The sequence below is a fragment of the Falco punctatus genome, assembly GCF_963210335.1.
Source record: "Falco punctatus genome assembly, chromosome: 7".
NCBI classification, from domain to species: Eukaryota; Metazoa; Chordata; class Aves; order Falconiformes; family Falconidae; genus Falco; species Falco punctatus.
This window is the reverse complement of record NC_137587.1, coordinates 50,132,825-50,247,724: the sequence shown is the minus strand read 5'-3', so window position 1 is coordinate 50,247,724 and position 114,900 is coordinate 50,132,825. Positions and strand designations below refer to the sequence as shown.

Sequence of the window (114,900 nt, the reverse complement as noted above, 5' to 3'; positions counted from 1 at the left end):
TTATCTATAGATTATAGCCTGAAGAATCTAGCATTGCTGGGCTTGGCCACCACTGCCAGCTTGACCTCACTACTGCCACCGTTGCACTTAAGATCAAGTTAAAAATAAAATTCCATCATCCAGCTAAGATCCATATTTAAAAGGATGACGAAAAACACAAAAAGAGAAATCCTCCCAAAAGAATTTAGCATCGGCGACCAAGACCTGAGCCTGGTTAAGCGCAGTGCTGTGACAGAAGGCCGACAAGAAGCCCTTCCACTGTTCCCAGTGTGGGCTGCGGTCACATAAAGGCTCTGCATCAGGGATCGGCGCACGGGGTGTTCATGCAATGCCCCGGGAAGGGTGGCTAGGGCTCCGTTAGCCACCGATGCCACAGCGCTGGCCCGGAGTGCAGCCCCTCAGGGCGGCTCCGCCCCCGCCACCTTCGTCACCAGCCTTCGCAAGTATCGCGAGAATCGGCTACTGCCCTCTGCCGGCCGCTTCCGCCCTCTCCCCAAAGCCTCGCGAGAGCTCATGCCCTTTCCCCCGCTGTGCCGCGGCGGGAGGCCCGGGCGGGGCGGCTCCTACTCTCGCGAGACTGCGCACGGCGCCCTGCGGCGCCAGGCGCAGTCTCGCGAGAGTTGGGGTCGCCCCGCCCGGGCAAGCTCCCCCCGGCCCCCCGCTCCCCTCCCCGCAGAGCTAATATGGTCGCCAGCGATGGACCCTGTCAGGCCAGGTCAGTGGGAGCGGGCCCGCCGCCGCGCGCGGGGCTGCCTCCGCCCTCAGGACGTGCCGCTGCCCGCCTCGGCGGGACCACCGCGGCCCCGGGCTGGCGCTTCGTCCCCTCCGCCGCGGCACGGCGGCGGAGCGGGCCCGGCGCTGAGGCGGCGCGCGGCGGCCCCCCAATCCCGCCGCGGCCCTTTGTGTGGGGGCGCTGCCCCGGGGCCGCGACTGGCGGCGGGCGCCCTCCCCCCCCCCGCCCCCCCGCCCTCGGCCGCCCTTGGGGCACCCGCCGCCCCCTGGCCGGACCCGTTACCGCCCCCGGCGGCGGCCGCCCCCGTCGCGGGAGGCGCTTTGTTCTCGGCGGCGGGGCCAGCCCGTCTCGCCGGGCCTCCCGTTATTCCTGACGACCATTTTTGTCCCTCGTCGGGCTCCCTCCGCCGCAAACGCTGCGGCGGGGGAGGGGTGCCCTGCGCGCCCGGGGGGCTGCGGGCGGTGCTCGCCGTGCTGGGGGGCTGTGTAACCGCTCGGGTGTGCGAGGGGCGCAGGTTCGCTGGGTTGGCGGTGGTGCCGCCGGTGCTGTGCCAGGAAAGTGTAGCTGTAGTATGTTAAGATCAAAGCAAACGGTAGACAAAGGGTAAGCGTTGTGCTGCAGAGCCAGCGTTTGGTGTTTGCACTCGGCGATGGCGGAGCCGACACCGGTCTCCCCGCTGCCTGTCATCTATATCCCTTAAACTTCTAACGATCTGCAGCTCTTTAGGTCTGAGGGGGTATATCACTGGCACTGCCCCTTCAGTTTGCTGGCAACTGAATTAAAACGTTTTCTTTGTAAAATGCAGCTTCTCTTCTGAAGAAGCTTGTTGTTTTCTCTGCCTAATAGCTGTTATGAGGTTTGGTTTTGTCTCTTGCTTGTCATTAGCCTGGCACTTAATGCTTTGTGTTTTCTACTATATTAAAATCTGTATCTCTTATCTGAGTTGGTGAGGTGCATTTATCCTGTTTTGTAGATGGTAAACTGAGACAATAAAGGTCAAACGTATTCAGGCATGCGACTGTGCTGATTACTTGCATGACCTGTATATACCTAGCGTTACAGATACTTTCAAAATTCATCTTAGTCACACATCTACATCGTGAGGTGTCTCAATCCATTTAGAAACCTTTCCACATTGCAGTTCACTTATGGTCCTAGAGGAACATTATTTTGTGGTAAAATCAGAAGTAGGAAGCTGTTCTTACAGGTCCTCTATCAGTGCTCAAATCTTCCATTCTTTTATGGCTGTAACTTTTTTTTTTTCCCTCCCCCTTCCCCAGGAAGCCCTTACCAGCCCCTAATTGAAGCATTAGGAAACTATCCGCAAAAGAAGTTCTACAATGTCTCGAAGCTTGGAGGCACCAAGTATGGTAATGATACTTTTTAGTGGTTTTGTTGCTGCTGGATGGTACCAGCAGTAAATGTGAATATTACAAGTATTTACATAGTACAATAAGTATTTACAGTATTACAATATTTATAAGGAAGTAAAATATTATGAGATGCAATTGTGAATATGTTCATTCTTAATATATGTTTGGAAGCATATAACTTTCCAATCTGTTATTGCTTTCTGAAGTGAATAGTGAGTGATACTTGTAGCTTTTTTTTCAGTAAGGGAGAAAGTATAGGTGTTGCTGGGGTTTTCAGCAATACTCCAAATCAGAATAATTTTTCTTTTGGAAAAAATGAAGTGGCAGAGAGCTCCTTCAAAAATATATAGAGTTTTTACTATAATTTTGAACTGCTTATTGATGTTCTAGTTTCACCTTACCCGGCAACTTCAGATAGCAGGTAAATGTTTTACTAGAACATAGCTTCTGCTGCAGTTGCTGCAGAAAGATGAGGTTTTATGGTGTTCATACAATTGCTAAATTTCAGCATGCCATTAGTGTGGAATATAACGCCAAGTGGTATGGGCCAAAAATATGTTTATGGGGTACCTGTGTCTGGTTGCCTTGTAGAAAATAAAAAGTATGTGCATATGTGATGGGGGAGCGGGATACATGCAGATAGAGTTATAGATCAGTGTCAGCTGGAATACACTTTACTCTTGCAGATAATCAAAACATACTTTCATTGTTCTCTCCCTTTGCTTTCAGGTTAAACTCCTAAAATACTTATCCGTGGTACACATTAAGGGTACTCAGGATTTTTTTTTTTCTTCAGTTTTCCAAGGTCTGAATTACTGCCCTATATTCACAGAATTAATGAATTCACTAGAAAATAACCAGTAGGTGTTTCACTTTAAACCTATATTTGATAGCAGTAATTACTTCCCTGTTGTTTGAAGGGAAGAGAGAGGGGAGCTAGCGCACAGTGGTTGCTGAGACTTTTGTGCGACAGCTGTGTGCTCTTACAAATTTCTGCTACTTGTAATAATGAAGTTAACCTTTCAGGTAAGCGCGCAAGAAGGAGGTAGAATGTTTCTGGTTGTGCCTTTGTCCAGGAAGAAGCAGTAGTCTGGTAGTAACAAAACCAGTCAGTACTACAGCAGTTTTTTGAAAAGCCTCATGACAGGAGTGGAAATTAACAGAAGGTACTTCCTGCTAAGATGTGCCACACAGCTTGGAGCAGCAGCAGATATTCCTGAAGACGTTTGGAGGAGTCTAAATAGACTAGACTAAGAGCATATCTGTCTTGTAATAGAAAATTCTGTGCAGGAGTTGGAAGGCTTATATTAACTACATATTAGCAAGATTCTAAATAAAATTTAGGCACAGTGTGACAGCACTGATAGCAAATCCGGCATCTGGAATTGCTCATTGCATTTGTTGCTAGAACAATTTTGGGTTTTACCTGTTTGCCCTCTGCCTTGGGGCTTCTGACTGTAATCTGACAATAAGTGTCTGTTTAAATTAATCAGATTACTAATGTAAATGTTAATTGATTTATTTGCCAGTTTTCTAGGGAGAATCTGATTTTCTAGTGTTTAAAATAGTATTAAGTTATGGCGGAAACGGTAGCCAGAAAAGAGCTCAGAATGATTTAGGGCAGAGGGGGCATCTGGAGATCTAGTCCAGCCCCTTGCTGGGGCTGGAGCTACCTTGGGAGAGCCTTTCATGACTGAGCTCTGCAAATCTGCAAGGGTGGAGACTCACTCCATTGCCTCTCCTGGTCTTGTGTTTAACCACCCTCCCTGTGAACCTCTTTTTCCTTGCATCCAGTCACAGTGTCCCTTCGTGAATATGTTCATTCTTAATATATGTTTGGAAGCATATAACTTTCCAATCTGTTATTGCTTTCTGAAGTGAATAGTGAGTGATACTTGTAGCTTTTTTTGCACCTTGTGACATTTTTTGTCCTTTCACTGTGCCCTTCTGAGGAGTCAGGCATCGCCTTCTCTGTTCATATAGGAACATAATAGTTCCTATTAGGTTGTGGATGACTACAGTTAGCTCACATAGCTTTCTCTTCTCAGGGTGAGTAAACCCAGGTCTCTTAGCTGCTCCTGTGTGTCAGGTACAGCAGCCCCATAACAGTCTTAGAAGGCCCTTCACCAAATGTGATCTCATTTCTTGAGATTTCCTGTATCCTGGGAGGCCCAAAACCACACACAGTATTGCAGATGTGAGCCTGCCTGGTGCCTAATAGAAGTAATCACTTCTCCAGAGCTGCTGGCTGCCAAGCAACCCGTTGGACGTTAGATTTATCACTGCAAGGATGCACTGTGTATTATTTGAAATCCAAGCAAAACCATCTTCTGGTAACTTGGCTTTTAAGTTATGTGAGTGGTGGCATTGCAGCTGATTAGACTTGGTTTTGATTATTATTTTGAGTGACTTGTCTAACTAGACAATGGATAATATCTGAGAAAGGCACATGATGAGAACAGAGTTAGAAAATCCTATACTAATAGCTTGCAGACAAACCTCTGGATTAGTTTGAGAGCACCAAATATAATTTTTTTGTTAAAGCCTGAACTTAATTGTTTCACCTTTTTCTAGCTAACTTTTTTATATTCCTTTCTGTTCTCAAAGTCGTTTGCCTGCTTGCGTGGTGATGAAAATAAAGGGATCTGGGGAGAAATGCAAATTAATCTTGATTGATTGTTTGTTTGCAGTGAATAGTGACATCTGCTTTTTTTCTTCCTCCCACTCAATTACCATTTCCAGTTCCCTACATTTTTTTGTGGCAGAAAGCTACTCCTAGTCAATACCTTAACCAAGATCAGTAACAAACTAACTAAAGCTGTATTTAGTGAAATGTCATTCTTTATATTTTATGAAATGTGTTTAATTTTAGGGCACGCAGCAGAATAATTTCTGGTCTTCATACTACTGTTTATTAAAAAAATAATATCTTTTTGCTTTTGGCTTGATATCTCAAGTAATGAAATGTTAAAATGTAGTTAGCAACAACAATTAGAATAGTCAAAAATATTTCTTTCATCCACTCTGATTAGTAATCCTAGCTCTAGATTCCTTGCATCTCTCCTGCCAGCACAGCATACCTTCTTAAATGTCACTGTTTTAACACAGTGCGGTCAAGCCATTGGTATCTTCCATTCAAATCCCATATGATAACTCATCTTCTGCAAAGTATATGTTATGCAACATACTGCTCCATATTGTGTAATAAAAATAAAACCCAAAGGCAGCTGGAAAAGCAGGCTCCTGTAGCTCTCATCCTTCCGATCCCTAGCAAAGTGGAATTCTTCAGGAATGTGAGATTGTAGTTTTAAACAAACTATGTAAGCTGCAGGTGTCACTAATTAAATCGATTACTTTGCTTTACCCTAGATACTCTGCCTTATTCCATACGAGTGTTGTTTGAATCCAGTATCCGTAACTGTGATGGCTTCTTAGTGAAAGAAACAGATGCTATGAACATCTTAGAGTGGAAAACAAAGCAGAATAATGTTGAAGTGCCCTTCTGTCCTGCCAGAGTTGTTCTTCAAGACTTTACGTAAGTGTGTATGTGCCAAAACCACTGACACAAACTCTGTAAACTCACTGAGTTGTATGTACAAATCTTTGGCTTGAAAATAAATAGCACCTAGCCTTTTGATGCTGGAGTGTTTCTCTCTCAGTAGAAACCTGTGCACTGCTTCTGCGGTCAAGTAGATTCCTCATGGTAATTTTGTGTGACACAAGGATAGGAGTTGTTCCGTAGGGTACCCTGGGTTTAGCGCAGGTTGGCGAGGCTGAAGCTGTTGGCCTACAAGGAACACTTTACAGGATAAGAGCCAAAACACAAATGGAAGTGGTGACATTTTGGTGTAGCCAGATGGCTGACAGTTCGTTGAAATATGTAGAATTCTTGCTTGAGATGACTGAAGATTAAATATTGCTTACTCCACAAGTGTAATCCAGTTGGATCCATGAATAATACATTATCTTTAAAAATAAGTCTCTTCAGATACTAACTTTCTTTGCGATTTGAGTGTGGCATAGCTAAAAGGGCAGTCCTTCAGTAATTTGCAAATATTAAATTTAAGCTGCTTTGCTGATTTGTGAACTATATATTTACTGAGTGAGATAATTAAAAAAAGGATTTGTGATACTACTAAGGAAAATTAGGTAACTCCTGCTTAGCAAGCAAAGTCAGAAGATTTATATAGTACTGTGTTACATAAACGTTGCCCTCAGTTTTGTACTTCAGGTACTCTTACCTATATAAGAGCAGCAAGAACACTTTTGCAAAATGCTGTGAGCTTCAGAAATGACGGGCTCTAAGAAGAGTAATAATATGTGCTGAAATGTTAACATATATAGCAGGAGCATTGTTTGCATAGCAAGATTCTGTCTTAAAGGTAATGGGTATCTAAAAATTAGTTTTGTAATAAAGTACACCATCACAATTCAGAAGCATTGCAAGATGAAAGAGAAATATTCTCTTCTCTGAGATGTTCCCATATTCTTGTTTGGTATGGTATCTTCAGACAAACTGTTGCTTGTTTGTTGTGAATGACTAGAGACTCCATTAGCTTTTAAAAATGTTTCAAGTTCTTTAAAACTTAGGGAATAGAATGGTGTAGGTTTATTATCTGACACAGAACTTAGGTAGATTTAGGCAAAGTTAAAAAGAAGCCTGTATGTTTTATTAAGTTGATGTCTTTATACTAGTTGATGTTATTATACTATTTTGTTTTTCCATTTGTTAGTGGAATTCCAGCAATGGTGGATTTTGCTGCCATGAGGGAAGCTGTGAGAAGCGCTGGAGGAGATCCTGTGAAAGTCAATCCTGCCTGCCCAACTGATCTCACTGTTGACCATTCTCTGCAGATTGATTTCAGCAAATGGTAACGCACCTCAGGGTTTGGAGTTTTTTTGAATGAGCCATACATTTTTGTCTGATACTGAGGTATGGATTCATTCTGGTCTTGGTACTGTCCAATGAAGTAATTTGTCATGTGTGGATCCCCAAAAGTAGACCTGATGGTATCTGAAAGGAGGCTGGATAAAAATGGGTAAAATAACACTCCTGAAGGAGAGAAGGAATGGTTGTGAGGGGTTATGGATGAAGCTGACGGCCAACCCAAATTCTGGGCAGGAGATTGCCGAAATAGCTGGATCTGTCATGGTTTCCAGAAAATAATATGTCTGAAGAGAATAAGGCAGAGGGAGTTTGTAATTTTGCTTTGCCCTGGTTTTACTGTTAAACAAATCTTTTTTTTTTAATGTGACTGCCTTGTCACAGCTCCAGAGAAATTGTTTGCAATACAAATACTGGACATATGAAAGACTGTCATTTCAGCCCATAGTTTATGACTGGGTTTTGGTTGGTTGGTTTTTTTTTTGTTAATGGGCCTGGATTTTACAACAGATTAAAAAAGGCTGCATATATTTGCAGAGAGAGAAGTGTACTTGTAGGAGACTGGAAAAGTATTGGAACTGGAAAACTAACAGCGTGGTTTTCCTTTTCTGACAGGCAGTAATGTGATGAAAACAGCCTGGGGCTGCTTTTTGTTAGAAACATAATACTGCAGAACAGGAAAAAAATTCTGTTTTGTTCAGCACTTGCTGAAGTAAATGCTAAGTAAATAATATAGCTTCTCTCCACTGTGGAGCCTTTCAGACTCACACATAATTGTGTCAATTGCTCAAGCTTTTTGGGAATTTTAAAAGTTCATGGGGGAAAAGCCTGTGGTCAAATATATATAGGTGTATGAGTCATTTCTGTAGACCTTCCAAATCCATGCAGGATTTCAGTTTGGTTAGTATTAGGAGACTGAAGAGCAAGAAGCTAAAGATCATTTGTTGTGCTGCATATGTGTGGTTTCACTCTGCTCCATGCATTTTTATGTCTGGAGGGACAGCTGATTGGATTGCAATTAGGCTAGCCTAAAATTATCAGAAAGACCAAGTGTTGGCCAGAGGTCTCAACATGCTGCTTTGTAATGATAAATCCAGCTTCTGTAGTTTCAGTTTTGGAAAGCTTACAGGATCTCAGCAGCTGCTGGCATGTGATAAGAAACCTTTCGCTACGGGATGGTTTGTGCTGCTTTTATATAGCTTCCATCTCCTGCTGATCAGAGGCTCCTGGGTGAAGTTGGGCTTTAGATAAGGTATTCTCTGAGGCCATGCAGTATCCTGCAATTGGATAACCAAGTATCTTTCTGTGTTACTAAAGCAGAAGAAAGCAGTGGCTTTAATTACAAATCCATGATTTGGTAAATATGGAGAGGTAAAATTAAATAATTTTTCACAACAAGCTTTCTTTGCTTTCATGTGAAGACTGAATATTGTACAGAGGGCAGCATGCTATATGGACTTTATTTTTTACAAAATGTATCCCCCAACCTTTCTGTCTTTTGACTGACTTTAATAGTGTATAAAATGTGTCAGTGCCTTTCAGAATTTGTTAGAAGCCTAAACAAATAGGAATGTTATGCTCCTTTCCTTGAGAAAGCTGTAATCATTTGTGGATTTAACAGAACATGTACAGCACTGTCTTAAAACAAACAAACAAAAAAAAACACCAACAAAAAAAACCATGTTCAGCAAGTCTACCACCTGGATGAGGTCTACCCGTGCCTTTGAAGTTTAAACCCCTTAAAGTTTAGGCTTTGCAACGTTTCTAGTCTGTTGTGATCAAACTGAAGGAGTCATTGGTCTGGTGTTAATCTTTCAGACAATCCAGTTCTGTTCACTTGTTACCACACTACATTAGTTAACTAAGCTTATCCAGTGGTAGTTTGCCTTGCAACAGGGTTGTAGTAAAACAACTTTTTATTTTATATATATCTATCTAAAATAATATTTATATTTTATAATAGATTTAAAGGATTGCAAAAAATAAGGGCAAAAAAAGAGCAAAATTCCTAATGTCAAAATTATTCTTCTGTTTAATGTTGCAGTGCAATACAGAATGCTCCAAATCCTGGAGGTGGTGATTCACAGAAGCCGATGGCAAAGCTTTCTCCACTTAAGGCACAGCCTCGGAAACTACCGTGCAGGGGTCAGACTGGCTGCAAGGGGCCATGTAGCGCTGGAGATTCAAGTCGCAACTCAGGACAGTTCTCTGCGCAGATTGAGAACACACCTATCCTCTGTCCTTTCCACCTTCAGCCGGTGCCTGAGTATGAAAGCTTCCTTTTTTCAATTATTTGTACCCTTCTGTGTTGTTAAGCGCTGCCTATGATGATTCAGACATATGAATTTTTTTTCAAACATCCTTCTGTACTCGGCTTCACACGTGCCATAGACAGGTCTCAGCATCTAGAAGGTCTGATACAGCAGATTTGAATTAGTCTACAAGGGATTTATTTTGATTGCAGGAAGGGCTTTACTAAACAATGGCCAACTGTGTGACTCATGGCAGTGATTTTTAAATGAAACTTTGAGGCTTCCCTTATTTATTTACAAGGACAACAAAGCATAGGAGCAATCCTCTGTATGTTACAAAGTAGACCTCCATGAATAAATCAACGAGGCATTGATTTATTTCTAAAAGTAAGTTTTATTTTTTCTGTGAGAACTTTTCAAGTCTCTGGTTCTTAGAGAAGAACTAAGAATTAATCTATACATCATCCCCCAGCTTCTGCGGAATCTCACAGTCCATCTGTCATAGAGTTGAAATTCAATGAATTTCCTGCCTGTATGTAATGGCCGAGGGGAACCTCATCTATCTGCCTTTTCCAGATTTTCAGTATTATTAACAGATCATTGCATACCATTCCATCTATGACAATTATATGTACTCATCCTCCTCTTTCAGCTGCCACCTCTTTTGTCTGGTAGACTGTTCAGATCCTTATCTTCCTGTGTCAGACAGGTGTAGAATTTAAAAGCTGATCAAATCTATATCCTGCAGTGATATGATGCTGATTGTCTTGGTAGTTTTATAGATATGCAAATATTCCTGCTTGGTACAGGTGTAGAAATGCAGAATTAAGTGATGCTTTCAGCAATATTGATGTTACTGGTTGCAAAACAGCAGCGTTGTTTATTAAGCTGTGGCGTGAGTGATGACTGTCCCTTGGAGCTCTGCAGAGTGGTGTAACTGCTACCCTTGTGACACAGCAGAGAAGAAAGGGAAGGGTCATGATGTAAATACACCTCTAGGAAATTGAGGACTTCCTTCCTTCCTGGTACAAAGCAAGTGTGTTCCCTTCCTTGTCCACCTTCTCAAAGCAGAGGTTATCCCTCTTAAATTGGGGGTTATTCCTTTACAATGAGTATTGATATCCTAATAAATAACACTTATTAAGAAGAAGATGGTTCATTTTATGAGGCTGTACTGATGAGTGTGAGCAAAAGATTGTGGCTTGGAGGCAGAAAATCCAGAAATGAAGGATAGTTACAATTGCCCTGGTGTTCTACTGAGTTGCTAAAGGGTTAGTACTGAACATGGGGAGTTTTTTTATGTGAACTAGTGAACATCTTGGCTCTTTATTGAATGTTGAGGTGTGTGGCCTGTAAGACTACTGATCAGGGAAAAAAATGCTTCTGTATATTGTAGTACATGCTTGGAATAGATCTCTTAAAATGAGTATTTTTAAGATTAAATGCTTTTGGCAAACTATACCTAGAATAAACATGTTCTCAAGCACAGCACTGATGAAATCTGTTTACAAAAAGCTTGCTGCAAGGAAGAAATTATATTTATTCTAATAAACCAGTTCAAATTGTGTTGCAGGCTTAAATGAGTCTGTTAACAAACAAGCAAAACAACTTTTCTTCTGTAATTTGAAATGAATTCTGACAGTGCTTGTAAACTTGATATCTTCCTAGGCCTGAGACAGTACTGAAAAATCAAGAAATGGAATTTGGCAGAAATAGAGAGAGGCTTCAGTTTTTTAAGGTATGTCTGTGGGCTTTGCCTTGTGCTGTGTTTTGGTTGTTTTAAGAGCTTCCTCCATTTGTCTACCAGTGTTCAAGTTTAGATGTAATCATTTGGAAATGTCAGGCTTTTAAATCTGAGTTTAATATGGGAACAGAAAATCGGCAAATAACATGGTTTGTGACTTTGAATCTAAAAATGGTTAGACAGCAGAACTAAATCTAAATTTAGGTGTTACTTAAAGAGGATATTTTTTTTTTGTAATTCTAACTTGAAAAAGTTTACGCTGTTTGGTTCTTGTCAGTGTGAAGGTAGTGGACAAAGCACGCATTTATGAAGCATTAGTCTTTCTAATGCTTTTAATGAGCTCAGGGCCTTAGGTCACCATGAGTTTGTGGATAAAAGGTTCATTTATCTATACGTCTGTTAAGAATCTTACTGGAGTTACAAGTGTTGAACAGAGGCCAGTGTTGAGACATTGCTGCTCTCAAAGTAGGCAGCAGCACTAGTGAACTTGGGTTTGGTGGAAGTCTTGTGTGGTGAATGCCAGCTTCTTTGTTGCTAGCCAGGGACCTGAAACACTGATATTTGATCCTCATCCACTAATTTCACATGGTTTAGGAATCCAACACAAGGATCTAAAAATCTTTTCGCATAGGTGGACTAGGAGGTTTCTTTCTGAAAGCTGCAAATAAGCTTTTACATTATTAAAGAGGGAAACTGCCAAGCTGAATCTTGTTACAAGTTTCCGTGTCAGCTTTTCTCAAATCCTGCATCCTGAGTTTGCGTGTAGCAAGACACTTTTCTAAACTGCATCTTCAGTCTCATCCAGGAGTGTAAAACCTAATCTAAATTTGGCTGTAAATACAAGTGCTTAGGTTCTGTTGTCTAAATAGTGGTCTTAGCTCTGCTTGAAATCAGTGGTGTGAACTGGAGGGTAAGAGGTTTACGCAGCCCAGCTTTTGAAAGGTAGGTATGAATTATTGACTCTGCCTTCAGCAGGAACTGAACAAATGGGTTTGTGGACGATTAAGAATGTATAGGCTCCTAGGGGATCACATACCTCGGTTTGACAAATGAGCAAAAGCCACTTGCATGAGTGGCAAGTACTGTTTCCCTGCATGTTAGTTTTATCTTTTTAGTTACGTTCTAAGCATGGAATACACCTCTGAAACAATGCACCTGGTTTGTTTTGTTTTCTCGTTTTGGAAAAATTGCAGTGGAGTTCAAAGGTTTTCAAGAATATTTCCATAATTCCACCTGAGACTGGAATGGCGCACCAAGTTAACTTGGAATATTTGTCAAGAGTTGTTTTTGAAGTTAAAGATTTCCTATATCCAGATAGCGTGGTTGGCACAGATTCTCATACAACCATGGTAAATGGCTTGGGTATCTTGGGCTGGGGTAAGTATGCTAAGAGTAACTTCATAGCACTTCAAAAGGCATACTAAAGCATTACTGAGAAATACTTTCTTCCCACTGGGTATTTCTAGCTCAAGCATAACAAACTCCATCTTGAATTATTCTTCAGAATGTTTTTTTGGTCTAAAAGTAATCCCGACTAACATTTCTTTCCATCGAGAAACTACTTTCTGTAATTTAAAGGGAAAATAGCCAAAAAAGCAATTGATATTCAAGTAGGTGCCCTTTGTACATGCAGTATAACATTTGTATGAAGGTTTCTTTTCTCTTGGAAAGTTAATTTTAGATATAAAATATTTTCTGGTTGACTGAGAAGTCTTAACTTCAGCAGGAGTCTTGCTTGATTTTATTTTTCACATATGAGTGTTTTAACAGAGAAGGCCTACATTTCTTGCTGTACCCTTGTTGCAGATAGTGATGTGCTTCACTCAGCAGCAGCATGTATATGATCACGAGCCTTTAGGCTCAATAGGAAGGGTTTTGTCAGATTTTAGGACCTCAGCATATTTAGTGTCTTAAATTACTTCAGCTGATGAAAAGCAACCTAATATCCTCCTTCCAGGTGTCGGGGGGATTGAAACAGAAGCAGTGATGCTGGGGATGCCGGTTACTCTCACTTTGCCTGAGGTCGTTGGGTGTGAGCTGACAGGCACAGCCAGCCCGCTTGCCACATCCATAGATATTGTTCTCAGCATTACGAAGGTAAGAGTTCAGTGCCTTTCCGAACAAAGGAAAAGCTTGTGGCGTGTTCTGCCAGTGGTGTTTGAGAACAGAAATAAATGCTGGGAGAATTTTTAGTATACCTTTAATTGTGGCACTGCAGATACAAATAATCTCTAACCATTTTTATTTAATAGTCCTCCAGAGTAGTGTGTTTTTCTTTGCCCTCTGTAGTGGTTTGTTTACAGGCCTTCTTTCACTAAAAAATAGTTTTTTAAAAAAAGTATTGTGTGCAGGTTTGGGGGCAGGGCAGAGAAGCCCCATTTTGCATTATTTTCTCCTGCTGACAGCATTGTAGGTGGCTTCTCTAGTTCAGACCCTTTTCCTGGATGCCCTTCTTGTTCTGAAGCACTCCTGCCAGGCACGGCCTACCTAGGGTTGTAGCTGGTATAATGCAGGAATGTGTTTTCTGAAGACAGGATTTTGCCAGGGTGGCACAGACCGTCACTGTTGTAATAGGTGAAGAGCACCAAAGAGCTGCGATTGCTTAGAAAATACATCCTTCTTTCTGGCACGATGCCTTAAGAAGTGTGTATCTGTTCTTGCCCAGGAAATCTGGAGAGCTCAGTTGCAGCTGGAGGTGTGGTTGGTTATGTCAACTTCCAGTGTAGATTTTTAGAACCCAGTGGGGCTTGGGTGGTTTTTTGTTTTGAGATGGTTTGGGGTTTTTTGCAGACATGACCCTTTAGGGTTCAACTTTTTGTTTTAAATGTTTGTGATTTGCTAATCACAAACCATTGCAACAAACATTGCTTGCATTGTACCTCTTCCCATAATGAACATTGTTGTGTGTTCTTTTAAACAGCATCTTAGGCAAGCTGATGTCGCTGGAAAATTTGTTGAGTTCTTTGGGAGTGGCGTTTCACAGCTGTCTGTAGCAGACCGAACCACAATAGCAAATATGTGTCCCGAATACGGTGCTGTTCTGAGCTTTTTCCCTGTTGATAATGTGACACTGAAGCACTTAAAGCATACAGGTAAAGAGGAAATTACAGTAGATTTGTTGCAGTAGTGTTTTAGATACATGGCAGTATGTTTTTTGCTTAAAACTCTATAGTTCTTAAACAGTGACTTTGTGCAGAGCTCTGATGTGGATGTATAAAAGTCTGCTGTACGGTGACAGGCTGTGTCATGGGATGTACGTGGCTCTTACCCTGCACAATCTCACACATCTGTGTAACAGCTACCACAGAAATTGTACCATATGTATTTACTGTTTGCTGGTTTTGTGGGATGCTTGGTACGTGGTGTTGGGGTCCGAGTGATTTACCTGCTTTGTTGGCACAGTGTTAGCATGTGACCGGTTTCATCTCCGTGTGTCCCGTGTGTTTGAGTGAGGCTGTAGGTTTTGTGTGCACGGCACAGGTGTGGGGATGGATACCTGACTCTCATGTGAGGTTTCTGTCCAGTCTGGTTCATTTGTCTAATACCCCATTTGCTAACATGGATTTTTCACCTTCCAAAGTCCTTGTTTTTGAAAGCATATGTAAACTTTTAAAAGAAAAGTGTTAAGAAAATGCCCATATATATTTTGAAAAGCATATGCAAGGTAAGTCATCTCAAGAAGAAATTAATTCATTAACCACCTGTAGATTCCCTACAAAATCTAAAATGATGACTAGAAATAAGTGAAACCACAAAACAAATCACAATGTTTCTGATTTTTTTCACAATGATTTTTTTTCTCTTGGAGAGCGTTGTTGCACTGTCACTTCAGGCTAAGCTAGGAGGATGTAAATTCCTTATCAAACTACTGCAGACAGAGGAAGCTGCAGGGTGACATATCATAAAAAACCCGTTCACATTAGTAAGCCTTTCTAAAACTGAAACCTGTCACTTTTATTTCAAAGTTAAACATTTTTAGTTGAATAGCAAACATGTTTTGTCTGGTCAGTGCAGAGCAAACGAAACATTTTCTAACAGTAGCCAGTAATGCTGCCTGTTGTCAGCTAAGCACATGATCTGTATTAAACAAGTAATCTTAACACAGAAAAAGTTTATGAACTTTAGGAACAAACCTGTAAATTTAATTAGTTACAGCTGCTAGAGTTGGAGCAGCTTACTTTGTTCCTTGGTATAAAAAGGAAAGTTAAACTAACTTTAAAACTATTTTAATTTGTGTATCATTTGTGTCTGGCTCCTGGAGTGTGGGGGATGGAAGTGGTGTGCCTTGAAAATAGTACTTTGGATGACATGCTTATAACTGTCTTTAATTTCTGACAGTTAGATGCTTTGTTTTATTTATTTTTTTGAGGTGTGATTTTTCTCATGTTTGAAATAATCTCCCTAAGGTTTTGACAAGGCCAAGCTTGAGGTCATGGAAGCATATCTTAAAGCTGTGAAGTTATATAGAAATGATGAGAGTTCTTCCAGAGAACCTGAGTATTCCCAGGTATGCTTGAAATTATTTGTTTCTGTACGCTTGATTCTTGTAACAAATAACTGCTGCTGATTTAACAATTTTGGCTCCCACTGTAATCTTCATTGCTTTAATAAAAGTTGCATTTATTAACTCAGAATTTTGAGAAGCAGAGTATGCTTGCAAAATACAGAGGGGGTGGGGGAAAGAAGGGAAGTACAATCATGTTCGTGTCCACTAACAGATACCAAATTCCTGTCCATCCCGAGGGATCTGGTAAGTCTTGCAGATGGTAGAACATTTATTCCTTTTATTTTTTTTTTTTTTATGTTTTAACATTATCCCTAAGATGACTGCCTTTTACAGTGGGCACTCTTGAGAATGGAAGCCTAGAGGTCTGATGTCTCAGAACATTCACATTTTCAACAAAAGAAGTCCTGGATGTCTCAAGGGCATATTCAGTGGAATGCTGGGCTAGGATTGACAATGCACACTTTTTCTCTGTTTCTTCTCTTTTTAGGTAGTGCAAATTAGTTTAAGTTCTATAATTCCATATGTCAGTGGCCCCAAGAGGTCCCAAGATAGAGTGGCTGTTAATAACATGAAGAGTGACTTCCAAGCCTGCTTAAATGAAAAGGTTTGTACAACTGATGTGCTTTTTCAAAAGGTACTTCCTGTAATCTACATTAATACATTTTATGTTACTTCATCCTTGCGTACCTGCTGACCTGCTGAGCCCTCCTTACTATACAAAGAGTTTACCCAGCAGTACTCTTCTTGCTTGGCAAATGTCTGAAGGGTAGTAGCTGGTAAATCATAGGTGTGTTTGTCAGGAACACGAACTTGCAAAAATTCTTAATTACCTGGTTTAGATTGCTAGGGAGGAAAACAAAGTATTAAAGAGTTTGGGGAAACATTGTCTCATTTTCAGAGTTTTTTTAAGCAGCTGTGTTTTACTTAATTTCCTAAACAGAGTTACACATAAGACAGTAAAACTCATCATATCTTAAAGGACATGCAGAAAGACTTCCAACACTTACAACTAATCAGTGTTTTGGGTCCTTCACTTAGCAAATGATTTTTGCATGCGGTTTAACTGGACTTCACAGAGGAAATGTTTTTACTCTGAAGGTGATGTTTTCTGTTAGGAATATGTGTAGGTATCTAAAAATGCAGCTAAAGAGGAATGCATCTTCATTTCTAGTGTTTATCATTGAAGTTGAAGACTGGCAGCAGTATTACAACATACACACTAAAAAATTCTTTCTGTTTGTTTTAGCATTTCTGGCTTGTAACGAGCCATATAATACTGAGCAAGCAGTTGTGTGGGAAGAGAAATCATAGCTGGTTGTGGATCACAGGGTGATTGAGGCTGAAGGGGACCTGTGGAGGATGACTGAGTGCTGAAGAGCTGGGGGGGGTGAAATGTTAATTGACCTAGTCTGCTGTTAGTTATCATCCTTTTCCAATGGAAATCTTGGGTGTGCTTCTAATTCAGAAACAAAAGTATTGTAGTATTGTATAGAATGAGACATGTAAGGGATTGTTCTTCCATATATAGCAGGAAATGAGTGTGGGATCAACCATCCTTTGGCTGGCAGTGTTCACAATTATTGTATAGTTAAAGCAGTTGTGAAGAAAGAAGGATGAGACCACTGTATATATGGAGGGAGGCATCATCTGAGGCTGCTTTAAAAACCTGTTTAAGGGTTCCTAATGGGACAGCTGAGTATTATTTTAAGATGAGGGTTCACTTGATCTTGCTGTAATATTGTACTTTCTGTACTGTAATAACTGCTAATGTGTATTTTTTGTCATCTAGTCTGGTGTTAAAGGGTTTCAGATTGCGGCTGAGAAACAGAATGACATTGTACCTGTCCAGTATGAAGGAAATGAATACAAGCTATCTCACGGCTGCATTGTCATTGCTGCGGTGATCAGCTGTACGAATAACTGTAACCCATCTGTCATGCTTGCTGCAGGTATGTTGTGGCTAGTGGCAACTAACTTGATCCTGATGGTGTTCCCGTGCTCACACAGCCTTTACCTTCACTCCCATATGTTCTCTGTAGTGACTTGACCTAGAGGTTTGAAACTGTAAACTTTTAGCCTTAAACGTATTGTCTGTTCTGGAGGCTATAGAATGAAAGTTACTGTTCAATAATACAATCTCAGAATCTGTGTCATAAAGCAGCGTTAGTGATGGTAATTACAAAATATAACCGTTTGGTAGTGTTCCAACAGGTAACCAGTTCTAGGGCTCTTTTCAGATGGGCCCGTGTAGCAGCACAGTTGAGGCAGGAGGTGGCCTTTAGCTTTGACTCCATCCTGGATGGCGGTTGCTTGACCTATAGTTAGCTGCAGGTCCTGGAAAGAAAACTCGTGTTGCTGAAGAGTGGTTCTGTGCTTCAGACAGGAGCCACGGAGTATGTGCAGTGCCCCCGCAGCTCCAGCGGCTCTCCCAGAGCAGCTAATCCTGTCAGAGCTCGCTTTCTTTTGAGGCCCGCCATGGCCGAGGCGAGCCTCCTTTTGAGGCTGCATGGCCTGTATCAGGAGAAGAAATGGATTTGCACTGTCAGCTAGAACATGGGGAAGATTTTTCTTCCAGAAAAGAAAGGGGGCCATCTGTGTTATAGGAAGGGGGAGAAAAACCTGAATGTGTTTGGTATGAATTAAGAAACTTTGTTCGGGCAAGTAGTTGCTCTACTAATTTAATAAACTGAAGGTCTACTAATCCTCTGAGGGGGGGTTTATGCTTAATTTAACTAAGGTACCATCATGTAGATGTTACTTTAGGGGGTACACAAAACATAAGCTGTTTCTTTTATTTTGTTTTTGGTAGGACTCCTGGCCAAAAAAGCTGTTGAAGCTGGCCTCGTGGTTAAGCCCTACATAAGAACAAGTCTATCGCCTGGCAGCGGCATGGTAACACATTACCTCAGCTCAAGTGGAGTATTGCCATACCTCAGTAAGCTCGGGTAAGTTGCGACTCCTGTTTCATTAATGACTTTAAGAAAGTAGTGCACAGGGGCTTTATACAGCCTGATAAATACGGTTGCTGTTCATCTTGGCTAATTCTTAACTGACTAGATAGTCATTTTAACTGCTTGCTTGGTTGTTTTATACTTCACTTTATTCCCACTTTACGATTTATTGTATGTGTAGATCTCTGCCCCAGATTTTGTCAGTTTTGTCAGTAGCGATCCACTTGATTGTGTCTTACAGGGCAGGATGCACTTGTTCATATATTTTAAAAGTGGAAGCTGGGTGTGAATTTACCAGGACGCTCTGTATTAGTCTTTTCTTAACTGTTGTGAGTTGTTTAGCATATTCTTGGCTGCTCTGTAGCAGGAACAATTAATTATGTTCATAATTCTGTACCAGTGCCCAGCTGTGCTCTGTGAGGAATGTTACCACCTTTACTTTGCCATTACTTGCAGAACTAACAACATCTTGAGATATTTTGACTTAACGTTTTTGTAAATCGATCAAGGTACCTTGTATCTCCTGGCTTGCATCACTGAGATGCAGTGTCTGCTTTTCACTTTCTAAAATGTCTAATTGTCAGAGGAGAAAAAAAATCTTAAGTGATTTCTAATAAAAGAAAAAAATTTTGCTAACAAATTGCTTGCAATCATTTAATGTTACTTGATTGTTTTTTTCCAATGTAGGTTTGAGGTTGTCGGTTATGGGTGTTCAACCTGTGTTGGAAACACTGCCCCCCTGCCAGACGCCATCAGGAATGCGATAAAACAGGTGAAGCTCTAAGGCTTGTTGAATACAGAAATACAGTTCTCACCCAGTGAAGTGATCAAAAAAATACAGTAACCTGTGCAAAATATATTTTATTGTTGGGTTGGACTTCACATTATGTTTTTGTAATCTGCCTGTCAGAGGGAGACCATGGGAATTCATTGCTATGTAAAATAAACATAATAGTATGTGTAGCAAATGGATAAGAATTACAGGATAAACACATAGGATTGAATCTTATGGAGGATGCAACATGCAGATTTTGTATTGTAAATGAGGAAGAGAGTTCTGAAGAGCTGTGGGTTTGAGTGATATTTTTTTAACCAGCAGTGTCCAAACAGCTGTAGCTGTTTCTCCTGTAAAGCAGAAGAAAAATACAAGAAATAAAAGGCAGGAGACAAGTTCACTGAAGTGACTGGAGAACACATCAGAGGATCAGGAGTGAAAAGGAGGAAGGGTAGTGAGAGAGAGCAGAATGCTTTTAAGTTGAATAGTTAGAGTAAATACTTGAAGTGGAATGCTGTCTTAGTCAATAAAAAATAGCACAAGCTGTTGAAGTACCACAGAGTCATAGAAAAATATCTATGGGTCTGTCTGCCTTTCAGGGGGATATAATTGCCTGTGGAGTGTTGTCTGGAACAAAGAACTTTGAAGGACGCCTCTGCGACTGTGTCCGTGCCAACTACCTTGCTTCTCCACCACTAGTAGTTGCTTATGCTATTGCAGGCACTGTTAGAATAGACTTTGAAACTGAGCCTTTGGGTAAGTATTTCCTTACGTCTTCTCTTTCTGCGTTGGATGCATATGTACAAGAGGTTTCTTCATATGCATTTCAGCATACAAAAGCAGTATATTTGAAGAGAAAGCACAGTCATAGTTGGTGTTGCCTGTAGCTAAAGCAGAGATTCCACCTAACTGATGAAATTCTTTACATCTGGCACCATCTCTGAAGACCTGGATACATACAGATTTGTATTCTAATGTAAATAGAAAGGCCAGTATTTTATTCTTCACGGTTACTATTCTGTTCAAAATCTTACTCAGGCACTGGTTTTAATGGCAAAAGTATTTACTTAAGAGATATTTGGCCCACCCGAAGAGAGCTTCACACAGTGGAGGAAGAGTGTGTGATATCATCCATGTTTAAAGAATTGAAAGAAAAAATGGAGGTAAGAATGGTCTTCTGTTCTATATAACTTAAAGATTGCATTTCACTGTAGCTTTATAGTGCCTTCCAGCTGAATATGATGGGTTTGTCAGTTGTTTCTGTTACTGTAAAGGATGACTTAACTGAGAAGGATACTTGTATTAAATAGTGATTCTTAAGTAATATCTAATGAGGTAACTTGTAGCATATAATAGAAATGAAAAACAAAATCACCAGTAAGTCTTTGGTTTCATAATGTAAAAAGATCATAAACCAATTTCTTAGTGGTTAATTTTCCTTTGGTAGAAAGGAAACAAACGATGGAATTTACTGGAAGCGCCTGAGTCAACTTTATTTCCCTGGGATTTAAAATCTACCTATATCAGATGTCCTTCCTTCTTTGATAAACTTGTAAGTACATTGGATCTATCTGCCAGATTATACACCTTCCATTTAAGTAAAGGAATAGCTATTCCAATAAATCTTCAATGTTTAAGTAACAAATTTGATTGTGACTGACACGTCTCGGTCTTTTAAATGTGTTTTGTATCTCTGGAATGAGTGGAGCCTGTACATCGCTGTGCCTTCACGTATTGCAGCTATGTTTTATGTCTCTAAGGATCTTGGAAGAAAAATGTTTCATTGTTGTTGTTCCCACTGCCCCTTCCCTTTTAGGCCAAAGAACCAGTTTCACCGCAACCGATTGAAAACGCCCACGTCTTGCTCTATTTGGGAGATTCTGTAACTACAGACCACATATCCCCCGCTGGAAGCATTGCAAGGAGTAGTGCCGCCGCCAAGTATCTGACCAACAAGGGGTAAGGACTTGTCATATACGGAGCAGCTCTGATTGTATCGGAGGCTGCTTCACATGCCGAGTAACTGCTCGGCGCTGTTGCTTTCTGTTACGAATGCCTGTCTGCGTAAAGTGGCGATTATAAGTGGATATTCAAAACAGCAACTGTTACTGGTGTTTGTAAGTAATCACCTGCCTTGCAATCACATTTCCCGCGGTTTCTGTCTAAAGTTACAAGAGCTGAGACGTGCTCCTGATGAATTCATGCTCATAGCTGGCGTTACAGTGACGTCAGCTGCCAGATGCGTGCCAGAGCAAAAATAATGTACTAACATACAAGTCAGGTGACTGGTCCTCTGCTAACATGAGGTTAGTCACTGTTACTGCCATTGCCCTTATGAAGCGTCACTTAAACACACAAATTCGAAGCTCCAGAAACGTTTTAAAAAATTCAGCCCAGTTTTATAAATGGATGTGATTGATGCTCTGACTTACCTCTGTGCCGGCTGGCACCCTGCAGCGGTAGTGGGTGCCTTTCACCTCTGCTGAAATTCTGAAAAGATGCAGAGCACAATGCAGTGCTGAGCTGTTCAGTGTCACACCTCTGCTGAACGTTTTGGAAATTATATTGTTGTGTTATGTTGCAAAGGTGTATGATTATTGTTATTACAGTATCAGTGAAGCATGACAAAATAAATAGCCTGTGGTGGGACTCTTCTTTGTAACTATCACATTCAGCTGAATGAGTAGTGTTATGAGAAAGAAAGTAAGTAGTAAAGGGCCTTTAATCCCAGGTTGGTTGGTTGATTTATGAGTAATGCTCTTATTTTGGTCCAGCGCTTGTTGTTAATAAATATGCTGGTGGGGGTAAGAGGATTAGTGAACAGGCTTGTTTCTGAGAACAGCCTCCCCATAATTCTTCTGTAAGTACCATACTGCTCCTAGCACTTTATAATGAAGTCATGGAAAACAAATTTGGTACTGCAGCTTTCCTCATGAGTAATCTAGCAATGATTTACACGTTTGCTTGTCATTTATAATACTTCACGTTTGTTGGATGCATAGTTCTTTATATCTTGCTCTGAAAACTTAGAGATGCCACGATAATTATTATAAAAATAATAATATAATTTTAAACCAGATAATCTTTAAAATAACTGATTCCCTTTTAAATATTCTTTTTATTCTAGACTGACACCTCGTGAATTCAACTCTTACGGAGCTCGAAGAGGTAATGATGCTGTGATGACAAGAGGTACCTTTGCAAATATCAAGCTTCTGAATAAGTTCATAGGAAAGCCAGCTCCAAAAACGATTCACTTCCCATCAGGACAAACGGTAACAATATATTTGTTTACAATAGCTATTCCAAAATCGTGACGCGGATTTAGAACTCACTTATTTCATTTTGTTATCCCACAGCTAGATGTGTTTGAAGCAGCAGAGCTGTACCAGAAGGAAGGCATCCCTGTAATTATTCTAGCAGGAAAGAAGTATGGACTGGGTAGCTCAAGAGACTGGGCTGCAAAAGGGCCTTTTTTACTGGTACTGCTGGTTTGTTTGGTTTTGGGGTGTGTTTTTTGTTTTCTCTGGAAATATCTGAAAAAACATTGTTTAGTTTTAGGTATGAATCTGTTTCAAAACTGTCCTCGATCTTGAATATATTAACACATTTTGGTTTTAAAGACTTCTCAGTAATTTCCTTGCGTAGAATCTTCGTAGAAGAGAATCACTAGTCAGGATAAATCTGAATTTCCTAATTAGGTGATTCACCACCTTAGCCTCCAAATTTTGAGATAAAATGGACATTTATCTAGTGCTGGCATATGTTTGGTCACCATGGGGTATTGATACTTAAATAGCTATTGGAGGCTAGTTGCCACTGATATTCAGAACGTACTCAGTCAGCCTTTTGTTCATGTGGAGTAATGGAAGCAGCTACATGAGGCCTGGGATTTTCGGCCTGCTACCTGCAGCACGGTCACTGTTACAAAAGTCCATTTCGTGCTGGGCAGGCCTGCTCTGGCTCGTTTGTTTTCATCTAGCTGTAAAGCTAGAGATGGTGCCTGTTTGCTTACAGGACTTAGACAAAGCACTCTTTAGTTTGAATTGCGGGATGTTGGACATAATATGTATTTGAAGGTTACTTTTGCATTTCACCCTAGCTATTGTACTGAAATACAGCATCACTTGCATTTTTGCAGGGTGTTAAAGCTGTCCTAGCTGAAAGCTACGAGAAGGTTCATAGAAGTCAGTTGATTGGTATCGGCATAGCTCCACTTCAGTTTCTTCCTGGGGAAAATCCGAGTACGTTGGGTCTCACTGGCAGAGAGCAGTTTTCTATATTGTTCCCTCCAGAGCTGTCACCCGGAATGACTTTGGATATCAAGGTATCTTTGCAATTTATTTATTTTTTTTTTATTTCTCTGTTGAATGCACTGACGATTGAAAGCATAGCAAGAGAAGTTAATCCTGATGATTGAAAGCAGGAAAGAACAAAACTTAATCCTCTTTGCAAGTAAGCTTCTAGTCTTGCCTGAAGTTTGTCCTGGCTGTTGGGCTTTCCCAAAGACACATACACGTGTTCTTCCTGTGCAACTTCTTATGGAACCTGAAATTCTTCATTGCACTTTGCGGCGTTGTTTTCTCCCTCATGGGCACTGTATTAGGGTAGAATCGACTCTGGTCTCTCATTTGGGCTCTTTCAAAGACAGGGGGGTGACCGTTTGAGAGAGGCTCCAGCTTTCCCTTCGGTGTAAAGGAACCGCACGCCCATAGTGACGCTTCATGCCGTCTTGGGGAAGCGGCTTTTCCTCTGCTGTCAGGGGGTGCGTAGCGTGCTGCTGGCTGGGTCCGAGCTGTGCAGTCACACCAGCCTTCGCTGTGGCCCAGTGGTGTCAGGGATCTGCAGCGGCAGCACAGCGGGTTCCTTGTGCTTGTGTTAACAGAACTGGGGGTTAGAGTGTTAACTGAGAATAAGCAAGGGGAAGTGGAAGCAATCTTAATTGGTCTCTCTCTTTCGCTTTTCTTTTGAAGACGAGCACTGGAAAAGTATTCAGCGTGATTGCCTTGCTTGAAAACAATATGGAGATAACTTTATACAAATATGGTGGAAGTCTAAACTTTGTGGCTCGAAGATTCTTACAATAGCTACTGACTATATGGGTACCTTGCGTAACTGGTAATTCTGAAAATGCCTTGTGTGAACCCAGGAATCTGTACTGTGGAACTGCAAACAGTCCTAGTGTGCTCAAAGTTACTTCGTCCATGGATGTAAAAGATTGTGAATCATTGTAACTGCGACAAGATCCTTCCTGATTTTAAATAATATTCTAATGGTGCTATTAAACATTGCTAAAATCAACGTGTAATGTGGCAGAGAGCTGTAAGTATGGAGGGGATGTTTTATCAGACCATTTTGTAAATAAACTATGCGAAATCTGAAACTGATTGTGCTGAAGATTATTATGTAAGAAGATTTTCTGCAGTTGTTTCCACTCAGTTTTTGCACCTGTAAATCTGTGTACTGCTGTTTGTTGGTTGAAGGGTAGCAGATGGTATGGAATGTTAAAGGCCAAACAGATTTTGATTTTTTTTGTTTGTTTGTTTTAACCCAGAGCTTAAAAAAGATAATCAGTTTTAACTTTCTTGCTTTTTAGGTTGTGGACTGAACAAAAAGCAGTCTACATAAGGCCCATGGTATCCTGGATCACAGATCATGACTTTCGTACCTTTATTATGGCATTATATTTCATCTGGATCCAGATTTAAAACTGGTCACACTATGAAACACAGTGTGCTTAGCAGTATGGAATACATCTCTGAATTTAAAAAATATATAAATGCTCAGTTATTTTGTTCGTGCAGGTTTAAGTGTAGCAGCCCAGCTATTCGGCAAGCTCCTGCCAAGCAGCGGCCTTTGATTCAAGCTTATCATATCTGCTTCACGGGAGGCAGTTTGTCGTTTATGACAGTTTTTACTGTGCTGTCAGCGATATCATTAGACAAAGTACCTCCCCTTAGTATTCTAACCCTTAAAAATCTTTTGAAAAGCATTTATTAGGACTGTTTAAATTCCTGTGCTTCAGATAATGACTGATGCCTAATAAGTTATACCTGTCAGATGTTACATAGCTGAGGTAGCCGTGCTGCCGTGTCATGCTGTCTAACTGCTGTTAGTTTGCAGCTCTCCCAAACAAGCATCGCGTTCCCCTGCTGAAGATCCCAGAACCCTGGACAGATCTGCCTCTTACACCATTGCAACTTCCATAAATGCAATTGTCGGCACTTCGGTAAAAACCCTGTTCCATGTTTGATACTCACAGAAGATGCACGGTTTCTGCAAAAGTGCTTGGTTTACCACTTCACTGAGCATTGGTAGGTCTAATCTGCGCAAGGGAGTCTTCGGCTTCGAGATGCTGTTTCTGTGCTGTATCTTGAAAAGCTTCATAAATACAGTTTATGTAGAGATTAATCTCTTCTGGAGAACAAAACTGCAATAACTTGTCTATAAACTGTCAAGATTTTGCTTTAAGTTTTGCTCTTGGTAAACATTGTCTTAACATCAAAACTGTCAAGACTATATTAGCTTTACTACATGTGCTTTCAGTTTATAATCAGACACTAAGCTGGTTGACTTCCAAGCTAACAGGTGCACTATTCACATCTTAAAGAATGTTTCTGATATTCCTTTTAAAAAAAACAAAACCACAAAAAAAAAACCAAAACATCACCAACAACAGAAAACCTTGACATAATTATATCATTACGATACATTAATTTTTTGACAGTTCAAATGTCAAATAAATTTGACTTAACTGGCTTAACTTTGATACACCTGGTTTTTTAATTTCTTTGGATAAATTTCTCTGAAGTTTGAAATTACGTATAATCTGGTTTTATATTTCTCGAGTTTTGCTGTGCTTTTCTTTTAGTCAAGATAAAAACCATTCCACTGATATGGATGATAAATCAATGCATTTTTGAATACTATATTCAACTGAACACCGAACTGAGCTGTTCTGTGGTACACGTGCGCTGATTTTATCTGAAGTTATTGAGTAGGTCTTATTTCTTGTATAGCAGTGTCTAATACTATTTTTTTCCCCAGTTCAAAGGTGTATTTATTTTTGATTTAGTTCAAGAAAATCCATGTTCATTGTTGGGGAGCAAATAGGAATTTAGTGCTGGCACATAATGAAGCGTCATGCAGATGATAAATAAAAACACAACTATAAGCCTATGTAAAACTTGTGTAACTGCTAATGCTTGAAGGGGACACAGCCTTCCGCCCTCCCTAGCACAGTAATGCACTTGTTGCTTCAAGAGGCGGCAGTGGTCCAAGCCGTGTCAAGGTAAAGCAATGTTGTGAAGTGCAGCTTCAAGGGATGTGACTTATCTGCAAGGTGTCACTGATAAAGCCACTCGTCTCTTAAGAGACATGATGGGCTTCATTGCCATAGCAACTACTTTAACTCTGCTCCACTCCTATGTCTTACAATTGGTGAAACCGGCCTTTGAGCTGTGCTTTGCACAGTCACTGTCCAGCTCCAGGCTGCTGCCTTTGTGTGCTGTAGGGGCTGATCCCTGCGCTGCGAGGAGCAGCGCTGCTCATGTGCCCACCTCCCGCTCCTCAGGCGGCAGGATAACGCTTGCCTGGTTATCCATGGTTATCCCTGGTTATCCGTGGTTATCTGCGGTCATGCAGCCGTGCCTCCTGCGGGCAGCAGAGCCCCACTGGACAGCCCAGCGCTGAAGGGGAGACGTTGCACTTCGGACACGCTGCTGGGATCCCATGAGCTTTAGATGGGCAAGAGCAACATCTGCTTCCTGGTGGCGGTGGGATCCGGCTCAGTCCAGGATCACTGGGATCCCACACAGAACACTGTTCGATCAGCCCTCGGTGCAGTGTCGGCAGCTCAGGCGGAACTGCACCTTTCTGAAGGGACTTGGTGTGTTCGGTGTTTTTCACCTAGACTCCTCTCCGATTTAATTTGGAGGAAGAATCTGTTCCCGTTTTCCTAAATGTTTCCTCTCCTTGCACCCCTCTTCCTCCTTCCCCCTCCAAAAGGACAGAGCTTTGGGATAGTGTTGATGTTTATACATTTTACATCTGTGTATAAGGACATGAAACTATGTATATTAATCATATTTAAGCAACTTCAAATCAGTGTCTGCTGTTTAAAGCCAACAGAACAGTGTAAGTTTCAAGTTCAGTAAGTATTGTATAGATATAGCTTAAGTTCAACTGATAACAATTGTCCATAAAATGTTACCAATGATGTAAATTATTTTTAATAAAGAAAATTGTATCACGAAGCAAGCAGATCACAGTTCTCATGTGTTACCATCTATTTTGAATAGCTAGTATAGAATACACTTAAAACGGTACTGTAAGTATGTATAAAAGGGTGGGATGAATGAGGAAAAGGGTATAAAATTATGCAAAATGTTTTTGTATTTTCGTTAGGGGCATCTCACCTTTGGGCTCCCAACGCATATTTGGCTGGTGTAGAAAGTTTTGTGTTAGCTGAGCTCCAGATACTAGTCTGGACATCACATCAAATACTTTTTGAATAACCCATTTTTTTTCTTCAGGAAAATGTCTAATTTAGAATCTAGATCAAGCCCTGTTAAACCCAGCTGTTGGCCGATGTTATAGCTGCGACGCACAGAGCTTACAGCTATGACAAGATCTTTAGAAGTTATTTAGGGGTGTCCAAGCTGAGGACTTGCTGTTGGAAGGGGATTAGCCCTGCACCCGACACAGAGATGCTAGATTATGCAAGTCTGATCTTTCGTACAGGGAATGAGAGGCCGAAGTACAACCCGAGTCCTGTGTGTTGCCTCACCACCTCTGTGGCTTCCCACCAGGGCACAGGGCTGGCAGGAGGAGCACAGAAGCCTGTAGGTCTTGGCACTTCTGTCAGGAAACTGAGGCAAGATTAACAAGGTACAGATTTGCAAAATGCATTGTGATTTTGTTTACAGAGAATGAATATATTCTGATTTTTCTGTTACCTACGTATCATAAAGTCATGAGCGTAGCAAGAATGCTTTCCTGTTACACCATCCGTGTTCCAGTGACATAAACCTTCAGAAATTCAGAGAGGGCACCCTAAATATTTTCTGGAGCTTTTATTCTTGAAAAAATATGCTTGTGCCGTTCCTGAGGGGTGGGGTGGGGGTGGAGCAGAGTGAAGTTGGTAAAAATACTTGTTAGTTGCTCAATGGCTTTGTTTAGTAATGTCTGTTTGGAAACCATGGGGAAAAATACAAGGAACATACTTGTTTCTTGGGGAAACTGTTTCCCTTTTCTAAATTCCCTAGTCGATTAAAATAGCATTTTCAATTTTACATCCTTTATATTACAAATAACACTTAAAAATCGAGATAGAGGATTCTTAGTAACGGGTTTATTTGAAATCTTTTTTTTTTAAGCTTCAGTAAGCCTTTCCTAAATACTTTTTTCCCTCAGATTCCTAATGCTGCCATGGTGGGATCTCATCTATTGTGGAAGATTACTTCGTTTTTATTATTATTAATTAGAAATTATAGAGGAGATTTATATCTTGATTTTGAAAGTTAGGATGTGTGAGGAACTGCGGTTGGTAATTACGTTAATTAAGTAACTCTCCACCGGCCCGGGCTAAAGGGCGGGCGGCGCTGAGCCTGAGCCCCGCCGGGGGAGTGACCTTCGGCCGGGGTGGGGCGCCCTTCCCCCGCGGGCCCCGGCCGCCGGCCTGCGAGCGGCCACCGCCGGGCCGGGCCTCCCTCCCCGCCGGGCCGGGCGCAGCGCGCACACAGGCCGCGACGCCGCTGCGGGATTTGAGCCGGGAGGGGGCGGCGCCGCCGGGGGCCGCCCCCCGCTCCGTGTGCTGCGCGCAGGCCGCGCCGCGGGGCCGCCGGGCGCGGGGGCCGGGGCCGTGAGGCGGGGCCAGCGGCGGGGCTCGCCCGTAGCCGTGAGCGGGGGGCGGCTCGGGGGCGGGCTTGGGGAACCCCTGCGCGCCGTGGGGGTGGGGGTGCCGGGAGTGCCGCATGTCCCGCGGTCGGGCAGCCGCCCGCCCGCCTGGCGGGGGTGCGCGGTGTGGCCAGCACGGGAACCCCCCGGTGTCCGCACGCGTTTGGCTGTAGCTGCAGCCGGCACAGGTGCGCCATGTCCCGTCTCTCCTCTCCCCAGAGACGCGATGTCCGCTGGAAGCGGTCGGGCCCAGTCGCGCTCCAAACCCGCGCTGGGCGAGCGGGAGGCGGCAGCGCTGGTCGAGCGGGTGTTCGGGCTGACGGTGTCGTGGGTCCGGCCACTCCCCAGCTACGATGACCAGAACTTCCACGTGCGAGTCGGGAGAAGCGAAGACGCGGCCGAAGGTGCTGGCGAGTACGTCCTCAAAATCACCAATTCAGAAGACAGCCAGGAGCCGGAGCTCATCGAGGCGCAGACCCGCGCCATGATGTTTCTCAGCGCCGAAGGCTTTCCTTCAGCTACGCCTCGCCTCACCAGAGACGGGAACATCATGTCTCTGGAGTCAGGAGGTGAGTAGTTAGCGCCTCTGCTGCGCTGCTGGCACCCCTAGCTTGGCAGCTGCTCGGTGTGTGGCGTGCCATGCACACACGGGAGTAAAGCTCTGGGCTTACTTTTAAAAATTAATTGGGTGACCTGTAGGTCCAGCCATAATCCAAATTTAGATGTGGATTTAAATCCAAATCCAAAGCTGTAGTCCAAACTTAGAATACCAGAAGCAAAGCAAAGAGGGTAATAACTATGAAAGTACTCAGGAAATAACTTCGGTATAACCAATTGGAGAAAACATTGACTTGACCTGTCAACGCACAAGAAAAGGGAAAAATAAAAAGCCTTGTAGGCCAAACGATGTTATAAAATATTTGCCTGCAGAAGGGTGTAAAATACAGCTCAGGCCCATCTGTGATGCCAGAACAAATTGCTTTAACAGCGCTTGGAAGAAAAATCATGTTGACGTTTTGCTTGTATCTCCACTGTAACTTCCATACAAAAGCTGGGATTCCTGAGACCTCCCATTCTGCTGTGAAAGCTGTAAGGGGCTATCTGCAGGCACTGGGGGAAACCGGCTGTATCAGTCAGGTCCAAGCACAGGGACTGGAAGTCCAGCATAGACTGCAGGTGTGTGAAGGTTTGCACATCACCATGAAACATCCTGGTAAACAAAATCTTTGAATGAAATCTCTTTTATCAGCTACTTTTGATGACTTCTGCACTGGGATAAAGCTTTTTTGCCTCTTGCCATAGCTACTGCTCAGTAGCATATACTGAAGCAACTGACTGAGCCTCTTTGTGCCTGTTAGGTACTGCGCCTGGGAGCAAAAAGTACATGGTCAGGCTGCTGACTTACCTGCCAGGTACACCTGTAGCAAAAATTGCTACAAATGCTCAGATTCTATACGAGATCGGTAAGCTAGCTGCCAGTCTGGATAAAGCTCTCTCAGAGGTGAGTTTTTCTTGCTCTGGCCTCACAAACCTCTTTCTCAATTAACTTCTCCTTTGTATTCCTTTTTCTGCTTGCTGTCTGCTTTCCTGATCTGCAAAACTGAAGTCGGTGCAGGCAGATGTCAGTTAAGTCATCCTTCAGGTGCCAGCCTCCAGGCTGGCTATTATCAAAGCATTGCCCGGAATAACGTGACCAGTTAACGCTTATGATGTGGTACTGGTGATCCTTTTGCAATGTGTTTTTGTACCACAAACAGGGAGATAAGTATTTCTTTTTACTTAAGCAAAACTCACCTGTTTGGTGTTTCAAACATGGCAAATAAGGGAAGTGAACTCTGCGGTGCTCAAATTAGAAGCATGTGAAACTTGTTTTAAAGCATTATTGTTTAGTGCACATCAGGCACAGCTGGCTGATCTATTATTTTGAATTAATTTTGACTTGCTCTCTTTCTCCTGGTCATTTAACATTGGTAGCAGTTGGTTCCTTCTCCACAATACCAGCTGTGCCAATGAACAGAGATCTGTGACACTTCTCTCATTTGCACCACTTCCAGTCAAATAATTTTAATGTACAGTAAGTTCTTTCTTTACTCTGGAGTTATACGGGATAATAAAGCTGATAAATCAGCCAGTAATTAAGTTTGATACATAAAAGGATTCCTGCATTATTTATTGACTTTCATTAACCTTTCCTTCTCATGTTCTGGCTTTCAGCTTCAGACAATTATGAAATGTGAATTGCCAGCTTTACTAAGCACTTTCTTAAATTACAAGAGCTTCTTTCAATTGGGAAGGATAATTTACTGTCGCCTTCCAGCATTCTGGTTACGCTTTTATAATGTGATTAGAACAATTTATATAGACCAGCTAGCCTCAAAATATGCCTGTTACTTTTCCTGCAAAGGAGAAAATAGTTGATGAGAAAGCAAATTTTGACAGCAAAGGCTCTTTATGCCCTTAACATACGGATTACCATCTACCAAGGTTTGTCATTTAAAAGAAGGAAAATTACAATCGTTACTGTCAAAAGTTCAAAAGATCATTGACACTAAAAATAGTACCCATGGTATTATGTTTTCTGATGGCAGATCAGAACATACAGCCTATCTTTTCTACCCGGTTAATTTACTTTGCCAACTTGATAGCAAAGCAATGTGTCATGCTTTTGTTTTGTGCACAAAATGGTATTCCACCACTTTCGCTGGTGGTGTCTCCTTTTGTTTTGGTGTGCCTTGTGTTCTCTAAATGGAAGTGAAGTTCATGGCTGTAAAGCGACTGTCTGTGGCTTTACAGTAACAAGGGCTCATGACTTTTCCCTTCACACACCTGGTAGCCTATTTATAGCTTGCTGGAACACCAGCTTTGTGCTGGGAGGATTGCAGCGGTTGCTTACCAGGTGGCATTCTTCCTTCCAGTGTGGTGCTTTAAAGCGCCACATTAGGGACCCTGCACTGACAATCATTTAGCTACCTTTAAGAGCCTTAATTACAAGCATAGGTTTCTTTTTAAGAAGCCAGCTACTCTTGTGGGAGGTTTTTTTTATTTGCCCTATGCACTGGTAGAATCTGGCCCGTGACCCACGTTAATAGGTGTTAGAGGATTCAAGGGTAGGTGTGGTGTGCAGTGGGAGAGATGCTTTTCCTCCCCAAGTGTCACTTTCCAAACCACCTTTTCAATTTGCTAGGGGGAGAGAGGTTAAGGACCTTGTTTGTTTAAAATATTTAGGCCACCTGTCTGTACAAAGGCAAATTTTCGTAAGAATAAAGCTCTGCCCAGTATCTCCATAACGCACTCCTGTCATCAGGGTTTTTCACGTACCAGCTGATGCTAAGGGTCATCCCCAGAAGCTGCTACCTTTGAACACACAGAGTGTGCCTGTTCCCAGCACACTGGCAGGTTTTGTGTCTCTCCTGCTCCGACTGCTTTCCATAGCACCAGCTGTGCAATCCAGGCTCTGCCAGTGTGGGACTCCAGCCTTGGCAAGGCCTCAAACTCACTGCATAATGTCACATTGCAGAAAGTCAGTACTGATTTTAAATTAAGTGATTAATGTGCCTAGGAAATGGGGGAAAAAACATTCCATTCAGGTTGTATGTAGAAATCAAGATGCTTGCCTTAATCATTCCTTAGGTTATTCTTTTACTTGTTGTCAGTTACAGTTACAGTGCTTTTCAGTGAGCTCCATTAGGAACCGGTTAAAATTAATAGGGGCTTTGAATCAAGCCGTGCAATCATAAAAAACAGGATTTTTACTTATGGCCTGTTTTATCTTGTGCTTTTTCCAAAGAAATTCCATCATCCATCAGTGAAAAGTCTGCATCGAGGTCAGTTCATTTGGAACCTGGCAAATGTTCCTCTTCTAGATCAGTACATTTATGCCTTGGGCCAGAACAAATACCGTGAAGTTGTGGAACAAGTTATTGAGCAGTTTAAAGGGAAAATAATACCCAAGCTAAGCAGTTTTCGAGCCTGTGAGTATTTTATTCTCATTGTAATTTTGTTGAACTGAGACACTGAAGTTTCTTACAGGAGTTTGGGTCTGTGGAGAAAGAAGCAAAGAATTGTTTGTCTTCTTTACAGGGTCTCCTTTGTCCCTAGCTAGATAAGTGCAAATATTTTGCTGACTGAACACAGCACAGAATAAGCCAGGAGGAATGTGCTGTCCACAGTCAGTTCTTGATCTTTCTGATGAGTTTGCTTCCAGCTAAGGTGATGATTGTCATGCCGTTACATCAGCTTAGTAAGAATATATGGTGTACACTACTTCCTTTCAGAAAGGCCAAATAACTGTTTAATCATATTTTTGGAATTCAGCTGACAGTGATGTTGATCATTTGAGAGTTTGTTGATTTGAAAACTGCTGTTCTGTGTTTGGAAAACATGTAGCATATCACAGGTAGTACCGGGCCAGAGTAAGATGTGGTGACGCTCCCTTTGTCAGTTGGTGTCCAGTCACCTGTCATTGGGATGGAGGTTCCTAGGGAAGCAGTAAGGCTGTGAAAGGCAACACTTGGTGCTGAGGAAGACTAGTATGGTTTTGTGGTTGAGTGTTAGTCTGAGCCTATATGCATCTTCTCAAAGCTGTTTCAGTGAGAAATGGGGAAGAAAACTTAAAAAAAAAAAATAAATAAAATTGGATTCTACTGTTTAATACTTATTAAATAGTTTCACTTTCTTCTGTGTTTAGGTGTCAATCACGGAGATCTTAATGACCATAACATTCTAGTAGACTCTACTTCTGCTTCCCTGGAGAATCCTCAGTACAAAGTGTCCGGCATCCTGGATTTTAGTGACATGAGTTATGGCTATTATGTATTTGAAGTTGCAATAGCCATCATGTACATGATGATCGAGAGCCCGGATCCCCTGAGTGTGGGGGGCCATGTGCTGGCAGGGTTTGAAAGCGTCCAGCCACTCACAGGGGAGGAGAGGGGGGCCCTCTTCCTCCTGGTCAGCGGGAGGTTTTCCCAGTCCCTTGTCATAGCGGCCCACACGGCGCTGCTGTACCCGGAGAATAAGGAATACCTCATGATCACGGCCAAAACCGGGTGGAAACACTTGGTGAACATGTTTGAGGTGGGCCGCGAAGCCGTGGAGAAGGTGTGGTTCGAGACTGCTGAGGCCTACGGCCGCCCCGCGCCCTGACGCCCGGCTCTCTTGCAATAAAGGCGGCGGCGCCCGTGCTGCAGCGCGTCCTCCGCGGTCTGTACGCGGCCGGGGGCGGGCCGGGGGCTGCCCTGCCGGGGCGTGGGGGCCCTGCCCTGGCTCCAGCGGCACCGCCGCGACTGGCAGGGCCCGGGGCGGCCGCGTCTCCTCACAGCGCCGGGGGGCGGCTGGGGCGCGGGACCCGCGTGAGCGGCGGGAGGCGGGGCGCTGCGCGTGACGCCCCTCCCCTGGGCGGGGGCGCGGGCACACGCCAGCCCCGCCCGGCGGGTGGGAGGGGGAGGGGCCTGCGGCACCGCGCAGGCGCGGCGGCCATTTCCGACGCAGCGGTGAAGGCTCGGCCGCGGCGGTAGTGCCCGGTTCTTCCCCGCCGGCCCCTGGTCCGCCGGCCCCCTCCGCCCCGCCGCCAGTGAGTGAGGGGGGGAGGGGGAGGGAGCGAGGGCCGGCGGGGGGGGGGGGTTGGGGGGGGAGGGAGCGCGGGCCGGCGGCGGGGCCCTGGACGTGCGCAGGGGGATGACTCTGCACTGCGGCGGGGCGGGGCGCCGGTAACGGCCGTGTGGTGTCTTGCAGGCCCGCTCCCGGCCGCGCGGCGCGACCCCGGCACCATGGTGAGTGGCGGCGGCGCGGGGAAGCCTGCCCCGGGGCCCCGCTGAGGCGGGCGGCGGGGCTGGGGCGGCGGGTGGAGCGGGGTCCCCGGGCCGGGCCCGCCTCCGCCACGGCCCGAGGCGGGGGGGGGGGGGGGGGCAGGGTGGCGTTTAACCGGCTGTTGCTTTTTACAGTCTCGAAGATACGACTCCAGAACGACCATATTTTCTCCAGAAGGTATTTCTTAACCGCACACTTTCAAGTAAACTCTTGCCTGTTCTGTCAAAACTGAGTAAGGAGCCGCCTGCGCAAAGCATGGCCGTTTGTAGCGGGTTCCCATCTACACGTGAGTCACAGACTCTGCTCGCCCCGGCAGCGGCGCCCCGCGCTCTCTGAGCACCGGGGGTCCAAAGTGGGGGCTTCCAGGTGCATCCCAGCTGGAGCAGCAGTGAGACCGTGCCCGTGCGTGAGCCATGCCTCCTGCCGTGTTTCTGAACTAACCTGAGCAAACCTTCACCGTCTGCTTTTTGTTGAAGATGGGTGGGTTTTGCTGTTGATCTCTCCCAGCCCCCACCCCAAGAATGCATAATATTCCACAATCGCACCTCACCTTGCTATTCTTATACATGCTGCAACAAGTACATACAAACCATGTGTTCCTGTTTCTTAGATGGGATGGACTCTGACTTAATATTTTCTTTGATTATTGAAAATCTATTTTGGCTCATTCTACTATAGCAGGGTTCTGTAGATATTTATTTTTTTTAAAGAAAGGGATTTTTTTTCCACATTGGTGATGACCTGTATTACCTCATCAGATTGTCACTGTCTCCCTCCTCCTTTTCAACCAATTAATTTACTGTCAACTGGTAACAGACCGAAGAAGTAAGACTAGGGTATACAATAAGTGTCTGTCAGATTCTTGCGAATTTAAGTGATCTTGCGTACTTGGTATTGCTCAATGTTACGTTTTTGATGATGTTACTAATTTCAATCCTTTCCTAGGTCGCTTGTACCAGGTTGAGTATGCAATGGAAGCCATTGGACATGCAGGTACTTGCTTGGGAATCCTAGCAAATGATGGTGTTTTGCTAGCAGCAGAGAGACGCAACATCCACAAGCTTCTCGATGAAGTGTTTTTCTCTGAGAAGATATACAAACTTAATGAGTAAGTTGAAATGATGATCAGCAATCCAGTGATGTTACCAGTAACAAAACACTGCTGTTACTCAAACATTTTAGCATTGCACCTGGTTTTATTTTATCTGAAGTGTTAGTATGCTTTTTGTTTGGATGTTTTAGAGCAATCTGACTATTCTGTCCTCGTATGCTTCAGTAGTTCCCTTAAAGTAGAAGCATCTGTTCTTTTTTTTTTCTTCCGCACCCCCTATGCCTAGGAGAATTTTCTAGGTGGAATAGCTCATTTGTTGGTCCTTCCTGATACAAGATAAAGTTATTGCAGCAGTTAAGAAAATCAGGAATTCTTTGTTTTGCAAAATACCATTCAAGGGGGCAGAATAAAGAATGCACACAAAAATCACCATGCTGTTTCAGCTCTGCATCCTCTTCTAAGTTTTTCTTTTTCTTTTGTGATTCAAAGAGAACAAGATAATTAGGTAAAACATGCCTTAGATTTCTTGGCCATAAATGTAGCGGAGATGATGTATCTCCCTGTTACGCCTTCCTTTTTAGCTCTCTGGGAGTTAAATTTGTGATGTCGGGGTGAAGAGCGTTACGGATTATGCTCTCTTGCCTATCAGGGAAGTAGAGCTTTGTCCTTGCCAGAAGGTGCACATAAAACAAAATTGCTTTTCATCCTGTCAGCTTCCCATTCTGTATTGATCCTGAAAGCAGCTAGAACTGTAGGAAGTGCTGGATTTTCAAGGAGGCAGTGTAACAGTGCAATGGAGTGCTCGCCTAGGCTAGTCCTTCCATATTCTGAAGAATTCTTAAGATCACTTGGAAAAAATAACCTGGATTTTTTTTCTTGAATCCTTTCTGTGTAGTGAAAGCTTTGTAGCAATACCGGTTTTGGCAAAAGAGACCTTAAATTAAGAGCATTAATTTACAAGAAACAAGCAAGGATGTGAGGTGCTGTTTTTCTTATGATCAAATCAAGATCACTAAGTTTCAGTTACACAGATGCAATGTGTCAGCCAGCATCTTGCACTGAAGCCCTGTCACATCTATATGATGCACTTTTCTCCTTCTGTATTCTGGTGGGCTGTGTCAGGTGGCCTCCTGATAGGCACTTGCATGTTGCAAACATCTCTTGAGAAAGACGTTCAAGATTCAATCACCTTTGGCATGATCCTTTTCTCAGAACTATACGTATATCTAACATACTGACCCGCTTACTTTTTGCTGTCCGCCTGTGCTCTTGTGCAGCGGTTAAATAATATTTTTGGCTTACCCTAAAGGCAGGAGCTGATGAATCTGTTTTACATGGCAGCTAATAGTTTTGATCGGAAAAGCCCAACAGTAGGTGTTCTGCGTGAACCACTCTATGAAACTGTGACTATTTGCTGGAGATTGATAGGAATTCAGTTAATTTGTATGTTTTTATTGCAGGGATATGGCTTGCAGTGTTGCAGGAATAACTTCAGATGCCAATGTTTTAACAAATGAACTGAGACTGATTGCACAGAGGTAGGTTTGCTCATAGTTAACATGGTTTTACTTGTCTGCATTGTCAGATTCAGTTCTGCCTATGTGTTAAATAAAAATGAACATGCATTTAGTAGAGCAGAAGTAGATTGTTTGAAATAAAACAGCTAGATCAAAGAGGCTCTAACTTAGGAACTTGTTTCTTGTTAAATGTGGTACAGGGTAGTCAGCAAAGCAAGTTTTGAAAACTTTTTTTTTCCCCCCCCCCCTCTTTCTTATTAGGTATTTGTTACAATATCAAGAGCCTATTCCTTGTGAACAACTGGTAACAGCACTATGTGATATCAAGCAGGCTTATACACAGTTCGGAGGTAATGAAGTGTGATGAGCCACCCTGCTTTTCAATGTCTAAAGAATGATTCTGTTAAGTCATTTGAAGCATCTCAGTCTCTGGACAGTTCTACCAAGTTCTTCTGTAACAAGTTATACTGAGAAAAACAATAGTCATGTTTAAGAGGAGGGTTGAGTAGTCACTGTTACTGTTTTGCTGCTGAAGGTGCTACTTTGTAATGATGGAGAAATTGGTGGCTGGGATTGTAGCCCATCATGTAGAACGCTTTTGAGTGCACTTCAAATTGAGTGAATGCCCTCAAAAGACTTTCAGCATTGCGCTGTTATGCTGGATGGGCCCAAAATGAATCACAAATAAGATTATATGTAGGGGTATAAATACTGTAACACTTTTTTTTAAAACTTTTTCTGTGGATCGAGCAACAGGTTAGAAAATGATGTTGTAAGTAGCGTTCCTTAGTACATGAACTGATGAGCTGGTATTTTACATGTATCTAGGGTGAAAGAATGACCTTTTTATGTACCTGACTTTTGACACTGTTGTTACAGATTTGCTAATAAGTTAAGATTGATTGACTTTATTTGATTTCATAAAATCATTTTTAATAGAAATATAGAGGGATAAGAAATATATTTGCACAGTAAAAGCTGTTATGAAATCCTTTGTACAGTCCTGTACCAAGGCCAGAAGAATGGGCTAGAATCAGTGTTTAAAACTTAGGTAATAAATTTAGGGTTTGAAAGGTTTCTTTGTAGTTAACTAGTCTTCCGTATGTAGAGAGCGTATTGAAATGTCAGAATACAGAATTAATGGGAACTGGGGAGAGTCGACTGGAACAACTTGTAGTTACCTGCCAAGAAACCGTGAACTTTAGTAAAAGGTAATTCCGGCAGGGGGAGATCGCGACCACCGACTCATGTACCACCTACCCAAATCGTACCCCAGACCCATTTCTGGACCTTTCTAACCTTTACTGCACAGAATCGGATCTAGGAGGATAATATGTTAATGATTTTTGGGAAATATTCATGCATATTCATTAAGTATTCATGCATATTCATGGTAAGTTCTATATATGGTGTCTGATCATGAGAAGACTCACTCACGCACCCGGCCGTTAATAAAGAAGTGTCTGCTTATCTACATCACATTGGTGTCGATAAGTTCTTCATTCCGAGATTTCGGTAACACTGTGAAGTTACACGCTTTAACAGCTCAGCTACACGCTTAAAATATTAAGTTGTGATTTGAAGTTCTGAGATGATAAATTACCATTTGAGGAGACAGAAATGAGCTGTTCTTAGGGTTAAATGAAATAAATCTCTGCTGCCCCCACACGACTTGGAAAGAAACGCTGGCATCCTTATCTCAAGCAACAGAAGTGCAGAACAGTCTTGTTAAATCCTAGTTCACAGGAATAGATTTGAAAAAACATCAAAGAAAATAATTGTCACTTGTGACCAATCTTGTTAAATTTAGATTGCTAATAGCCTTCTTTTCAACAGGAAAACGTCCTTTTGGTGTTTCGTTGCTGTATATTGGCTGGGATAAGCATTATGGATTTCAGCTGTATCAAAGTGATCCTAGTGGAAATTATGGAGGGTGGAAAGCTACGTGCATTGGAAATAATAGTGCTGTAAGTTCTGGGGTTTTTTCCTTTCAAAAAGTCAAGCGAAAAAGAAAGTGTGAATTGCACTGCTTTTCACAAACACTAATTGAACAGAGTTGTTGATTACTAGTGCAGAATGGAAATAGGTAACTGTAGAAATCTTGCTGTTACTCGTGTAGTGATATTATCTGGCAAAAAGCAACTGTTTGGTTGATTGCCCAAAGATACCTTTTTAATTTCTGTGATGTTTGTAGGCAGCTGTGTCAATGCTAAAGCAAGACTACAAAGAAGGAGAAATGACCTTAAAGACTGCGCTTGCATTAGCCATTAAGGTGCTAAACAAAACCATGGATGTTAGCAAACTCTCTGCAGAGAAAGGTAAGCAGTTTGCTAAGACGGGAGCACACCTTTTGCTTAAAAAAAGGAAATGTCACGAATGTATATGCGCTAGATGGGGTTTATTGGATTTTTAGTTGGACATGAGAAACGTTTTTAGGAGATGCAGCAGCTCTCAGCCTTGGCCTTTCTAAGAACCATAGAGGTGGCTTAGCTGAGGGTGATCCGTCTTGGTTGGCTCTGGGGGATAGACCACTGCTCCAGGGTCGCAGGCCTCATTGGTGCAGTAGCAGAAATGGCTGTGTGTCTGGTAGAAGAATCATGGAGAGGTATTAATGTGCTTGTGTAGGCTGCTGTGGAAGAGGACTGCTGCCATCTGGCTTGCCAGTCAAGCTTTGTAGAGGCTGTACAAGAGCCTTCTGCTTCGTTGTCAGTTGTAACTGTAAATCTTATCCTTCTGATGATTGCTTTGCCTAAAGCACAAAATGTAACGCCGCTGTCTGTTCCATATGTTTCAGTTGAAATTGCAACACTGACAAGAGAGAACGGAAAGACAGTAATAAGGGTTCTGAAGCAAAAGGAGGTGGAACAGTTGATAAAACAACATGAGGAGGAGGAAGCAAAAGCTGAACGTGAAAAGAAGGAGAAAGAACAAAAAGAGAAGGATAAATAGAAAATGAAATCAAGTGTTCTGTAGATAATATAGGACCTGCTTCAGTAAAAGATAGTCCGGATTTCTGTTTTGTAGAAGCCTACAAATATGCCATGGTGGACCCAGAATTACTTTTGATGAACCAGGTCCTTAATTGTCATTCAGCTAATTAGTTTACTGCTCCTTACATTGACCAATAATTGCTTTAATTCTTGGAACACTCTTTCTTTCATCTTCTCTTTTTTATTACGGAATAAAATTTAAGAAGAATAGTGATGAGTGTCTTTATTTCCTCAGTAATGCCTGGATCTGCACAATCTTGAGGGATTTAATCACTTTTAAACTATTAAAACAAGGTATATGCTAGTTGGTAAAGAACAAATATTGTGTTAGAATTTTGTGTGTATGTGTGGGGTTTCCTTTTAAAGTAGTGAAAAGGGCTCCTAAGTTTGAAAAATCATTTCACAAATACAGAATTAAAGTGCGCTGGCATGCCAAGTTTTAATTTTGGCCTATTTTGTTCTATAACGGGCTATATCAAACTGATGGTCTTGCAAGCAGTAGTGTTTTAAACATGCCCTGTAGCAAATGTGTTCAGTTTATCATAGCCTTTCATGAGTGCATGAGTTTTCTAAGAAGTTAGCCATGTAACACTATCTATATTCACACAAACTAGAAAGACATTTTACAAAGGCCATGTGAAAATGTTAAACAATCTTGTCAAAATACGAATTAGGTAAACAGAATAGTGCGTGATTTTTCAGTCCGTGTTGACTATTTTACATTTTATCTTGGAAGCAAATTGAGATGTTTTATATTTAGTTGAGTGTTGCTGATACTTCCCCAGAGAATTCTGTTCCCTTCTCTGACGAACAATGGTCTAGAAAACTAACCCATTAACCACTTGAGAAATAATAATATTTGTGCATGAATCAAAGTTACCATAATTTCTCTTCAGATTGTCCCTATACTGAATGCAAAAATAATAAGATTTTCAGATTAACAAAAGATCTTACAGTTCTGGACAAAAAAAAAAAAAAAAAAGGATCTGGAGTTAATAGAAGAGATGGAAAACAAGTTACTGAAAATTGTTTTGCACCCTTTCAGTCATCAGATGCAAACTGAAAAGCTCACTTGAGTGCCATGCTGAAATGAGGCCTTACCTTCTGAATTTCAAACTGTGACACTGGTGATCCAGCCCCTTCCTGCTGCCCCTGGATTGTGCTGTCATGTAGCTTTTGGGGTTATTTTGTTTTGGGGAGCTTTTATGGTGTGTGTTTGGGTGGGTTTTTTTTAATCCTGAAGGATAGCTGGTATTTACAGGATTTAATATGACCATTTAAAGAAATGAGTGAATCTATACAGTGGTTTATTTTTAATCTATCCCATGGACTTTTGACTGGTAAAATGTACTTTGTCAACATGGCCAGAAATTACCTTTAGTCTCCACAAAACCCATTTTTGAGCTCATTGCTGTAAGATTCACTGTTGAGAGCGGAGGGAAGGAATCTGACTTGAGGTGTCTGTGCTGCAGCTTGTGCGAATGTACTGCACTCGCCTTGGAACCTCTGCAGAGCGCGCGGCGTGGGTGGCACGGGTTCTGCGCAGGCTGCAGGACCTGCTTGTTTTCATTTTGTACTGAACTTAGTACTTTGTTAGTATTCAAATTTTATAGCTAATAAAAGACTTGAGTTTTGTTTGCACCTTGTACAACAGTGTATCTTCCAAATAGTAACGTAGGAATGATATTTCATGTAACGAGTCCTGAATAATTGCACACAATATGCAACGGGTAAGATTTAATCACCATTACAAAGGGTTGTACAAATACCTCAAACTCCATTTTTATGTAGAAGGTTCAGTGCTCAATCTTATTTTTTGATACCATGAATGCAATATATCAGCATCTTTGCAGATTTCTAGATCACTGATGATGGTTATACAAGTGCTTGGAATATGCCCTAAAAGCAGCAATGCCAAAATGGAGTTTTTTCTAACTTCTTAAAGAACACTTGAGACAAAATGTGATCGACTGCAGCAATGCTTCTGGTCTTCTAGGAAACCGTTAAAGCATCTGAGTCTTCGGTTCATCTATGTATGTAAATCATACAAAGCAATTTGTTTAGTGTACTAGTAGAAATATTACTAGATAGCTTAGGATATAGATTTATTAAAATATTTTTTCCTAAATGCTTCTGTTTCTAACAAAATGGGGATAACAAAGGTATTTTGAACTTTATTTAAATAATTACCAATAGCATTTATTTGCAAAACACTGCATATTTGCTGGTAAAGGAGAGCTTTGTAGATACTCAAAAGTATCTTTTCTCAAAATGTAGATACTCAAAAGTATCTCAAAAGATACTCAAAACTTTGTAGATAATCAAAAGTCAGAATTATTTAAATAATTTTCTGATCTGTATTCCATTATGTATTGAAGCATTGTGATAAGTTGTGTAGTTACGCTACATTTTAAGGTACCTATTTATTTAAAGGTTTTGTTTACCCAAAGTAAAAGTATTGTCAAATACTTTTTTATTTGAGTATTTTGTATTTGAGTATAATCTTTGAACAGTAATTATCAATTTAATTTGAAAAGCAACATCTCTGCTGAGTGCCATTAATAGCTGATGGTGAGACGAGCCCCAGTACCACCTTGGAACAGGCAAGTAACTCTAGCTGGCATTCACAGTCAAGGTGTACAGCAAAGCGCTGTTAAATTAGATTTAACTTCTGATTCTTTTCTGCACTTGAACCTAGGACAGTAAGCAGATGCTGGAGATCTTTTATTGACTAGAATCTTCTTGGGACTTCCTTACACTAATCAAAGTTCCTTACCTATTTTTCCTAGAAATAGAGCAGTGTTTGACTGCATAGGCCTATTGTGTTGATTCTGGCTTTGTGTGTTTTTTAAAAAAAACAACAAAAAAAAAACCAACAAAAAAACCCACCACCACTATCTGTGCCTTCTCTGGGAGTGGTTTGGGGATAAGTCGTAAGAACAGAAAAATGATTTTGGCGATACATTTGAGTTGTCTTTGCTAATAAAAATGATCTTCCTGTTCTTTGTTTTTTTAGTTGTTTTTTTTGTGTGTGTGTGTTTGTAGTGTTTACGTGGAGTTTACAGTGTATTACATAAGTATTTCAAATATTTAGCTATTGCTGTGGATTGAATGTTATTTTAACACCAGAACTTCATGTGGTGCTGTGGAAGGTGACAGATTTTTCAAATTAGGTAGAAGTATTTACTTGAAACGGTTCACATAATATGATGTTGGTAAACTTAAGGACTGGATATTTTATATATCACTTGAGTGCATGATAGGACTTGTTACGGCAAGTATTCACAAATAGACTGTCCTAAGAAACTGTGATGTGGTTTGTTATTCTAAGTAGTTTAAGAGATAATGAAAATACTGCTTCTCCAGTAATACCTGTGGTGTCTCTTGCATCTGTAATAACACATCTGTCAATATTAAAAACAAACAAAAAAAAAGTTAGCTTGTTTTCTAGATGACTGTATTCTGTTCAAATAAAGTCAAAATTAACTTCTAAGACTGCTTCTTATGTGACTTACTATATAGTGCACTGGAAGACAGAAGTATGCTTTCCTATTCCTCCAAACATTTGTACTTGTCAGAGTTATAAAAGCACCCAAATTGAGATGATAAAAGAAGGACTTTTAATGTTAAATTTGACTGTTGCTTCTGTTTTGTTACTGATTCCCAAGGTAATTATTTATACTTTCTGTTCATAATCTTAAAATTAGAGACAATGCTTCTCTACTGTGTTGTGAGAACAAGTATATTAATGATTTCAAGGCATGCAAAGTAACAGGTTTAGAGACCACAGAACTGTATGTGATACATAGGTAACATAGCTAAGGGTATATAAGACATCCAAGTCCAAGAAGTTAAGGCACTTGGGTACCTCATACACGAGAGAAATGATGTAGCTTCTGACTGAATGAGATGATAGACCTCACTTAAATGTTTTTCATTTTCTTTAGAGTATTTTCCATTTTTCTGTAGCAAAAGTTGGCCTGGTTTTCAAGTTTTAGTTGCAGTTACTTCTATTACAGTATGAAAACCTGCTAAAATAACTTCATCAGAGAGTTCCCTTATATAGTTCCTGGCTTTAATCTGGAGGAAATTCAGCTTCACAAAAAAATTTTTAGGGTATTTCTGATTTTACAAAGAAAACTGAGCAGCTTGCTCTTTTTATCTGTGATTAATTTGGCATTTGGCTTTCCAGTTAAAGTATTCTTCAGTGCACAGTAAAAGCTGCCATCAGCCAATTTACTGGAGATTCTCAGAACATACTTGAGTGGGGACCTTCAGACGTCAACTCCTGCTTGGAAGGACCCTTTGAAAGATAGCAGACATGACTCATATAATTGTTTAGGCTTTCACTTGATGATGAATATTAAACTTAACTTGTGCTGCTGTTAGTGTTAACATTGTGCTCTTGAGTTCAAAGCAGCAGGAAAAAATGGCTTCCTATTTATAACTATTCTTTTCTAAAACAGTAATAATACCCCATAATTAATGTGTGCCAGATGACGCTACGTAAAATATTTAGCAAAATGTTGGGCATGTAACCTAGACAGTTTAATCCTATTATATCTTACAGCATCTGTTTTGCCTAGCTAGGACCCAGCTGCAAACAAATTCATAGTTATGTAATAAAACCAGTTTGCTATGTCCTGCACATTCGAGTGGCAGCTATTTTTAACACTGTTAACTAGACATTATGGTTCTAAAATGCATTTACTGCAACACACATACACTGCTAACAGAAATACAGATTTTACGTGATAACCTCATGTCAGGATCACCAGGTGCAGTGGTGGACCAGTTGTTATCAAAAACTACAGATTTGCAACTTCAGTAGAAATATTATCCGGTGATTTTTGGAGCGCTCAGAAAACATCGGAACTCTAATGTGTCATAAAAGGATAAGATAGGGTTTTGTTGTGCCATTCTTTGGGCTAAAATATATCCTTATTTGCTCTAAAGTCTTGGGTTGACTGCTGCATACACACTGAGCATTTCAAAATAAGAGCCATGTTGCATCCTTTAACACATATATATTTGATTGTGGAGGACAAGCAGTACACAAATGGATTTGCAGCATATAAAATGACCACATTTACTGCAGAGCATTCAAAATCAATACAATGTGTCACTGGCAGCGTGCTGGAAGAAACTAGTGTGTAAGCATCCTTTTTTGGATGGCTTGCACAGACTGCATTATGTTTTGCACAGACATGTTCAACCTAAATATAGCTGCAGAATAATACAGCAAACCACGCGTTTAAGAATTAAGAACGGGATTGAAATGCATAAGTGCTCTGTTTTGGTCATCGGAAAGATGCATGATTTACACAAAGAGGCACGCTATTTTTCTGTAGAATGAGCAATTGCTATAAAAGAATGTTGATAATTGACAACATGCTTAATAAAATTACTACTTTGGGTAATGCTCATTTTAGGAAGCTACAAAGTTGCTGAGATTATTTGAGTTGAACAAGGTCCATCCTTCTGAGGAATCGGGTATGTAGCACTTTTCACACAGCCGTGGATTAACCCTGTGTAAAACCATTCAGCTTTCCACCGCCATGTGTACACTGTACATCTCCATTAGGCTGATTTAGGGAAAATTACTAATTATATTTCACGGCCGGTGCATTTAAAGTTGTCTTGCATAACAGCTTTTTATCTGACAGAGAAAAAAGCGAGGTTTTGTGCAGTTTGTCACACGTGTGATGGATCTCTGATGCACACAAAGACGGGAGCGCCCCGGCTGTGCTTGGCTTGCATCGGTTAAGGTCTATCTGGTTTTGATTGAAAGTTCAAAACATTCCGATTCAGAAACGTTCAGACACCGAGTGTTCCCCACGAACGGCAGCCAAACCGTGTTAACGTTTTCCTTTCCGCTGAGTATCACCGCGGCTGGGCCTCCGCCCGGCGGGGCCCCCGCTGCCGCGCTCCGGCCAGGCGCGGCGGGGGGCGGCTGGGCCCGGGGCGATCCCCCCGGATTCCCCCCCCCCCCCCGGCAGCCCTGCCCCGGCATTCCCCCCCCAGCCCGGCAGCACCGCCGGCAGCACACACACCCCGCGGCGGCCCCCTCTTCACCCGCGACAGCGGCGGGAGGCGCCTCCGGCACCCGCCGGCGGGATGGCCGCAGCTCGCCCTCCGGGCCGCCGCCGCCACCTGCTGCCCCCGGCGCCCGCCGCTCCCACCGGGGCCCGAGGGGAGGCCGCGGCTGCCGGCCGCCCGGGGCAGGGCCGCAGGGGCGCGCAGCCGGCCGTCAGCGGCGGGGCTGTCCGGGCCCCCCACACGCCTCCCGCGCAGCGGCGAGGCCGGACACCCCGGGACGGGCACCGCACCCAGGCCCGCGCCGCCACCGCCCCCCGCCGCGCGGCTCCGCTCCCGCCCCTCGCGCCCCCTCACGGCTTCCCGGCGGGGCGGGGCCAGCGGCGCCCGGTAGCGGCGGCGCCCCGTGGCTGCGCCCCGTCCTCGCCGCGGGGCTGCGAGGCAGCGGGGCCGTGTCCCAGCCATGGCCGAGCTCGCAGCCTGGCTGCGCTGCGGCCGCCCCCTGCTCCTCCTCACCTGCTTCTTCGCGCCCTTCCCCGGCCAGCCCGGGGCCGGCCCCGCCGCCCGCGCCCCTCCCGCGGGTAAGGCGCCCCGGGGCGGCCCCGTGGGGGTGAGGGCTGGGCGGGCAGCGCCTCGGCGGGGGCTGGGGGGTGTCGCGGGAGGGCGCGGCGGGCGGGGGCTGCGGGCCCCCCTGAACCCCGCTGTAGCCCTGCCGCTGCGCGGGCCAGCTCGGGGCGGGGGGCGAGGGGGCTGCGGGGCCTGCTGGGCCGGGCCGCCCCGCGGCGGGGGGCAGCGCCCTCCGTGAGGAGAAGTGAGGCGGGCCGGGGGGGTGAGGGCGGCCGGGGCCGCGGGGGCCGCGCATCGCGCCGCGTTTGCCCGCGCCGCCAACTTTCTCCCGGACGGGGCCGCAGTAAGGCTGGCGTCGCGGTGGAGCGGGGCGGGGGCGCGGGGCTGCCGCTGGTTTTCCGGGGAACGGGAAGGTGCCGGCGGAGCCCGCGCTGGCCGGGCCGGGCCGGGCTGGGGGAAGCGCCCTGGGCCGGGTGCGGGCGCTCAGGTGCGGGCCGGCTGTGCACCGCGGTTGTTCCGCATTTTAAATGCGTATATAACGCTTCGAAGGCTCGAAGTGTGACAGCTTTTGGCTTTCCCTCTGCTCACGTACTCGGACGAGGCACGGTTGCAGGTTTGCGGTGTGTGCTGCTTGCGTTTGCAGCTGGTGTGGAGGTAAACTTGCAGAATACGCTCTGATAATTGCAATATTTCATATGGACCTGGCTGCGCGTAAAAATGCCCCTCGCAAGAATTTATAAGAAAACTCTTTTTAGTTTGGTCATGCATTATTTCTTTGACTTCAAGGGAGTCGGTCTCGTAATTCAATCAGGATGTGGCTTTCGGAGTTGAAGGATGTAAAATAGCATGTGAAGCTAAAGCGTTTATAAAATTACACAAAGATTACAGGAGCAAAGTCAAATGCTCTGTCAAAGAATTATTTAGAAATAGTTTTTTCTAAACGTTGCTTTTCTATCGCTTGTGGATACATTACAAAGAGTGTTGCAGAATGTCTTGAAGTTGTGACCCCAGTATTTACAAGCAGAAAGGAAATTAATGAAAAAGAAAACTGACCTGTTTTTTTTAATGTCAGCTCAAATTCGAAAAAATGGTTTTAAGTACGGTTTAAGGAAAGTAAATTGTTTTGATATCTGGGTTTGAATTCAACATACAGATACTCCATATGTTAGTGCTGAATGTGATTTAAAAGATTATTCTTGTTCTCACTGTTTGGAAAAGCAGTCTTTTTCATCATGATAGAAGGTATCACTGTGTGAGATTATATTACCTTATATCATACATATGACAGTATGGAGTTACCTGCGGTCAGGTTAAGCCAAATTTTACCCTTTGGCACATGCCAACAGTTTTGACTTCACTGAGGACTGGTCATGTGTAGTAAGGATAAAATTTTAATTTCAGAATTTGTTTGCTCTAAAATAAAATGAAATTTGCTAATAAGAAGATAAAAAAAAATTACAGCTTCCTGTTATTAAAATACAGGGCAAAGAGAATTAATAACTTCAGTTGGAGTATCATGTATATATATATATATAGTTACAATTATTTTAGAGATATTGCTTTACATATGGTACAGTAATCACTTTAATGAATAGAAGTGATTTATGGATATGACTTTGTTTTTATGATACTTTAAGAGTGCTTGTAAATCAATTTGGTGTTTAGTTAGTAATCTGGAGGTGAGCTAACCCTTTATCCTGGGTAACTCTGATTTGACAAGACGAAGTATGTGCTGATTTAAAATACAGTCAAATTGCAAGTTTTATTCCTTGCTCTGAATCTTAAACTAACAGGTGAGACTTAAATGCAGAAGGTGAATTGAGATTAACAAGGACCTATAGCACTGTATTAGTCTGTGCCATGCAGCAGACCTGTGATAGTGTTTCCTTGGGAGTTCATACACCCGAATGTTTTCCATTCCGTTTAATAGATCAGATCCTTCTCCCTGCCCAAAAGGAAGCTGCAAACTTTCCTGCTTGTATGGATTTCTTGAGATTTTTCTCTTACAATATCTTGTGCTTGCTTTAGAGATTCTTAGGAAGAAAAACATGATCATTGATTTGGAGAAATGTCTGTGTTGATTTGTAGAAGGAACTGCGGAAGAAAGTACTTGCATTGTTTCCCACTTTTCAGGATAGTAAACCCTGATTTTTGTATGGTAGTGTATGTTCTGAAGTCTCCTACTCTGCATCCAGTTTTGAGCAGAGGAGCTGATTTCTAAACAGAGTATCTGATTTCAGTGAGTTTGTATGGGTTTTGTAATTTCACTGGATTGTATGTTCCAATGTATCCAAGACTGGAATTGAGCTGCAGGAGCAAAGTGCTTCTGTGGCAGAGGGTAATGGCAGCGCACAACTTTTGCAGAACCCAGGGCAGCTGCACTAGCAACTTTGTGAGAAGCCTGGGCCTTATGTGGTTATTTGCATAAAGGTCTTGTTTACATAAATTGTGGATTTGGGTTTACTTCCATGATGCATAGCCTCTAAATCTATACAATTAAATGGTTCTACTTTTAAGATTCTACATACCTGTTCTTCTTTTTACTCCTTGCACTATCCGTACTTGTATACACACTTCCTGCTGCTTGCATTCAGCATTCCTCCGTGCATCTTCATGGTCCATCTTCAGTCCTTACTAACAGATCAACAGTCAGTGGAAATGATGCAATAGTTAAAAGTGGTATAAAAAGACATGACAAAACCCTGGATCTGTTATAAGAAGTCCCCATGGCTTCAGAGTGACTGGAATTTTTACCCTGAGGCGGCCTGACATGAGGCAGCCTTTTTATGTGCCCCAGCTGTTGGGCAGGGGGAAGGATCACAGTTCTTCTGCCTGCTGAAAGCTGAGCAGAGAATTGAGTGTCAGTGAACTCACAAGGAAATGCTGTGCCACGCCACAGACCCGTAATGTTGCTGCTGGAGGTGGCTGTTGCTCAGGAGACTGCTGCTGGTGATAGCTTCACTGTAGAGTTTGGGAAGCTGTTTGGCATATTGTGTGTGTGTATTTACGACAGCACCCATAGCACAGTATTCAGAAAGGAATGGTTTGTGCTCCAGTTAGCTCTTAATCTGAAGACTGACCATCAATCTGTAGTTTATTGTTATCTATTTCTGGATTAGTTACAAACTTTGTGGCGGTATATTATGCTGCTATTAATCAGACTTGTAAGTGCAATCATTAATATGGGCCATAATTATCCCTTGATGCTAAGCTATTAGGGGATAGTTTAATTCCACTTTCCAATTTTCAAGCCGGAAGCTTTAATCTTTTAAGTTTGAGGTGGATGTAAGAAACCCGTTCCTTGCTTCTGATGTGCAGCTCTTGTGCCTCTGTTCATATTGGTAAGCGCTAAGCAATATTGCAGTTCAAAATCCTTAACAATTTCATGTCTGCAGTATGTAATTTTATTTTGCTATTTTATTTTTCTACTGGTTGGCAGGAGATTGACGTGCTAGGTAAGAGAGAAGGCAGGAATCCTTCCAGTAACTTGAAAGCCCTGGAATAAATGAAAAATCGTAAGAGTTCCTGCAGCAGTTAGCAGCTGCCAGGCATGTATTAATACACAGTGATAGAAATAAAAGGCTGCCACTTCTGTACTCTCAGTCTCTGAAATCACAAGACAACCTCTGAACAAAAGGAAGCAAAACAAATTTGCAAAACCCCACCAACAAGAAATGATCAAGAATAGCCACCTTTCATGTGTGTAGGTGTAGTGATGGGCTTTGGCTCTATTTTTTAAGCGGGGAGAAAAAGATGCTTGTAGGAAGTACAGAATGTCATAGCTGGCTTTTCTGACTTTTGTACAGTAAATTGAATAGAGTTAGTAATCCTGCTTTGACTTACAGGCATTCCAGTAAACATGATTTTGATCTTTCTAAATGCTGGACTGTTAGTGATTGGATTCCTGGCAGTTGCCAAAGCATAGGTGGAAAAGAAGGCAAATGAATGGAAGACCATACAGAAAGTATGACTCACGATCCTTTTTAAATGGAGTGGGGTGCCAGTCCAGAAATAAAACTTCCATTTTTTTACTTAATCTAATATATTACATATCTCTTCTGCTTAATGAAGTAGTGGTGGGAAGTTCTTTAAAATGTAAAGGGAGGCTTAGACAGAGAGATATCTGTGTGGTTAATAGTGAACATCATCTTGTTCTGCTTTTTACTGTCTGCTGCAATATAAATGTGACTTGCAGTTAGAACTGTCACCAGCTACCAAAATATTGTGATGTGACTAGATTCGTTTGGGAAAAAATGGGAAACATAAAGGAGGAAAAGCACTGATGCTTGCTGTAGAATAAGTTGGTTTGTAGGAAAGATGGGAAACTTTTTTTTTTTAATCTCAAAATGACCATTGAACAATTTTTAGAGTAAGCCTTGAACAGTTACCGTTGCGCTTCTAGACTTCAAAGTGCTTCCTTTGTTATAAATTGTGTAAAATGTTTTAGTTACAGAAAAAGAAAAAAGTTGCAGTATCACCTTAATAAATATACTAGTGTACTGAAGATGGGTGTACTATATATATTCATTCACCTTCCTGGGTTTTAGGCAAAATATTAGTTGTATTGTACTTTATAGTAGTTAATTTGTGGATAACAGTCTATGTGTTATGATAGCACACCAATAAAGGATCCACTGTTAACTGCAAAGTATGGGTACTTTGCCCTGTTTATTGTCCCTAGTAACGTTCTTTTTCATTATAGTGCTATATGATTATAAATCTGTGTTAGTAACACATATTATTTCTGAGTGTACATCTTAACATTAGGCTTCTAAAAAGTGACCCTTGCCCTTCTCCCATGGACCTCTTTTGAAAATGATTGAAGTAGCAATCCAGAAAAAACCTGAAATCATTAACACTCAATTATATCAAATAGAAAATGCTTTGAACTACACTGTTTAAAGTATAAGGACCAGTGTTATACCTGCAATCCCAGTGTGGTTCTTAGACACTTTATCTAAGGAAGTGCAGAGGAATATAGAGTTCAAAGAACGTTTTTTGGAGAAACATGGACTGTGGTGTTCATTTTTAAAAAACAAACAAAAATTTATGAAAAGATACGAGGTATAGCTGTAACCCTAAATATCTCACTGATAGTTCCTATAAAAAAGAATACTGCTGCTAAATCATACTAAGACAATAAGAAATTTCATCCCATAATGGTACAATAAGAAATAATGTCCACAGGCTTGCTTAGAATTGCCCTTCAAAAGCTACAGTTCCTCCAAGATTTTAGTTTTTAGTACAGTGAGCTAGTAGCAGGGGCGAATGCTTCCATAATCTCTTACAATCTGATCTAGTATGAGGGTTGTACCCCGGGCTGGTGGTTTGCTAATCTTGCCAATTGTGTGTTTTAACGTCTTTCTACTTTTCTCCAACCAGCATAGCCAGTGTGCTGCCTTAAGCCACTAACTGTATTTTGCCTCTTTTCCTCTCTTTTGTACCTTTTTTCTGCTTGCCACCATTTCTTCATGCTTTTTTTTATTAGTGCTGATGCCAATAATTAACCAAGAATTACACCCTTTATTATAATCTTAAAATCATACAGACACACAGAAAAGATAAATTAAACACATGCAGTCTCTGCAACAAGTGAGCTGAATGGTTCTATTAAATAAAATATGGAAAGGTAAGGATGGTTATTTATTTTATTTTTTGCTGAATCTTAACGTATTGTTACCATCTTCAGCCTTCTCATGGAGCTCTCCTTTGTATAAGCTGCCTTTTACAGATCAGTATGCCCCAGCTTATTAATAAACAGAATAAACTAAAAATATTAAAAGCATGGATATTTCTCTGATAGAAAAAAATTAGTTGAACTATATGGTTAGTAAATATGGTCACCTTAATAAGTCAGTGAGTATACAGTATGTAAAAGTGGTAAAGGAACATCTCCATTTAGCATAGCAGAGAAGATGCCGTGTTTTAAGAGAAGCTTAATCTGGAAACAGCGTGTACCCTGAAGATGCTGTATCGCTGTACAGGAGGTCATCTTACAGGAACACAGAAATGGTAAAAGTGCAACTTTGCCTCTGCATTGCTTCAAGGTCAATTAATGGAGAGAGAATGCCCAGCTGCATAGGTCATTCTCAAATTGTAGAAAAAAAATCAGCTGAGTTGTAACTGTAAAAGGGAAATGTAATTAATGCTAATACAAAAGTCAAGCGTTTATAAAACATTAGGCTGAAATATACACAAAACCATTCATAATTCAGGAAATAGGGATATAGAACTAAAGAAATTAAGTTGTGTCTTCAGGAAGCGTTCTTTTGGATGTCTGTAAAAAGCAGGACTTGGCAAATCTATGTATAGCTACAACTAAGAAAAATTCCTTGGATAATAAGGATACACTGAACCTAAGGTATCAATAAAAAGAAATACCTTCACAGATACTAAGTTAAAATGTAAATTGTGTGTGTGTGTAGTGTTCTGTTGCAGGATCATTTTTGGCAGCTCTTCTTAGTTTCTGTGTATTTTCATGTATCCACCTGAGGTATGCTTGGTGGTACAACAATGCAAGTTGCCCAGTAGTTCTTTGCTGTTACACAACCCGCATGTCAACAATCTTGAAATAGAAAGATGTTAAATTGTAGAGCATGTACAAATAATACATCGCAAAGAACAGTAGGTTTGTGAGTGAATGAAACACATAAACAGATAGATTTGTATTTTGAAATGCAAGGGGGAGCTGTCTTAAAACCCAAACACTGATCTAGCTTGCAACAAGAACTGTTCAGCAGCATGTTGGTATATGGTGAGATTTGGAGGGCAAAGGAGTCCTGCTGCTCCTGCTTTGCTGATCCTATTCCTTAAGCTGCACGCTGCTTTTGCTCCTGCTATAATGTTTCAGAGAAAAACTAGTTGGTGTTTGTAATAATAGTTCTCCTGGACTGCCTCAAATCTGCAGTGCAGAAGGCAGAGAATTCTGAGCTCTGCAGTGCTTTGGGTGTTTTGTCTGGAGGATTTGCAAATGCAGCGTTTTGCAGTGCAGCAGAAAGCTGCTACTGTCACAAACACTTTGAATGGGAGGGAACTTAAAAACTTACGTTGCCTGTCTTGGTTGTCTAGGCTGCAGTGGTTGCGGTTGCATAGAACTAGGTTTGGTCCATCTAAATGAATGGCTTAAATGGCGTTAGCCAAGTCTGTAACAAATGCAAACTTGATCGAATTCTCAGGTAGATTCTGCAAGTTGTGTTGAAATGAGAACTGATACCCTGTGCAAGTGTGATGCTGCCTGGCCTGCCTGACAATTCACCAATCCCAGGCAATTCTAAGATTTCAGTTCTCTTCAGTGTCTAATAGTTTCTGATTAACCAAATGTTGGTGGTAATGAACTTTAAATAGAAATGGTTTATACTGCCTTCAGTTGATCCTTTTGTTTCTTTTACCTTCTTTTATGAGAAAGGTTAAATGCTATCAGCGCTTTTTCTGCGTGTATTGTTCACTCCTTTATCTACTTCTGTTATGTTGACTAAATTTACCTCCCCAAACAAAATAACATTAATCTTTTAAATCTCTCCTTGTATGGATGACTCTCTGGTTTTAATCTGTTTATGACATTCTCTGGTGCTTTTCTGTTTCTGATACATCTTTTTTTAGATGGATGGTGTTAGTGAGTGCATCATTTCTAGAGAGGTCATGCCATACATTTATGTAATGATATAATATTTTAAATCTGCATTGAAGAGAGATGGTTGTGCACATCTTTCTTTGGTTTACTCTGTTCCTTAAACTGACTGTAATAATTGTTAGGACTTTTTTCAGCAGGTTAAATCTCAGCAGCAAAAATCTTTGTCTAGAGCATATATTCATGTCTTCTGGTGATTGTTCTGACGTCTGGGAATTGGAGACCCTTTTGGAGCCATTCCCTTCAAGGTGATGTGTCTAGCTTTGTGCTGCTTCTTGAGGCAGTGGCCTTCTTCAGGTCTTTCACACTGCCTTGAAAGCTGTTTTTATTTGAGTTACTTAACTAGACACCAACCTTGCTGGTTTTCCTCCCCTCTCTCCGTATCTTCCCCAGGTTTGTCCTTCTCATGTTATTTAGAGAATATAATTTTTTGCATGGGTTCTCATGATGGCGAAACCTTAAACTTTGCCTTTTTTTTGAGTAGAAGTGTTTCTCCTGATACACTTCCGTGAGACCACATTGGTATAACATCATTTTTTGTGGAATCTCAAAGATGAAGGATAGCCATTGCTTGATGAGGTGCTCTGGAACAACAACTTGCATCTCTCTTTTAAAGTCTGTGCTGCTCACTGCCTGAAGTTTCTGTATCTACAGTACTTTTTTTCCCCCAAAGCTCTGCATTGTATTCCATTCTGTCAGGAGACAAAATAAGTCATTTAGTTTTCACTTCTTTGTAAGCTTTACAAGTTTTTTGGCTGTTCCAGATCACCAGTTGGTCTCCAGGTGTTGAAATGATGCCTTGAGAACTATGAAAAAATATTAACTGAATGTATGCTCTTGCCTAATTCGAAAGGTGCCTTCCAGTCAGTGTAGCATTAGAATAGGTAGAGGACAGACTCGTAAACGGATTGGCACGTGCTTAAGACACAAAACAATGTGGGGGAAAAACTGCTCTATGAGCACTGCAAGGTTCATTCATCGTACATGTGACCAGACTTTAGAAGAAATAATGTCTAAAACATGACAAGACTACTGTTTCAAACTGGAGCACAAGTTGTGCAATGTACTAGAGACCTATATAGTGTAGATGTAGGCTTTGAAAAAGTACCACCTTGTTCTAGAATAATAGAACTTCAGTCCTTCATAGACAAGCTTTCAGTTTTAGAGGAGATCTGTAATGGCATGGCACCAGGTAAATGATACAAGTGTGTTTTGCCTTTATTGTAACTGAAATTATTTTAATGTTCTTGAGGAATAGATTTTTTTAAAGTGTGATAAATGTATGAAGATGTTAGTAAAACCAGGTTATTTTATAAAAGTCTTCTTCCAAGATCTTGTACATGCCTCCAGAAAAAAGGGGATAAGATGAGAAATTTAACTCTGCATAAACATAGCTGTAGCTCTTTGGACAGTGGAATGCAGATGTGCACAGTTTATTTAAATCAATGTTAATAAATTACTTTTTTGTTTTGTGTAGGTATATCTGAACCTTCTTTTATTGCTAAAAGTGAAGATCGTTTGTTTAAACATCTATTTGAAGACTATCAAAGATGGGTTCGTCCAGTGGAACGCTTAAATGACACAATAAAAATAAAGTTTGGCCTTGCAATCTCTCAGCTAGTAGATGTGGTATGTATAGTAAACAAGTTTGTTTATTATTTTCCCTAATTCTTAAAATTCTGGAACATAATGTCATATGAAATAGTAGCATATTTTAACTTAAACGTGCTTGATTAACCCTCCAAAATTGTTATCACTGTAATAAAAAAAATGCATTGTAGATTGGGGCATGAAGAAGCGATTGCAGATTGCAGAGAGGTTGAGAAGACAAATGGCTCTTATGTTTAGTGGTGCTTTCAGCCAGAAAAAAAAAAAAAAGTGAGTGAAAGTCTGAATTCTAGGGAATTGTGTTTTTATTTATTTATTTGATGGAAAACCCACATATTTTTAAACTTTATCGATCTCATTTTTATAAAATTTAAGAGCATTTGCAAATACTGCTCTTCCCCTGCTTCAGCAGCAAAAACCTCCTGTAGGCCTTCAAATGTGTCACTTTCACAGTAGTGAACATTATCTCTGGGCATTACCTGTGATGTAAAAGAGCTACACCAGATATTTTCTTTTCTCTTGATACTTCAGAATATTATTTTCAATTTGAATTCACTGTTTAAAGCTATAAGAGGAGTTTTTCTTCCACATGTTGGCTGTTCATTTGTTTCAGTAGAAAAACAGTAAGACTGCATAAATTACAGACAAATTAAAAAAATGGAAGGGCGGAAAGAGACACAGAAGAGGAAAAATACAACTTTTGACAGTTAATTAAAGGTCATAACTGTATGTTTACAAAGTTCTCATATAAACATGTTTATCAGTGACTGGAGTGCTTTCAGAAGTGTGGTTTGTATTTTAAATTACAGACTTCTGAGCTGAAGTAGCTAGTTACTATGAATATACTGTGCAGATTTTTTTAAAATAAAATGTGCTTTATTTTTATAGGATGAGAAAAATCAATTGATGACAACCAATGTCTGGTTGAAACAGGTATGTGTAAAATGTTGATGAAAAATTCTAAAGCTTCATAACTGCAAGCCAAAAGTTGGAAGAAAATTTTCTAATTATATATTCAAAAAAACTTAATTGTTGCATAGAGTTTTTTTTACATAGTATTTTTAAAAAATGTCCCTGGAAATACTTTAAAGGATTGTCATAAAACTGTTAAAACCCCAAAACTAACCAAACAAAAATGTAAATTGAAGACATTTACCTAATTAAAAGAAATCTGATACGGCATTGCACGGCCGTTTAATATACCAAGATGCATGTATCCAGCCATAAAAGTTACTGCTTTGATATGTAAGTTTTCTTTCAAAAACCATTAAGAAAAGTGTGGGCATGTCATCTTCACTTAAGAATTTCAGTTTTAAAGTTGTATATGCTTACTATTAAGAGGTACTTTTTCCTCTTAAGAGTATTTCTTTATGCGCAGGAAAAAGCCTCAAGCTTTATAATAATCAGAGTCCAGTGCTGAACTTAGTGTCCGCTATTAATTTGAGAAATGCTACACACAAATCGTTTTTGATTTAACTTAGAAGACTGTTTGCAGACCCTGGTTATACTTGCTAGCTTACTAAATTATTTTAGTTTGGGCTACTTCCTTTGTGTTTTTTTCCTGTTGCTTCCCATTCCCTTCTTTTCCAGTTACTGTAGTTTCAGGCAAGGTTTTTCTTTCCAGGAAAACTTTGATACTACTCTGCAAGTATGAGCTGGCAATACATCGATGATAACACTTTGTGCCCTCTTAACAGTTTCTGCAGAACTTGGTGCCATTGAGCCAGTTCAAATAAAATAAGAACTGACCTAAATAGGGATTTAAAATTCTGTGTGATGTTGAATTCTCAGAAACTTGAATTTTTCCTCTTGAGCTTTTAGTTCAATTATAAAATTACCAAAGTACTGCTGTGCCTAAGTAGGAATGACTGTTTTGTTAGTTGCAACATGATTTTATTTTTTTGCGATGAAAATGTTTACATTGCTTCTGAAGTCATTGATATTAATTCAGAACAAGTTTTTTTCAAATTTAATTGTCTAGATGTCATAATAGCTCTTATGTATACAAACTCTGGAAAATGATTTTAATATCTGAACTTCTGTACAGAAATACTGTCAAGTGGCTTTTAGAAAACAGATACTGGATGAGGTAAATAGATGTCTGTTCAGCAAATTCACTATTGTATGCAAATCTTAAAAGCCAGTTTATTTTTTAATTGCCTTTTTATCTATTTTCATCCATTTTTGCCCTGTTTAAATCAACTTCACAATAATACATCTCATGTATCCACAGGAATGGATAGATGTAAAATTAAGGTGGAATCCTGAAGACTATGCTGGAATAACATCTATTCGTGTCCCATCGGATTCTATTTGGATTCCAGATATTGTGTTGTATGACAAGTAAGATTTTAATCTTTTCATATAAAATTACCATCCAAGCAGCTTCTAGGAGGCTTATTGGATAGATATGCATGTACATTTAGTAGAGCAAAGAATGTGTGGAAGAATTTGCCTCTGAATGGAAATGCATTTTGTTGTCATGTTAACTGCTTACATGCTTTGCTTTGCTTCTGTGTGGAATTTCTAGTATTTTTGAAAAGTTTTTCCACTTCATCTTGTAAACTTTTTTTTTAATTGGAAAACAGTGTCTTGCATAGTGCTGGGTACAAACTGATAGTGTATGGTAAAGGGAAGGAAGCAACTACTTCATGCTGGTTTAAGTCTGATTCAGCATGGATTTAAAATTAAGTACACTCAACTGTAAGGTTTTTCTGGTAATTTTTTGTGGCTTTTTTGTGATTTTTTTAAAATTTTTTTTTTAGAATTAACAGATCTCAGAAGCAACAACTTTTGAATTAACCTTTCTGCTCAACTCAGGTGCATGTACAATGTTTTTACATATCCTGAGTTGCTGAGTCAGGAAAAAAGGTTTTTGCAGTGATTGTAAAGTCAGGCTTGGAAGTGGCACACAAGTATTACTCTACCTGTTTAGTGACTTTTTTCTTCATTAATTACAAATTGGCCAAATTGAAAAGTATTTATATTGTATAGAAACAGCAGAGTTTGGTCATGCAGTTAAGGGTCACAATTTTCACAGTCCTTGGGACCACAGAAAGTTGCACAGATCTCTTCATGACTTGAAAATATTCTTTGCTCTTCCATAGCTGTTTACCTGTGTGATATTCAGACTGAAAAACCCCAAACCGTTGACTATGAACACAATCCAAAATTCTGGCTATGAAGGGGAGAAGGGATAAAAACGCTGAAATGACAATAACAAAACATCTTTTCCTATTTAAAAACTCATACCCCTCACGCCCCCATCATAATTGCATGCATATATCTCTTTTTCTTTCAGTGCAGATGGACGTTTTGAGGGAACATCTACGAAAACTGTAGTAAAGTATGATGGCACCATTGCTTGGACTCCACCAGCAAACTACAAAAGTTCTTGTACTATTGATGTAACCTTTTTCCCCTTTGACCTCCAAAATTGCTCTATGAAATTTGGTTCCTGGACTTATGATGGCTCACAGGTTGATATAGTTCTTGAAGACTACGATGTTGACAAAAGAGACTTTTTTGATAATGGAGAATGGGAAATAGTGACTGCAACAGGGAGCAAAGGAAATAGGACTGATGGGTGCTGCTGGTATCCTTTTGTTACATATTCATTTATAATTAGACGTCTGCCACTTTTCTACACGTTGTTTCTCATTATTCCTTGTATTGGGCTTTCATTTCTAACTGTCCTTGTCTTCTATCTTCCTTCAAATGAAGGTGAAAAAATTTCACTTTGCACTTCAGTACTGGTATCTTTGACTGTTTTTCTTCTTGTTATTGAAGAGATTATTCCATCATCTTCTAAAGTTATCCCACTTATAGGAGAGTACTTGGTGTTCACTATGATATTTGTGACATTGTCTATTGTGATAACTGTCTTTGCTATCAATATTCATCATCGCTCTTCGTCTACACATAATGCTATGGCACCTTGGGTTCGCAAGATATTTCTTCACAAACTTCCCAAGCTGCTTTGCATGAGAAGCCATGTGGATAGATACTTTGCTCAGAAGGAGGAAACAGGAAATGTGAATGGATCAGAATCATCTAGGAACACCTTGGAAGCAGCTCTAGATTCCATCCGATACATTACAAGACATGTGATGAAGGAGAATGAAGTTCGCGAGGTAGGGTGTATTGGTCATATTACACTGATTTTGTAGAACTGGACATTGGAAAACCCAGTAATGGTTTACTATGCACTTGCATATTAAATATGTGCTATGGGATTTCCAGTTTTTATACGTCACTGAAAGTTGTGTAATGTATTTCCACTGGAAAGAAGTACATGTGGTGACGCAAGTCGAGGTGGACTTAAAAGAAACACTATGTCTGCATGGCTGGGTTCGGACAAAATGGCCTTTATTGTTTATACAAACTATTTATATACCTTAGACAGTGCAGGTGTTAGACCCTGATAGGTTTTTGTGTCCTTCTTGGTTGCTATTTGCTGTTGCTGTAGGTGCCCGTATGCTGCGGTTCTAAGTTCCGATTCTTCACATCCTGTTTACATACCTGACAATTTGTGGCCGTCTTAAAGGTACACGGCTAAGTCTTTGAGGTCAACTAACTTATCTGCAGACCTCCTGCAGACCCCAACAGGTACAAGTATGGTACGATACTGAGAATTCTTATAGATATTGGGCTGATGCAATACAGACCTTTGGTCCCTGGGTTCTTCAAAAGGTTTTTGCTTTCTTCTAGAACTAAGTTCATGTTGTTGATTACACATTGTCAGAGATACTTGTCTGTTACAGGAACACTTCTCCCTACAGTGCTGCTAGATCGTATTTTCATGATAAGAAAAGAAGCTATTTTTCATTTTAATCTGGTACCTGAAGGCTATCTGAAAAATGCATTTGGCTTTACGTTTTCAGAATAAATACTGCTAATCCTTATTTTTCAGCTTTCAATTCCAAGTAAAACCAGTTTTTAATGCCCTAACTTATATTACTTTAAGTACTAGCTATAGCCCTATGTTGGTCATTTTGTGCTGAGGGCAAACATGGACTAGATGACTTCTTGAGTATTCTCTTCTACCCTTATTATTTGTGTCTAAGTTATATCAAAAGATGTCAAAGGCTTTTTTTCAGTCTGTACATTTGCAGTCTGAACTATCTTTAATGGATGCTTACACGATTTGGATAAGAGCATTATGAATCTGTTTTCTTTCCATACTTTTTAAAACAGCACCATTGGTACACCAGAGACTTAAATGCTAATGTCAGGCTAGTGTAGAAATACAGAAATTTGTTGTGTGGTCTCATGATAGTGCTATCTGTTTCTGATGGCAAGGACTGAGATCCTTTCAATTTATATGGAAATGACTGTCTTCAGAAGTTGCTGAGAGCGTGTTTTCACATGTCAGCCTAGGAGTAAGCTAACTCTTCTAATGTACCTTCTCAGGACTCAATTCAGATTATCACAAGGGATCCAGCCTAGATTTTGAATAAATGCATCTATGGTACTGTTATAACAGCGTCTAATACCCTGCATTGTATAAACACCACAAATAGAATAGTTTGCCATTAAATACATAACTTCCTGGAAATGAAAGGTTGGTTTTCTTTCTCTTACTTGAACTTACTCTGTTTGCTTGTAGTGACAGGGGAGGTGATAAGTATTTTGTTTTTCAGGTGTGATGTTGTTGTGACTTTAAACATCAGAAATTAATATACAGCTGACTGGGAATTCACTTTTATTTTTATTATTTGGGCTCCAGAGAATGCAAGCTTTAATTGCAAAAGTTGTTAATAAAAACTACACAGCTAGTGCTGCTATAGCCTTACCTCTTAGGAAGCAGTAGGCTTGGGAAATGTGGATAGCTCCAGTTCAAACTGAAGGCAATTGTCTGGCAAGGTTTTAGCTTGCTTGCACAATTATATTTGCTATCCTTGCAAAGCTGTGTACAGATATGAATAATCCTATTGAAAAGAGAAATAGTTTTGAAAGTACTGAGTTTTCTCCCTAGTGTGTGATTCTGTGCAGCAGTAACTTCACAGCTTTCAGTTCTTGTATGTAACACAACAGCTGCTGCCTACTGTCAATTTTCTTTAAATTTTATTTTGGTTTGGGTGTTTTCTTGTTGGGTGTTAGTTTCTGGGTTTTGTTTGGTTGGGGTTTTTTTTCACAACTTTTATTTCTAGCCCCTGCCCGGGAATTCCACTATATGATGAGGCTGTGGCGTGAATTCTCAGTGCTGCAGTATATTAGAAAATTCGTACCAATTTTATCTCCCGGTAGCTGAGAATGTTCCACGTTTATCAGGGTCAGTTTCTGCATTCATATGTAATATTGGCCTATATAGCTTACCAATCTTTATAGAGGGAAGTTTGTTCCTGTTTTAGCTCATGGTGCAATTATAAAAAAGATATTAAAGTGGGTTACCAAATGGACCTGATTGGAAAAAAACATACTGTAAAATGACTGAGAATTGCAGGGTTTGTTATTGTGTTTTTACCTGTTCTCTGCATACTGACCAGCTCTTATGCTCTTTGTTTTTTAGGTTGTTGAAGACTGGAAATTTATTGCTCAGGTGCTTGATCGAATGTTCTTATGGACTTTTCTTCTGGTTTCAATAATTGGATCACTTGTGTTATTTATTCCTGTTATTCATAAATGGGCAAGTATAATAGTACCTACGCATATAGGCAGTACAAATGCATAAAATATTTTTTCATTCATCTCCTGCTAATATGGCTCTAAAAAGTTTTGCAGTAGCTCTATTTCCATGCATGTTCTTTGAGGCACGTTTCTGATAGAGTAAAAAAAATCCAAACCCAGGAAATTATTTTTATATTGAAGCATGGCATCCCTAGGACACATAGAAGTCAATTTGCTTATTGCCAATCTACTAAGTTACTTCTCAATCAGGTCAGAATTAAAAGGACCTTCTCAAGCACTTGCATGTATGATATATCAAATAAGTGCATGCTGACACCTACTGTGAAATAGAAGGATTTAAAAATTTTAATGATGATGATCACTGTATTCCAATTATTAAGTTACTATATAAATTGTTGAGTATTAAATATGAGCAAATATTTACTTAGTAGTGTTGCTTATTTCAATTTACCGTAGTATGCAAAGGTGAATTTTTATCAGCTCTCTTGAATCGTTGTAAAAGTATAAAGTTTCTACAGAGTAAATTTAAAATAATAGTAAAAATACCAGTTAAAGTTCCCATATATTTAATATATAAGTAAAAACAGTGATTTGGCTATGTTTTGCCTTTATAAATTTGCAGTGGAGTTTGCTGCTAAATTTAAAACCTTGTGAATTCTATCATACTAACATGAACATCTAATGCAATGCAGTAAGCCTTAAAATGCCTACAGGACACATAGCTCTGTATCAGCTATGGAAAGGAAGGCAAAGGAGTTCCCAAGTTTCACGAGTGTTCTAATGGGCCAGAACATTCAGATTTCTTTATTTTTGATGAAGAATTTGATACAGTATATTAGTTGCAAATGTTAATAGTTTCCTGTCTCTGTGTGTTTCTCAGAATTAAGTTTTTAAGCATGGTAGAAGGAATTTGGGGAATGCCTTTCTGAAGGAAATGGGTTAAAAATTATTTTGCTGTGTAACTAAATACAGATGATTACTTTTTCATACATTTTTTAAACCGAAGTTAGAAAGCTACCATTGATAGGTTCTCTCGCTTATAGAACTGTGTGTAACTTCAAGCAGTGAGGGCTTACAGCTTACCATACCTTTTTCTGACAGTGTTGAAAACTAACTTGCAACTTCTCAATTATTCCATTAAAATATATTCTTAAATACTGGTTTTAAATCTTTATGTTCATTCTAATGCCACCTTTCTTAAAAGCTTTATTTGTGGAAGACACTCTAAAATGGATGACTGTTTTCCTATACCAAAGTTTTGTCAGTGTACTTACTAATATAGTTGCATCCTGCAGGGCTAATATAATAATGCCAAGTTAGAGCAAGTTTTTATTTGCTTGAATTACTACATTAATAATAATATGTTTAGATGAGAAGTTGAATGTAAGTTGTGGTATCTTTGATACTGCAAGCTTTCATTGTAGTTACGAATTTGGAACACTTAAATATAATTGAACATTTACTTCAACTTGTCACCTGTAGGACATTCTTGGTTTTGTGTAGCTTTTTAAGGCTCATAGGCATGGAAATGATGCCAGACAAGCCTTTTTTTTTTTTTTTTTTTGTATACCGATTTATAAATAATTCTGATTGTGAAGGGAGTCACTCTTCTTCAGTTATACAATTACATCTGGTATTGGATATCCATGTTCCCTCTGTTCCTATCATAATACATTTTAAAGGTGAATTTGCAAAGATTATCTGTTTTAATCCATTAATATAATAATTTTAACTTTCTCGGTATTATTGATTAAACAATGCATCAGTGAGTTTCTCCATGTGGAAGCTGCAGAAATACTTCAGATATATTTCCTCTTCAAATGCAAAATTCCTTTTTATAGTCCTCCTTGGGTTTGAATTACTGAAGTTTACTCTTACCAGAACAGAAAGCAACACAAGTAAGACTATGAGTTATATATATATATATAAACAAACTCCCCACCTCATCTCTTTCCCCTTGCTAAATGATATCTGTAGAATGCCCAATTATAGCATAAAGTGATTGGCAGCGTATTGGCCAGTGGAGTCCCAGTCTTTATACTAGTAACTCACAATTTTTGCAAATGCATGAATTTCTTTTAGTCACTTCTACAATCTGATTTTGATAAATACGGGTAACTGATAGAATGTGTCTGAAACAAAATATTTTTAATAGACTCAGAAGCATGGACCTTTACGTATGTAACTTGTTTCTGAATGTGTTGAACTATAGCTAATGCTACCTTACATGGGTTTTTGTCACTCAGTCAAAATAAATGGAAAAAAAAAAAGCATGACTTTCAACAGCTTGATTCTCTTTATTTTCGTAAATGTTACATCACTTGATATGCTGTATTTCCAAAAAGTTTCTAGTTTGGTACAGAGAGAATAGTTACAAAATATTTTCTCACTACAGTGTTTTTTTGCATTCTTTTATTCATGCTCTTAAATTATCTGCAGTTACTGATCAGGGGAAAAAAGAAGTATGTCTAAGAAGAAGCAATTTTTAGCATACTTGCTAGAACTATTTTGTATCTACATGCCTTCCCTTGTCATAAACCACAAACTACAGCAGGATGTTTCTGTATACAACCTGTCCTATCAAAGTGTTTTGATCCTTTGCATAACCTGCAGGCTGGATCTTAGTGTGTGTTTTACTTGTACACAGTTTTAAACATCATTACGTTTGAATAGCTTGTTTTTTCTGACAGTTTTCTCATACACTGAAATATGGAGATGCATGGGGTTTACATTATGGCTGTTTTATTACCATCATCTGTTATTTACCTGTTTGTTTTCCTCTTGTAATAAACCTGCCCGGTCCTTTCCTTCCACTGTTTGAGTCACTTTATACACCAGGTGGCAATGTCTACATTGTCCCAATTCAGTATATATGCTTCCTAAACCATTTCGTCCTCACAAGGGCATTCATTCAACTCAGTATGAACTTACCCCAGAACACCCTGTCATGGTCTAAAGAGACTTGGCACCAGACTCGTGGAAACAAATCTAGTAGCCCATAGCATTCAACCTGTCTTGACTTTCTGAATATTTGTGTAACTTTCAGTTTCTTTATCAACACCTTCTTAAACTATTCCTGTGAAGTTCAACGTACTACCCACATCTTGTCCAGTTACTGCAAAAAGTAGCTGTCAAGCATAGCTTATATTACTTTGAAATTAGCTGTCGTAAAGGTTAAAATTTCATGCACACCCCCCATTTTTAACAAAGCCTTCTCGGTCAAGCAAAGTTGAGGCCAAGAGACCCTTATTCTACTACACATAGAAGAGACATGAGGTACTGGGGTGAGGGTGCAGAGTTGGTTGGCAGAAGTTTTATTTGATTTCACAACATAGTATTTCATCTTTATATTTCATCTTTACATTTCATCTCCAGCCATCAAAGGTTGTAAAAACAATCCTGCTGTTCCTAGAATACATACCAGGATGAAAACCCATAGAAAAATACGATCGATTACCATGGCAACATATTTCCAGTCATCTTGAATCTGAAAAATAAATCGAATAGCAAGTAGGCATGTTTATTAGCTGAATAACTTGCATTGGCAATTAGTACCATTTTATATAGGAAGCATGGTTTGAGCGGTTTGGGTTTTTTCTCATGTGTAGATGTCTTTCATACATGCACAACTTCTATATCTGTTTTCATTGACAAATGAATTAATCTTGAAGAAGCTTTATTTAAATATGCTATTTGTGGCAAACCCAAAAGCTACTACTTTAAATAACAAAAGTTGTTCACCAAGACACTGAACTTCACAAGATACCACTCTGCTTCCGTATGCCAAAAAAGACAGTGTTCTTAGCTTTATGTTTTATGTTCTTAGGTCAGATCAGGTTTGTCCAGAAAACTTTACTCAAACAGTCTGCTCCTACTGCTCTTTAGGCAGTATGTAAAAAGATGAACAAAAGTTAATTGGTATATAATTATTTGGTACATTGCTTGTGTAGTACTGAAATTTGATTGTTCTCATGCATGGTATAAAATCCACCTCCTTGCCCTCCGTGTAGAGAGGGAACCAAGTTTCCAAAAAACAGATTTTTCTAACTTTTTTCTTTTTTACAGTGGGCATTATAACAATTGTGATGCTGAAGTAGTATATATATTATATATTAATAGTAACTACATTAGGTGATCATTTTTGTTACTCTTGAGATTACAATTTGAATTTTTACTTCATTTTTCTTTACAAAAGCCAATAAATAATGCATTTGTTGGTTTTGAAATTTTGTGCTTTTTAGCTTAGAACTTATTCATTAAGGCAGTCTTAAATCCAGAACAACCCTGTATTTTCTATACCAACTAATAATAAATAAAGTTCTGATTTCAGCATAAACAAAATAACTTCATTTTAAGTGCCATACTGCAGAGGATTTAAGTTCAGTGACGATTGTGGTGGTGTGACTACTGCTCTTTTGAGGACCATGATAAAAAGAAAACTTTATTTTTTTTATTGTCTTAAGATGCAGTTTGATGAAAGATGATGGTCCCAGTCTTGCAGCTGTTGTCTCATTTAGCTACAGCACTTTGCAGCAGCAGCAGAATAAGCAACATCATCACTGTGAAGGACATTTATTTTTATTTGTTATTGACGGTAAGTTGTGGGAGGGAGAGCGTAACTTTCTAATGCCAGAGTCAGCACATTCCACTACTAGGATTATAACTTGGAAGATCCTTGTAGGATGGATGCTCCGGTATATTTTCCTAGTAATGGTTACCTTAACATGCTTCACTCCATATATGTGTTGTCAGTAAAGAGAATATTGTGCTATAGAGCTCCTCTCCAAAATTATCTGCATTCAGAATTGCACATATTTGTGATACAGCTTGGGTAATTTACTTGTATAAAAATAATGGTCTGTGTTGTCTTTTTTTTTTTCTTTTTGGGTGGGGGGGTGGAGTGGGATGAAATTTCTTTTTCTAACAAAACAAACACACTAATGACAAATGGTGTCTGCAGTTTGAGTAATAGTAAAATATGTTCTTACCTCTTTGGCTTCATTCTGCATTTTCATATTTTCTGCAATGTATTTTACACTTTCAATAGCATCTCTCATTTCTGGTGACAGAACTGAAAATGAATACAGAGGATCTACAGACTCAGAGCTTGAACTTCTTGTGAGATTGCCACTGAAATCAGAGAACTTCACTCGTTGATAGTGACAACAGCTGCATGCCATATCTTGACATACAAAGCCATCTTTGCAGCATTTGGTTTCAGAACTGTTGAAGCAATTTAAGTTTGAAAACTCAGAAGTGAAAAATGGTTTTGGCTTCTGATTATTCTCCTCATCACTGGCAGGCCTTGTCATAAACATGATCCTGGGAAGCAAGTTCAAGAAAATGGTTCTCACCCACGCAGGCATTGTATGTGTCTTGGGTGTTCTGTAGTGCACGTTAAGTACAAATACTGTAATAACAATAGATAGAGTTACAAATATCATGGTGAAAAGGAGGTATTCCCCAATAAGTGGAATTACCAGGGAAGTAGAAGGTATGGTTTCTGTGATAACAAGAAGGAACACTGTTAAAGATAGAAGGACCGATATGCAGAGTGTCACCTTCTCACCACAGTCTGAAGGCAAATAGAAAACTAATACAGTCAGAAAAGAAATCAGTAGACATGGAATAATCATATTAATAGTGTAAAATAAAGGTAAACGCCTAATGTAAAGAGAATACGTGATGTCTGGATAAATTTCTTCACAGCAGTTGTATTTAATGTCATGTTTATACCCGGGAGCTTTAATAATAGCCCATTCTCCGCTCTCCCAGTAATCTTTCAGGTTCATTGTAGAGCCAATTAAAACTAAGTCAATTTTGGCTTTATCGTAAGACCAGGAACCAAACTTCATGGTGCAGTTCTGATAGTCAAATGGGAAGTAGGTTACATCTATTTTACATGAGCTTTTAAATATAGCCGGAGGTATCCAGGTCACGTCACCCGTGTATTTTAACAGGGCCTTTGTCTTGTCATCAACCTGGAAATCCCCAACTGCACTGTAAATCAAATAAAAATAACACAAATTAGAATGCAACTACTACAGGTAGTTTTACACATTCAGATCTATACATCAACTTATCTGTTTTGGGAAAGTCAGCAATTGCATTTTGACATGGAGCTGAATTTCATGTGTGGGACTGAGTTAGCAGCTGTCATAAATTTGCATAGTTAAACTGAAATAAAGAGCTGTATAAATCTACCATTGGGAATTTGAAAGGAAATAGTCTCCCTTCTAATAGCGTGGCTCAGTGCAATCAACAGTCAAAACTGCAACAGGACACTGCAGATGGCAGTCCAACTGGATGATTATTGTAGGTCCCTTCCCACTGAACTATTTATTTTATTCTATTCTGTTCTAGATCTTGTAGGTCCCTTCCCACTGAACTATTTATTTTATTCTATTCTGTTCTAGATCCAGCCCATCAGAACCCAAGGGCCGATAAGAGGATACCTGCAGTACTGGTATTTCTACCTCTTCTGTGGACAGTGCAGGTAGTAACTATGGAAAGAGGGATTAGGGTTGGAGTGTATCTTTGCGTAAGGTGAGGTGTGTTTTAAGTCCTGCACTGCTATTGTGATCACACAGATCACATAAGATCCACCTGACAATTTAACTTGTTTCCGTAACAAAGTAAAACTAAAAAGTTACTATAAAGTTTTGAGGCCACCCTTAGAAAAGGAACGTCGTGGCTGTTGTTCCACAGACCTAAGTTTTGGTTCTGTGTAGGAAAGTTCATTTTCTCTGAGAGCTGCCTCCCTCCATAGATAAGGGATGCATTTAGTTACGGTTTGGCTCCTCACAGTCTCAGAAACTGACATCCAAAGTGAACTTTACCTGTGGCTTTTATATGTCAATGCTGTTATCGTAAAGATGTCAAATTGTTAGTTCAACTGTAAAAAGTTAGAATTGGCAGGGTTTTTTCAGTTAATGGTCTGACTCCCAGACAAGAACTCTCCACTCTAAGTGAACTTCTTGCCACCTCCCTTGTAGACAGTGATAAAAATAATAGTAAAAGTGGGGGCTTGTGAAGGTGAAAAGCAAAGTTCACTTTGGCCTGCTCACTTGCTGCTCCAGGTTAGGAGCTGGCTCCTGCCCAGGGATGCTGGTGTAGCATGGAGGTGGGTGCAGCAACAGGGCGATGTGGGACACAGGCGTGTTGAAAAGCAAGCTTTTCCACTTAACTCGGTGCACCTGAGGCTGATTTTATTTATTTTTTTTTTCTACTTCATAACATCACTCCCTTTCTTCCCGAATTAAGAAGATAAACATGCAAGAGTCTTACTTGTTATATAAAACAATATCTGGTTTCCAGATCTGGCCAGATGGTACTCGGATGAATTCAGCACCACCGTAGTCTGCTGGATTCCACCGAAGCTTGTAATCATTCCAGATCTGATTATGGAAGAAATAAGTGTATATTAAGTTTGTGAAGAAATGGAAATTCAATGGACTAGACTCAAACCACATGCATGTCACTTCTAGGGTTGTTTTATTTTGGATACTACAGCGATTAGGTGTTTCTTTAGCAAACACATTATGTCTGGTGTGTATTCACATGGAGGTAGGGGTGGGCCTGTTGATCTAGGTATGACTGACACGTGCAATTCCATGTCCCAGCAACGTCCACTCAGTAGCTGAAACAAGGTGAAAGAGAGTGTGGGCCTGTAGTAATGACTTTGGTCTGAGAATACCAGGTATCTGTGAGGTGGTGAAAACAAATTCATGGGAGGCTGTGGTGCCAGGTGTGAGTGTTGAGCAAAGGCGCTGGGTTAGGAAGGGTGCAGGTGTCGTTGCTCAGTAAGTAACAGGCTTCGCTCAGGGCTGCTCAAGCCCCAGTTTAACACTGTTGACTATAAAGCCGACAGCAGGAACTGAGCTGGTTATTAAGCTGACCGCAAGGGTGAGTAGTTGCATTTTTAACCCATAAAGCCCCGTTTAAGTGAAGTCAGCGTTTGCCGTTTGTTCTCCCTTTCGCTGAACAGCACCAAGGGGTGCTGAGCGCGCTCTGAGGTGCCCCCCCCGCGCCGCTGGGAGCCCGCAGCGCAACAGGGCCCTTAGCAGCGGCGGCGGGTAACGGGGGTGCCGCGGCTGCTTCCCTTGCTCAGCCCGCCTCAGTGCTCAGCACCCCAACCCCGTGCAGAGCCGCGGGCGACGGTGCCCGTGGTGCGTGGGGGGGGGTGGCGGCGGCGGTGCCCGTGCGGGGGCGGCTGCCGGGGCAGCCTGGCGGGCGTCGCCACTCAGCGCTGCGCGGCCGCCGCTGGGGGGCAGCAGCGCGCCGGGGAGGCCGTCGCCGCTACGCATCGGCTGGAGAGCGGCGGGGAGGGGACGCCGCTGCTGGGGTCCCGGGGGAGGGGGGTCTCCCCTGCCCCCCGCCGAGGGCGCCCGGCCGGCCCGCTGCCCCCCGCCGTCTGCGGGCCCTCGGCGGGGGGCATCGCGCTCTCCCCGCCCTGGCGCGGCCCTTGAGTGTTAGGTGTCCCCGCTCGCCCCGAGCGCCTCCCGCGCAGCGGAGGAGGTGAGCGGGTGTCTGTCGGTGAGGGGGTCTCGGTGAGCGGGTGCCGGTGAGGGGGCGTCTGTCGGTGAACGCTACTTACGTGCTTCAGCCACAAGTTGGTTTCCATTATCTGGTTGACTTCGTCCTGGAAAAGAGAGGGGGGGGGGGGGGTGAGGGGCGCCGGCGCGCGGTCACGGGCGCCCCGCGGAGCCGGTACTCACCACCTTCACCAGCTGCGACATGGACACCTCGAACTGGATGATGACGGGGTCCGAGACGTTCTTGACGGGACGGACGAACTGGTTGTAGCTCTCGAAGAGGGCCGCGTACAGCCGGTGCTCGGCCTCGGAGCCGCCGCAGCCTGTGGAGGGCGGCGGGTGAGCGGGCGGGGGCAGGCGCCGTCCCGGGGCAGCGGCACCGCGCGGGGCTGGGCCGGGGGGGGGCTGGGCCGGGGGGGGGGGGGCAGTGAGCTGGGGCGGTGCGCTGGGCAGGGGGGGGCAGGGGGGGCGGTGCGCTGGGCCGGGGGGGCAGTGAGCTGGGGCGGTGCGCTGGGCCGGGGGGGGGGGCAGGGGGGGCGGTGTGCTGGCCACGCCGTGTCCCCGGGCTGTCAGTGGCTCAGCATCCCCGCGATGCTCGGGGAGCGCCCTGGCGCAGCGGGTAGCAGTGGCAGCAGCAGTAGCAGTGTGCCGTGCCTGGCGTTTGCCCAGGCTGGGAGAAGGAAGGCGATGCTGTGACAGAGCTTTTCGCACACACATCTCTGAAAATGGGCTCGGAAAAGAGTTTTGGGGAGTTGCTGGGGAACTGGAGGTGGAAAACTGCTTTCCCACCACGGGCCCGGTGCCCAGGCCTGCCGAAGCAGCAGGGGCGCGGAGCAGGGGAAGGGGAAGCAGAACCCGGCTGGCCAGGGTGCCTGTAGGCTGCTGGGTGTTTGCGATAGGATTCCCAGGATCTCTTTGCTATGTGTTTGCGATAGGATTCCCAGGAAATGAGAACTGTGCTTTCCAGCCTGAGTCACGATATTGTGATTATAGTGATGATAACAGCCTGCCTGTTAAAATACTTTAAATAGGATTAAAAAAAGATTAACTTATTATATTAAAAGATTTCTCAGCCCATTGAAAGGAACGTGCTAATTACCCATTTGTTATTCAAAGTGATTTTTTCTTCTAATATATTCCTGTTGCCAGTTTAGCCACTGAGAATTGATGTTTGAGGTGCCCTGTGGCCAACTGAAAAGCTGCAAACTGAAATTCTGAAACAAGGTCTTTCAGCTGTTGGGGTGAGGCGTGGGAGCCGTATTTCCCACTGCCTTTCTGCTCTCGGAGCTAGCTAGGCAATAACCGTCCTGACAGCTGGGCACTTTAAAAGCCAACGGCCTTTTAATTTTAGGGGACTCTCTTAAACTCTCTTCTGGACTCTGCATCCTCAAGCACTCCAACTGAAAGACAGAAAAAAAAGACCTGTTTTGTCACTTATGGATGACACTATGCGAATCTGGCAAAGGCACAGACCTGAAGTCTGTTGAACATACTCTACAGTTCCTTTGAAATAAATACAAACCTACAGACATTTGCCAGGACGTGCTTGTTTTTTTGCCAGACAGTTGTTGTCCAGCTGAGAGAGGTGGGAGGCAGAAGCATCTGCAGGTGACTGATCTGTAGTGTTTTACAAAGCAGGTGTTACTTTCTGATCTTTGTAAGAGCTCCCTAAGACAAAGGGTCCCCCTCCTGTGAAATTGCGTTCAGCCAAAAGTTGGTTGGTTTGGGGGGTTTTTGGTCATTTCCCCCCCACCACCACCACTCCCCCCATCCCCTTGTTTGCTTGGAGGGAAATCTTATTTTCAGGTTAGTGAAATCATTCAAGCCAACTTGCTAACTAAAAAATGAATACATTTCTTTTACACTTCTTAACTGCTAGCCTCGCCCTTGTTATTTGTTGATATCTTGTATCAGATCAAGATTTCCTGGAATAAATACTCCCAGATCTTTTAGGTAAATAATTTTAAAGCTAGATCTTAATGAATCTTTTATTATAGTCAAACCCAAATTGCAAGCCTTTTTATATGTCACCAGCACTCCAATTGATACAGTAGCATCCACTTTATCCAGAGAAGTGCATTAATTTTTTTTATTATTTAAGTGTTTTGGTGTTTTGCACAGCTGCAGAGAGAAGGTACACTGTTTGCAGGACTTTAAATAAGTTAAATAAGCTGTTTAATATTGTCACTTCTTGTGGTCTTTTCTACAATATGTAAAACCACACCTTTACATGTAAGGGGCTTTCTCAATTTTAAAATGGCTTTGGGTTTCCTGTTTGGCACATTGAATCAGGACTAGTTACCTACTTTACAAGGAGAAATTAAAAAAAAAAACAAAAAAAACCCCAAACCAACAACGAGCTATGTAACAAAAAGAGCTGTACTAGGATTCTGTATGTTTTTTCCATTAGTTTGGAGTGAGCTTCAGCACTTCTTAAAAATAATTTGTGCCAAAGCCATTACCTTTTCGACCCCCCCACCCCCCTTCACCAACAAAGAATAAACAAATGAAGGATCACTCACCTTGACAGAGAAAGCAAACAGCAGCAGTTAGAAAGAGAGTGTGCGTGCTCTCCATGGCGTTACGAGTTACTGCCTGTCCGCAGAGGCTGCTGGAGATGAGCTTGGCTGCCAGGATTGTACGAGGATGGGAAGTACAGAAGCTCCACTCCTCCGACGTGCGAAATGCCTGGGAGCAGAGGACCCTGAGCACCGTTCTGCGCAGTGAGCGCCCATCAGGTTTGCTGTGCTGCCCCCTTCCCAGCTACCCAGGCTGTCAGAGCACTGCAAAGAGCAGATAAATTGCAGAGAAAACAGATGTTGTTGTAGGCAAAGAGCAATCTTCTGGCAAGGATTATAGGCAGGAGTCCTTACACTGGTGCATAAGCGAACCCGGTAATCTGACAACACTGGAGATTTTTCTAGTCAACTGCTATTCAGGATCCTTCTCTATCAGACGCTCATGCCAACCTACTAGCTGAAGTTTAATTAATAAAAATCTTATAATTGAATTATGCTGAAATGGATATTGGCATTAGGGATGCCTGATTTAGCAGTGAACTGAGATCATGGGACCTGAATTTCCAATTATGCTGTTAATGTTGAGGTTTTTATTCCTGCCTGTGTCTCATCTTGCAAGCACGTGTGCTAGGTGCTTGACTGTATAAAAAGGATGTGCTATTCCCAGGAGTAATCAAAGGCACGTGCAACTGTTGACAGGATCTAAGCCCAGAGTGATACACGTGGCAGCTGCGACCTGGCAAGAGCCAGGGGGTTGTGTTGGAGATCGAACTTGACCAAACTGTTGAGAATAACTGTCTTTGGACTGGTCCTACTTCCATGGACTGGGAAGGTGAAATTTGGGAAGGGGGTTAAGAGCATAGGATCCCAGGCTGATCCCACAAAACCTTATTGTTCAGGGGCAAGGAGGTGGGAGAGAACAGGGAGTTGTGTTTGGAGTTCAGTTGTGAAACCATGATTTGCAAAGTGGCTCGTTCCCCAGGTGCCCGTCAGCTTCCTTGTGAACTTCTGTGGCCCTTTGTGCCGCCTGCTTGAACGCCCGGGTGCTGCAGGGCTCACCATGCGGTGGTGGTTGCACACATCTGGGCAGTCTGTGCGGAGGGGGGAGGAGGAGGAAGGACAAAAACGTGGGATTCCCCCCTTGGCTTTAGAAATGACGAGAGAGAAGCCCTGTGGGACAGGAAGCTGCACCTGAGAGGTGCCTCGCTCCCTGCTAGGGAAGGATAAGCCGTGACCCCACTTGGCACGGTAATAAGAGGCAGCACTGGGAGAAAAAAACCCAGGCTGGGTTCAGCTCAGCTGCTCTGGGCAAAGAGCTTGTTTATCCTGTTTGCTCTGCCTCTCAGACCATCACTCACTCCATCCCCAGACACATGCTCTTATGATAATTTCGGTAATTCTGTTAGCTTGGAGGAAATGGGCTTTACTGTCCATTTGATTTTATTTATTTTTTCCAGAGAACTCAGCCGCTTGGTCTTTTAGTTTTTAACCCTTTGTGGATACTTTTTTTTTTTGCCTTTCCAGGCCATTGAGACTAGACGTTTTCCCTTTCTTGCTGTCTTGGTTTCCACGTATAAGCAGCATTATAAATGAGATTTTTGTTTGTTTCTTTTTAGTCCCAACTAGAAATGAGCTAAAGCTTCAAAGATCAGCTCATAACCCATGATCCTCAAAAGTCCATGCTGAAGCCTGAATAATTTAGAAACATCTGATCTACAGAGGCCGCAAAGAGCCGCTGCATCAAGAGGTACAGGTATTTTAGCTTAATTTGCCTAGTTACTGAAATTTTACTAACAACACATGCTAGAGCTCCTGGTGAAATCAGCTCAGGTTTGTGGTAGGATTATTTTTATGGCTAGGGAGAGTGATATGATAAGAACACGTCACCATGACTGCATTGCAGAACGACATAGAAGAAGATTTTGTATGGATGGGGGAAACTGATCTACCCAAGGAGATCTGCAGTAACAAACTACATAGCCTTTGCTTTTTAACATGCCAAATTTAGGGGTGTTTTTGTTTTGTTAAGATTTGTTAAGATCAGATCTTAGTCAACTCAGGTGATGATGAGGAGACTATTTTCCCACCTTTGTCTGCGGTATTGATGCGCCCTCTATAAAAAGTCAACACTGCTGGTCTTCATGGTTTGCTGCGCAGAAACCCAGCAGGAACAGTCCCAGATAAACTCACCCGGACACGGGCGGTGCACATGTGTGGTGGTGGCACTTGTACATGTTCTGGCAGGAGACGGGACTGGTCAGGGTTTAAGAGTTTTGTAATAGAGGGAATGGGGAGGGAGCCAGCAGAGGCTTTTCCTTGCTAGCAGGGAAGCAAAGCACGCTGCCGTTGAAAAACAGCTTTAGTGAAAAATGCATTTTGAATGACTGCTTTTCTTCTTTTTTTAATGAAAAGCATTACTGTAAAAACCCTGACAAGTGGAAATGTTGAAGTGTAGTTTGTTTGATGAACTGTGACCTTATCATATTCACCGGGGGCAGGGGGGAGGGGGGCAGGGGCTCTGCCCCGGGGGCGTGGTGAGGGGGGAGAGGGGCTCATCCTCGGGGGCGGGGGGGATGGGGCGCACCCCCGGGGGCGGGGGGAGGCGGGGGCACCCAGCCAAGGCCACCCGGCAGCCGCGGCCCCCGCAGCCCCCCCGCCTGCTGCCGACCCCGCGCGGGGCAGGGACCCCCCCCCCGCTCCCGTCACCCAGCACTAACAGCGCTCTCGGCTCTGTCCTGCGCTCACCCTCCTGCCAACCGGCCCCCCGCCCCCTCCTCACCCCCCCCGGGTGCAGCTGAAACGGGCCCCAGCGCCCCCGCTCCCCGGGCTGAAGCCGTACCGCCCGGCGCTGCAGCCTCCGCCGAACCCCCGGCAGGGACAGCGGCTCCCAGAGGGTCGGCAGCTCCGGCAGCAGCGACCACCGAGCACGGGCGGCCGGAGCCCTCGGCCTTGACAGACCCAGAAGAAGCTTCCCGAAGGCACCCGCCGGCCCCAGGGAGAGCCCGCGGAGCTGGAGCCCCTCACCACCAGGGTGGGCTCGGGGCTTCCCATGGCTGTGGCCACCTCATTCCTTTCTTAATCACAAGTGAAGCAATATACTCCTGCCTAGCTGTGTTCTTGGAAACCACTGCTGCGTTTTTTTTTTAAAGTTTCCAGAAATAATTAAATCCATGGAATAGTTCAGAATGGAAAATTTCACACCAAGTCCTAAAATTTTGAAAAATCTGACCTCCTAGAGCTGTGCTTTCAAAATGGGAAATGCTATTTTCGCCTAACCCTCAGCAGCTCCACCTACGTAATACATAGAACTGTTCCCAGTTTAACTCGTCAAAGAACTGTAGGGTTTTCCGCTTTGATTTTTTGGCAAAATTTCGAAAATAAAGAGATTTCTGGAGAAAAGGAAACACTAAAAATGTCATCTTGCAGGCTGATACGAATATGATAAGGTCACAGTTCATCAAACAAACTACACTTCAACATTTCCACTTGTCAGGGTTTTTACAGTAATGCTTTTCATTAAAAAAAGAAGAAAAGCGGTCATTCAAAATGCATTTTTCACTAAAGCTGTTTTTCAACGGCAGCGTGCTTTGCTTCCCTGCTAGCAAGGAAAAGCCTCTGCTGGCTCCCTCCCCATTCCCTCTATTACAAAACTCTTAAACCCTGACCAGTCCCGTCTCCTGCCAGAACATGTACAAGTGCCACCACCACACATGTGCACCGCCCGTGTCCGGGTGAGTTTATCTGGGACTGTTCCTGCTGGGTTTCTGCGCAGCAAACCATGAAGACCAGCAGTGTTGACTTTTTATAGAGGGCGCATCAATACCGCAGACAAAGGTGGGAAAATAGTCTCCTCATCATCACCTGAGTTGACTAAGATCTGATCTTAACACAGCTCCCAGGGGGCTGCCTGTGCCCCGTCCCCTCTCACAGCTGTTGTTTTGGTTGCCCACAGAGAAATAGCTCTGCTCTCTAGGTCTGAGGAAGAGAAGATGGCATTTGAGGTGGGGAAAGCAGGTTTGACCCTTTTAAACTTTGTGCCACCCACCAGTCACCATAGGAAATGTCCAGAACAGTTGATGTTTGGAGAGATGACCAGAGCATTGCCGCCCGCTGGGAGAGGAGCTGCTGTGGTCATGGGCACACCTGCATTAATAGGCCTGTCCTACAGTCATCCCTCACCTTCTCGCCTGTCCTCAGTGATGGACACCGTTACAGTGCGTAGAGGAAGGGGAACGGAGGGGAGGATAACTGTTAAAACCATTCTTTCTTCTGGCGTGTGACTTAAAGGAGATACTGCTGCTGCTCACATAGCCTCACCCACTCCACTTCGGATGCTTTTTCGTTGTATCTGCCACAGGCGCCAGCACCGGGCCGTGCTGCAGTACTCAGGACCCCGCAGAGCCCTTTGGGTGCTCAGGGTGGGTGTGTGGCAGCAGTGCTGGGGAGCTCAGCGCCTGGGCACGGGGGCAGTGAGCACAGGGGTCAGCAAAGGTCCTGGAGTTGTTCTGCACGATTGGAAAGGGGCTGGTGTAGCTGTTTCGGCATGTCTAAATCTACGTAGTCATCTGTAGCTGCCTGGGAGTGGTGATCTAGGTAGTGTAGCTCAGGTTTGATGAGGGCAGGTAGAGCCAGACCTGTCTTTCCCTGTGGCTTGTTGGAGGACACAGGTTTAGGTGTTAGCTCATCCTCCCCTGGGACAGAGGAGCCTCAAATCCCCTTCGCTAGCAGCACTGGATTTACACAGTGTGATCGCTCGTCATCAGTTGTACCTATCGACGGTGGTAAAACTGTTCTGTGTCCTGACAACACCCCGAGGAAAAGCTGAGATTGGTTTAGCTGGAAAAACGCCAGGAGCACAGCCCGCTTCTCCTTCTGCAGGTTACAAGGTACAGCGTGGTGGGGCCATCGTGTGACGGGAGTCTGGGGCCTGGAACTTTCTTTTGCCAAAGGCTGTTAAGACTACGTGTGTTATGCGCTTGCCTAGCTGGTTTGCTGAGTATTATACTTAAATCCACATTAAAATCTCCCCAGCAAAACATGCAGGTCTTTGCTCTCGGGTGTCTTCTCATTCCAGCTGCCTTCCACAGTTGCCTTCTCTAGATGCTTTCCTGTGCTCTTAGCCTTAGATTCACGAACACCTACATGAGCCCAACTACATGAGCCGTCGAAGTTGCAGGAACATTTCAGGACTAAGTCTATATAAAGGAAAATTTTACATTTTATTTATATCTCATCACTGAACAGAGTATATACATGTTTGTTTATAATATTTTAATTTGGCCTCTGCTGATCAAGCAGCTTATCAGACATGGCAAGGTGAGAAACCTGTTAGTGGTTACTTCAGCACTATGTCTCAGTTTCCCAGTTCAGTTTTAAATATCATACTCAAACAGCAAAACAGTGATTCCACCTGTAAAGTTCTTTATAAATCTGACACAAATAGTTTTGATGCATATGAAGGAAGTAAATGTCAGAACAATACCTTCTTTGTAATAGGGAGACTGCAGTATTCTAAGGAAAGAAAATGTCCTTTCTGAGCCAATGTATGTAAAATACTTTTTAAAATAATAATCCGTGTGTGCCAGGATGGCATACTGTATGGTAAAAACCTTTCTCTGAAATGTTCAGACCTCAAATAATTGAAGAAAAAAAGGGCCAAGATATCACCAGAAGTCCTGAACTCAGAAAAAATAATAGTTTTCAGTTTGATCTGGATTTTTTTCCCCCTATCACAATAAGTCAAGTTCTACTTTCCATTCCCCTACTCTAAATCTGATGTAAGAGCAACTCGGTTGGCACCTCTGTTGGATTTAGCAGAGGGGAACTTAGAGCAGAATGAGACGCAACATCTATGTAGGTATTGACAATTTTAAATGACAACTAAGGGTTCACGGCAGCAGTGTGGTTTTGGAAAAGTGGCTGCAGAAATAAACCAACAGTCCCCAGGACACAAACCAGGACGAATATCCAGAGAAATAGCCTGTCCACTACCATGGCAACATACTTCCAATCTTCAATGACCTGGAAAAAAAAGCCAATTAAAGATATTAGCAATTTGTCTTGTTCTTTTGCTCTTCCTCTTGCTAATGCTGAACTTTTGTTTATGGAAATGAAAGGAAACAAATCTCAAGGTTCAGGGGATAAACTGACATTAGACTTGGGAAGGGATTTTTCTCCTACAACCGTTCTGGGCAGTGGAGAAAAATACTGCAAATATTTTTCAGCCGTCTTTGATGCATCAGGTACTGAGCTTGGCTACCTGGCAGAAGCCAGTCCAGCAGGATGCACAGTATAATCCAATTAAGGATTTTTTTCTTTAATTTTAGTTTGCAGATGCTGTTAATTTCAGTGGGCAGAAATAGGTGGTGTTCACTGCTGTTAAACAAGGTTAGCTTCAGAGTTCTTTTCTTATCAGCAGTCATCTTAATCAAGGGTTTTAATGCATATTAATACTGTTGCTTTTATTAAAGTCCATTTTTGCCTTGCACGTGTTGTCTGTGAAAGTCATGGCCTGAGATTCTGTTCTCAGACTGAAGTGACTATCCGGCTGTTATTGTAAAGGGGAAATATATCAAACTTTGTTTGCATCTCAGGAATGATTATTTTTTGCTTTCTCATTGATTCTAGTTCCACACAGGACATCCTTACCTCAATGACTTTACTATGCTTGTCAGTTACCTCATGTCTTATATTAGAACAGTACGTATTTTTCCTTCAGTGCACACTTTTTAATTTCCACTGCTGATAATGGGAATTGTGTGCTTCTGAAGTCAGACTATAGGAAATGCACATGAACAGTTCTTATCAGACCATGATAATGAAGGAAGAGAGCAGAGATTAAAATTAGGAATCTAGAAAGTGATATGTAATATCAGAGGGCTCTGAGTGAAAAGCATTCAGTTAATTTTTAATGTATAAAATACTTTTGAAAATTGTACTTAATATCAAGTGGAAGCTTTGTAGCTCCTTTAGTGTACAACACATTCTTGCAAGAATTTCTGACTTATTAGAAATTCTTTTTCTGCTCTATGAAGTCTGCTTCTGTTCAGGCAGTCTCAATGTTTAATATCTCATGTCTAATGTTAATAGCTGATCTTCTTTATTTATATTGACAGTAATTTCAGTTAGTATAAAACAGAAACTGCTCAGCAGCATGCTCCTCGAGGGACATCTGCAAGATCAGAAACCAGACATTATTTAATCTGTTCGGCTGAAGGAGGGAGAGCACAAAAGAAATAGAAAACCTGGAGCCTGACTGGGATCTGGGTCAGAAAGAGTTCACTGGTAGGTATGAGGATGATTTTTCCCAACCATCTTAACAAAACTCTGAACCATCTGAGTTTTTCTGAGCATTATTCACAGTTTATTTATATCAGCCTTAGTATGCTAGCTGTGGGTAGGGCAAGAGAAAAGGGCAGCAGCAGCACTGCTTGAATGTGACCTGGATAAAGTACTTCCCATAGCCAGTAACGAGGCTGATTTAACTAAAATGAAAAAGTGTCAGCTCTGCTGGCATTAGGATTTCAATCCTACCCATTGTGTTTGCCATGTATGGATGGATGTATAGCCCGGAGAGGGTGTTTGCAAAGGCATTTTACTAATTTTCCTAAATCCTTCTTCTATGCCCTGTTAGGTAAATGAACGCTTGAGGTGCAGGTAGGTTGTCCGTGTTAGCACGGCCTCGCCATGGGTTGAGTCACACACAGTGGAGAAAAATATTCTTTTTCTGACCTGGAACTGAGAATTATGGGCCCCCCTCGCTAAATACTACTTGAATGTGACAGCGCAGTTTTTTCAAGGGTATTTGATGACTTAGTGGGCAATCAGCATTCTCCCTTTGTAGAAATAGGCACGTTACTTTCCAGGAGAATATCGGTGTTTATTAAATTTCTATTCATTAAGTTCTTTTAACGGCAAAAATTACTTCCTCTTATAAGCTGTAGCCAGAACCTCTCTAAAAACTTCAGATAGCTGGGAAGTTCAAACAGGCTTTCTGAAGAACAGCGTGAAGAACAGAGGAGGATTGGGAGATGAAGTTTGGAAAGACTGGGATGATTTCTCATTTTTACTTACACTCTGGTCGTTGTCATCACTTTTCATGTGCTCTGCTATAAAACTGACTCCATCAATTGCTTCTTGGACTTCAGGAGAAAATTTTGTGCCTGTTCTTAACCTAAAATCTCGATGACTGCTGACATTGTCAAGAGTCTCAGTGATTTTCATATCATATTTTTTGGCAGAGGCTGTATTCAAAAAATAGGTAGAGTTCTTGTAGAAGTCGGCTGGCTCCATACAAGGATGCTCTGCTTTTGTCTTTTTGCAGTTGCACGGCTTTTGCCGTGGAGAATTATTTTCTGGACGCTTCATGAACAGGTAGGCTGGGAGTCTTTCAAGGAAAACCAGCTTTACCCAAGGAGGCATAGTGTGAGTACTTGGAGATCTGTGGTGGACATTGAGTACGCAGACGCTGGTAACTATTGAGAAGGTCACCAGTACCATCGTAAACATGAGATACTTCCCAATCAGTGGAACATCTAGAGATGTTGGAGGGACAATTTTGGAGATCAGCAGCAAGAACACAGTCAAGGCAAGCAATACAGATATGCATAAGGTCATTTTTTCACCACAGTCTGAAGGTAAGTAGAACACCAGGATGGCCAAGGATGTAATTAGCACACAGGGAATGATAAGATTGATAGTATAAAAAAGAGGTTTCCTTTTAATAATGAAGTCGTATGTCACATCAACATAATTGGGGTCCAAAGGATTTACAGTCCTTCTTCCTGGGAGTGCCACAATGTCCCACTCTCCACTTGGCGTAAAGTCGTCCATGCTTGCCATGGAAGTTTTAAGCACCATATCAATTTCTGTATGATCATATGTCCAAGACCGGAACTTTAATGTGCAGTTTTGTTGATCAAATGGGAAATGCTTAACTTCAATCTTGCAGGCACTCTTGTAAATGGCTGGTGGCAACCAGCGAATGCTTCCGTTATTCTTTACAATTGCATTTGTGTATAGCGAAACTTCGTATGTGCCATCCGCGCTAGTGAAACGGGGGGAAAGAGAAAGGAGAGAAGATAATAAAGCACTAAGAGGAAAAACATGGCTTAAAACAGAAAAGCTTTGACATTCTTGGTCTTGTGGGCCTCAGTTGTTTCTAGGATCAAAGTTTAGTAGTATTTTGATTTTGAAATCTGTGTTGTGGGGAGTTTATAGCTTGATAGGGAGATTAATGTATGCATTGCTCCCAATCAGAGAATTGATATTTGGTCCAACACTTAAAAGAAAATTTTAAAATTAGTATTAAATAATAAACATGCATATCTGTTTCATCCAAAGAACTCAAAGTATTTTGTAAATGTTTGTTAAAGTAATTAAGGCTTACTACATCTCTAAAGGCTGAGGAAAAATGAGATCATCCCACATGAAAAGGGAGGTGTCTTTGATCTGGACCACAGCCACTGCTAAGAGCATACAGCGACACTCCTAAATGACTTGGATGAGGAAATAACGATGAGCACTGTTAGTTATAAATGCAGGGATAGTGTAGGCAGAGGAAATGTAATTATATGGTTTATATTCTATTGTGTCAGTCCAGTTAATATTTACTTATTGCAAAACCAGAACAGACAAGCCACAATGTTCTTAGTGCCCACAAATGATCTTGGCTTTCTGTCTCCTCTAGCTGCCAAACTTCCACCAGGAGAGTCTTTGGTGTGGTGATAGGCCCTGTCATTCAGGGAGAAGATCATCATCCGTCAGTTGTCACTGTCTTCTGTCCATTGTTTCTGGGTGAACAACTTAGGGCTGTTTAACCTATAGAAAAGTGGTCTATTGCTGATAAATACTGAATTTAGTGTTTCTAAGTGTGTTCACTGCATCTTCTCGGGTGTGCTGTGCAACACCTTATAAACTTGGCCAGTCAGACTACCAAAGGGAGGTGTGACAGCAGGAAGGAACAACTACTAGTGACTGTCGTGCTTGACAGATAAGGATACTCAAAGGTTTGTTCCTATGTTGATCAGTCACTTCTGTTAAAGACTGGGTTAGCCACTTTGTTAGACTGCAGAGAGTCTGGATTAGGTACATCCCACATGCCTCCTTTTGATGAACAAGTCTGTATGTAAAGAAATGCACGTAACCTAAAGACAGTATGTTATCTGCAGAAATGTAAGACCAAACGCACTGCAAGTGTAAATGAGTGAAGTTCAGCCGACTGTGGTTAGCTGGCACCCTGTTACCTGCGTGGAAATGTGCTCCTTAAGCATTACTAAAAATCTAAGGAATCACTTGTTTGTTGACGAGACATCACGGGAAACAGAGCTGTTTCAGTGCTAGGGTTGGTATTATTTTTTTTGTAAGTAGGGAAGTGCTACACGTACCGAAGGCTTGGCACATGTGTAGCTGTTCTCCCCAGCAGCTGCACTTGGCTCTGGAAGGGGCTCCTGGTGCCAGCACTGGTGCCTGGCGCGGCGCTTGGCCCCTCGTAGCTAATTCACAGAGGCAGTGCAGCAAGCAGCTGTGGAACCAAGCGGCTGCAGTGTACAAAGGCCATTCGTTCATTGCCAACAAAATTGCTATTTTTTAGTGAAGAAATTGTATGTCCTTTCTCGCGTTTCTGTACTTCCCTGAGTTAGGTATACCATTATGCCATACAATGTATATCTGGACTCTATGCCATACAATGTATGTAGACTCCCGGGCTGAGAATATGTAGGTTCTTCAGCTGGCTGCCCCTGGCTCAGCGGTGGGGCAGAAGCTGGGCTGCTGGTGCTCCGTGCCCTCTGCAGTCCTGTGTGCAGGCTATGTATGGACAAAGCTTCTGGGTGTGAGGATGCTCTTTGTGTTTTCCTTAGCACCTTCTGGAACTGACTGATGCCTATGAAACAGTGCTCCAGCAGCAGAAAGTTACAGGGGGTTGTCCTTTATCTACAATTTTCATTTGAAGCTTTGGACTAATGTAAAAATCCAATATGGTGGGGCAAAAAGCTTGCTCCCCTACATGTAAGAAGCCTTTTAAAACTGTTTCTTTCCATTCTAACAATCCATGAGATGGTATCATTTGGGAAGTAAGGACAGAAAGAAGCTGAGGGCAGGGGCACAATTTACCAGGACAAGATTTGACCAGAGAGAGTACATCCTAATCCACTGGCTGAATTATTTTGTGACTAATGCAGTAGTTTTAAGTATTTCTCAAATCTGATTTCCAGTAGTAGGATTCCAGGGACTTAACTCAGTTATATATAAACTTCCTAGGTTTCCCATCTGTATGTGTTCATAAAGCATCACGTGTTCATGAATTCATTGGTTTTCAAAGTATCATGAAACTATATTTAAATTTGGATTATTTTTTTTTCTCAAAGACTTGATGCCATCCACTTCAAAGCTTTGATAGACACTTAAAGCAAAATAAAGTTGGCAGTTACTTGTTTGAAAGAACGATTATGAATTTTGGTCTAGCACCAAGCTTTTATGTTTCTCAGTACTGTAACACAACAGGGTCAAATGTTGACAGATTTATTACATATTCTTAAATTGATTTTTTAATGCTTTATGAAAATAGAACATGATTTGTTTTTGTAAATAAGTATTAATCCATGGAGTTCCAATACATGTAAACTTTGTAACAGATTTATGCCCTGGGGTCTATGATGGAAGGGAGGTGGGGGGAGGTAGGACACAAAAAGGTAGCTCAGAACCTAAGGTGTCTGATAGAATTCCAAACGTCTTGTCATCTTGCAAACATGGCCAGTGTAGGGCTATGCTTGTACTTACAGTTCATGCTTTTCATACAGTCTAATTTGATATAGATCTGTGTTTTAATTGTGAGCCTTGTCATGGATCCTCTGGTGGTGTAACAGCTCACGCTGCAGACATGGTCCAGGTCTGCTGGAATTTCATTAACCAAAGCCCTGCTTTACTACAGTTATCACGGAGGCCAGTTCCCCAGCCAGATACAATGGCTAAAAGTTGTAAAATTCAGGTTTAGAATTTTATCAGACCTACTTCACTGGTTCTGATACTTGTTTCTTGATACAAGGTTAAAATTTTGTTGACCGTCTGCTTAAACTACAGAAGTTTTACTTACTTATTGTAAAGTACAATGTCTGGCAACCAGATGTGTTTTGCAGGTATCCTCAGCATATTTATGCCTTCATAGTCAGAGGGCTTCCAAGCCAAACGATAATCAGTCCACTCCTACGAGAAGAATTGGACAGTAGTGATGGAAGTGTCCAGACCAGCAGTGACAGAACAGTCACCGCGCTGGATGAAGGCTGTCACGGTGGTGGGTTGCAAGGCATGCATGGGTTTGGTTACCTGGTTCAGCCAGACGTTTGTAGTCATGAACTGCTCCCGTTCGTTCTGCAGGAAAAAAGAGAGAAAAGTTGTCCTCTAAAATGTTTCACTTCATTGCAGTAGTAAAATTTATTCAGTGGGCTTTGGAGAGTATTTCCAACTGCACAGCATGATTTCCTCTAGTTTGTTTTGGGACAGTCTGATTTACCGGCTGGTAAGATGGCCAGTCTGTGCACATGGTGATGAACAATAACACCACAAGTGCAGGGCCGTGAGCGGTATTGTTGTGACAGGAGTGAGTGTGGCTATTTGGGAGCGATGACCATCACCCTGCTGAGCTGGTATTCCCCTCCCCGCCCCCGCCCTGTGGATTTGATTTGAAACAGAAGACACATCTGAGCACCAGGAAGGGCCAGATGAAGTTGTGTGTGGTTTGTGTAAGGCTGCGCTGGCTGGCAGCTGGCAGGCTCTGCCTCGCGGAGCTGCTGTGCTGGGCAGCGGTGCAGGGGTCTCTGCAGCAGAGCGTGGGGCAGGGGCTCCACTGGAGGCAACAAGGTAGGAGCTCAGAGTCAGGAGGAATTCTGCAGGAAACCAAATTAATTCTCTGATCCTGAAGGTGTTTGAGATTGTTTGAGCCTGTGGGATGCCTGGTTTTGCTTTCTGCTGGCAGAGTGAGGACACGGAGGGATGGAGGCTGAGCTGTGCCGTTCTCTGTCCTTGCCTGTTCATCTACTCTGTGGAGGTTGTTGATTGCCGGGGCCTGTCAGAGCAAAACCACCTCACTTTTTATGCCCAGAATCTGCAACCCGGGAGGACATTGTGCTGGTAGTAGCGGTGCATTGTGTGAGGAGGCATGTCTGTGTCCAGGTGGAATGGTCCTGGAGAGAGGGAGCCCAGCGCTTGTCCCAGAGACATCTGCCATATGTGACAGTATAACCTGTATCCATCAATCCATCAGCCTGCACATGTATGGAGGCTCATCTCTTTGTTGTTCCCTTCCGTTACATCAGTCTCTCTCGCTTTTCCTGTTGAGTTCCAGAGCACAAGTTACATAGGTCTCCTCAAGTCTGCAGCAGTCAGTCACAGCCACCCACGCTCTGGCTGGGGGGCAGTTACCTGTAACTCCTGTTTCATCCAGGGAGAGAGCAGCAGACTTGAAAGCCCTGATTCAGGAAATTATTCCCAGTAAGAAGCTGGGTCTTGTTCCCACTGCAGTGAACGCTAAACCTCCCTTGGCACTGAGGTGTGTGTTTGTACCTTGGAAGGACTGTTACACGTGTGCTAACCTTGTGAGTGGGAATGGCTGTCAGACCCACTGGAGTTAATTTTTATTGAAGATGAGGAGTTGTTTACATGAGGATTGTTTTAACCACATTAAACTATTCCAGCTGGAACTAATGTGTCCTTTTCTTTACAATATTTTAGTAGTCTTTGCTGATGTGCCTGATATGCTGTGAAATTTTGAGCTGGCTTTGTTGCTTGTTTTCAGGCCATTCAGCCACGTTTCTTTGATGCAAACAGCAGGAGATGGTTTAGCACTGTGTGCATGTCCAGGGTAGATCCTGACCTGGTGTAACTTACCGTAGCTGTGCTGGAATCAGTGGAACGATTTTAATTTTTTTGATCAACGCAATTTTATTGGATGAAGATCTGGCTGCTGTCCTTTATTGCTTAGGCGTAGATTGATCTCCCTGTTGTAGCTGCATTCTGAAGTATTTTAAAACCAGTAAATTGCATGTATGTGCCCTGCCTACTAAGCAGTATTATGTAAACTACAAAATAACAGGATATAGTAATACCAATATGACTTAGAATGCTGTGTGGGTAGTAATGAATTAAAAGGCGCAGCCTAATTTGAACTTACCACACTGATGAGCTGTGCCAGGGAAACCTGCAGTTCTATAGATACCAACTGGGATGAGTTGACAGCTGGTCGAATTAACTTATTGTACCTGTCAGGACTCAGTAGGTGGTTCATTAGCTTTTCTTCAGCATCTGCTGCAGTGCTTCCTGTAAAACATCACGTAACAGGATTATGGAAGGGAGACCAAGTCACATGATGTAGGGATCACAGAATTTCTGTGCATCAGATTATTTTAATGAAATAATGAGGGGTTTTGATTTTCTAAAGACTGTAGGCTTGTGTGAACAGAAGGGTATGGTGCTTGCACCGATATCTGTTCTGCTGAAGATGACTGGCTTTCACAGAGCATAGATCAAAGCAGATCAGTCAGAACCCCTTGGGGTTTTTCACAGTAAAATATGAAGCTCAGATTATTAGATACTTTTGAGAGTACGTTCTGAAACAGAAACTGGGAGCAAAGCACCCTCTTAATAACAGAGGGAGAATGTTTCAATGGTCCAAATGCAGGGAGCCTGGCTGGGACTTCTCGCTTTAGTGTTATAGGAGACTGGTTGCAGGCACAAGTACAAACTGAAAGACTGATCTGTGCAGGGCAAACCCAGGGCTGAGCTGCAGGAGTCATAGGGGCTCTTTAATGATTGGGAGCTCTTTGGTAGCTGGTGATGTTTCTGGTTTAGAATGATTTTATTTAAAAACCTGGTGCAGTATATAAGCCTTATTGCATGTGGAAACAAAACCTGATTTATGAACTAGCACAAATACGGCAAATGTTAGATAGCCAAAGCTGGAGCTCAGTGACTGCAAAATATAGTATCAGCAGGATGCTATCGAACAAGCCTGAACATCCTCCGTGGAGCAGAACGGCTTACGGCACAGCCCCAAAGGTGACTGCATCTGTTCCCATGTTCTTGCATGGCCTCTGTAAAGCCATTCTCATGGGCTTTTCAAACCACTGTTGGCCACATAATAATAATGATGCCTGAGGTCCTGGTAACATCCTGCTAACAGAATTGACCTGGAGAGATTCTGCTGTATGTCAAGTAATTCTGTGTTGTGTTATACAGCTGAAAGTGATGGACACAGGTGTTAACGAAAACAGATTGTAACCCAATCGATAGAATGGTTCTTCCATAGGAAAGGGCACTTTACCCTAGATATTGCAGAAATGAGGACAGTGTCCCTACAGCATACTTGCTTCATTATTCCCCAGAGCAGTTCCACACAGTAAAACCCACTGGCCATGCAATTTGTGGTACATTAATTTCTTCTGGTTTTTTTAATGTTACAGTGTATCCGTGAGATCCAGAGAAAGGCATATGGAGTATTTGCTAAACAGGGAGTAAGAAGCAGAAACCACAGAATATTTGCAGAAATATAATTTTGAGTTTGTAATAATCCTGTTCTCTTAAATCTGGTTTTAGCAATTGTATTTGTCTGGTCTGCAACCCCAAATGTATGGTGGGCCCTGCGTGCCTGCCGAGAGCAGCTCGGATGTCGAGGGACCGACTCTGTCAATAAACTTTATGCAGGTGAATGACAAACCACGATTTAATTATCAAAAATTATTTTTAAATAATTGCTCCCTTTAAGAAATTATTATCTGTTCTTAGGGAAAAGGGGTTCATGTAATGAATAATTCTTTATAAAATCGCCACCCCTTTATAAAATTCCAACCTTTAAGTAACTTAATAATGAGAAATAAAGACGGAAGGGGCTGCTCCCTCCTCCCCCAGGTGCCTGTCTCGAGCACCAGTAGATGTCAGCAGTGCATTGCCTTAGAGGCTGCTAAACCCACTACCTCTGTCAATAAGGCACAAAACTGAGTGATTCTTGTAAAATGTTTGTAATCTATTTTCCATTACAAATCTATATATTAACCAGGTGGCACCTAATGAGAACAAAATTGCCAGGCATTCAAGTTCATCCTTACGTGCATTTGATGATGTCAGCAGCTGTGCATTTGAAACGCCTTTCTCCTCTCCAAGTTGGAAGAAACAGAAGTGCACAGTTCCCCTTGCAAACTGTTTTTTTTTTTCCAAATAGCACTAACCACCAGGAATGTTGCAGAGCATAGACTGATGCTTCTAGACAAATTATTTTAACAAGAATGATGAAGCAGTCCTAATTTGGGGGTGGAGTATTTTTGTGTACTGAAAGCAGTAATAGAGAAAACACATTGGGGTGGATCCTGAGCCAGAGAAATTGTTTTAGCTTCACTGAACATGCTACACATCTGCTCCACGACAAGGAGAGCAAATTGCCACATGACTTGCCATGCACATTCTGCACTAAGTTTGTTTTCTCTGCAGGAGTATAACCATTAAAAAAAAAAAAAAAATTGTATCCAGATGCTTCCAGTTTCACAGCAGGAGAAACAAAACCACAAACTTTGTTTGCTCCCCTGTGCAGACTTTCCCTTTTACATGGTCTTGTTTAAATACATGAAATGAAATAACTAGTCATCCTGTGTTATGTTGTTTGTTTTCAGTGTAATGACAAATAGGTTGGAGTGATTTCCACAGAACAGAATAAGGAGCAATGTTGACAAATAAAGGCAAGCGCGCTGTTACTGCTGTCTGCATCGCAAAATTTGACATAAGGCATGTTTCCTCTGTTTCCCTGACTTCAGTTATTTTAATGAATAATAGCATTTGTTATAGAAATAATATATTGTAGCATATGTTGTCATTTTTATTCTTTGCTCTCTCACAAATAACTTACGTGGACAGTGGTAACATACAAATTCCCATCTGTAGTTAGTAAAAAGCAAGTGAGAAGCAGCAATAAGACAATCCCATTATCTTCTCTGAAATTACTTCATGATGTTGTTACTTCTCAGCATACTCTTGAGTAAAAAAAATTATGTAACCTCTTAAAGCAATGCATGATAATTTGGAGCACTTATTGTTCCAATGGAAGTAGTGGTGAATTTACAGTATTTTAAAGACAGTTTTAATTTCTACACTGTAATTAATGCAAATAAAAAGGAAACACTAATGGGTTTAAGAGTGTGTAATCTAGGAATCTAAAGTAGGCCCTCACTCTTCGTTTGTTACAAAGCAGATGTTTTCTAAAGTTGCCTTTCAGTGATGGAAGAAACAGAACAGCTGTGGGGTGAGTAGGTAATTGTGGGAAAGATGTGATTTTTGTCTCGGTTCAATTTCAGCCAGTTCCACTCTGAACACTTCTGTGGAGTCTCCCTGTGGGAAGAAGCTCCCACGGTAAATACACTATTTCGTGCTGCTGCCGGGCTGTACGTGTTGGTATAAAACACATGCAAGAAATTGTGGTGGACGAAAGAAAATGTTCTTGATGTACCTTTCTGCTTTTTTAGCATATAATTACATATTTCAACTTAATTAAAACTATTCACATACTAATCAAACAAAATAAATAAACTTGATCCAATAATTATAGAGGGATGAGATCTGTCTTATTTATGATTCACATCATGGTTCATTTTTTTGTTGTTGTTTTTTCACTCTCAGCACAATACCTGCATTTCCCATCACAGATGATCCTGAGAGCATCTAAAGGGGTATTGTTTAGTGATTATCATTGTCATCTCCTACTGTTCTGCCATTTTACGTCCAACTTACTGTCTGCCCATATCCATCCTAGTGGATTTGCTGATACCAAACGAGCCAGAAACAACACTGAAATTATCAATTTCATGCATCCTCTGAAAGTCTGCAGCCTGCTGAGGCGATAGTTACAAATCGCCCGAGAGCTTCTATCACAGTCCTGCCTCCTAGCCCCAAAAGCTATTGCTGTCCTGCAAGCTGTATCTGAAAGAAAAGATCACTTACCGTTCAGATAGAAGGAGCCCACTACAAAGAGAAAGAGGGTGTACGTATTCCTCATGGCAGTAACGGGGAGAGGAGGATTACTGCTCTTCCGTTAATGCAGCTGGCACTAGGCTCTGTTGTCAGGGGTGCACAAGGAAGAGATGGAAATGCAAACCTGAATCTTGGAGGCATTACATGCCTGGAAAGAGACAGACAGTAGGACCTGGCAGAAGCATTCTGCAAAGTGGAGTTTTCGTGAGCGTAGTGGTCCCTCCCCCTTTGCAGCTGTTTAAAGAGCTTTGTGAAGAGGGAAAAGCACATAAGAAGAGGGAACATAATGTGATCACGTTGAATAAAAGGAAAGGAAAGAGCAAGCTAAGGAACATGATCTGCAAAACACAACTGCTTAATTCTTGCTACTAGGTAACGTTTAGAAGGCTTTCTATTAAGTGGACTAATAAGTGCAGTGGGTGGGAATAGCTGTGTGGAAAGAGCTGGATATAACCTTGTGCCGTAAGACCTATTAGTGAAAGATGTGTCAATAAATTATAGCCCTAGCAGCGGGTAACATTCTGTGTCAAAAGTAGATTGTCTACTGCCAAGCCTTTTTCACTCCAAGGCACGCACATGTGATCTCTCTAAACTAGAACTCCAAAAGCCTTTTTGGGAGCAGCAGGAGAGGAACAGAGAATTAGTTGCATTAGCATTTGACAGGATTTTTGAAAGAAAGCTAAAGCAACCTGTTGAGAAGCAGCAATAGCTATAAAGACACTCCAGAGAGCTTTAGAGAAATTCTATGGATGTCATCTTTTACAGCTGAAGGGTTCAGCAGAATACAGCATGTCATGTATCTTGGGTTGTGCTACGGGAAGATTTGTGTAGAAGGAAGGGGAAAGAAGATCTTATATGTCCTTTGCAAGCCCTGTAAGACAGGCTGAAGTCCCTGGATAGAAGAAAAGGTGCTAATTTTCTAAATACTGTTTTATCTCCGTGTTGAGGTTCCTTTCTGCTTCAGCTGGCCACAGGATGAAGTTCTGCTGGTCTCATCTCCCAACAGTCTAACACCATTCGCTGGGACGCAGGTGTTCCTGGTTTACCAGCATAACATACCAGACCTCTGCATCTAGTGCGCTTGCTGCCTGGCTGGGGTGGTTTGGAGAAGGTCACCTACTGCTGGTTTTAGGCAAGCTGTCAGTGTAACGCTGGACAACTCATTGCCTTCTCCCTAAACATTTTGGCCACCTTCTTTTTTCACGAAATAGGCCAGTATGTTATAACTTTGTTGTCTTTCAAGGAGCTGCCATCAGAAGTAGCCCAATACATAAAGAGACTCTTCTAAAATTTTTGGTAATTCTACTATCTGCAATCTATGTAACTCCTCTAAACAGTGGTGCTTTTCCGTTTGTCTCACTGAATCCATCCTCTTACCCTAAAGAAATGAGCCAAAAAGTAATAGACTTCGGCTTGGATAAAGCAAACTGTTACAACTCAGCCTTGATGTAGTGACTTGTGCAATTGCCTTCCCTTAATCTGAAAACTCAAGGTATGTCAACTATGCCATAACCTCCGCTGAGGATTCCCTGTTGTTCTTTAAAAAGCTCACAGCCTTCTACCATGAGAAGGATGGCTTGTCCTTTCTCACCTTCCTTCACCTGCCATCTCAAACAATTTCTTTTAATATATGTTTAACACCCTCAGTTATAATCTCTCAGGTTTTTTTTAACTTTAAAAAGTATAGAACTTTAATCTCTTATAACTACTAACCTTACATATATATATATATATATATACACACAGACACACACGTGATCACTTTATTCAGAGGTGGATTTATTGCATATTAAGGCTATTCAAATATCTTAGATGGTAAAAAGTTCTGTGGACTATCTAGGAATTGATGGTTGATGATTACTGTATACTCAAACAATTGTTACAACACCCTGTTGCCTTATTGTTAGCCGCTCTGACATAAATGTGCTGTTTTTCTTGCTGATCTAAATGATTATGTCCAGCCTGGTATCAGAGATCCCCTGTGCTAGCTCCTGCCTGTTATTTTAAGTCTGGGGGTTTTGTGCTTTCATCACTTTGTTTTCTCTCTTATTTGCTCTTTGTTAGTTGGAATTGATTTAAATTTGGGTTGTTCAGCCTGGAGAAGAGAAGGCTCCTGGGAGACCTTAATGTGGCCTTTCAATACATAAAGGGTTTTAAACTTACAAGAAAGATGGGGACAAATTTTTAAATAGGGCCCGTAGTGATAGGACAAGGGATAATGGTTTTAAATTAGAAGAGCATATATCCAGACTATATATAAGGAAGACATTTTTTACAATGAGGTGGTGGCACACTGGAACAGGTTGCCCAGAGAGGCTGTGGATGCTCCATTCCCGGAAAGTCAGGTTCGACGGGGCTCTGAGCAACCTGATCTAGTTGTAGATATCCCTGCTTATTGCAGGACAGTTAGGCTAGATGGCCTTTAAAGGTCCATTCAAATTCAAACTATTCTATGATTCTAAATCTGAGCTAAAATTCTTACCTCAAAATAATGTGGCAGTTAAGGGGGAGGAGAATGGTTTCTTGAGACAAACGGAACAGTCATTGTGGGGACATCTACTTGGATGAAAACAGCCAGTGCAATCCTAGCGAGTACCTGTGAACAGACAAACTGCATGAAAATATAACGCTATTTCTTTGTTTCCTCCAGAATTTAATCAACAGCATGTAGAAATGGAGCTTTCCCACAGAAAATTACCCTCTTCTAACAGTCACCAACTCTAGGAGGTGTGTCCCAAGCAAAGTGCTTCTGCTGAGCCCTCCACTTCTTGCTACAGTGTGCTTGGCTGGTACCTTGTCAGAAGCGTGTATGGTCAGAGACCTTCTTACACACTTGAGCCTGCTGGGCAGGGTTGTCTGTCGTAATGTAGGGGAAGTTGCTCTCAAGGAGCTCTGCCTTCAGTTACTAAGGGTCTACGTTTGAGCAAAGGACCGGTCTGCTGGGGAAGAAAGACTGCATCTGTTTCTCAGTTTTTACTTTCTGATATCTGACCTATTTCTCCTCAAAGGCAAATATTCCATCCGCCAACCCAGCCTCTGTGCTTTTGCAGCGGGTACAGGAGTAACAGGTACATGAGCCTTGAGGTCTGCATTTGTACCACCTACGCTGCTTGATGCCTTAGAGTTGAGTAGCAGCTCAAGGAGTAACAAAACAAATTGGCATCGCTTCACTGAAGTGGGCCATCACAGAGCCAAAGGGTCACAGACCATTCACTGATTGCACGGGTTTTGCTGCTGAAGCTGAGGTGCGCAGGCAGAATTACCATAGCTGGTTTTCCTCTCTCTGGCCATATTCCTTCCTTTGCCATTCACTTGTGTTCATTCATTTTGACAGATCACTGAAGGTATTCCTTGATCACTTGAGCTATGCGATCATTTTCCCCACAGTGATGCTGCAGGATTCCATTTGTTCATTAAGTTTAGATCCTGAAATGCAAAGCTTACTTAGTAGAACTTAGCGTGTGTGATATTCCAGGTTTGCATGTTAATGCATCGTGCAAGCATGGGAATAGCGTGGCAGAGCCATCCACTGCGCTGGCTGGGGGTTTGTTCCTGGTACTGTAATGCTTTGCATGCCTTAGGGTGTCAGGGCTCTTAGATGCATAGGAAATGCAAGATGTCCAAGTGCCCAGGAAAACTGGCAGTCCCCTTTCGTGGATTTTTTATGGTGTTTTCAAGCTGCTGCTTGCATTAGGAAAGAACCAGTCAGAAGTGCTGGAGCTTCCAAAGTGGAAGCAACCTGGGGTGCAGCTGGGCTCCTTAATGAGACAGGTTGCAAAAATAAATGCTTCCAGGTGGAAAGCCACAATTAGTTTCCAGTAGTTGTGACACTGAAATGAAGTTCAGTGCTGAGCTCACGGCTAAACTGAATTGATAAGGTACTTCAGCTTGTTAAATACTGGCCTCACAGAACACACAGGACTCACATTGTTGCACTAGCAGAACAGCTGTCACTTTCTGGTTGCAAATTGCTGCAGTAAATGTCAACGAATGGCAAATTTTGTTTTTCTAGCACCTCAGGTGTGAGTGAACTTCAGTGGTTCAGTGGTATCTGCCACGGTCCTGGCTCAGCCCAGCAGCAGCCAGGCATACTTTGCTCTCTGGTTGGTTGAAACATGGACCTTCTTGCAAGTAACTTCTGCAAATATCCAGCGTGGCTCCCTGCAGGCAAAATCATAGTTTTCCTTACTCACCGCAGTCTAAATGAGCTCATTAAAACAGCTGTGCTAACATTCTGCAGTCCTGGATTTGTTTTCCCTTACCCATGCATTTACAGTCCCATTAGGGAGGTGCGATACCTCAGCCATCCTGGTGCTAATGTTTTTGGGTTAAGCTGTCCTGCTGCAGCTTCATTGACCAGTTCTGGAGTTTGTGCAGATGGGAAGTCTGCAAGCCAAAACAAACCTGCGGCACTGTAGTTCCCAGCTGGATGAGCCCAGCTAGGTCCTCACACAAAACAGCTGTTGGTAGAAATCAGTGGGAAGGGCAAGGGTATATGGGATATTTAGTCTGTTGTAATCTAAAGCTTTAGAATTTAGCAAGCTTTTTTGGATTAGTAGATGTTTTACATCGAAGAACTGGTTTTCACCCAGAGGCTTGCTCTACAGTGATGAGCCATGTCTATTTGGGTAATTATGTCTTAAAGTCCATCTTCTACAGCACTTCTGTAATTGAATTTGCCTTGCCAAATGGGCTCTAACCAATATGTACAGGTATTTGTAATCAGATGTCTTCAGGCAAGGTATACCACCATCACACTTCTGCAAATGACAGTGGGAAACAGAGATGTGGATGCTACCAGATGATCAGGTAAATAACAGTCCTTGAAGTTTTCAAACGATGATACCGTGTGTTGGTGCCTGATATGTCATCACATTAGAATCTTCTCCAAACCCACAAAATGTTCCAGAAAATTGCCACTAATAGCACTGTGACAATGTGTACAAATGAGTTGGTAACAACGGATGCGATTCCAGTTTTCATTGTCAAAATTTGAATGATTATGGATCAATGGAAAGCCACCTTTCTGCTCTGGAATATGTCTAATGGCAGACACAGTCACTCCTGGAAAAAAATTTCCTTTTCTGGTTAATTTCTGAAATTTGTCATCCTGTTTTGTGAGCTGGCAGGTGTGTTATGTTTGTAGAATTTTTAAGGCAGTAATATTAAAGCCTCTAACACTCACTGATTATCATCAGCATCTTTAACCTCCAAAATGCACAAGTGTAACGATCCAGAGAGTTCTTCAAAGCACCGCAGAAGCAGCAGCTGGGAGTAGTTACGCTGTTTTGGAGCTGATGCTTTTATATTTATCAGTTTCTTTCTCTTCCTCTTACATGCTTTAAGATTTGTGGCAGAGCAACCTGTTGACTACCCAATATCTAACTGGCAAACAGTTGTATTTTCTTTGAAAATAGTGTAAATGAAGTCATAGCCATTTTTGCAATGCCTCATTTTGTATGAAATTAATAAAAAGGGGCTAAATATGTACATGTTTAAGAACACATCTTTGCCAATGCCAGTGTGTTCCTATATGCAGCATAAGCATTTTTTGTGTGCTCTTACTTTAAAGTAAAAAGTAAAAAAGAAGTAAAAAAAATCAAATGTAAATTCCAGGAGTAGAAAGATCTATTTTTTATATTTATCTATGTTGGCACATTTTTCTGACTAAGAAACTGTGCTGCCTACCAAATCACTGTTATTGTTACCCAGTTTCCAGTTTTGCTGTAACACTGGTGTGTTACATCCTTGGTAAAGGTCCAGTCTTAAGTTTTTAGTATTTACAATGTGTATTCCAGACTCAGTAGAATTGTCCCTTGTAATCCTGATCACTTTATGTTGCTTTATCAAACTAAACGTAAGAGTCGGTTGTTAACGATTTATTTTCGGCTTTTTTGGAAAAAACCTTTCTACCGAAACATCTGGAACATCCTATAGCAAAATCCTACAGCAAAGAATAGTTTACTAGGGGTGCCAAAAATTGCAAAGCGTGTAACATTCCTGTGAAACAAAACATGACTATCCTAAGAGTAAAGATAGTAAAGCCTGTGCTAAGGCAAATACACATTCAACTATGCAGATTGACATTTTAATAGCATTTACTACTACTGTGCTTTCTGCAGTAATTGGTAAGCTATTGAGAAAAGTTCTACTGTCTACTCAGAGTAGATGCTATGAATAAATCACACATGATATTTGCAAGCTGTATGTGGAATTTAATGTTGCAGGCCCAGACATGCAGACCTTGCTCAGACTGTAGTGTGATGTGAGGTTTGTCTATGAGGTTGGCCAATTTTGTACCGGACAGAGTTGTATTAGAAGGATCACTGAATTTTTGGCAGTAAAATGATTTTTCTTTTCCAGATGCCTCTATATACTGCAGGATGCTAATAGCAATGGGTAAGTTCCTTGTGCATACATGGTCATCTGGGAAACACAGAACTGCTGTGGTGCAGCACACGCGACTGCAAAATAGTGAAGAGTTGTGCTCGATTTCTGACTTTCGCTCTTGACCGAGGCAGACCTGCACACTGCTGCCTCCGTCCTTGCTTTCACTGTGCGGTGCCCATGCCGGGGTGGTGATGGCTGTTTTGTACGCGGGGGTTCACAGGATGGGCCATTGGCATGTGTGGGCTATTCTTCTGTTACTGAGATCACTTGTCTGCCAGAAAAAAACCAACCCCACAACTGTTTGTAGCCGAGTCCAAAAGTTTCTCTCTCACACTTAGGATGGAGGCAGTCAGACCATCTGTATCTGCACATCCCTTCGAGTGGCGGAGCAGAAGAATGGAGGGCAATTGTACTGTTTGAGACCAACCTTTTTGTTAGGAACTGCTGCATTTCAAAATGAGGAATTTGAAAAGTGCAGAGAAAAAGAGGACTTTAGGATATACAACTGAGAGCCAGAAGACATGGGCTTTGCTCTCAGCTCTACCATGAGTCTCCAGGGCTGCGTTTAGATAAGTACCATCCCCTACCAAAGAGGCTTTTGCTTGTTCCTCAACAAGCAAATGGAACAGATATAGGTTTTTCTGTTAGGCAGCTAGCCTCGTAACACTGCTCCATCAGGACTCATAATCATTAATATCCTTTAAACTTTGTAATCCTTTTTTTTCTTTTCTTTTTTCTTCTCCTTGAAGACAAAGGTCCAGATGTGGCTAGAGTGATGAATACAGCTTATGCAATAACTGCATTATCACTACCTCAAAGTGAGAATTGTTAAGATCACATTAAGAGTTGGAAGAAACCCATGAAGGATTGGGGACTGGCTGGACTTCCAACTTCCAGTTTTCAGGCTTCTGCAGTTCTAAAGTACCCAGCCTCCCAGTGCAGCACAGGAGGTTGTTCGTGAGATTTCTTTCTTATTTAAATTGCTTTGAAGAGACATAATGGAAAATAAAAATCCGGTTTCAGGTTTAACAACATTCTGCTGGAAGTTGACTTTGTTATGGCTGGTGTCAGAGAGCAGGATCCTTGCCTGGAATCAGCTTTAGCCCAGCGGGAAGCCCAGTCATATGACTCCTGTGGGACCCTCCTGTGTGGAGTTCTTTGGGTTCCCCTAACCTTCTGGTGGTTACACAGAGTAGTGAGAATGACTGTGAAGTCTACACAGACTGACACGAGGGAGCAGAGGTGGCTGCTCTTTCTGTTCCCTGGCAGATGCTGAAACTCTGGAAGTGCAGACAGTGGGTTGGCTCTGAAAAGAATCAAAAGGACAACCCCGGGCAGTCGCCAGTGGAAGTGTGGAAGTTTGAAATAGAAGCTCTATGATCCTGTTGTTGGTAGGACAGAGCTCAATGTTTGCCGTGATTTTAGTTTCAGAGGCCCTGACAAAGCTGGCTTTTGTTTGGAAAGTATTTAACATATAACATGGATGTATTAAACTCTTTAAAAAATTAAGCATGTTAAATATAAAGGAATGTGGCCAGGACAGTTGTACAGGGCATGTGGTTCTGTAAATATGGGAGTGCAAAAAGGATAAAATCTCCAGTGGGAGTGACTTTCCTCAAGGTCACTTAAAAGGCATTTGGATACAAGTCAGGGCTGTTCCTGCTGTCATGCTGAGCGGGATGGAACTGAAAACCCTGGAGGAAAAGGTCTCACAGGTGCAGATGCAGGCACAGCCTTAATTTTTGCCTAGACGGAGGCTCCAAATGGAATAGTTTTGATCTGGCGCTTTTATATCCGCTTAGCTTGGGAAGCAGCGGGCAGTGGGAAACTTGCAAGCCCAGAAGCCTGCTACCAGTGCCAGGAGTCTGGTACCAGTGCAGCCAGCTGGGACACAGGAACTCCATCTTGGGTGGAGAAGGTCGTGGTGCTGGGGCTGAAGTGGAAATCCAGGCGGTATCTTGTCCTAGTGATGCTGCCATCAAGGAGTGCGTGGCAGCAGGGGATGCTACCAGTCACCGTGACATCGAGCACAGACCTGGCAGTCAGGAAAACAGACTCACAAATGGTTTCATGCCAGTGCTGTAGCCACAAAATGATCTGTAGCAAATCTAGTGGATCTGCTACTATTAAACCTAGACTTCTGCTCCTGCTCTGCATTTGGGTTTGAGGGGAGGTCACATATTCTCCATATGGGTCGCTGGGCAGCATGTCACTAAGAAAGCCTTCTGGAGGTTTTTTTGGTCACCTGTCTCTGGCAGGTTGTGTGTGAAGCAGCATTTGTGTCTGTTCTTAACAATTCTTTAAAACTCCTTGTCATGACTTGGCCCCGCTAATAAAAATGGTGAGGTGTAAACAGGGAACAGCAGATGGCAACCAAGAGCTTGACGTCTAGTACAGCGTGCAGTAACGATGATAAAGGAAAACGGCAGGATAATGAAGTAATTTCCCGTTGTTGGACTTGCAAATTTGCACATCAAGTAACAAAAAGTTGTATAGATCCATATGCTTGACAACCTGGGGTTTTTTTCTGATCATATCACTCGATCCAGTAAAAGATGCTGTTACCTCCTGCAAACCTTGCCCCGTGTAGAATTTGTGAACCTTTCTCAAACTTGTAACCACTAGCGTTGCCTTTGCCCTACCTTCAGCTGTGATCTACTAGGAAACACTAAAAGAATAAGAAACTGTTTAGGAAAACACTGTAAATTACATCGTATATTCATTTTTTTCCAAGCTGAAAATAGAATTCCCTAGTTTGCTAGACAATAACCTATTATCTCAGTATTACACATCAGTATATATTTAATGGAGGAATATGAGCATCTAAAGATAGGCACTTTATTGGATTTTTTGTAATATAGAGCAATAATCCAAACCTGAATTTTGATTTTTAAGTACATGAATCTTTTGAAGCTCCATCGGTGTCCTAAGTTAAGTTATTTTTCTTTCGCCTTACCCAACATGCCACAGCAAAAACATTTGTTATTTCCAAGTCAAAGGAAGCAGTTCCTTCTGTCTCTTCAGATTTGGTTTCTGTAAGCTTCTTTAATGCCTCCGGTTCTATCATCTGCACTGTGTGGAAAGCAGTAATGTGTGCTGACATCATCTGACTGCCCTGAAGAAAAAATATGTTGCATATCACCATGGAAAGGGAGAAATTTATCTATAATTTAGGACAATAATGGGGTTTAATTCGCAAAGTCTCATAGCATCTCACATACTGACAGAGTCTACTGTCATTAGCAATGTCTTGGGATTCTGTTGTGTGGATGTAATCAGTTATGACTGAAGGGAAATCGTTAGGAGGGCCTCAGTTTTGTAACCACGTCTGAGGTTTATTCTCCTTTGTGGCAGTTGTGCTTATGAGAACTCAGGAGCTGTTTGTTTTTCCAAGCAAGAAACCCCCCACCAATGATTGACATTTCATGGGTGGGTGGGTGTGTATTGAGGTGCTGACACTGAACAACAGGCAAGGTCCTCCTCTCCAGCAGCCAGCCACTGTGACAGCCCGGGTTGATCCGGTGGGCTTTTGGGGGCTATTTGCAGTTCCTTAACCAGCCAGGCCAGCGTGGCTGCCCTGCCTGCAGCACCACTGCACCGCTGCACTGGCCATGGGATGCCCTGCCTGCAGCACCGCTGCACCGCTGCACTGGCCATGGGATACCCTGCCTGCAGCACCTCTGCACCGCTGCACTGGCCATGGGATGCCCTGCCTGCAGCACACCGCTGCACCGCTGCAATGGCCATGGGATACCCTGCCTGCAGCACCGCTGCACTGCTGCAATGGCCATGGGATACCCTGCCTGCAGCACACCGCTGCAATGGCCATGGGATGCCCTGCCTGCAGCACACTGCTGCACCGCTGCAATGGCCATGGGATGCCCTGCCTGCAGCACCGCTGCACTGCTGCAATGGCCATGGGATGCCCTGCCTGCAGCACACTGTTGCAGTGGCCGTGGGATGCCCTGCCTGCAGCACACCGCTGCAATGGCTGTGGGTTGCCACTGACTCCCCATTTTCAGGCCCATGTGGTTCCCTAGAGCTCTCTGGAGGACCTCTATCCAGCAGCATCTGTGACCTTACCTTTACCTTCCACGTGCACTTATTGTATCTGTGGTTTTTTCCCAGCAGGTAGTCAGCATGGCCCTGTGCGCTGATGCTGCTGTATGGGTGCTGTGTGTATCCAGAGGAAGGGTGCTGGCGCTGGGGTTCAGCGTGGATCAGCTTAATATGGCCCTCAGAACACCCACCCAGTTCAGATCCATCTGCTGAACCCCCAGAGCAGGACAGGGTGCTGCCTCCTGGTGTACTGCGGAGACCTCTGTCCTGCAGCTGTGCTCTTCTCCTCCATTCACCACTGCTGTAGGAGTACCAGGAGGGCAGCTTTTCCCACCAGTTGTGTAGTTTCCCTTCACTCTAGGATATTTTTCAGGTTGTAGACTGTGGGATTTGTGGTAGGAACTGCTCTTTATTTTGATACTGTGTATCTGTTCGTTGTATTTAATACATTTCACATGCATGTCTGGTTACTGGCTTTGCTGTGCTATATCCAATAATGGCACTACGAAGCTTTTAAAAGTGCTGTAGAGCGGTGGATGTTGTGCTTAGGCTTGATTACAAAACAGCCATATGTGTTTGGGAACAGGCCATCTCTTCCCTGCTGCCAGTGCCTTGTGCAAGCTGAGTAAGTAACAACATGCTTTGATTAGGCTTTTTAGTCCTGAAAAGCAGAGCTGTGTAAACCCAGGATGGCTGTTTCAGGGGCCTTGTTGCAAGGCTCCTGCCTCCACCTTTCATCATCCAGTTTAGAGCTAATGGTACCTTGAAGCTAATGAAGCCTTGGCTTCATTAACCAACACAGCATCTTTCGCTCTACAGCTTTTCCTTGTACAGACCTGATGGCTCCCTGTTTAATACTCACATAGCACATCTGAGTCAGATATCAACCTACTTTGCTAGGCACTTGAAGTACCACTATGTAGGGGAACGAAGACAGTGGGTTGATTGACATTGATAATATGCAGCTGTGGCCTTGCTTTGATGATGTGCAGCTGTGAGCCTGCAGCAAAGTGGTTAAATAGCTCTGAGGAGTGGGGGAGGAAAACCTGGATGAAGCAGAGCCAAGAAGGAGTGTGGTTTGCTCTCTGGAGGATGGAGGGACAGGGTGGGCTGTGGAGTTTGACCAATGGTAAAGCTTTTTGCTGCTTGCTACTTTGTGTTGTGTTATTTCCTGACTGCCGTAACTCAGTTGCAGCACCACTAGTCCTGTTTTATAGGTCAGGAAAAAAAGTAAACTGACAGAATAAACTTTAGACCAATTGTGTGAGAAATTGGTGGTAAAATGAGGATTAGAATCTAGTTATCGGTTCTTAAAAATTCAGTCACATTTCTGTGCTGCTTCCTTAGAGGGTGGGATGGATTTATATCACATCCAAGCCTTCCTAGTATTTAAGAGATGAGCTGCTTTGACTTCTTCCTCAATCCTAGCAGAGGGCTGGGTCTAGTTTCAGAATAGTATTCCAATAAATAGATGACAGGTTTGCTACCCACTGCGTGCTGTTTGCTGTAGAGTTCAGTATGTTAATACACAGCAGATGGAATTACCTATGTTCTTGGTTCCTGTATGTGTTAATGTAGGCACAGAAAGATTCACTCTGTAAGAATTTAACAATTATGTACTCATGTGACATCTGTAGATATGTAGACTAAAAACAGAACGCATCATCTAGTGTCCTCCCTACTACAGACCACAGGATTCTTACCTCTCACGCATAACTTCAGGTTAATCTAGAATATAATTTTAAAACTTCCACAGTTTTTAACATCTTGACTTCAGATGATGAAGAATAACTCTATCCCTAGGTAGCAAGGTTTGACAGTTAATTAAATCGTTTGAAGTTTGCACCTTGTTTCTATGTTTTAGCCACTCTGTGTCTTTATGTCCTTGTCAAAGGTCTATTTGCACTCTGAAATCTCCCTTATTAGCTAAGTTTTAGACTCTAGCTTCATTTTGCATAAGCAAAATAGATTAGTTCGCTTGGTGTCTCATTTATAAAGCAGGTTCTTTTCCCAGGCCATAAATCATTCTCATAGCTCTTTCTGTAATTTGTCAAGCTGCTCACAGCTCTGATGTCCACAGTGTTGGGTCTTGGTCTCACTCAGTGGATTGCTTCCTTCTGGATTTTATTTGATCCTTGCTTGCTTATTAAAGCATCACCTTTGTTCTTTCGGTTACTGGCTCATAACGCTGCCTTTCTGTCCCGGGATGTCTTCAGCTAGCATGGCTATAGCATAGCTCATGTTATACAACATATAAGACAATATATTGCCTCTAGTTTCAGAAACCATGTTTCTATTGAAGAGATAATGTATCTGGTTGAATAGGTGAAACCTTTGACTCAGTGAGCAACAGATCTGACTCACTGGGTCATTTATTTGCTTGGTAAGTAGTACAAATAAGGTAATTAACAAAGTATCTGGCTTAGTATGTGACCTGGGGTTTTTTGTATCCTAAATAATTAACTTGTGTATGTGAGTGAGAGTCCTCTCTAGCTGTCCATAAAATCTCTGACAGATTGGTTTTGTGACATGTCTATCTCAGTGTGTGGTCAAAAACAATAGTTTCCCTGTTGTCACATACCATACAGCAGCAGTCCCTCTGGATGCGAACATGAGCTAAATATAAACATGTGATACATTTGCTTGTCAGTAAAGGTGCTATATTTTTAGAATTCAACTGGAACCTTACAATTTCTTATACGTAACTGAGTTTCCAGAGACAACTATGTCTTGGATAGCCAAAAATCTATTCTGAGTTCTACCCAGTGCAATCTACATTTCCATCTGCTCGTTTTTTGTGGCAGTCTAAAGTGTGCCAGCGTGCAAGAGAACAAAAGCAATCCCATTTTCACTAGGCTCAACCAGTGTCTGCGATTTGCTTTGTACTGTCCCATTTGAGGCGGTAGGAGTAATCAATTTAGCGGGATTGGCACGAAAACAGACAGATAGGGCTAGATCAATGCTGAACTCATTTCTTGAGGATTTTTCTTGCTGAAAACTTAAAAAAAAATACTTTGTCATCATTCCAGACAAAATGCTTTGATTTTGTATATGTTGTAAACATCCCAGTCACAGAACTGGAGATGTTCTGAGGTGGAATGCTTCCAGTCTCTGACTGCCACTGCTTGGCTTTCCCAGAGCTTCTAAAGTATTTGTATTCCTTTCTTTCCAGTTCCTCTACTTCAAATGGCCATTTCCCGATACCGGGAGCAGGAGACCTGCCTGGTGTGAAGCACTTGCAGCCACTGGAAATTCACAGTGGAGGTGGGTATTTCTGCCTGCCCCTGCCTTGTTTCCTACAGATGTGCCCTGACTGGTCGTGACTGGTTGTTCTACCTAAATACCATTTTGTTAAGGTTTCAGTTACTTCAAAACACGATTAATTTTTGTAACAACTGTCTGTGGGAGGCTGTTTTCACCTGGAGACAGTTGTTGAATGTGGGCAGCTGAGAGAAGGGTGAAACCTTTGCCATTCGAGCTGTGGTTTGTCCAGAGAACCACATTCATCCTCCCAGTTCTTGGTGATGTGAATTCCTTTAATCCTTGCACTTTTAGAAGATGATGTGCTTGGGCTGCTGTCATTGAAACAGAGTTAAGCAGTCTTAGAACTTGAAATGAAAGCAGCTGGAAGTCAAGGTGCTGGAAAACAGTTTCTCCACAGACCAGTTACACTGGCTGAGAAAGGAGGAAAAACTTCCCAGTGCGCTTAGGATTGTTTCTTTATAAAGGCTAGATGTGTCAGGACAAAGAATTTAAAATGGCTTCAACATAAATGTTTTAAAAAGAAAATGGAGCAAGGGGCAGCTTAATCTGAATTTTATCAACCATTTTATGTACAGGAATTTTAAGCACCCCCTAAAGAATACTTTTGTTATAGTTGAAATTGAAATAACTAGAGTCCGAAATAAATTCACTAAGTATTTATTAAGGCAGGAAAGCAAAAACAGCACTGGGCATCCGGGGAGTCACAGCTCCATCCAGGCTCACAAATTCCGACAAGTAACACAGCCCTTTTATTCTCAACTTCAAGGCTGGTTTAAGCAAACAGTTATGCTCTCAGTCCCGTAGCAAGAAGCTGTATATTGCAAAACTAAACTATTTTTACACTAAACTCTAGATGAAGACAAAGGTTGTCATAGTAACGTGAGATTATGGTTTAACATTGGCCTTGAGAAAGCACATCTCCAATCTCATGGTTAACAGTTAACTCTTTTCTCGCCAGACAAAACATTCTCAAATCTGTTGCAGCAAGATCATTCCTTTTGTTAAAAACCCCTTTGATCAGCAAATTACCCTTAGTTACTTATTACACTTTGATGTCAGTAAAGACATACATGCTGTAGAGAATCATGGTGCTGTGCTGTTGACTTAACACTAGCTATTTTCTTCTCCGTTTTTTGGTATTAGAGGAGAGAAGTCTTCTTTAATTAGTGATCGGTTGCAGTGAGTTTCAACACACTGACTGATGGATGTGATGTGTGGCTCCCTTTTACATGGGGGGAAAGGGTAGAGGGTGCCTGGTGTAGCTGCACCCCTCGATGGTAAACACTCGCTCCCCAGGCCCGCGGCGCTGGAGGGGCAAAGCTCTCAAAGGCCATGCTGTAAGGCTCGGCGTGGCCTGCTAATGTGAAGGAGGGGTGTAAAGCAGGTGAAAGTGTGTGCTTAGTTGGGGAATTATTTTTTTTTGACATGACAAACATGAATGCATCTTTTTCCCTATTGAAACTGGATTTTGAGATTTGCAGAGAAAAAAGAAGGAAATGTGTTCTTTTTCTCAGTTAAAAGGCAGACATGTTTTTGACTGAATCGGATATCTTTTGTAAAACTTGCCATTTTGCTAAAGATGTCATGCTCAGTCAGAAAAGTGGCTGCTGTTTATTGCTCGGTGTAAATACCTTGTCTGTGCATGAGTGCTACCCAGGGGTCGGGGGGTCGGTCCTTTCTGAGTGTGTGTCTGCCCCAGTGGCAGCCTGAGGAGGATGTCCTGGGTTGTGAGGAAAAAAAACCCTGGGGTTTTAAAACAGGATAAGACTTCATGTTTGTGTTTGCTACTTTAAAGGATTTAAATTTAATACTTCCTGTATTAAATTCAACTCCTTTGTAGACTGGAAGGTTAAGGAACAAGGTGCAAGTGAAACGATTACTGCAAGGAATCAGGAGCAAGGTGGCACAGGACTTCTGTTCTGGTTATTTAAAACTGGTTTGGCCTTTTTGCACTTGTTTTTTTCTACTTTAACTGAATAATTTGTGTTTTGGAGAGAAGAAGCATAAATGGTGTTAAAGTTTCATCATCACCCTTCAATTTAAGATGTGAGAATGACAAAGAGGCCAAAGGCCTTTCATAGCGCCTTAGCAATGTCAAGGGAAGCTAGCCTTGATAAAGTGTATATTTCTAAATTTTCTAAACCTTCTTTCAGATTAATCCCTTTGGCTTTGCTTAATTCTCACAAGAAAAAGCTCTTTTTTGATATGTAAAATTTATAATCCATTTATAATCAAACTGTTCTGTGTTTGCTTGAGACCAGTTCTTTCTGGCGGTCGGGCTACCAGCATTGGGATCAGGGAGGCTGTAGGAAGTGACTGGCACAGGAGAGCAGGAATGTGTGGACTTAAAAAGATACGAGTACCTGTGTTGGGAATGGAATTTGGACTTTCAAGCCAACAGAACTTCCTCTCTGCTCTCAAAGCAGAGCTACAGGCCTTTGTCAGCTGGAGCCGAGGCGGAGAGAGGAAGGGAGAAGCTGTTCATTAGCCCAGGGGCTTTAATGAGGTGGCTTTGGCAAACTGGTGTTGTACGGAACAGTGCTCTGCTTGCGGAGGAATCATTCCAAACTGTCTGTGACAAAGACCACAATTTCAGAGAAGAGTGGTCACAAATGAGCATGGAACATTAGCTTGTGATATAGTAGCTTATTTTGGTATCCCCCCAGCCCCACCCCCCACCTTACATTACTCTCCATCTGGCTGACTGAAGTCAATCACTGTGTGGTGGGCATGGAGAAATATCACATTCCCCAGCTCCCCCAAGTTCTGCCTCCGCCAGCTTGTACTCAGGGCTCTCCTGCCTGAGATATTACTTCCCGCTACCCCTCCCATGTCTGCACAGGTTCCTTAGTTAGGGAAGCCTCCAAAGCTGCAGGAGTAGAACTGATCTGAGTGTACACACTGTTAGTATGAGGTGCTGTTCCCTGTTAAACCAAGAGTAATGCTGTCTATATTAAGTTAGGCTCTCCAAAACACAGCTGAACTGAAAATGTCAGTCCAGCCCGTTTGTCCCTGCACTCATGTAGTGCCTGGGCATGGGGCAGCAGGGACTGTGAGCCTGTAGGGAACCGCAGATCTCCCAGGTCTGTTTCTCTTCCTTGTGCTTTGCCAGGCAATTATGATCATCACATTGAGGTTTATGTTGGCTTCAGTGCTCTTTTGCAAATTACCTTTAGGGTGTTTCTTATTACCTTATTATGTGTGCTTGGAAAATACTTCAATTAAAGCAGATTAGTATTTTATTAATACAATTCGTATCTGGGTTGTTTTCAGGCAGCTGCAGTAAGAAGAGATGGAATCTCAGAGGAAATGGTACAGAGGATAAAAGACTCCCAGTTGGAAAGGTTATGTCTGATACATCACTCTGTATTGCAGTTTTCACAAAAGATAGCTTTGAACTAACTAGTAACTGCAAAACATAGAAATACTCTGTGTGTTGCTAATCTGTGAGTGTTTGGGAAGTGCTGGGAGCAATCAGTGCTTTCAGGTACATTTGAAGGGCTGTTTGTGCAGTGGTCAATACTTCTGCAGTATTGTTTCCCCAGGAAGTTATTGACAAAGGAAACCTCGTTATTTTGAGAGGTTTTTAACTGCATGAGGAAGCTGAGGTACAAAGAGGCTCAGGTGCCACCCTGATGGTCTTCTCTGTGCAGGTGCTGTAGCCACCTGCTGGTAGTGGCTGTGCCACTGGGAGCAGTTGGGGAGGTGGAGGTCTGAAAGAGATGTGCCGAGGTTTGCGATTGTGCTGCTCAGCTCTGTAATGCCTACATGTCAGACAGGTGTCTAAGGAGGCAGGTTCCACAAAACCGTAGGCAACCAGCTTGTGAAGACACAAGTGGGGCGCTTTTCTAGGTAAGCAGCTCAGAATGCTGGTTTTGTTCGCTTGCTGGCCAGGCAGGGGACATGGGGTCAGTCTTGGTGGCTAAGCATGGTCAGATGTACGTTCTTAAGTATAGCAGATGTCCAGAGCATGAGTTTGGAAGCAGACTGGAAGGGGACATACAGGCTTCTGTGAACCCGGAGTTAAGGAACTGTGTGATGTAGGCTTGGCACATGGCACGTGGAGGACTTACTACTTGTGTAGTCTTTATTATATGACGCAAATCCAGAGTTGCAGCCTCTGACCTAGGGTGCCTGTTGTACATGTGTTGCACTGAGGCAGGATAGAGCCTTGGCTTCCAGGAGCTGATGACCTGTAAAACAAGATGCCAGGAGCAGAGCAATGGGGATTTAAAACTAGTGAGCCTGACTAGAGGTGATTCAAGCCATCCTGAGCAGCGCTGAGCAGGCGCTGTGTCAGCAGCGCAGAACTTAACAGAGGTGTTGTGTGGAGGCTCTTCACTTCTTACTCAACTGCAGGTCTACAGGTGCTCTAAGGAGGGAAGCTGGTCTCAGAAACTGGTAGCCATCCGAATGAGGAAGGCTGGATTTCACTGTTTATTAAACATCAATGATTTCTTCCCCCTCTGAGGTCAATGATGCTGACTGTGCAACCTCAGATCCTAACCTGTGTACAATCCTCTTATGTCAGGGTCACCTTAATCCAGTGGGGTGAAAAATGCGGGCTGTGAGCCTGCCAACTGGATATTAGGAGTTCTGGCTACTGGGTCGCTATTTATTGCAAGCATTATTGGTTTAAATAACAAATAAATGTGTTTTATTTTTACTTCTATCACCATTTAGAAAACAAATTGGGTCCATCATCAGGTTGCTGAAGGGGAAATTTTCTGATGAATGCAGCATTGCAACAGTTGATTACTTTTTGTAAGGCAAAAGACAAGTAGCCCGTTTTGTGAGATGTGGCTTCAGGGCCAACTGTGTGTTCTGCTAAAAAGATTAGTGTTATTGTACAGCTCACAGGGGCACAGCACTGAACTGCTTTCTGGTGCTTGCATTGCAACTGGCTCCTCGTGTTACGAGCTCTGAGGTGGGGTCATGTCATCTGCTGCTCCTGTTTGTGCACTTTAATTTGGAGAGGTTTTTTTTATCTTGCAGCAATTTAAAAAAATCTAATTAATCTACCTACCATTATAAAGGATGATTACCTGGCTGTGTTTTAGTTAATGCCATCTAAATAAGGGGAAGATGGGAACAGCCAAAAAGTGAGACAGTTCTCAATTTTTTTGATATGTTCAGGAGTTTTGTCTTAGCAGCAGGAAAATAAGCCATTCCTGTAGCTGAATTCAGCAGTGAATAGAGTTGGCTCAGCTGGTTCCTTCACCTTTCGTTAAGAGCATTTGGAGCAAGGCTGAGCCTTACTGAAATCACTGGCGCTTGTTGGCAAGCAACCAGCAGGCAGAGAGGAGAGCCATGGAAAGAAATGGTTTTGCCCAAGACTGAAGTTGCTGTGTCGATCCTCCTCATGACTATTCTTTTTGCATTGATAGTTCAGCAGGTGCTTTGGTTCTGTGGCACAAGCAGAGCATGTTCTGCACACAGAGCTCTGTATCTGAAATTTGGGGTTTTCTAGGTCAGATCCATCCCTCTTTCTTCTCCACACTTTCTCTGTGTGCTTGAACAAGTCACTTGGCTTCTCTGTGCTTCCTCATGGGGAAGCTGAGAGGATAAATGCATTATAAAGCTGGGAAACTGTTAAATGCTGTGTTAATAGGCATCACACACATGTATTTCAATAAACACGCATCAGTAAAAATCTGGCTGTTACAGTGGTTGTATTACACTTCCCAAACTGTGCAAGGAGGTTCTGCTTGTGTTTGCAGAAGGTGGAGCGGTAATGCAAAGTGATACAAAGCCTGGCAGTCGTTTCAGTAGGGGAAGGCTGCTGCAGCGCAGTGGTGATTTACACTTGGCAGGGTCAGCTTTCCTACCCCAGACAAAAAGCCTGGGCCAGGGGATTGGGTTGACCTTACCTGGTTTTAGGAGTGGGTTGAAGGGGGCTACGGTTGCTTCCTCTCTTAGTGAAATTCAGAGCTGTTCAACCAGTTGGATGGTCCAGACCTAAAACTGAAGGGTAAGGAGTTCATAGAAGCAGGGGGGGTTTCCTCTTTCTCTGTGTTTCCCCCTCTTCTTTCCCCTCTGCTCCTTCCACCTGCCTCTTCCCTTTTCCCAGGCTGATGCCTTCATAGGTCCTAAATTCAATCCCCACAGATAACACAGTGAGGGCATTGCTGTATTATATTGCTAAATTAGCCCTATTTGTTCTTTTTCAGTGTCTCGTATGACAAATTAAAGTAAAACATTTCAAAAATAAAGAAGTAAATCTACCAGAATTACCAAATAATTCATGAGCCCATAACAACTAAGAGTTTGCATTTTATTATGGATTCCATGTGGTGCCCCTTTTCCATGACAACTTAATGTGAACTATACCTATTCAGCTTGATTCACGTGCCAGTCCAAGCTTCCCTCACCCAGGATATTCAGTTGCTGTAGGAGTACTTCTAAAAATTGCTCTGGTGGTGTCTGCTTCAGGCTCTGTTTATGCAAAAGGCATTTTCTTTAGCCCAAAAGGAGTGACTTACAACAGCTGGAACATCAAAACTAAGATGCTTTGTATTTCAGGAGAATGAACATCCCAACTCCCAAACCCGCTGAGTTTATTGGAAGTTGGGCAGAAGATCTTGCTGCACGTGTTCTGTCAGTGTGATTGTTTTCTGACTTTTTAACAGAAAATTCAAAAATGTAGGCAGAGGAATAGAATAAAAGAGTGGAATACTGGACAGTATACCTTTCAGTGATGATATTTTTGGATGCCTGCTCTGGTAAAGGCCAATTATTTTGCTCTGAGACTGAGTCAAACTGACAGAAAAGGGGAGAACAAATTCTGGTAAGGTGGAAATACCCAGTGATTTACAGTATGCAGGCCAGGCCAGGTGCATCTATGGATAGAAGCTCCTGAGTCTGACTCTTCATGCAGTCAGCCTCTTAAGTTAATTAACATCTTACTCTATTTGGGCCATAATAATCAACTGACGGCTACGGAAATTCAAAGTGAGGTTCCTTTCTTCTCTTCATCAGACATTTATCAGTTTATTACCACCACAGCTTGATAACAGACTTGTGAGGATTTTGATATTGACCAGTTTCCTAGAGATGCAGAAGTGAAGTGACTTGCCCAAAGGTTGTGCAGCAAGTCAGTGGCTGAGCTGGGAGCATGCTGCCTGTGGCTGCGGTTAAAATCCTGCTTGCTGTCCTGCTTGCTTTCTTGCCTCCTAGAAGGAGCATACAAGCAAGTTCTGTTTTGCATATTGTTGGGTTTGTTCCTGCTGTGATTGGGGAAGAAGATTTTGCATTGCATTGTTGGTGTTCTTTTAGAGCCTTCTGCTGCTCTACAGAGGAAAAAAAAAAAACCAAAACCAAAAAAGAAACCACACCAAACAGAAATTGTGGGGAAAATGCTTTCTGTCACTGCTTTTCATAATGTTGCAGGAGAGGATGATTACTTCTTCCTTGTGGCTTCTAGAGCAGCAGCAGAGACATCATGACCTCCAAACAATACCTAGATATAAACATTTTGGTAAATCTTTTTTTGATTTAAGACCTAGGAAAGGAGGAAGTTTTAGACTGTTCTTTTTTCCTGTGCTTGAAAGGCTCCTCTAACTGGGTACAGTGGGGGCTGTGTTCCTGCTGAGATCACCTTCAAAGCCTATAGCAACAGCGTTTAGTGTCTGAAGTCCCAGGCTGTCTCCTCTGGAGGTAGACCTGCACAAGAAATCTGGGCAAGACTATCATTTGGTTTGTCTAGGTCACTATAAATGATGTTCTGAAGCCTGCCTTGCTGGGTTTGTCAAGGCATCCTGTCTTTATTTTGGGGTCTGATAGAGGCATATGATAAGAGAAACATTTTGGCATGTTGAACAGCCAGGGAGGTCATTCCTGGGGAGTACAGAAAGGTACATGACATTGTTGTGTACTTAGGAGGGCGAGAAGGCTGGGGAAGTCATTTTATTTGTAGTTAGGCAGGCTTTGGCAAGGGCTAGGTAAACAGGAATTATAGCTGAAAATAAAACCAAACCACCCCTTCCCTAGAAGCTTGCCTGGATTCATTTCTGTGCTTCCCGTGGTCTAACAGGACAGTCAAGGAAGCCTTTCTGGGATTGTACGTGCTCTAAACACCACTCCTGTTAGACCCTTCTCTTTCTCCTGCCAGCTGGCACAGCCTTTAAGTCATCACCATGCTATGCTTTGGGCAGAATTATCCCTCATGTAACTTCGCTGATGTAAATTAAAAGATGATTTGAGGTTTCTGGAAATGCATTTTCTATCTAGCCTGCCTGTATTTTTTTTTTCTTCCTCTTGCCTTTGTGCATGACATCACTCAAAACCAGTGTGGTAGTCAGGAGTATTCTGGGACACTGGATTTGTGCAGCGGGTGCCATGGAAAGCACATAGTGCTGGATAGATTGGTTTCTCTAGCTAGTGTGTAAGTTGAGTTCTAGGCTAAATCCTTTTGGATTAGATAAGTGAGAGGAAGAAAGACTATTTCTAGAGGGTATTTTCTTTCCGTGTCCCTGATTTTTGTGTACTTTTGCTCTGAACTGGACTCAGTGCATTTGGCATGTTTAATCTGTTTGATTGATTCCAATTATAAAGATGAAGTAGCATCCAAAAAAAAGGCCAGTTCCTTCAGGATGGGACTTGGCAGTCAGCACAGCACTTTGTCACAGCTCTGCTTGACAGCATGCTGCATGCTATTCATATCTCTTCTTATCTTTCCCAGGTCCTGGCTGGAGGAGAAGCCCTGTAGGCTGGGGTCTGCAGACAGAAATCATGCGGCCCTGGTGTTCCCATTCACATATGTTGTGTCCTGTAACAGCAACAATATCTTTCACACAAATGCTCAGACGTTCCTAAAACCAGCCATCTGGAATACTCAGGCCTTATTCCTTTGTGTTGATGGTTAATGGTGGTCTAAATACCTTGTCTGGTCCAAATATATGTTACTTTTTTTTAATTGTGCTATATCCAGGCTGTCGCGTATTTGAATCTTACATCAACCTGAGAATTATCATGAAAGTCAAACAGATCAAACCTACGCTACTGGAGCAAGTGTGGAGTGAGGCTCAGAATATTCAAAACACTCTTCCCTTCAGACCTGTTGCTCCAGGCGTGCGAAGTCTCTGAAGATGTAGTGGCTGGAGCGTATGCACTATGCTTTTTGAGGTTTTTTGTGGGGAACGGAACAGTCTTGATTTAGATAAGAGATGAGGCAAGTGGATG

At 42.1% G+C, this 114,900-nt stretch overlaps 5 protein-coding genes and 1 long non-coding RNA gene across 12 annotated transcripts; 4 read left to right on the top strand and 2 right to left on the bottom strand.

The window, feature by feature from the left end:
* The first annotated feature begins 294 nt into the window (after positions 1–294).
* On the top strand, positions 295–24,603 carry IREB2 (iron responsive element binding protein 2). Of its 3 annotated transcripts, none has more exons than XM_080395527.1 (22): positions 295–715; positions 2,014–2,103; positions 5,476–5,641; positions 6,840–6,977; positions 9,036–9,257; positions 10,912–10,981; positions 12,181–12,364; positions 12,945–13,084; positions 13,908–14,079; positions 15,394–15,494; positions 15,982–16,098; positions 17,284–17,443; positions 18,304–18,439; positions 19,133–19,217; positions 19,820–19,976; positions 20,259–20,383; positions 20,668–20,772; positions 21,037–21,179; positions 22,348–22,495; positions 22,580–22,702; positions 23,362–23,547; positions 24,194–24,603. In XM_080395527.1, the coding sequence occupies exons 1-22, from the start codon at positions 514–516 to the stop codon at positions 24,305–24,307; spliced, it is 3,084 nt and encodes a 1,027-aa protein (XP_080251653.1). In that variant the 5' UTR covers positions 295–513; the 3' UTR covers positions 24,308–24,603. The 3 variants fall into 3 exon arrangements, with proteins under 3 accessions (XP_080251653.1, XP_080251652.1, XP_080251654.1); XM_080395526.1 differs by having other exon boundaries at positions 585–715; positions 2,014–2,098; XM_080395528.1 differs by lacking the exons at positions 295–715; positions 2,014–2,103; positions 5,476–5,641; positions 6,840–6,977; positions 10,912–10,981 and having other exon boundaries at positions 9,117–9,257.
* Positions 24,604–24,746: 143 nt separating this feature from the next.
* Positions 24,747–37,507, top strand: HYKK (hydroxylysine kinase). Of its 3 annotated transcripts, XM_080395538.1 has the most exons (9): positions 24,747–29,118; positions 29,339–29,686; positions 30,476–30,618; positions 32,905–33,088; positions 33,805–34,193; positions 34,851–34,888; positions 35,060–35,102; positions 35,242–35,405; positions 35,871–36,010. In XM_080395538.1, the coding sequence occupies exons 2-8, from the start codon at positions 29,344–29,346 to the stop codon at positions 35,368–35,370; spliced, it is 1,269 nt and encodes a 422-aa protein (XP_080251664.1). In that variant the 5' UTR covers positions 24,747–29,118; positions 29,339–29,343; the 3' UTR covers positions 35,371–35,405; positions 35,871–36,010. The 3 variants fall into 3 exon arrangements, with proteins under 3 accessions (XP_080251664.1, XP_080251663.1, XP_080251665.1); XM_080395537.1 differs by lacking the exon at positions 24,747–29,118 and having other exon boundaries at positions 29,150–29,686; XM_080395539.1 differs by lacking the exons at positions 24,747–29,118; positions 35,242–35,405 and adding an exon at positions 37,437–37,507 and having other exon boundaries at positions 29,157–29,686; positions 35,871–36,033.
* A 2,932-nt stretch (positions 37,508–40,439) lies between these two features.
* On the top strand, positions 40,440–65,072 carry CHRNA5 (cholinergic receptor nicotinic alpha 5 subunit). The gene is made up of 6 exons (XM_080395536.1): positions 40,440–47,100; positions 56,191–56,342; positions 57,210–57,254; positions 58,555–58,664; positions 59,623–60,454; positions 62,833–65,072. The coding sequence occupies exons 1-6, from the start codon at positions 46,983–46,985 to the stop codon at positions 62,992–62,994; spliced, it is 1,419 nt and encodes a 472-aa protein (XP_080251662.1). The 5' UTR covers positions 40,440–46,982; the 3' UTR covers positions 62,995–65,072.
* A 10-nt stretch (positions 65,073–65,082) lies between these two features.
* On the bottom strand, positions 65,083–75,628 carry CHRNA3 (cholinergic receptor nicotinic alpha 3 subunit). 2 transcript variants are annotated; one of them, XM_080395529.1, is made up of 6 exons: positions 74,008–74,113; positions 71,669–71,808; positions 71,548–71,592; positions 70,239–70,348; positions 67,940–68,951; positions 65,083–66,438 (listed from the first exon to the last, which is right to left on the bottom strand). In XM_080395529.1, exons 1-6 carry the CDS (start codon positions 74,060–74,062, stop codon positions 66,310–66,312), a joined length of 1,491 nt encoding a protein of 496 aa, XP_080251655.1. In that variant the 5' UTR covers positions 74,063–74,113; the 3' UTR covers positions 65,083–66,309. The 2 variants fall into 2 exon arrangements, with proteins under 2 accessions (XP_080251655.1, XP_080251656.1); XM_080395530.1 differs by lacking the exon at positions 71,548–71,592 and having other exon boundaries at positions 74,008–75,628.
* On the top strand, positions 74,137–77,893 carry LOC308067173. Its single transcript, XR_013929483.1, has 2 exons — positions 74,137–74,223; positions 75,621–77,893. It is a non-coding gene; the product is annotated as an uncharacterized lncRNA (long non-coding RNA).
* Positions 76,035–112,213, bottom strand: CHRNB4 (cholinergic receptor nicotinic beta 4 subunit). 2 transcript variants are annotated; one of them, XM_080395532.1, is made up of 7 exons: positions 102,340–112,213; positions 91,978–102,295; positions 88,169–88,314; positions 86,326–86,370; positions 86,096–86,205; positions 82,078–83,050; positions 76,035–80,025 (listed from the first exon to the last, which is right to left on the bottom strand). In XM_080395532.1, the coding sequence occupies exons 2-7, from the start codon at positions 92,030–92,032 to the stop codon at positions 79,885–79,887; spliced, it is 1,470 nt and encodes a 489-aa protein (XP_080251658.1). In that variant the 5' UTR covers positions 92,033–102,295; positions 102,340–112,213; the 3' UTR covers positions 76,035–79,884. The 2 variants fall into 2 exon arrangements, with proteins under 2 accessions (XP_080251658.1, XP_080251657.1); XM_080395531.1 differs by having other exon boundaries at positions 91,978–112,213.
* Positions 112,214–114,900: the final 2,687 nt, after the last annotated feature.

What these genes read in the sequence shown, in the direction of transcription:
- IREB2 (XM_080395527.1), top strand. Translation starts at nt 514, where the DNA reads ATGCCCTTTCCCCCGCTGTGCCGCGGCGGGAGGCCCGGGCGGGGCGGC. An exon ending in AGAGGCTTCAGTTTTTTAAG is followed by an intron (nt 10,982 to 12,180) that starts GTATGTCTGTGG and finishes GAAAAATTGCAG; the next exon opens with TGGAGTTCAAAGGTTTTCAA. An exon ending in TCAGGAATGCGATAAAACAG is followed by an intron (nt 19,218 to 19,819) that starts GTGAAGCTCTAA and finishes TCTGCCTTTCAG; the next exon opens with GGGGATATAATTGCCTGTGG.
- HYKK (XM_080395538.1), top strand. Translation starts at nt 29,344, where the DNA reads ATGTCCGCTGGAAGCGGTCGGGCCCAGTCGCGCTCCAAACCCGCGCTG. An exon ending in TGGATAAAGCTCTCTCAGAG is followed by an intron (nt 30,619 to 32,904) that starts GTGAGTTTTTCT and finishes CTTTTTCCAAAG; the next exon opens with AAATTCCATCATCCATCAGT. An exon ending in GGCGCGACCCCGGCACCATG is followed by an intron (nt 34,889 to 35,059) that starts GTGAGTGGCGGC and finishes TGCTTTTTACAG; the next exon opens with TCTCGAAGATACGACTCCAG.
- CHRNA5 (XM_080395536.1), top strand. Translation starts at nt 46,983, where the DNA reads ATGGCCGAGCTCGCAGCCTGGCTGCGCTGCGGCCGCCCCCTGCTCCTC. An exon ending in CCAATGTCTGGTTGAAACAG is followed by an intron (nt 57,255 to 58,554) that starts GTATGTGTAAAA and finishes ATGTATCCACAG; the next exon opens with GAATGGATAGATGTAAAATT. An exon ending in GATATTGTGTTGTATGACAA is followed by an intron (nt 58,665 to 59,622) that starts GTAAGATTTTAA and finishes TTTTTCTTTCAG; the next exon opens with TGCAGATGGACGTTTTGAGG.
- CHRNA3 (XM_080395529.1), bottom strand. Translation starts at nt 74,062, where the DNA reads ATGGAGAGCACGCACACTCTCTTTCTAACTGCTGCTGTTTGCTTTCTC. An exon ending in CCAACTTGTGGCTGAAGCAC is followed by an intron (nt 70,349 to 71,547) that starts GTAAGTAGCGTT and finishes TTCCATAATCAG; the next exon opens with ATCTGGAATGATTACAAGCT. An exon ending in GATATTGTTTTATATAACAA is followed by an intron (nt 68,952 to 70,238) that starts GTAAGACTCTTG and finishes TTTGATTTACAG; the next exon opens with TGCAGTTGGGGATTTCCAGG.
- CHRNB4 (XM_080395531.1), bottom strand. Translation starts at nt 92,032, where the DNA reads ATGAGGAATACGTACACCCTCTTTCTCTTTGTAGTGGGCTCCTTCTAT. An exon ending in GGGCTCCTTCTATCTGAACG is followed by an intron (nt 88,315 to 91,977) that starts GTAAGTGATCTT and finishes GATGTTTTACAG; the next exon opens with GAAGCACTGCAGCAGATGCT. An exon ending in GTGATGACAACGACCAGAGT is followed by an intron (nt 80,026 to 82,077) that starts GTAAGTAAAAAT and finishes TTTTTTTTCCAG; the next exon opens with GTCATTGAAGATTGGAAGTA.